At 43.9% G+C, this 119,837-nt stretch overlaps 2 protein-coding genes across 4 annotated transcripts; one reads left to right on the top strand and one right to left on the bottom strand.

Moving 5' to 3' along the window:
- Window positions 1-44,669: 44,669 nt before the first annotated feature.
- CWC15 (CWC15 spliceosome associated protein homolog) lies at window positions 44,670-107,336 on the bottom strand. 3 transcript variants are annotated; one of them, XM_050942546.1, is made up of 7 exons: window positions 107,254-107,330; window positions 84,709-84,847; window positions 82,666-82,778; window positions 81,724-81,812; window positions 80,623-80,733; window positions 55,497-55,615; window positions 44,670-46,963 (listed from the first exon to the last, which is right to left on the bottom strand). In XM_050942546.1, coding segments are annotated over exons 1-7 (702 nt in total). In that variant the 5' UTR covers window positions 107,255-107,330; the 3' UTR covers window positions 44,670-46,833. The 3 variants fall into 3 exon arrangements, with proteins under 3 accessions (XP_050798503.1, XP_050798514.1, XP_050798524.1); XM_050942557.1 differs by lacking the exon at window positions 107,254-107,330 and adding an exon at window positions 86,209-86,339; XM_050942567.1 differs by lacking the exon at window positions 44,670-46,963 and adding an exon at window positions 53,810-53,990 and having other exon boundaries at window positions 107,254-107,336.
- Window positions 107,337-107,452: 116 nt separating this feature from the next.
- ENDOD1 (endonuclease domain containing 1) lies at window positions 107,453-118,943 on the top strand. The gene is made up of 2 exons (XM_050941807.1): window positions 107,453-107,927; window positions 117,153-118,943. Exons 1-2 carry the CDS (start codon window positions 107,634-107,636, stop codon window positions 118,314-118,316), a joined length of 1,458 nt encoding a protein of 485 aa, XP_050797764.1. The 5' UTR covers window positions 107,453-107,633; the 3' UTR covers window positions 118,317-118,943.
- The last annotated feature ends 894 nt before the right edge of the window (window positions 118,944-119,837 follow it).

The following is a 119,837-nucleotide window of genomic DNA, read 5'->3' as shown; positions in this document are numbered from 1 at the left end:
TACGTTTTTTTTTTTCATTCATCTTATCGGATATCGGATGCAAAAGATAAATAAAATGTTGTTACATAAAGTTAACTAAAAGCAAGAGGAAATTTATTCTATTCCATGTAATACAAAGCAGCTTTTTTAGTGCAATGGCCTGCCTAAAAATTGTACCCCATAATGCTCTATAGAATTAAATCATGTACAGCCATTAGCCATATGTGTATACAATAACACACAATGTGTTTTCAATGACAGGGTGTCATAACCTTAGTCCCAGATTTGGACCTTAGCGTCCAAAATATGGGGGGAGCCAAATGGATGGAACTGGCAGAAAGCAAGAAAGCTACTGTCAAGGGGAACGATTACCCCAGGGGGCACACAGACCATAAACCCTACAACCGAGGACAGCCAAAGACCCCACATACCACCCAAGTAAAGCCACAGATACCCTACCCTTCAACCTCACCAGTCTCCAGTAACTCACCTCGGCCCAGTGACCCATCAGATGGAAGATGCTTTAAGTGTAATGAACTGGGACATATCAAGGCCAAGTGTCCCAAGAACACCATGCGAGTGCAATTCATTACACCACCATCACACCAAAGATCCCCAGGCCCGGATGCCTCTCAAATACCCTTGGAGCGAAGGGAAAATTTGAGAGTGGGCGGAAAGAAGGTTACTGCGTGGAGAGACACGGGGGCACAAGTGTCAGCTATCCACCAATCCTTCGTTGACCCCAAATTCATCAACCCAAAGGCCAAAGTTACAATTTACCCCTTCATGTCACAAGCTGTAGACTTGCCTACAGCTCAACTGCCTGTCCAGTACAAAGGCTGGTCAGGAATTTGGACTTTTGCAGTCTATGACAATTATCCTATCCCCATGCTACTGGGGGAAGACTTGGCCAACCAGGTGAGGCGGGCCAAGAGAGTGGGAATGGTTACACGTAGCCAAACCAGGCAAGCTTCCAGACCCATTCCTGTTCCTGAGCCGTCCACAGAGGCCCCGTCTGTGTTACCAGAGACCCAGACAGAGGTAGTGGACCCGGATTCCATGCCAACCACTGAAACAGCCACAGCATCTCCAGTCCCAGGCCCGGAACTGGAACAGCAACCAGCACCAGCAAGTGCAACCACATCTTCAAACTCAACGCCAGAGGGCGCCAGCGAGCCACAACTGGCAGAAGCAACAGACAGCCATACCCAAAAGGCTCAGCCAGAGCCTGAAATACCCTCAGGTGCACCAGCGGAGAGCGGTTCACCAGCAACGGAAACAACCCCATCACCTACATCGCTTCCAGAGGGACCAAGCCCAAGTCCACAGTCTGAGGAAGAAACTGGTGACCCCAGCCTCAAGGGAACAGTTCCAGACTGAGCAGGAAGCAGATGACAGCCTTCAGAAAGCATGGGCGGCGGCACGGAGCACCCCACCGCCTCTCAGCTCTTCTAATCGATCCCGGTTTGTTATAGACCAAGGACTTTTATACAAGGAAATTCTTTCTGGTGGACACCGTGAAGAATGGCAGCCGCAAAAACAGTTGGTGGTTCCAACTAAGTACCGGGGGAAGCTCTTAAGCTTAGCCCATGATCATCCCAGTGGCCATGCTGGGGTGAACAGAACCAAGGACCGGTTGGGGAAGTCCTTCCACTGGGAGGGGATGGGCAAGGACGTTGCCAAGTATGTCCGGTCTTGTGAGGTATGCCAAAGAGTGGGAAAGCCTCAAGACCAGGTCAAGGCCCCTCTCCAGCCACTCCCCATAATTGAGGTCCCATTTCAGCGAGTAGCTGTGGATATTCTGGGCCCTTTCCCAAAAAAGACGCCCAGAGGAAAGCAGTACGTACTGACTTTAGTGGACTTTGCTACCCGATGGCCAGAAGCAGTCGCTCTAGGCAACACCAGGGCTAACACTGTGTGCCTGGCCCTAACAGACATCTTTGCCAGGGTAAGTTGGCCCTCTGACATCCTTACAGATTCAGGGTCTAATTTCCTGGCAGGGACCATGGAAAAACTGTGGGAAACTCATGGGGTGAATCACTTGGTTGCCACCCCGTACCACCATCAAACCAATGGCCTGGTGGAAAGGTTCAATGGAAATTTGGGGGGCGTGTCATAAACAGATAGCTAAGGGTTAATGTCTCTTTCACCTGAAGCACCTGACCAGAGGACCAATCAGGAAACCGGATTTTTTCAACTTTGGGTGGAGGGAATTGAGTGTCTGAGTCTTTTGTCTTTGTTTTCCGTCTGCCTGCTTTCTCTGAGCTTTGGAGAAGTAGTTCTACTTTCTAGTCTTCTGTTTCTAAGTGTAAGGACAAAGAGATCAGCTAGTAAGTTATATGGTTTCTTTTCTTTGGTATTTGCATGAATATAAGTGCTGGAGTGCTTTGATTTGTATTCTTTTGGAATAAGGCTGTTTATTCAATATTCTTTTAAGCAATTGACCCTGTGTTGTATCATCTTAATACAGAGAGAACATTTGTACTTATTTTTCTTTCTTTTATATAAAGCTTTCTTTTAAGACCTGTTGGAGTTTTTCTTTACTTCAGGGAAATTGAGTCTGTACTCACCAGGGAATTGGTGGGAGGAAGAAATCAAGGGGAGATTTGTGTGTTGGATCGCTAGCCTGATTTTGCATTCCCTCTGGGGAAATAGGAAAGTACTTTTGTTTCCAGGATTGGGAACGGAGAGGGGGAGTCCCTCTGTGTAGTTTCACAGAGCTTGTGTCTGTGTATCTCTCCAGGAGCACCTGGAGGGGGGAAGGGAAAAAGGATTATTTCCCTTGGTTGTAAGACTCAAGGGATTTGGGTCTTGGGGTCCCCAGGGAAGGTTTTTCAGAGGGACCAGAGCGCCCCAAAACACTCTAATTTTTTGGGTGGTGGCAGCAGGTACCAGGTCCAAGCTGGTAGCTAAGCTTGGAGGTTTTCATGCTAACCCCCATATTTTGGACGCTAAGGTCCAAATCTGGGACTAAGGTTATGACACAGGGTGCAAACAACAATGGGCTGGAGACACAGCACTGAAACCACAGATCAGGAAGAAGCAAGAGGCCAGGGTAAGATGGTTTTACAGTACAGTTTGGATTCTGGCCTGCCTTAGGGGCCAAAAGAGCCTCTGGTGTAAGCTACAGCAGCCCCAGGACTTCTCTGACTTCTGGCAATTGTTCCTGGGCTGCACTATAGCCCAGCATCTGCATAGCTACTCCTCAACATGCCGCATTCCCAGTCTTGTCTCAGGATGCTTCCTACTCTTGTAAGGATGAGGCCGTTTCCTGTAGTCTAAGGCCTTTATCTGCAGCCATATTAGGCGAGCAGCCGCCATTAGCTAAGAAGTAGGAAGTCACATCCTCATGTTCCATCTAAATTACATTAAAACAATGTAATATCGGGCTGTTAAGAAGTTGATCCTGTCCTAATAGCACCCACTATCACCAGATAAAAGCAGCAAAGAATCCTGTGGCATCTAATAGACTAACAGACCTGTTGGAGCATGAGCTTTCGTGGGTGAATACCCACTTCGTCAGATGCATGTAGTGGAAATTTCCAGGGGCAGGTATATATATGCAAGCAAGCTAGAGATAACAAGGTTAGTTCAATCAGGGAGGATGAGGCCCTGTTCTAGCAGTTGAGGTGTGAAAACCCAGGGAGGAGAAACTGGTTTTGTAGTTGGCTAGCCATTCACAGTCTTTGTTTAATCCTGAGCTGATGGTGTCAAATTTGCAGATGAACCGAAGCTCAGCAGTTTCTCTTTGAAGTCTGGTCCTGAAGTTTTTTTGCTGCAGGATGGCCACCTTAAGGTCTGCTATAGTGTGGCCAGGGAGGTTGAAGTGTTCTCCTACAGGTTTTTGTATATTGCCATTCCTAATATCTGATTTGTGTCCATTTATCCTTTTCCGTAGAGACTGTCCAGTTTGGCCGATGTACATAGCAGAGGGGCATTGCTGGCATATGATGGTGTATATTACATTGGTGGACGTGCAGATGAATGAACCGGTGATGGTGTGGCTGATGTAGTTAGGTCCTGTGATGGTGTCGCTGGTGTAGATATGTGGGCAGAGTTGGCGTCGAGGTTTGTTGCATGGATTGGTTCCTGAGCTAGAGTTACTATGGTGTGGTGTGCAGTTACTGGTGAGAATATGTTTCAGGTTGGCAGGTTGTCTGTGGGCGAGGACTGGCCTGCCACCCAAGGCCTGTGAAAGTGTGGGATCATTGTCCAGGATGGGTTGTAGATCCCTGATGATGCATTGGAGGGCTTTTAGCTGGGGACTGTATGTGATGGCCAGTGGAGTCCTGTTGGTTTCTTTCTTGGGTTTATCTTGCAGTAGGAGGCTTCTGAGTACACGTCTGGCTTTGTTGATCTGTTTCCTTATTTCCTAGTGTGGGTATTGTAGTTTTGAGAATGCTTGGTGGAGATTTTGTAGGTGTTGGTCTCTGTCTGAGGGGTTAGAGCAGATGCGGTTGTACCTCAGTGCTTGGCTGTAGACAATAGATCGTGTGATGTTCCTGGGATGGAAGCTGGAGGCATGAAGATAGGCATAGCGGTCGGTAGGTTTTCGGTATAGGGTGGTATTAATGTGACCATCACTTATTTGTACCGTGGTGTCTAGGAAATGGACCTCCCATGTAGATTGATCCAGACTGAGGTTGATGATGGGGTGGAAACTGTTGAAATCGTGGTGGAATTTTTCCAGAGTTTCCTTCCCATGGGTCCAGATGATGAAGATGTCATCAATGTAGCATAGGTAGAGAAAGGGCGTGAGTGGACAAGAGCTGAGGAAGCGTTGTTCCAGGTCGGCCATAAAAATATTGGCATATTGTGGGGCCATGCGGGTGCCCATAGCGGTGCCACTGATCTGGAGATATATATTGTCATCAAATTTGAAATAGTTGTGTGTGAGGATAAAGGCACAGAGCTCAGCAGCCAGTTGTGCTGTGGCATCATCAGGGATACTGTTCCTGACAGCTTGTATTCCATCTGTGTGTGGGATCTTTGTGTAGAGAGCCTCTACATCCATGGTGGCCAGGATGGTGTTTTCTGGAAGGTCACCAATGCATTGTAGTTTCCTCAGGAAGTCAGTGGTGTCACGGAGATAGCTGGGAGTGCTGGTGGCATAGGGTCTGAGTAGAGAGTCCACATATCCAGACAGTCCTTCAGTGGGAGTGCCAATGCCCGAGATGATTGGGAGTCCAGGATTTCCGGGTTTGTGGATCTTGGGCAGTAGATAGAATAACCCTTGTCAGGGCTCTAAAGGTACGTTGATTTGTTCTGGTGTTAGTGTAGGGAGTGTCCTGAGTAGATGGTGCAGTTTCTTAGTGTATTCCTCAGTGGGATCTGAGGGAAGTGGCCTGTAGAATTTGGTATTGGAGAGTTGTCTGGCGGCCTCCTTTTGGTAGTCAGACCTGTTCATGATGACAACAGCACCTCCTTTATCAGCCTGTTTGATTATAATGTCAGGGTGGTTTCTGAGGCTGTGGATGGCATTGCGTTCTGTTCGACTTAGGTTATGAGGCAAGCGACGTTGTTTTTCCACAATTTCTGCCTGTGCACGTCGGCAGAAGCATTCAATGTATAGGTCCAGACTGTCATTTCGACCCTCAGGAGGAGTCCATGTGGAGTTCTTCTTCTTGTGCTGTTGGTGGGAGGGTACCTGTGTATCAGTGCATTGTTCAGTGTTGTCCTGAAAGTATTCTTTGAGTCGGAGATGGCGAAAGTAGGTTTCCAGATTGCTGCAGGACTGTATCGTGTTGGTCGGGGTGGCAGGGCAGAAAGAGAGTCCCTGAGACATTTCTTCTGGGCTGAGCGTGTAGTTGGATAGATTGACGATATTGCTGGGTGGGTTAGGGGTACCACGGTTGTGGCCCCATGTGGCAGGTAGGAGTTTAGACAGCTTACAGTCCTTTTTCCTTTGTAGAGAGGTGAAGTGAGTGATGTAGATCTCCTGTCTTATTTTTAGTGAAGTCCGTTTGTATGGAAGTGTGGTTATTAATGAGAGTGTCCAGGTTGGAGAGCTCTTTTTTGATGTTTTCCTGTTTGCTGTATAGGATGCTGATCAGGTGGTTCCTCAGTTTCTTTGATAGAGTATGGCATAATCTCTCACTGTGGTCTGTGTAGTATGTAGATAGCAGTGGATTTTTTACCTTTAGTCCATTTGGTATGATGTCCATCCGTTTGCATTTGGTCACATTAACACCACCCTATACCGAAAACCTACCAACCGCTATGCCTACCTTCATGCCTCCAGCTTCCATCCCGGGCACATCACATGATCTATTGTCTACAGCCAAGCACTGAGGTACAACCGCATCTGCTCTAACCTTTCAGACAAAGACCAACACCTACAAAATCTCCACCAAGCATTCTCAAAACTACAATACCCGCACAAGGAAATAAGGAAACAGATCAACAGAGCCAGACGTGTACCCAGAAGCCTCCTACTGCAAGACAAACCCAAGAAAGAAACCAACAGGACTCCACTGGCCATCACATACAGCCCCCAGCTAAAACCCCTCCAATGCATCATCAGGGATCTACAACTCATCCTGGACAATGATCCCACACTTTCACAGGCCTTGGGTGGCAGGCCAGTCCTCGCCCACAGACAACCTGCCAACCTGAATCATATTGTCACCAGTAACTGCACACCACACCATAATAACTCTAGCTCAGGAACCAATCCATGCAACAAACCTCGATGCCAACTCTGCCCACATATCTACACCAGCGACACCATCACAGGACCTAACTACATCAGCCACACCATCACCGGTTCATTCATCTGCACGTCCACCAATGTAATATACACCATCATATGCCAGCAATGCCCCTCTGCTATGTACATCGGCCAAACTGGACTGTCTCTACGGAAAAGGATAAATGGATACAAATCAGACATTAGGAATGGCAATATACAAAAACCTGTAGGAGAGCACTTCAACCTCCCTGGCCACACTATAGCAGACCTTAAGGTGGCCATCCTGCAGCAAAAAAACTTCAGGACCAGACTTCAAAGAGAAACTGCTGAGCTTTGGTTCATCTGTAAATTTGACACCATCAGCTCAGGATTGAACAAAGACTGTGAATGGCTTGCCAATTACAAAATCAGTTTCTCCTCCCTTGGTTTTCACACCTCAACTGCTAGAACAGGGCCTCATCCTCCCTGATTGAACTAACCTTGTTATCTCTAGCTTGCTTGCATATATATACCTGCCCCTGGAAATTTCCACTACATGCATCTGACGAAGTGGGTATTCACCCACGAAAGCTCATGCTCCAAAACGTCTGTTAGTCTATAAGATGCCACAGGATTCTTTGCTGCTTTTACAGATCCAGACTAACATGGCTACCCCTCTGATACTTATCACCAGATAAAGAAACTGATCTTAAGATGGTTAATGAAAATTTAGGTTGATGGCGTCCTGTCTGGCAAGGACTCACTTATCAATAACTGTGGTTGTGAAATTCTCACTTCTTCATTGTTTCATCATTATGGTCTCCACTTCTCTATTATTTATCTGCATGGTCTCTGTATGATTCTTCGATTGTTTCTGTCTGTTACATAATTAATTTTGCTAGGTGTAAATTACTTAAGCTGATGGAGTATGATTGGTTAGAGAATTTTGTTGCATGATGTTAGGATTGATTAGTAAAATGTTAGCAAAATGATTGGTTAAGGTATAGCTAAGTGGGACTCGAGTTCTTCTTCTTCTACCAGGTCTTTCCCACTTCTTATTCTTCTGTTCCTTCTCTGCTGGTCTCCTTCTTGGACCCCAGTTTATATAGTGAAACTTACCTCCAAGTCCCAGCCTAAGATCAAAGCTGCTAAGAATCCTCTGCACGACCATGATGTGCAGCAACCAGAATCCAGACGAGACTGACCTTTCCTGGCCACCAGGGAAAGTCTGCCTGCCTGATCAGGATTGGGGAGCATAGAATTGTATGTTTAGCATGTGTATTCTGCTTGGTAATTGTCAATAAATAGAGGATAAGGATATTACTCTTTCACTGGTAAAAGTTCCTGCAAACCCGCAAAGATTATGTCCTGAGCCCTAGGAATTGGGTCTGGGTGGTGTCTATATTAAGAGGGTTATGCCTTGAGCCCTAGGAACTGGGTAAGGGTGGGTCCCCTATAGTGTGCAAGTAACAGAGAATTTGTGTGGGTAACACACTGGCACAAGGGGTAGGGGACAGCACAGGGTCACTTACAACAGCCCTACTTTACTCCTGTGCCAAGGAAATTTTCCTCTGGCCTCTTGTGATTTATTTACAGCCCCTATAACCACCAGTATACAGGGCTTAGGACAGGGACCAGACAACGGGCCCCAGTGAATGGTTAATGCATTAAAGATTTCATTGATCAGATGATTAACAGAAGGTGACAGAATTTAGAGAGAGAGAGATGAATACATGTCATTCTTCTGGGAAGACCTGCAAAGTCACTCGCTTTTCTACTTGTGAATAAGGCAGCCATCCCAGACACATGCTGATAAACCCTTAATACCTCACTCTTACATTTCCTGGCATACACACAGAGAAGTTAGGGAAAAACATAAAGCCTCTCCCTAGAAGGTTGCAACATAACACTACTTTATTTCAGGGCTGCCCAGAGGGGTGGAGGGAGGCAAGTGGGGCAATTTGTCCCAGGCCCCACAGGGGCCCCCACGAGAATATAGTATTCTATAGTATTACAGCCTTTTTTTTTATTGAAGGGGCCCCTGAAATTGCTTTGCCCCAGGCCCCTTGAACCCTCTGGGCAGCCCTGCTTTATTTCTTAGAATTCAGAACCCTACAAGTACATCTACACTGTACGGCCACAGCTGACCCAGATCACGTGACTTGGGCTCATGGGGCTTGGGCTGCAGGATGAAAAACTGTAGTATAGAAAGTTTAGGCTTGAGTTGGAGCCAGGGCTCTGAAACCCTGCAAGGAGGTGGCCCTCAGAGCCCGGAGTCCAGCCTGAACATCTATGCTGCTCTTTTTCATCATGCAGCCAACACCATGAGTCCAAGTCACTTGACTCGGACTCTGAGACTCAGTGCCATAGGATTTTTTATTGCAACAGAGATATACCCAAATACACAAGAGTCAAAAACAGAGTGAGAGAGACAGAAAGCAGACTGTGCCCTAAGGCACAAAGGCACAACTCGCCAACCTCGGTCTGCAAAGAGCCAGCCAAGCATGACTGCTGAGGAAACAGATCACATGCTGCCAACTCTTAGGTCAGGAGGACCAGGAAATCAGTCTGTAAAGAGATAGCTTGCTATTTGAACACAGTTTTCAATACACCACACTCACTACCCCATCAGATTTGTTAATAGTTCGCCAGCTAGTTTTAAACTCCTGGTCATTCTGTACAGTTTGCTGTAATTCCTCCTGAATTTAATAACTGATAACTTGGAACAATCAACAGAGAACTTCTTCTCATTGAACAAATGGGTCAATCTTAGGAACAGATCCTGCTTTGGCTATTTCAGACACGACATGGTGCATTAAAGCAACAGGAGTCAATAATGTCTGTGGGCCCCACAGTATGCTGCCATTACGCTGATTTCTATCTAGTCACAGCTGTATATACAAACTATTTGTTTTAGCAATCTGGTCCTCAATTTAAATCTCTGAAAAATGAGTTTTAGTAAAAGCAAAATTGTTTTTGGGTCAAATCAATGTTTCTTTGGGCCCCAACTGACCTGTGCGTCATGTAGCTGTAATGAGAACCAGCTGTTTGGAACAAAGGTAAGAGGAGTCTGCCTCAGCCCACTGTAAACAAAGAAACTGCCTTATGCTTGCAAGCCCTAGGCTGGAGAGTGAGTACGGGCCTGCTCTTGGTCCCCCTGAAGTCAATGGCAAAACAGACAGCACAGGACTGGGCCCTAAAACATGTTGATGCTGCCAGGGTAATGGATTAAACATGCCGCTGTACATGAAACAGCTAATGAAAGTTTCAGCATAGTTCTACTTGGGATCCAATTATAACTGCTTGCAGCCATGGAAATAAAACCCACTGGAGATAGATTAACTGCATGAAAAGTTCCTCCTCGCCCCCTACAGAGAGTAATTTGACACAGTAATGAAGTAGCAGATGGATATCCATTAATATCTAGGTACCACAACATTTGGCCTGAACAGACGCTAACACCTCAAAGCCTCTTGTATGTGGGGGGAGGGGAGAATAGCGCCCCCAGAAAGGAAATATTGTGGGGAGTGAATTATGCTTCTGCCTCTGTGCATCAAGCTGGTTAGGGAGCAGGTAGGAGTTGGAGTGAGTGGGACCCTGGTGCCAGTGCACAGTGTGGGGAGCTGGTCCTCAGCCAGGCAGTCCCTTCCCCTCTATGGAGCATCCTCCAGTGAGTACCGGTGTCAGGCCCAGGTGGGTTAACATATAGGAATCCAGGGGAGCGGGGGGAGAGGGGGCAGAGCTGCCAGGAGTCCGGTTGGAGCCAGATCTGGATGATGTTGGGAGCTGACTAACGATGCCACCCAGACCATGTAGCATGCTGAGGGGAGCAGGAGCTGAGCACAGATGCGGGATGCAGAGATGGGACAGACTCTCTAGGCAGTCACTCTCTGTTCTTCTGCCTGCTCCCCACTGCCCTTATCTTTCTCTCAGCCACCCCCTGCTTCCGCCCCAGGCCTTCCCACTCTCTCAGTATGCACCTTAGCCCGCACCCCCCAAAGCGAGCTTCTGTCACCTCTGCATGTGTGTGTTTGTTCTGACAGACCATGGGAATTATGAAGGGCAGTTTTAAGTCTGTCAGGAGCGATGAAGTGAGCAAGGAGGAGAGCAGAAGATGACAAGAGTGGAGAGTTAACCAGGATCCAGGTCCACCAGGTCTTGAAGGAGAAGATGAGGCGCGTGAATGGGATTCAGAGGTGGGGCAGAGGGGAAACCAGTGAAGGGATTTGTAAAGGAGCCGGAAGTGTGTCATTCAAGCAAGATGATTTTGGTAGCAGCTTTCTGGATGGTTTAACTGGGGATGAGGCGAGTGCTGCGGGACCAGCAAAGATGAAGTCATAGCAATCCAGGTGGCTGGACAAGGGTTTCAGGAAAGGAAGGGGCAGATTTTTGGAGAGGTTGTGAAGGAAAGACTGGCAAGATTTAATAACAGTATCAATCTGGGAGAGAAGAAGAAGAAAAGACCAAGGATGTGGGCCCACTGAGCAGAGAGGACCAAGAGCTGCCAACAGGGATAGGAAGGGAGGGAGGCAGGACAGTTTGGAAGGAAAGATAAGTGCTCCTTTTTAGCCAAGCTAAGTTTTAGTTGGCAGCAGGACACCAGAGATCACATGTGCGAGGAGCTGTCAAGGTCCATGTCCTCTCTTCTCAGCGGGAGTGTGGCCAGAGGCACAAGCCTGTCTGCAGCAGAAGAGGTCAGGTGCAGAGAGGTAGATAATCAGCATAGAGGTGGCAGCTGAAGCTGTGTGACCCAGGGCTAGAACCCTTGGTAGAAAAGGCCTAGATCCCACACACAAAACAGGCTTAGTTCTGATTAGTGCACAGATGGGAGTGCTCCAAAGAATCCCCTCACCCAGGTGCTACAGGAAGTGCTGCTGTGATTCAGAACGGAGCCTCAGTGTGATGCTGGAGGGGCTCACTTTTGCCTGAGGTGTAAAGCAGGGTTCCTGAGCACTTAGCATCATTAAAGAGATCCCAGTGACTTTTACAGGAGCAGAGGTATCTGCTCCAGTGTCCTGACAGACAAGGTTAATACCAGGTGCCTTTCTGAATTCACATGCCGTGGAAAGCTGGCAAAGAAGTTGGATGCAATTGTAGAGCGGAATAAAATCCCCACAAACACTGTTGGTTCAGATAAACTGGAACCTGGCCTAAACCACCTTAGATTTCTATGGCTATTCTCTGCCTTTATCCTGGGGAGCAGAGCAAAAGCTAGAGCAGAGTTCAGGCTGCCTGCTAGTCAGTGCTGTGTCTTAATCCCTGCCTGCCAAAGGCTATAGAAGGATAGGAACAACCATGCCACTTTGCTGGGATTCTGACGTTTCAGTTGTATGGTGGTCTTAAAAGGACACACCATTACAAGAACCCCCAAGCAATGGAAGTTCTTACTATACAGAATGGTCCCCAAAGCAAGAGACAGTCGTGTGAAATCTTGGTAGCAAGAGATCCCCTTTTCACCTCTTTCCGCAATGTGAAAAACTTGAGGCTGTCATGAGCCTCTCCTTCCAGTTACAACAGGGATTTCATCTTAGTCTCTCTTTTCATCTGCTCTCTAGTAACAGAGTTCAGGATGAGCCTTTGGGATTTGCTGTTCTTAGTGAAAAGACCATGAGAAAGCACTTTTCTGCAGCATTTCCAGATGTACACACCCAGCCTACTTTTCGAACTATCCTGAGAAAGTGCTTCTCAGTGGAATTTCAAACAGTACACAGTCCAGCAGCAAGCGGCTGGGAAATTCACTGGGGAATGGGAGGGGATGTTAGTGCTGAATGGAAGGATAGGAATTGGCAACAAACGCAGTTACGGAGGAAATGCTACCAAAAAAAAAAAGTTTTTTTTTAATAGTTTAAAGTTGGCTTCTCCCTCCCTTTGAAGAACAAACAGTTCATTTAAAATAATACTGTAACGCACTGGTAGTGTATGTACATAATTCTGCCCTCTAGTTACTGGAATCTGAACGGCTCAGTTGCGTGGCTCAGGCCCTGTACTGCTAACTAGTAATGGAGATTCTCCTTTGTTAAAGAGGTATGTGATTATGCTTCTGAGAACTGAGATCTTTCCCCACTCCTCCTGGGAAGATTCACATGGTGCACAGCATCATGACAAACATGAAATCCAAGGTGATAGTGGTTTTGTTATCTGACTTCATACTTAGAATCAGAGATGGTCCAAAGCAGGTGACTGAATCTAGACCCCAGAATCTTTGGAAAAAGTCACATCCAAATTTGAACCTTGCAGCTCAGCCTCATCTCTGGAAGATGGATCTAAGCCAGGAAATAAGATCTGAAGTCACTCAAAATGTGCAGGTGGTTTTGGATCTAAACTTCTTAGTGAAGGCTCATCTCTACTTATATAAGTTCTTTCATGTGCAGCTCTCAATGCACAGTACAAACACTAATAAACGAAGTGTCTCAAATTAGGTATCATTATACCCATACTAAAGATGGATAAACTGAGATACAAAGAGATGATTGAGGAATTGGCTTAAAGTCCCATGGGCCATCAGAAACAGAGTGAGAATTGGAGCCCAGGAGTCCATTAGCCCAGTCCATTGCTCTAACTACTAGATAACACTACTAGACCTCACTGCTTTAGATAGAGAGCTAGTTCTGAAACAAGCGCTAAGATGCGTGCAGAGCTGATTATTCTCCATATAGGAAACCCCACCAGAACTGACTCAGGTGGGAGTAGAACTGTCTTATTCCAGAGCAATCATATATGACACTGTCCCTTCCATTTTGTAACGACTCGTGGAAATAATAAATACAAAATAGTTTTTAATTATTATTGCAGCACCCGAGGGCCCCAATGAGTTTGGGCTCCCACTGTACTAGGTGCTGTACAAACATACAGAGAGATAGTCCCTGTCTTGAACTTACCGTCTAAATCTGACAAGAGTCACATTAACACTGTAACATGCCTATGTTACATGCCACTGTGCCATGACCTAAAGAACAATAAAACTATTCATCCTAGTCATACATCCTATGCTCTGCTTAATACTGTAAAATGGAGAAATGCAATTATTAGGGTAGTGTAATTACTAATGGATTGAACTGGGAGTCAGGAGACTTAGCTTCGCTTCTGATTCAACAACTGACTTGCTGTATAATCTTGGACCAGTCATGTCACTTTATTGTGCCTCTGTTTTCCCATCTGTAAAATGGGCCTTATGATACTTACATTTTTCTACAAAAAAGTCCTTTGTGAGGCATAGTTGGAAAGTGCTATAAAAGGCCAAAGTAATTGTATTATTATAGCACAATGCAAAAACGATGGCCAGGATTTTTCAGAAGTGACTAGTGATTTTAAGTGCTGCAAAATTTGGGGTGCCCAACTTGAGATACTTGAAGGTGGCTGATTTTAGAAAGGAGCATCCTATAGGAAAAACAGGCCCCTTAAAGGTATGTCCAAGTGGTCACTCAGAAATAAAAGGCACCAAAATCACTAGTCACTTTGGAAAAGCTTGGCAAATCTGTGTATTGTGCCAAAATCCCTGATACGCACATTGTGCACCAATAGTGCAAGCTGGTGAGCATAAAACTCAATTTGTGCCACTGAACCCATGAGAATAACAGCAAAAAAACATATACTGGAAGTCTCATCACATTTTACATGATATGATTGTCCTGAATGGGAGTGGACAAGACGGGACAGATCATTCAATGATTGCCTGTTCTGTTCATTCCCTCTGAAATACCTGGCATTGGCCACTGTCAGAAGACAGGATACTGGGCTTGATGGACCATTGGTCTGACTCAGTATGTCCGTCCTTATGTTCCTATGTTCAGTGTATACTGACACTTTTCATCACTCCCTCCAGCAGTAAAGACTCTACATTCGTGCTGAAGGCTTCTTCCCACAAGAGCCCTGCCAAGAAAAATAATTGCTTAAGCAATGGAAGCTAAATCAAATCTGCTATGACCTCCCTCCCATCGCCCCAGTCTATTGCAACCCCGCTCTTGCCCACCTAGGAGCAACCTAGAAGCTGTTCCTTCTGCTTGCTGAGCTACCATCCAGTATATGGGGTGTTAGAATCACCTGTCCTGGGAGCTCAAAACCAACAAGAGCTATGGCAGCAAAGAAAAGAAAATCATTCTATCATCTCACTGCAAGCAAGCTGTTCCTTTTCTCAGCTCTTGTTATTTTCAATAGGGAGATGTTGCTATAGGCAACATGGCAATACGATTGCCTTCTGGCAATTCTGAATTAAGAAGGGAATTGCAAATTCGTCATAATATTAAGCACTTCCACAGCAGGGTCCATCCAAGAACATAAGAACATAAGTGATCTCTCTCCCGCCATCCATCTCCATCCTCTGACAAACTGAGACTAGGGACACCATTCCTTACCCATCCTGGCTAATAGCCATTTATGGACTTAGCCACCATGAATGTATCCAGTTCTCTTTTAAACGCTGTTCTAGTCCTAGCCTTCACAACCTCCTCAGGCAAGGAGTTCCACAAGTTGACTGTGCGCTGCGTGAAGAACTTCTTCTTTTTATTTGTTTTAAACCTGCTGTCTATTAATTTCATTTGGTGACCCCTAGTTCTTGTATTATGGGAATCAGTAAATAACTTTTCCTTATCCACTTTCTCCACATCACTCATGAATTTATACACCTATATCATATTCCCCCTTAGTCTCCTCTTTTCCAAGCTGAAGAGTCCTAGCTTCTTTAATCTCTCCTCATATGGGACTCTCTCCAAACCCCTAATCATTTTAGTTGCTCTTTTCGGAACCTTTTCTAGTGCCAGTATATCAAGGATCTCATAAGCATTAATTTAGCCTTGCAACACCCTGCTGAGGCAGATAAATATGAATATCCCCATTTGACAGATGGGGTAATGGAAGCACAAAGGGTCTGGACAACATTTTCCAACTGGGATGCTGGAAGTTAAGCTCTGAAATCCGCATTAAGGCCCCTAGATGAATGGCCTGATTTTCAGGTGTGCTGAGCCAGCCACAGTCCCCATTGCCACCCAAACTGTGGGGGCCGTTCAGCACCTCTGAAAAGCAACATACTTATTTACCAAAATGGGGATTTAGTTGCCTACATTTAAGTGCGCAAGTTTAGAAAGTTTGTCTGAAGTGACTTACCCCAGATCATGCAACGAATCAGTGGCAGAGCGGAACATAAACCCATGTCTCCGCCGCTCAGTCCTGGGCCATCTTTTTTTTTTTTTTTTTTTAAATATGTGATTATTTCCTTGCAGGTTAAAACAGAATCATAAAAGTGTTGAAAACATTTGGAGATGTTCACGTTTTAGGAACCTGCTGTTCATTCTTAGGCATGTTACTTTTTATGCATAGCAATATTTGGTGTTCCATTGCTGCTTTATATCTCAACCCATAGGTGTAATCCAATCCATTGGACACCGAGCCTCAATGGTATTTAGGTGCCTAACTCCCATAGGGCCTAAATATCTTTGGGGATCTGGGCCTAAACACATGCCTCCTTTTTAACAGGTGAGTAATCCCATACTTAGGGACAATAATATGTGACTATGTGATAGTCTATTAAGCTATAGTGACAGGATTTCGCACACTACAGGAGAGCCCCAGAATAACCACCTCAGTTTAGAGTGAGATAGAAGGTTGTGTCTGAACACTATTGTCACTATATAAGTGACATGTTTGTGTTTCTTTACATGTCCATGCATATCAGTACTTGACTTCATTTGCCTGGGCTGCGAGAAACGTTCTGAGGGAGCTCACACCTCGACACTAGGAGACAGAGCATTACAGCAAGTGCGACCCAACAAGATGAGAATTACAAACTGGATAGCAGATAAAAGGTTACTGTATCTGACATGGGGTGAGACAGGAACAGCATTACAGGCTAGTCCAACCGAAAAGGGAATGGCTTAGAGTGCAGAGGATATGGAATAAAGAGGAGCAGGATTCCATGTAATGGCAATAGGTGCTAAAAAGTGTTTTTTCCCAAAAGGAGGTATAAAATTGTATGGAAAATGATGTTAAAGTCGATCAGAAAGAAGCTATTGAAATATGCAGTATAATGTGTGCACAACTAGGTGTCACTTGATTTACTGAGCTAATTTATTTCCTGACTACAGCCAGGGAAGGCATTAGCTGAAACACCCACACATCTTTCCAGCCTAGCATGCTATAGGAATGGGCTAGGATTTTTTCATGTCCTCTGTGACTACTTCTCTAATGAGTGCTATAAAATATTTTTTGAGTGCTGTGCATTTACACGCTGCTTTAGAAATACAAGGCCAAACAACTGCTGTCTTTACTTGGGCCAGCTGCCAAGAGAGAAAGTGAAGACTGAAGGAGGACTTCAGGATTTAGTCCATACACGCGAACTTGCAATCTAAGTGATGAGAAGACAGATAAATGCAAGCCAAGACATGACAGCAACTCAGGAAAGAGAGGGTGTGGAGTTACTGAAGTGGAGAAAGGAGAAAGCGGTAGTTAGAGGGGTCGAGTTTTAAGAAGGGATTTGAAGTCAGAGAAAGGGAGCAGCTGAGGCCCTGGGCACTTCGCTCGTTGCAGGGACCACCATGAAATAAGACTGGGAAAAGCAACAAAGGGAAGAACATAAGCATTGAGTCAACTAGGAAGAAATCAGGGCAAAGACATAGTAGGCATAAGTTCGCAGGTGAGGATGAGGAGCATGAACTGGATGGGATAAGAGGCAGGAAGATAATGCAGGGAGATGATGGGATCTGAGGAGGAGGAATGGAACACAACTTTAGCAACAGTATTTTGGATGTCCGGCTCCTATTAAACAGATTTCATTTCTAGGTCAGCTTCCAAGACCAGAGTTCTCTCAGAAATGCATCCTAGGCCACATCAGCAGAACACCTTCCATTGACCACACTGGGCTTTGAATCAGACCCATTGATCCTAATCATCCTTGCCAAAAAATGAATGGCTAAAACCATGACATATATAGTTAGAGATATACGTTAACCTTTTCCATTTTGCATGTGCCGACGCAAGGCAGCTCTAGTTCATGGCCTACCAATGACAAAACAGGCTGTTTGCCTTAATGGTGGTATTAGACACCATGCTAGCCAAGGAAAGGGATGGCTAGTCAATATGCAACATGACATGGTGCTTATTCAGGCTAGCAACTGTACTGTGTGATCTGATCAGTTGCATGTGCATTGGCCAAGCAAGATACTGAAGAACGTGGCTTGAGTTGGCAACAGACACTAGGTAGTTGCTGTATTATACATTGGAGTGCTTTGTTGAAGGCCGTTCCACTGATGGTTTTGAAATATCTACAGAAAATATTCCATGAGGTTTTTTCCCTTAACAGCAGGGAAGACGTGATTGCTTCCTTACATTGTACTGCAGCTCTTGTGAAGTTAGAAATGGAGGGCAAATTAGCAATCTGAATGAATCTCAAGATACTGAATTTTACCATTAAAGGGTTTAATAGTTTGAGATATAGTCAAGGTCTCAAACATTTGCTGCCCAATTAAACCAAGCTTTATTTGCTTTTACAACATTAACATCCAAGCTGCAGCATATGGAGAATACCCTGGTTGCAAGGAAGGAGACTGTGTGGCCTGTTGAATAGAGCAGTGGCTATATCCAGAGTACTGTACTCCTTTCAGGAATCTGATTTGTCTTGTGTACCCCAAGTTACACCTCACTTAAAAACTAGTTGCTTACAAAATCAGACATAAAAATACAAAAAAGTGTCACACAGCACACTGTTACTGGAAAACTGTTTCCTTTCTCATTTTTGCCATGTAATTATAAAATAAAGCAATTGGAATATAAATAGCATACTTACATTTCAGTGTATAGTATATAGAGAAGTATAAACAAGTCATTGTCTGTATGAAATTTTAGTTTGTACTGAATTTACTTGTGCTGTTTACGTAGCCTGTTGAAAACTAGGCAAATATCTAGATGGAAGATCTCTGTGCACCCCCAGGGTACATGTACCCTTGGCTGAAAACCACTGGAATAGAGCACTGGATTGGAACTCAGGAGAACTATAATTCTTTAATGTATGGTAACAGAAGGTTGTTGGGTTAGTTTGCAGGGCCTCATCTTCATTCAGTGCACAAGTTGAATGGTGAAGGAGGTGGGTTTGGCTAGCAAGCAAAGCTTGGATCCAGAGGGTCTGCTTCATTTATCTGTGGCAGTTGGATGGTGTGCTCTGAAGGAAGCAGAGGACACACACTGGAGAGGATAAGCAATAACTAAACTGGTCACAATTTTTTTGGGAGGGGGAAAAAAAGATTTATAATTTTTTTTCCCAAAAAGCCATTTCCAAATATGATTTTCCCTGAAATGTTGTAGGCGGTATACAAATATCTTGTTTTTCCACCAAAAAATTAAGACTTTTTCAAGTTAAAAATGACTTTCATTTATGAAAACTTGGGATTTCAGTAATAATGACTTTTTAAATAACATTTGTGCATAAATATTTCAATTAAACAAATCTTAAAAAAGGTGTTTTTTAAAAAAATAACAAAACCAAACAAACAAACCAAAACAAAAAAATAGGTCTCTTTCTAACTCTCTAAAATGAATATGACTTGGAAATTACTGAAATTTTCACTTTTACTAGTGCTTCATTCTTCTACCAGCTCTCAAATAGACCCTTAGTAAAGAGGAAAACTTTCCATGACAAGGAACAGATTAAACCCAAAGGCTCAGAGAGCTCTGGAACTGTATGAAATTCAGAAGGGCAAGAGGCTGACGCAGAGTTCCCTTGGGTCTCTTTTTTATGGAGTGATTTGTTCAACAGTTTTAAAAAGAAAAATGAGCAGAAATAATGTTTAAACAAAGTATAAAAAATTGATGCTGTTCTTCATTTTTAAGGGGAGTTGTTCCTCACAAGATAAAACAGTGCTGCGCAGAGAAGAGTTAGGAGCGTAATATGTAAATTAAAGCAGTGACAAGAAAACACATATAGTTTATAAATCAGCTTGTTTTCATTTCTCTCACCTGGGATCTCTAGCCTTTGCTTTACGCTTTTAGTTGTTGCACTGCCGGTTTTTATAGTCCACAATATGCAAGATCCTCTGATGCTAAACAATAAAGGAGGTCATTGTAAAAGGCAAATGTGACCCTCATGCAAGATTGTCTTCTCCTCCCCTCTCCCCCTATCTTCTGAGAACATACACGGGGAAAGATATAATAGAGAAACATCAAAGACCACAGGTGAACAGGGCCAAGTCTCGGTTTTAGACTTGAACTCTGATAGGGAATGCTACAAAGAAGGTAAAATGTTTTGGCTGTTTACATTAAAGCCTCCAGCCACTCATCCGGGAGTTGAGAAGAGGGGCAATGTTATATTTCCAATTAGGTTTTCACATTCCCAGCTGTTCCGGGACTATGCTTACGACGCGAATCATGGAGGAAATAGCTTTTAGTTGATGGAATTGTGGTTACTCTTCTTGAGGGCAATGGCTTTGAAAACAACTCAGGTACTGGCAGACGTGGGAGGACAAATTACAAGTAAACACAAGGATGTGGGAGGACAAATTACAAATAAAAACTTGTTAAAACTCCCTAGACAGCTAGAAACAAGGACAAAGTTTAAAGCCAACATGTTGAAAATCAGTTTCTCTCTCAGTTATCTGCCAATACCTACTTTCAGGCCCTTGGGCCTAGATCCTCACAGATATTTGGGTGATAACTCCTATTGAAGTCAATGGGAGTTAGGCACCTAAGGGCTAGATTCACAAAGAGAACCATGTGCCCCAATTGTCTCTTTACGTGCTTAAGTCCAACACTTTGGCACTGACATTCACAAAATCCCTGCTCAGCTGCCACCTAACACTGGAGGCACCTAAATTCCCTCAGCACCTCCATAGGCGGCAGGTTATATACATTTGCGATGCCCGAGCACCAGGAATATTCAGGCCCGGGTGCCCTACTCCAGCAATATTTGGAGCTGGGTCTCTCCCTCGGCCCTGCCTGGATCGGGCCCCGGCCCCTGCGGGTCTCTCCCCGTCCCGCCGCGTCCCTGCCTGGAGCGGATCCCGGCCTCCGCCTGCCACCCTCCCCCTGTGTGTCCCCCCCCCTGCCGCCGCGTCCCTGCCTGCTCGTGCTGCCGGAGTGGAACGGCTCCTGGCAGAACTGCTGTCTGCTGCCCCTGGGTCCTAGTGCCTGCCATCCGCTAATGACAGGGTAGGCTACCCTCACCCTGCCCTTTGGCCCTAGCCTTGAGCCCTGCCAACGCTCCAAACCCCTCACTCCCAGCCACATCCCTCATCCCCCCTGCACCCTAATCGTCTGCCCCAGCCCTGAGTCCCCCCCGCAGCATGAACCCCTCATCCTCAGCCACAACCCTCATCCCTCCGCACCCTGATCCTCTGCCCCAGCCCTGAGCCCCCCCGCATCATGAACCCCTCAAACCCAGCCACAGCCCTCATCCCTCCACACCCTAATCCTCTGCCCCAGCCCTGAGCCCCCCCGCATCATGAACCCCTCATCCTCAGCCACAACCCTCATTCCCCTGCACCCTGATCCTCTGCCCCGGCTCTGAGCCCCCCTCCGCAGCATGAACCCCTCATCCTCAGCCCCACAGCCCTCACCCCACAGCCCAACCCTCTTCCCTAGCCCTGAGCCCCCCCACATCATGAAACCCTCATCCTAAGCCCCACAACCTTCATCCCTGCACTCCCTGCTATCCCCAAACTCCCTCCCAGAGTGTGCACCACCTCCCCATTCCTACCCCCCCACCCCCAGCCCAGAACCTGCACCCAAACTCCGTACCAAAGCCTGCACCCCTCACCCCCTCCTGCACACCCACTCCCTGCCCCAGCCCGGAGCCTGCACCCAGCACCCAAACTCCCTCCCAGAGCCTGCACCTCTCACCCCTTCCTACACCTCCATCCTCATCCCAGAGCCTGCACCCAAACTCCGTACCAAAGCCTGCACCCCTCACCCCTTCCTGCACACCCACCCTTTGCCCCAGCCCGGAGCCTGCACCCAGCACCCAAACTCCATCCCAAAGCCTACACCCCTTCTGCACCCTAATCCCCAGCCTAGGACCTGCACCCAAAACCTCCCCCCTCGAAACCCCGCCCAGAGCCTTAAGCAAGTGGGGGCGGGGTTGGGGGGCGGGTTCTGGGCACCACCAAAATTTCTACAAACTTGCCACCCATGAGCACCTATGCTTCCATTGTTAAAGGCCCTGAGGAGCCTAAATTTCAATGGCTGGGCATGCACACAGCCACTTAAGTCCTGACCCCACTAAGCTGCTTGGCATTTACCTCACACCTGAGTCCCTGAGGGATTCATAGACTAGGTGTTCACTTCAGACCTGATCTGATAGATGTTCTCAGAGCACAACTATGCCCATTGTAACATTTGAAGGCCTAAATGACTTCTAATGCATGGTGACGTAAATATGAGTCAACAGTGTGATGCTGTTGCAAAAAAAGCAGACGTGATTCTGGGATGCATTAACAGGTGTGCTGTGAGCAAGACACATGAAGTCATTCTTCTGCCTTACTCTATGCTGGTTAAGCCTTAACTGGCATATTGTGTCCAGTTCTGGGCACCGCATTTCAAGAAAGATGTGGAGAAATTGGAGAGGGTCTAGAGAAGAGCAACAAGAATGATTAAAGGTCTTGAGAACATGACCTATGAAGGAAGGCTGAAAAAATTGGGTTTGTTTAGCTTGGAAAAGAGAAGACTGAGAGGGGACATGATAGCAGTTTTCAGGTATTTAAAAGGGTGTCATCAGGAGGAGGGAGAAAACTTGTTCAACTTAGCCTCTAAGGATAGAACAAGAAGCAATGGGCTTAAACTGCAGCAAGGGACGTTTAGGCTGGACGTTAGGAAAAAGTTCCTAACTGTCAGGGTGGCTAAACACTGGAATAAATTGCCTTGAGAGGTTGTGGAATCTCCACCTCTGGAGATATTTAAGAGAAGGTTAGACAAATGTCTATCAGGGATGGTCTAGAGAGTATTTGGTCCTGCCATGAGGGCAGGGGACTGGACTCGACGACCTCTCAAGGTCCCTTCCAGTCCTAGAATCTATGACTCTATGAACCTGCTCGGTGTTAGGAATATCAGCAGCTGTCACAAGGGAAACCCAGAAACTCAAGACTATGATGTTATGTCAAGTCAGGTCTGAAGCTTCTCCATTTGCAATGTTTTGGCACAGGGAATTGTCCTGCTTGCTGGCCTGGGTGCAGGGGTGAAAGTAAGTTAAAGGATTTACCAGTACACTGGGGTTCCGGGCAGGGGCATGGCCTCAACCAGAAGAGGTGAGGCTCCTGGCTGCAGAGGCGGCTAGGAGCCCCAGGGCTCAGGGGCAGCTTAAAGGGCCCGGGGCTCTGGCCGCCGCTACCACAGCAGAGCTCCGGGCCCTTTAAATCGCCGCCTGAGCCCTGCCACTACCCCAGGGATCCAGCGGCCAGGCTTGGGTGGCAATTTAAAGGGCCCAGGACTCTGGTAGTGAGGAGCCCCGGGCCCTTTAAATCGCCAGCCGAGCCCAGCTGCTGGAGCCCTGGGGTAGCGGTGGCAGGGCTCCCATGGGGATTTAAAGTGCCATGGGCTACAGCCACTGCAGGGGGGCCCAGGCCCTTTGAAGTGCTGCCTGAGCCCTGCTTCTGGAGCCCCAGGGTAGCGACAACAGGGCTTTGGCCACTGCAGGGAGCCCTGGGCCCTTTAAATTGCCAGCTTGAGGAAGCCGGTCTGGTCTGGCACAGCATACTGTCTCACTTTCATCTCTGCCTGGGTGTAACATCTAGGCGGCAGCTACAGATATGAAAATTATTCTTAGAGAGAAAGACTAAGGTAGAAGGCACTTAAGGCAAGGAACCATCTGTTGAGGCTCAGGCCAGTGCCTTACCACAAGACCATCCTTCCTCTCAGCAGCTATGCTCTTTGTTAACTCCTTGCCCCTCGTTCAGGGCCTGATCCAGAGCTCACTGAAATCACTGGCTCCTCAATGACTTCCCCAACAGGCTGGAGCAGGCCCTCACTTTGGGCAGTGAAACTTGCTCTTTCCATCTAGTTTCTATTTTGGGTATTTTCTTTAGGGTCCCAACCCTGCAGGGGAATGTTTACAGTTACAGAAAGGGAAAAAAAACCAAAAAAACAGTTTCCATTGCCTTTGGTATGTGGCACCCTCCTCCTTTTCTGCACGGGCATTTTACCAAGCCTGCATTCTGCATCTAAAACTTGACAGTTGTCCCTTTCTCATCCTACCAAGTGGTAGGTAGAAGTGCTCATTATAAGCGATGGTGTTTTTTATCAGTGCCTCTGCTGATAATGACTGCACTGGTTGGTCGCTGCAATAGAAAAGGACGTTCAGAGTAAACCGTTCATTTAACATCCAGCTGTAGCTGCAGTCCTTAAAAAGAATGAATTACGGTAATTTAGCCACTTGCCTGTGAGTGGAGAAATGCACAGGGGAAGCCTCTGGGTGTGAAGCATTTTTCTTCCATTCCCTCCGCCTGTTTAAATTCTCCAGTGAAAACTTTGTCCATAACATGTCCATAAACAACTTGTCTTGCCAAATACACTTGGGGCTCGATTATGGCAGTGATCCAGAGATTGCAGTAGGGAGCAATACAGAAACATGGTGCCCCAATCCAGAGCTCTTGGAGGCTTTGGAACTGATTCTGATCTCACTGAAGGCCTGATCCAAAACCTGTTGAAGAAAATGGAAAGACTCCCATCAAACTCTTATTATACCAGTGAGAATCAGTACTGAAGTCACTGGAGTAATACCAGCGTGAGTGAGAAGAGAATCAAACTCATTGTGGAGGTACAGTGGCTCGAGGAACAGAAGTAGTGTTGATTGCTCTCTGCTGGCTGGTGAGGAGCTCTAAGCAAGGCCTTGGCCCTACGGTCTGGGGAAGCTAGAGCCAGCAGCAGTACACTAGGCCTGTGTAATCCTTTCATTCAAGTGAGTTCAAGATCTAAAATTGGTCCTAGCCCCTTTGCAGGAGCACAAGCAGAGGAAGGCTCCTTTCATCCTCTCTCCCTATGTCACCAGCCAGACCGGTCCAGGTCCCTGGGGTGGGGGAGGGTTCATTCTATACAGTATGTGCTATTAGCAGAACTAGATCAGTGAGACGTGCACTGAAACACTTATTGTATTGTTAGTTATTCCTGGTATTGTGATAGCACCCAAAAGCTCACATTAGGAGTGGGGCCCTGCTGTACTAAAAGTTGTACAGACACACAGGCTCAGCCAATTATTTGATTGTAATTTAGATCAAAGACTCTTAGAAAATCTATAAAATGTGCCTATCAACTACAATAAAATTGTAAGATAACGTGTCAGCCTCCAAGTGCTTACAAGCTATAGTCCTGATCCCTCAATGAGCTCTGTACAGGGGGACCTCTGTGGCTGCCTGGACCCCATTCAGAGAGATCTACCAGAAGGAGCTTAACACAAAATACAGTGAGTGGGTGTAACAAGCAAAAGGAAGGAAAGAAGGAGGGGAAAGGTGATGGGAGGGCCTGGTAACAGACTCGTTCTGTGTATAATAGATGTACGGCATGAATGGAGAGAATCCTCTTCCTTTTGTATGTGAATGTTAGGGAGTTATGTCTGTGACAGACCCAGGCCAGTGGGGTACAGGAGTCTGGTAGAGGGCAAATATACTGGTCACTGGGTGAGCAGTTTTCTGTTCCCTGAGTGACCAGAGCAGGGGCTGCCCTAGAGTAATCAGGAACCTGCTAGAACCAATTCAGATAGACAAGCTGATTAGAACACCTGCAGCCAATCAAGGCAGGCTAATCAGGGCACCTGGGTTTAAAAAGGAGCTCACTCCAGTCAGGGAAGGGAGAACCAGAGGAGAGAAAGTGTGTGTGAGGAGCTGGGAGTGAGAGGCTGTGCTGCTGGAGGACTGAGGAGTACAAGCATTATCTGGCACCAGGAGAAATATCCTGTGGTGAAGATAAGGAAAAAGTGTTTGGAGGAGGCCATGGGGAAGTAGCCCAGGGAGTTGTAGCTGTCATGCAGCTGTTACAGGAGGCACTATAGACAGCTGCAATCCACAGGGCCTTGAGCTGGAACCTGGCGTAGAGGGTAGGCCTGAGTTCCCCCTAAACCTCCCAACTCCTGATCAGACACAGGAAGAGCTGACCCAGACTGTGGGGAGGATCACTGAGGTGAGCAAATCTGCCAATAAACGCAGGACCCACCAAGGTAGAGGAGGAACTTTGTCACAGTCACATAGTTGGTGACAAGGTGCAGTATACAGCATAGGGTGTTGGGGAACTACCATCGCTAATAGTGAATGACTGAACATTATCCTGTTTCCTTTTTTTTCGGTGGAGGTAAAGACAGTTTGCTTGTAAATTACTTGCAGTGACAGCCTTCAAGATTATGTCAAAAGAAGCATGAAACATGCAAGGAACTATCAGAAAGTATCACAGTCATCACATGTTCCTTTCCACATGAGGCAGATATGGGGAGTAAGAAGCAGCATCTCATCTAACATCAAAGGACCTGGCTGACTACTGAGTTCATTTTTAAATGGGATGAAAAAAAGGCGAGGACTTCTAACTGATAAAAAAAAAATCACTTGTAACTCCATCAGTTTCAGCAACAATTTCCCTGCCCACCCATGTTGTCTCTGCTCATACAAGAGCAATCTTCCTACAGATGGTGCTGAACAAAAACAACTCACTATCTAAACACCCAGGGACTTTATATCTATTGAAAACCTGAACCTTGGCTGGATCCAAACTTTGTAAATGGACCCTACCTTTTTTAATGGGCAAAACCCCAAATCCAAACATGCCTGAACTTTAAGGAGTGCCAAATCCAGAGCAGGATCTGTACTTCGCAGCTGGTAGCTCTGACTATAATGCAAGTTTCCTTGTCCAAATGGTCTCCATGGAGACATCAGGAGGCTGCTGTTTCTGCTCAGACAAAAAATGACAAATTTCTTAACCTACTAATTTGGTTTCAGAACAGACAGTGGGCGTAAGTCCTCCTACTAGCAGATGGAGATAGGAAAAAGTCAGGCTCTGACACCCTTCCTGCCGCACAGAGAGCTGGACCCCTGAATCTGTTCCATTAGGGACTTTGCAGCAATCACAACTCTAGCACCTTTAAAGAAACCTTCCTCACCCTCAGGCCTACTGTTCCCTCTGCCTCTCTCTCTCACTGGAATTCAACTGAGTGTCATTTTTGACATTGTGGAGCACCTGCCACCTATGTGACATCCTGTCATCTAGCTTTCATGACACTTTCCACTCCTGGGGCTCAATCCTTGAAGCCAATGTGACTATTCACATGCTTCAAGTTATGCAGATGCTTAAGTGCTTTGCTGGCATGTGAGCAGATGAGATCCCTAGGGTGCAGATGGGAAAGAGGAGAGAGCCAAAGAAGGAGTCCTGATCTGCCTCTTTGACCAGACACCAGTCCGTTGTGATGGATCCAGCCGCAGAAGGTGACCTGCTGTTAAGCTCCCTGGGTCTGAGGAGCTCTGCTCTGGATGACTCAGGTGCATTCTCTGTGTCTGACACCCCTCTTTGAACTGGGGACCCTTCAGCCTGGCTGCCTAGGCCCTGCAACCAGAGCCTTCCCATCCCCCTTTTGCTTAGATACATTCCCTCCAGGATCCACCTGGCTGGGTGAGTTCTGGGTTCTCTAGTTACACCCTGCAGGGAACATGTGACCATGAAAACAAGGAGCCAGGCTTAGCTTCTCAAACACTCACACTTTGCTCTTAGGCAGCACAGGAGAGTTACAGATCTAGGCAAAACCACCAAGACCTAAGTGCAACTGGCTCCCCCGGATCTCACCCTTCTGTTTGGGCCCCAGTGCTGTCTGTACCCTCTGGCTCTCCTACAGAAAATCCCTCTTGCTGTTGGTGGTGGCGGATCCCTTGCACACACAACCCTCTGGCTAAGAAGCAGTCATAGACTTGAGCTCCCCGGTGTGAAAACCTCATGCCCCAATGCTTAAGAGCCTTTGGTGAGGGACTTTGACAAAGGCTTCCTGAAGGTCCAGGTACACTATACCCACTGGATCACTCTTATTGACACGTTTGTTGACTCCCTCAAAGAATTCTGCTAGATTGGTGAGGCTTGATTTCCCTTTACAGAAGCCATGTGGATAATTTCCCAACAAAGCACGTTCATTTACATGTCAGACAATTCTGGGTTCGCATTCACAGCTCCCTTATTTTACAGGGGCAAGTAAAGTGGGTTGGGAGTTAGCTGGCTGGTTCTTCCTGTATTCGTTCTCCCCAAGGTGAGAAACATCCATCCTTGTTATACATCACAAACAAGCATATAGCAGTTCAAACTGGCTCTCAAGACAGGACACAAATATGATCAGATACAAAATAGTGGTCCTAATCCACTGTGCAGGTTATCATCATAAATGATATTCACGAAAAAACAGTTTAGTTTGGCACTAAATCATCCCACCCTCCACAGGCTCTCTTCTTTCCACCACGAGTTAAAACTTCTTGTCCTTGCCTTCAAAGGACTGCACAGCTCTACCCCTCCCTACTTAGCCAGCCTCATCTCTTACCTCATTGTTCCTTATACCTGCTGATCTTCCAATACCAGCCTTGATGACCCATTTGTCCGTTTCTCCCACAGTCCTCTCCGCACTTTGTTCCATGCTGCACCTTATGAATCCATCCTGAGTAGCCTTTCCTCAGAAGCACCTACTCATACTGTTGTCCCTCTGTGCTTTCTCCTGAACTTGTGCCTGCTGTTTGGTTCCCCCTTTCATTGCTTCCTGTCCCTGGAAGGTGCAGGGGTTAGGGACTGGCTCCTCTTTTCACAGTTTCCTTTGAACCCTGTAAAATAACCATATAAATCCCAGAAAAACTGCGTCTACTCTGCTGACACAATAGAAAACAAGGTGGGATGTCTGGCCTGGCCAAGGAACCTGATGAAACTTTAGTATCAGAGTAGCTTGATGTTGGTTTATGCAAAGCAGACATCAGCAAGAGGTCCCCATGCACGTTTAGGCCTTTGAAATGTAAGCTTCTTGTTTCTTTACTATCTTTGAAAGCAGCACTTAATCAAAGTTGCCAGGACAGTAGTTGAGGCAGCATGTGTGTTTTTGCTACGAAGTATGGTGCAAGCAATCCATACACACACTCCCCAAGTTACGTAAACCCAATGTATGCAAATCCGAGCTTATGGAAAAAATTCCATAAGCTAGAAATAGGAGGGTTTGTTTTTTTTTTGCGTAATAGTTGGAGATACATTTCCAGCTTACGCAAAATTCAAGTTACGCAAGGTGTTCTGGAGCAGAACGCTTTGTTTAAGTCGGGGAGCATCTGTATATGTTTCTAATGAAATATTTTTAGTAATCAGTCTAACAAGCAATAATAATTCCACACCATATGCATAGATTTCCGTCCGTGAACAACTTCATAAAGCAATTTCCCCCTCCTCTTTCAAATCCTTCAAGACCCACTTCTACCATGATGCCTACAGCAAATTGTCAATTAATATTAGGTAGGTAGGTGACCAACTGGAATCAATCACCGATATCAATATCTCTTGTTAGTTCATATTTTATAATTAACAACAACAAAAAACCTCAGTGTCTTGAAAATATCAAATTTCTCTGCATATAGCATTATTGTTACTGATTGTTTTCTCCATTGCTGGGATTAATGGACAAAAATTAATAAAAATTAAGCTCTAATTTTTTTCTGTTAGAAATAGTGATTAAGAAGAGAGGGAAGCTAAAGCTGAAGGAAGCGGAATACATTAGGACCTTAATTCCTCCACTAATGTAAATTGGTATAGTGTCATTGTCTTCAAAGAATTTATCCTTGTTTACACTAGTTGAGGCTATGACTTGTATCTCCACATTTTCCTTCATATTTATATCCTGATCTTCCAAGTGCTCCTGTTCACTGTTTAGATTGATCTAAGACTGAATTAGGTTACTGGTTTGAATTCCAAATTGATTTTCCATGATTCTTGCACAATAATCACCTCAAATTTGCTGGCTTGGTGAATGTTTTATGTCAAGGCTCTTATATTGTCTCCATTAGCCTTCATTCCCACCAGTAAAACTCATTTGCAGGAATATTGATGCAAAGGCCATGAATAAAGTCAAGGTAAGCTTGTATATAAATATGAACACTCATTAATTTTTTTTTTTAGTGTTATTTAGCCGCTGGCCTTGGTAAAATGATGGCCATTTCCTATATAAGAGAGGTAGTTTGAGAAAAGATCTAGTCAGTTAATGTGTTACTGAGTCTTCAAGGCTGCCTCAAGAGCTGTTCATTGATTCCAAGGCCAGAAGGGACCATTGTCATCATCTTGTCTGACTTCCTGCATAACACAGGCCGAAGACCTTCCTCAAAATAATGCCTAGAGCACTGCTCTTAGAAAAACGTTCAGTGTTGATTTAAAACTTGTCAGTGATGGAGAACCTACCACAACCCTTGGTAAGTTCTTCCAGTGGTTAATTCCTCTGTGTTAAAAATGTACATCTTATTTCCAGTCCGAATTTGTCTAACTTTGACTTCCAGCCATTCTATTGCATATCTTTCTCTGTTAGATTGAGGAGCCCATTATTAAATATTTGTTCCCCATGTAGGTACTTATAGACTGTAATCAAGTCACCCTTAACCTTTCTTTGTTAAGCTAAATAGACTGAGCTCCTTGAGTCTATCATTATAAGGTATGTTATTTAACCGTTTAATCATTCTTCTGTCCCTTTTCTGAATCTTCTCCAATTTATCATAATAGCAGCTGTACTAGGTGAGACCAATGATCTATCTAGCCCAGTATCCTGCCTTCTGACAGTAGCCAATGCCAGATGATTCAAAGGGAATAAACAGAACAGGGCAACCACTAAGTGATCCATCCGCTGTCGTCCAGTCCCAGCATCTGGCAGTCAGAGGCTGGGACACTCAGTGGATCTAATTTACCTCGATTTCAGTAAGGCATTTGATATGGTTCCACATGGGGAATTATTAGTTAAATTGGAAAAGATGGGGATCAATATGAAAATTGAAAGGTGGATAAGGAACTGGTTAAAGGGGAGACTACAATGGGTCATACTGAAAGGTGAACTGTCAGTCTGGAAGGAGGTTACTAGTGGAGTTCCTCAGAGATCGGTTTGGGGACCAATCTTATTTAATCTTTTTATTACTGACCTTGGCACAAAAAGTGGGAATGTGCTAATAAAATTTGCGGATGACACAAAACTGGGAGGTATTGCTAACACAAAGAAGGACCAGGATACCATACAGGAAGATCTGGATGACCTTGTAAACTGGAGTAATAGTAATAGGATGAAATTTAATAGTGAAAAGTGCAAGGTCATGCATTTAGGGATTAATAACAAGAATTTTAGTTATAAATTGGGGACACATCAGTTGGAAGTAACAGAGGAGGAGAAGGACCTCGGAGTATTGGTTGATCACAAGATGACTATGAGCCACCAATGTGATATGGCCATTAAAAAGGCTAATGAGGTTTTAGGATACATCAGGCGAGGTATTTCCAGCAAAGATAAGGAGGTGTTAGTACCGTTATATAAGGCACTGGTGAGACCTCATCTGGAATACTGTGTGCAGTTCTGGTCTCCCATGTTTAAGAAGGATGAATTCAAACTGGAACAGGTACAGAGAAGGGCTACTAGGATGATCCGAGGAATGGAAAACTTATCTTATGAAAGGCGACTCAAAGAGCTTGGCTTGTTTAGCCTAACCAAAAGAAGGTTGAGGGGGTATATGATTGCTCTTTATAAATATATCAGAGGGATAAATATCAGGGAGGGAGAGGAATTATTTAAGCTTAGTACCCATGTGGACACAAGAACAAATGGATATAAACTGGACACTAGGAAGTTTAGACCTGAAATTAGATGAAGGTTTCTAACCATTAGAGGAGTGAAGTTCTGGAACAGCCTTCCAAGGGGAGTAGTGGGGGCAAAAGACATATCTGGCTTTAAGACTAAGCTTGATAAGTTTATGGAAGGGATGGTATGATGGGATAGCCTAATTTTGGCAATTAATTTGCCAATTGATCTTTGATTATCAGCAGGTAAGTATGCCCAGTGGTCTGTGATGGGATGTTAGATGGGGTGGGATCTGAGTTACTACAGAGAATTCTTTCCTGGGTGCTGGCTGGTGAGTCTTGCCCACATGGAATCATAGAATATCAGGGTTGGAAAGGACCTCAGGAGGTCATCTAGTCCAACCCCCTGTTCAAAGCAGGACCAATTCCCAACTAAATCATCCCAGCCAGGGCTTTATCAAGCCTGACCTTAAAAACCTCTAAGGAAGGAGATTCCACCACCTCCCTAGGTAACCCATTCCAGTGCTTTACCACCCTCCTAGTGAAAAAGTTGTTCCTAATATCCAACCTAAACCTCCCCCACATGCTCAGGGTTTAACTGATCACCATATTTGGGGTCGGGAAGGAATTTTCCTCCACGGAAGATTGGCAGAGGCCCTGGAGGTTTTTCACCTTCCTCTGCAGCATGGGGCATGGGTCACTTGCTGGAGAATTTTCTGCAGCTTGAGATCTTCAAACCACAATTTGTGGACTTCAATAACTCAGACATAGATTAGGGCTTTGTTACAGGAGTGGATGGGTGAGATTCTGTGGCCTGCGTTGTGCAGGAGGTCAGACTAGATTATCATAATGGTCCCTTCAGACCTTAAAGTCTATGAGGGACATTCTTTTCTAACCAGTAGATGATTATTGGTCATGTTGAAATAGCTTGCTCCTTGCTCATGAAGCCATACACCAGCCACCTTAACAGCACCAAGGAAAGATTCAGCTAGAGGCACTGCAGAATTACAGCTGAATGTGCCTTTGGTAAATTGAAGGAACACTGGTGGTGTTTACTTACAAGATTGGATCTCTGTGAGAAAAACATCCCAATAGTTATAGCTGTCTGTTGTGTCCAGCCCCTTCTCCCCACAGGCCCAGGAGATCCAATAGCTCCCATTCTGGTCCAGACAGGAGTGTGTCTGGAGCGCGTAGTTGGCATGGTCAGTTGCACACAACAATGGAAAGCTGCTAAGTGTGCTCGCCAAGCTGAACAATCAGGAAAAAGCATTGGAAAAATTTATGGGTTTTTTAAAAAGGATGCAGGAATTAAATGGGGAGACAGGGGGAGGTTTCCAGCCTCCATGACTCCAGGCAATGGAGTTCACAGTTGTGACCAGAGCTGTCAGTGTTGATCATTGTGGAAAAGCTCCTGGAGGACTGTTAGGTGAGTGTCTACACTCACATTGTGTTGACCTCAGTAAGTTGACAACAGCTCAAACCATTCGGGGAAGTGTTACTACATCTCGCAAATGGGGTGCTTACATCAGTGGGAGACATGCACTAGGTATACACAAGGCGGCTTATGTCGACCTAACTTTGTAGTATAGACCAGGCCTTAGAGAGCAGCTTTTAAAGAATGATCCCAAAGTGCCTTAGAAACAGCCTGATTTTCCCTTCACTTACAGCAATGTGAATCAATAGTAACCCCACTCTAGTCAATGGAATTGCAACAGTGTAAATGAGGACCGTTGACCTCAATAGGAGGGGAAGAATCTCTTGTAGGGTCAGATTTTCAAGAGGTTCAGCACCTGCAGCAAGAGACAAATCTTTCCTAAACAAGAGACAAGATTTTCTAGAGTGCTCAGATTGCTAGGGTGGAGCTCTTAAGAAAGCCTGACTGCAAGTGTCACATTGGGAGCTGCTGGGTGCTGAAAATCCAGCTCCAGTTTTGGGTGCTGAGCACAGTCCCACATGACTGTATAGCACTAAGGCCCATCATCTAGGGCAGGTTGTCCCCAGAGCTGGTTTCCAGTCCCAGCTCTGCCATTGGCCTCCTGTCACCTTGAGCCAGTCATTTTACCTTTGTATCTCTTCTCACCCTCTGTATGTCCTGTTTATGGAAAATTCTCCAGGGCAGGGTCTGTGTCTTACTATGTACAGTGTTTGGCACAAATTGTTCCTTTTCTCAGATACAGCCTCTATGTGCTACACAATAATAGGAAGCACTTTTCCCTGCCTACATTCCTTCTCTCTTTTTTTCCATTTGTTATATACTTCCCAATCTTTTCTCCAGACTTTACCCTAAGTCTCTTTCTACCAGTCGTGACTTGGCACCTGCATCCACTCTGCCTCTTATGCTTGAAAAGCCTCCCATTTAATAGGATTCAATTCTCTCCCTCGCCTCTTCCAAATCCCTCCTCAAACCCTCTTCTTTTATGAAGCCTGATGGCATCTTCAGATGTTCTTGCAAAACACCCAGCCAAGTTCTCAGATTGATTTTCCTGGCAAGATGGATTTGTTGTTGTCAGGGCCAGCTCCAGCATTTTTGCCACCCCAAGCGGCGAAATGGGAAAAAAAAAAAAGATAAAACTGGTCGGCAGCACTACGGCGGGAGCTCAATTGTGCTGCTTCATTCTTCGGTGGCAATTCAGCAGTGGGTCCTTCACTCCTTCTCCCTCTTCAGCGCACTTCAGTGGCAGCTCACAGAGGAAGAGAGGGACCTGCGAAGACCATGATGTGCCGCCCCCCTTCCTATTGGCCGCCCCAAGCACCTGCTTCCTTCGCTGGTTCCTGGAGCCGGCCCTGGTGGTAGTTTTTTTTGTTGTTAAAAAAAGCACAGGAGGAAACTGCCAGCTGATGATACAACTGCAAACCAGCAAAGGCAGCAGATGAAACCTGCACTCAGCCTACAGCTGGATAAAAGGAAATGAATTAAACACAAATGCACTATTATTTTAACAGTCTTCTACAAAAAGGAAAATATTAAAAAGTGTTTTTTGGATAGAGCCTACTTAAGGGACTAAAAAGTGTGCCTTGGACAACTGTCATAACATTTTTCCCAGATTTGGACCTTAGCGTCCAAAATATGGGTGTTAGCATGAAAACCTCCAAGCTTAGTTACTGGCTTGGACCTGGTAAAGCTGCCACCACCCAAAAAATTAGAGTGTTTTGGGGCACTCTGGTCTCCCCAACAACCTTCCCTGGGGACCCCAAGACCCAAATTCCTTGAGTCTCACAACAAAGGGGAATAAACCATTCCCCCCCCCAGGTGTTCCCTCCCTGGGTTCCTGGAGAGATACACAGAAGCAAGCTCCGTGAATCTAAACAGAGGGACTCCACCCTCCCCGTGTCCAGTCCTGGAAACACAAGTACTTCTCTCTTCACCTAGAGGGTATGCAAAGTCAGGCTTAGTAAATCTAACACAAAGAGATTTTTCCCCTGATTTCTTCCTCCCACCAATTCCCTGGTGAGTTGCAGACTTAATTCCCTGGAATTCTCATTAAAGAAAAACTCCAACAGGTCTAAAAAAGAAAGCTTTATAAGAAGAAATAAAAATACATAAAAATGGTCTCTCTGTATTAAGGTGACAAATACAGGGTCAATTGCTTAAAAGAAATATGAATAAACAGCCTTATCCATAAAGAATACAATTAACACATTCCAGCAACTACACACATGTAAATACAAAAAACAAACAATATAAACCTACTGTCTTATCTCTTTGTACTTACAACTGGGAAACAGAAGATTAGAAAGGCAGGAGATAGAAAAATCACTCTCAGAGTCGAGAGGGTCAGACACAAGACAAAGAACAAGAAACTCACACCCAAAACTTCCCTCCACCCAGATTTGAAAAAGTCTTGTTTCCTGATTGGTCCTCTGGTCAGGTGTTTCAGGTTACTCCTTTCCAGGTGAAAGAGACATTAACCCTTAGCTATCTGTTTATGACAACAACACATAATTTTGGTAACTAATATTAATGCCAAAGGAAACACAATTTTCATGCTAGAGCCATTAAACGCTTTTGTGCCTTGTGGTTACAAATGAGCTATAAAGCAATTCAGCAAAGAAATACAAATATGTTTAGAACATAATAGGAAACAAAGATATTTGAAATAATTCCTTGCACTTGTTCTGCTCAGGTTCTTATCTTACCCTCAAAATATTAATTATCGTAGCACCTTCCAGCAGTGCTTCGAGTGAGATGTGACATCTGTCAGCTGTGGTTTGGTCTTTTTCTCCCGCAATTGAAACTGTGGGTGTTTTTTCCTTTCCTATACGTACACAGCAACTTTTATCCAAGCATCTCAATGTACTTCTCTGGCCTGTATTACCATAATATCCCAATGTTTCATAATCTTTAATGTATTTATCCTCAACACCTCATGAGGTAGAGCAATGCTATTATTCTCATTTACAGATGGGTAAGTGAAGGACAGAGAGCTAAGGTCCAGATCCTCAAAAGGTATTTAAGCTTCTAATTGCACTGATTTCAGGAGAAGAGCAGAGAATTGAACCTAGGCTTTCTAAATCCTTCACTTTACAAGATTTAAATTAAGGTTGTCTGTAGTATGGGATACAGTGCTCTTATTTTACAGGTGGATAAACTGAGGCACCAAGAAGGGACAGATTCTGCTCCCTACCTTACTCATATTGAGAAGGCCCTTCAGTGAGCAATTAGTAAAAAGGGAGGGATCAGAACCTGGCTCTAAGTGATTTGTCCATTATCCCGCAATGAGGGGTAGAGCTGGAAAGAGAACCCAAGAGTCCTGACTTATAATCTCCAGCTCTAAACACTAGGTAAAATGCTTCTCTTTTATTCATGACTTGCACAAATTGGCATGAAATATGTATTAATAAGTGATACATAAACGGACCCCATTGTACATTCAGAGTTCTTTAGCTCAAAGCTCTAGAATTCTCTAAAAAGTTCCTTTTCCCTATTAAAAAGACAATACATTTATAGTAAAGCCAAAGTCTAGAAAAGCCAACGTGATTTAAAGTTGGAGTTGGTAAAAGTACAAAAAGATCTCAAGGCAAATGAATTATTTCTTACGGAACATGATTCATCATTAACATCTCAAACATGTCTCCACTCTAGCACTTTTTGCTGAAATGAGTTCATTTGAACATGCTTTAGATTAGGAGAGATGTTTTCCATGGAACATCACCATCCCATAAATCAGAACGCTAATCTCTCTCATGGTACTGACTGGAACAGTCTAACAAACTGACAGTTCTGTGTATTATTGTGAAGAAACTTTGCTGCAGAAAGTTAATTTAGAATAGTCCTTTAATTGGACCCAATGATTTTTTCTCTCATCTTGGAAAAAAGGAAATGTAAATCAACCTAATTGATTCTGTAAAGGTGATGAGCACTCTTGATCACCATTAATTTCAGGTCAGATTCTGGTCCTGCAGAAGTCAATGGAGTTCTTACTGGGGTGGTAACTTTTTTAAGAAACAAAAATTACTACAAAATGTCTTAGCTTGAGGAGCTGGGCCCAGATCCTCCCATGTATTTCAGCACCTAAGTCCCCTGGGAGGTAGGCACTTAAATACCTTGGAAGATCTGGACCTTTGGGTTTAGTGCACAAGAATTTAATCTCAGGCCCATTTGGTAAATTAGGTTACAAGTGAAGCTGTGTGTGGTTGTGTGACAACAAGGGTCCAGACACTCCAAGGGGAGAACAGGGGGTTTGAACCCCAAAGAATAAGCAGTTAATCAACTGATTGTATACACTGTTATTGTGGTATTAAAATGTCAAGTAAGGTCTCTTATGAAAGCTTGTAATGTTCTAAATTTAATCATTATCATGATATAGGAACACAGCCTATCATCACAATATTTATGTATCTGTGAATATAGAGAACTGTGCTCATAAAGTTTTGGCCCCACTTCACATCAGGACAGTAAGAGATGAGACAGGGAAAGGCACCTCTCAAGCCAGCTGTTTACACGAAACCAACTTCAAGTACCCATCCAGTGTCCAGCCCAGGAAAGGACACTAGTGGACTATTAAAGTTAATGGAAAGACCTGAACACCCCAGCTCTGAACTCAGAAGATTTCCACACTCTGACCAAACATAAGTCAGCATGGATTAAGAGGTGAGGGGAAAAGAGAAAAAGCTTTTTAAAAGCAGGTTTGTGTCTGAGGTTTGGCATCCCAAAATTGAGCGACAGTCACTTGGTGGGTCCTCCCTATGGCTAGGGGAGCTGGAAGACTGTTCAAAGGTAATAGGTAACTTGTATTAGAAAAGCGATTTTGTCTAATATGGAAGTGTAAAGCCTGAGGTTGCGTCTCATATTTATTTTTATGTAACTGGTATGTGTTGGCTTTCCCTTACTATTACACTTTTTAATCTGTGGCTTTTCTATTAAATAAACCTTTTATTTTTACCCTAAGCAGGTCTCTATTGTGCAAACTGTGTGGAGACCAAAGTAAGTGACTGTAGTGAGGCGGTATGGTTCCCTGCCACCTGAGAGACGAGCCTGAGCGGGCAGAGCTCGTGAGCTCTGAGCGTGTCCCCCAGAGGGTCAGACGGTGCCCTGGAAGTATAAAGGCACGACTCCCCAGCTCACTGGGAGAACAGCTGCCAGAGGCCAGATGCCTCTGGCCTATGCCACGACTAGGAAGCACCAGTGATCTGCAGTCCATACAAGAACTGGCCCTGCACCCGCTACCCGGAGGAGTTGCTGAGCCTCTCTCTTGCCAGCTACCCTAAGGAGCCCATGGTGCTGGACCTCCAGGAGGATACCACCGTGACTCAGGTACCACAAGAGGGGGAGTCACAAAGTAGCCCGGGAGCAGCCGACCCTAGTCTGGCTGCAGCACTGCCAAAGCTGATGTCAGCGTGTTGCAGCCAGGATCCCCACTGACTCAGCAGCGGGTCTTCTGCAACTGCTAGGGCCTGGGGCTGGGATGCAGTGGAGTGGGAGGGCCTACGTCCCCCTGCCACACAACTCATGGGTGTCAGTCTCCCCTCCTCCCAAGCCTTTTGTAGGCTTAGGCCTACTGTTGTTGCTCAGCCCTGCCTGAGGGCCTGAGCCCCACCCTGTCCTAGGGCCTGGGCTCACTACTGTTTGTACTGTTACTGCTCTGCCCTGTCTGAGGACCTGAGCTCCAGACTCATTATTGACCTGCCCTGACCTAGGGCCCCAGCCTAACTGTATTTATTTCTGCCCCCACCAGGGCTGCCTAGGGAGGACTCCTGTGGCCCAGCTAATTCCCCAATACATAAAGAGAGTGTAGTGAGGTGGTGTGGTTCCCTGCTGCGCGGGAGAGCAACAAGTCTGGACCAATACACCAGAGGAGAACGGTCCAAGTTTCTGGTACTTGAACTTGGGGAAGATGGATTCAGGGAGACTCAGGACCAGAAGGGCTGGTGCTGTCACTATGCAAGGAGTAAGTAGCGTGGTGGAAGACAGGGCAAGATCTTGTACTTGTGGGCAGGCTGCTGCTGTCAGGGGTCTGAACCAAAGCTGCACAGCATAAAGGCACCCAAGGTTACAGAACCCCTTACTGGTCTGTGTGATCCCCAAACTGTCACAGGTTTGTCTCATCCTAGGCCTTAGTCCACATGACAAAGACTGACATATTTTAGCGCAATTAGTCTTTGTAGGAGAGGTTGAGCCCTGAGATGGCAGTGCTGAATCAGCTCAGAATTCACGTGCCCTGGAGGAGCCTCAAGGGACATCTTACCTGTGCCATGCCTGTGTCCAACTACCAGAGTGCTCTCCTAGGGCCACATCCAAAGCCCATTACCATCAATGGAAAAATTCATATTGACTTCAGTGGGAATCAGATTCTTATACCCTCACTTTCAGGAGAGCCAATTTCAGCTCAAATGAAGAGAGAATGCCCAATAGCTTAGCTCCAGGGAGTGATCTAAATGGCAACTAAGTAAGCAACAGCACAGCGTATATCGCTTGACTAGTGCATACCACACACATTGAACCAATACCACTCATGAGTTACACACCATTGAGTTCAATAGGGCCACTACATAAGCTGGAATTTGACACCTCAATTTCAACACCAGCAAAAAATGAGCACGCTGACACTCACCGATATTTCCTCTATTTCCCTTTCCTACTCTGAGAAGTGCTGAATTGACCGTCACTCATTCAGACACCTGTTTCTTAGTACAGTAAAATAAATTTCAGTAGAAGAGGATGTTTCAGTGATCTCACTCATAGAGGACACCCAGATCATAAACAAGAGCCTGACTTTCAAGGGGAAAATAATTGCTAATTAAGAACTAGGAGGAAAGATGGTCTTGTGAGTAAGGCCCTGGAGTGTGATTGTGGAAATGTGGGTTCTGTACCCAACTCTATAACACACTTTCTGAGTGTCCTTGGGCAAGTCTTTAAAACATTCTGTGCTTCAGCTCCCCACCTGCCCATGCTCTGTTCTGCCTAATTTGACTCTTCAGGATATAGCTTGACTTTTACTCTGTATTTGTCTTGTATCCACCCCAACAGACCCCTGATGTTCACTGGGGCCTGTAGGACAATAATACAAATAAATAATCGATCGACTCCTCACTATGCAGCTCATGTGTTTTGAAGCCAATGGAAATACCCCACAGATGCATTAGACAATCTGTGGTTCTCTATTTTGTTTTCCCCACATTGACGTAATGCTTATCACTCTTCTGATTTAGAGACTGTCTTAGATTTGGGAGCGCAGTATTTGCATGGTGGGTGATTCAGATAAATCATCTTTTTGGATATAGCTGTGCTGCACATTTCGGAATTCCCAGCCCAATTTTTTGAACCACTGGGCAGAAGCCATGAAGAAAAAATCCAACTCCTTACACAGATATATATTGCTCTCACATATCTTTTAAACATATTCCATGCACTACTATGAACTGAAACAATGAAATAAGAACTATACATTGCCACTACTTCATTTTCAACTATACAGTTATTTCAGGTTAGATTTCCTCAAGCACATGCAAAGCATTCATCCTCATCAAGGACAAAGACAATGAAAAGTTTGAAGTTTAAAAACTAACCTATTTGACCTAGTTATACAAGAACAAAAAGTCATTGGGTACAATTTTCAAAAGCTCCGTAATCATTTTCTAAAGTAATGCAGGTATTTAGGAGCCCCAGACATTCATTTTTTGTAAAAGAGTGACTCAGATGCTTTCAAAAATGACTCATCTACCCACCCCTCTCCCTCAAAAAACCCCAGGTACATAATACACACTTTCCTTGTGAAAATACGTTTTCTTCAAAATCTTCTGATTCTTGCTCTATCATTCTTTATAGTGTAAAGAATTATTTAAGGCTATGTTTGCCATCTAGGTAAAAAAAGGTGTTCAGTAGCTCAGGGTTTCACAGGCTAACCAAAGCCAAGAGGGGGAAAGAGCTGAATTTGAAATCAGAGTTTACTTCTACAGGGATTCACTGTGCAAGAGTCTCCCTTTTGTTCTCAGAAATGTGTCTTCTTAAATTCTACTCTCCCTTTTTATCCCCTCACAGGTGCAAATGTTTCTATGCTCCCCCTATCATCTCCGTCTGAGATTATCACAGATCAGAAGGTGAAAAAAACGCAGTCGTGATAACATGTTTTCCGAGCTCATGCAGTCCTCCCGCACTGATAGGGTACAGCTGAATGCATGGAGGCATTCAGTGACAGAGGCCAGGAAAGCATTAAGTGAGTGCGATGAGAAGAGGCAGGAGGCAATGCACCCAGCCACTCCACTCCGGAGGATGGCCCAAGCAACAGAAAGCTGTCTTTTAAACAGTTTTGATTTATAGTGTGGCTACAATAAGCAATGTGGCCTTGTCCTCTCCCCCTCCCACTAGCTACCTTGACAGTTCTCTCTTTTTTTTTTAAAATTAATAATGAAAGAATGCATGGTTTCAAAACAATAGTGACTTATTTCCTTTGCCAGCTGTGATCAAAGGGGGAAGGAAGGTTGTCTTACATGGAATTAAAATCAAGAAAGGGGGTGGGTTTGCATCAAGGAGAAACACACACAACTGTCACACTGTAGCCTGGCCAGTCATGAAACTGGTTTTCAAAGCCTCTCTGATGCGCAGCACACCTAGCTGTGCTCTTCTAATTGCCCTGGTGTCTGGCTGCTCAAAATCGGCTGCCAGGCGATTTGCCTCAACCTCCCATCCTGCCTTACTTACATCTCCCCCTTACTCTCAGATATTATGGAGCACACAGCAAGCAGCAATAACAATGGCAATATTGGTTGCGCTGAGGTCTAACTTAGTCAGCAAACAGCATTAGCAAGCTTTTAAATGTCTAAAGGCACATTCTACCACCATTCTGCACTTGCTCAGCCTATAGTTGAACAGCTTCTTACTACTGTCCAGGCTGCCTGTGTACGACTTCATGAGCCATGGGAGCAAGGGGTAGGCTGGGTTCCCAGGGAAAACTATTGGCATTTCAATATATCCAATGAAAATTTTCTGGTCTGGGAAGTAAGTCCCTTCTTGAAGCTTCTTGAACAGCCTGGAATTCCTAAAGATGTGAGTGTCATGCACCTTTCCCGGCCATCCCATGTTGATGTTGGCCATCCCATGTTGATGTCGGTGAAATGTCCCTTGTGATCCACCAGTGCTTGCAACACTGTTGAGAAGTACCCCTTGCAGTTTACGTACTGGTTGGCAAGCTGGTCTGGTGCCAAGATAGGGATATGCGTTCCGTCTATCGTCCCACCACAGTTATGGAACCCCATTGCAGCAAAGTCATCCACTATGACCTGCACATTTCCCTGAGTCACTACCCTTGTTAGCAGAAGGTCAGTGATTGCATTGGCTACTTGGATCACAGCAGCCCCCACAGTAGATTTGCCCACTCCAAGTTGATTCCCGACTGACCAGTAGCAGTCAGGCGTTGCAAGCTTCCACAGGGCTATCGCCACTTGCTTCTCAACTGTCAGGGCAGCTCTCATCTTGGTATTCCTGCACTTCAGGGCGGGGTAAACCACCTCACAAAATTCCAGGAAAGTGGCCTTACGTATGCGAAAGTTTCGCAGCCACTGGGAATCATCCCCTACCTGCAACACTATGCGGTCCCACCAGTCTGTGCTTGTTTGCCAGGCCCAGAATCAGCGTTCCACTGTATCAACCTGCCCCACTGTTGCCATAATATCCCAATTGCCACATCCTGTGCTTTCAGGAATGTCTGTGTCCATGTCCCGCTCACAATCGTCCTCATACTGGCGGCTCCTAGCCAGGTTCTGCACATACTGGACGATAATGTGCGAGGTGTTTACAATGCTTGCAACAGTAGCGGTGAGCTGAGTGGGCTCCATGCTTGCCGTGCACTGGTGTCTGCACAGATAACCCAGGAAAAAGAAACGAAACGATTGTATCCCATTGCTTTCATGGAGGGAGGGAGGGGAGACTGATGAAATGTACCCAAAACCACCTGTGATCATGTTTTTGCCTCATCAGGCACTGGGTGCTTAACCTAGAATTCCAGTGGGCAGTGGAGAGTGTGGGGATTGTGGGATAGCTACCCACAATGCATCGCTCTGTGAGTCGATGCTAGCCACGGTATTGAGGACACATGCCGCCAACTTAATACACTGTATAAAATCGCTTTCTAAATATCAACTTCTATAATGCGCTGTATAAAATTGCTTTCTAAAGATCGACTTCTATAAAATCAACCTAATTTTGTAGTGCAGACATAACCTATGCTTCAACACATCCCTTCAAGTTTGAATCAGACAGCAGCTCTTTGAAGTTAAGTGCTTCAAGGGAATGTTCCACAACGGCCTGACCCTGCCCTCAGAACCAGTTTGCAGTACTAACAAGTAAGATTTTTAAGGTATGTTGGTGTGAGAGGAGAAGAAAAAGCAGAGAGTAAAGAGTTCAGCAGTTTGGCTGATAACTCCCAAGATCTTTCTGTACAAGGATAGTCAGAGAAAAGGCAGCCAGTGCACATGGACCAGGAGGGTTCCCCATGAGACATTTGAGGTTAATATCTAGATGCATCAGACTGCCTCAACTCCAACATTTTTCCCAAAGCACATCTGAAAATAGCAATGTCAACAGAAACAGTGATACATATTTTTAAAGAAAAACTACCTTCACCCAGGCTCCTAGTTTGGAGTGTATGCATCAGACTTTTAATGTGTAATTAATTCTCTTAAAACAACCAGCACTTATTTATCAGGAGAAAAACTCAACCACTGACACCCCCTCATTTTCTCTGAGGGAAAGAAATGGCTGATTAAACATTTCAGCGGTAAATGTATATATTCAGATCATAACAGACTTCATTAAACTATTTCTGCTTTGTATATCACCAAACAACCAAAAATGTATTTTCTAAATCAGAGCTTGAAAGAGATACAGCCAACATGAAATCTAGTCCATTTTTAACAAATGACTTGAAAGTCTATTTATAAACACAATAGTCCCATTGTACTAGGTGCTGGTTCCCTGCACCATTGCCCTGTGAAAAGACTCAAACAGAGAAACGGTGATGCTGACTGTGCACAAAATGTTGACAAATACACAAGGTAAACCAACTGAAAAGATTCACTTCTTCCAGTTACAGCCATCCTAGGTGTTGCTTATAAGAAAAACCAGGTAACACACTTCAGATAGAAGTGCTATTTTTTAAACTGACAATGTCCATTTAACTGCAGAACATAAGCTGTATTCCATTCTACCTCCAGCTGCAACAGAGCTGCCATCTATGCTGGTTCTGTGTAAAGTTATTTTTCAAACTAAGCAGATGTTCCTAGGAAAAATATCCAGGGAGCAGATGTGTACAGTAAAAAGGTGCCATTTTCATTTTTGTATTTTTTTTTTAATCGTGGCCACAATGGAGCTTTTTAATGCATGGATTGGATCAACTTTGCTTCCTGCATTTTAATACTAGACTTAAGCCACTGAATCAAGGGTGACGTAACATTTTACATTTATACAGTGCTTTTCATCCTGCAGGAACATAAAGTGCTTTACAAACTGGATATCTACGCATTGTTAAAGGTGCCGAATATTCAACAACTGAAGACCATTTAGAAATATGGCCTCAAACTCCTTAACTTTTTATTGTGTCTGGCTGTTGTAGGATTTCCAAACAGTGGGTCATGTTACACAGAACAAGGGGCCGAAAAACAGAGTTAGAGATGGAATTTCAGCCTAAAAATCTACAAATCCTGGCTTCTGTGGTTTAGTTGAGACACAAACAAAACAATAAAGCCTATTTTTAAAGTAATGCTGAAGAACTAACATGCATCCAGGGGCAGATTCTCATCTCCATTTCTATAACTGTTCCTCTAGAAGTATGGGGAGAGTCACTGAGAAGGTAGATACTAAATAAGTACACATACATAATTATAAAATTTCAGAGATTAATCTGATTTTTATTTTTATTTGTATAGGATAATCTCATGTAGCTACAAAGCTCACAGAACAAGGGTCCTTTGGCAGCTTAAAAGTAGTAAGTCAGTACAAGAGATCACTCTTCTATATACAAAAAGGGCTACAGTGTTTCAAAGATCCATAAAGGGAATATAAACATATACACTTCTACAAAGACACTGAACTAGATATAAAACCACATCTTAAGGATTTTCTTTCCCTAACATATTTACTTACTCACTTTTGGCTTAACTGTATTGTATATCTTGTAATATTGCCTAGAGTTAAGTATTTTTGTTGTTGCGATGACAACATCATTTTGTTAGGTCAGATCTAAGCAACAGCTGGCTTCCTCACTGCCTAATTTTGCTAACTCACTGCTCTTAACTCAAACATTAACTTTTTAATGTGTGCTCATTAGGAACTATGGCCGATCTCCTGCTTCCAAAACCACCATCATCGCCAAAAGACAGGTAACATGAGCAAAATCAGCAAGTATTCTTTCCTTAATTCCAAGTGAAATAAATTTGTCTCAATATGGCTTTTAAAAGTGCATATAAAATTCCTTGTTCTATGTATATACTGACATTACCTGTTTAGATAGTTTAGCCCTGACTGGTTCATCTTGTCTTACCATTAAAAAAAGGGAAAAAATACAAAAACTAATGTAATTGCCTAGGGAATACAAATATGCTTCAAATACAGTAGTTTAACAGGATGCCATTTAAAAACCATGTATAACAAAAAGACTGAAATATCTGTCCTGAAATTTCAAAACCCCTGACCATCACTTTGAAAACATGCAATTAATTTTTAAGGAAGAGATTGTGAGCAACATTGGCGCTATAGAAACAACAGGGCTAAATGGCGAGATATAGCATGGGCAGGCAACCAGGCAAAAACTCTATATAATGGCACCTTAAATCCTTCCTGACCTGTAATAACTTCTACTCCATTCTAAGATCTCTCAAGCAGAGATTTCAAATCATGTTATCGTATATGGAGGTTTGAAATGAATACTAATAGTGAGTAGGAAACCATTGAACACTTTCACTCGTGACCTAAATCAGGATTTGAACTCAGGTATCCAGAGATAAAAGGACGGTATTTCAATCCAATGTGTGACTCGGCCTCCTTTTGTATATGCATCTCAAATGTGACAGTGATCACAAAAGAGAATAAAATTCTTCTGATAGCTGAAGAACATTGTACAGACTGTGATATCCTCTGAATTAACAGAAAAGTTCTCCCACATATATTCTGAGTTTTGTTCAAACTGACTTAAAAAAAAAAAAAATTTAGTGTGATGACTAGGTTGGGTGCCACCTTTGAAACTAGATTTAAATATTGCAGGATTGAGCTCTTCCAACCTTGCATCCATGTAGCTATGACTACAAGATTGGAGTTTAGGAACACAAGATTACAGAGAATGGAATTCCCTGGCTAGAGGGAGAACACCACTTCATCGCACACCTGCTGGACGCTCCTTGTGGAAAGGCAGTGAATCAGGCTGAACTCATGATATAGATGAAAACAGAATTTTTAAACAGCCAGGAGCTATCCAGTCAGACCACATCCTCAACTGCTACATCAGGGAAACACTCAATATTTAAGATGTCAGATAGGGAGTTCATATTGGATTTCAATTAGCCAATCAGAGGAAGGAAGATAATTAAATGTCACGCATAAAAAGGCAACTTCAGTACTCTCTTCTAGCATGTAGAATTTCACTTACCTTTAAGAATATGAAAATTTACATAAGCTGCATAAATTACAAATCTCCATATTACATACAGGTTGCTTCCCAAGAAACAGTATTTAGACAATTAAAGTATTTATTGTAAACCAGCCTCTCTTCCAACATTTACATGAAGGCCATTAAAAGTAAATGCATATCCACTGAATTAAACAGAAACAGGTTTAGTTAAAACAAAAAAAGGATGCTGAAAAGGATAAAACACTCCAGATACAAGGTGACAATTAAAAAGCTGTCAATGACCTTGGAAAAGCATTTGGAAATTCATGGCAGGAGACAATTTTCAGCCATTATTTTTTTTGGGGGGGGAGGTACACCACAGAGGGGAAGTCACCTTGACCCTTTGAGTCTTTCAGCAATGGAGCACATAAAACTGTACTACTTGATGTATTTTTCCATGAACTTTTTGTGAAATTCAGATCGCAGAGTATCATTTACAAATCTTTTGTCCTTTTTTATTTCATCTATTCCCTTGGCACAATTCTTGAAAACAACATCGTCATCCCATCTGAAAGAAAAACAAAATATTCAGCGTACGGTTAAAATTTACTACATGAAATTAAGGCAGAGCAACTTAAATACTTGTTTAAATAGTTCTTTGTAGATTTCAGAAGATCACTTTCTTTTCAGAAAAAACTGTTCTTAACACACATCTGAACTTATTTTAAAAAACCAAAATACAACTATTGTGTGTGTTTTTCATACAAACTATATCCTAAAGTTGTTTGCAGCGTTGTAGCCATACTGGTCCCAGGATATTAGAGAGACAAGGTGGATGAGGTAGTATTTTTTATTGAACCAACTTTTGTTCATGAAACAAACAAGCTTTTGAGCTCCTGAAGAGCTCTGTAAAGCTCAAAAGCTTGTCTCTTTCACCAACAGCAGTTGGTCCAATAAAATGTATTACTTCACCCACGGATACCATTTGGTGGAGAGGAGGGCCTCCCCCCCTAGTTTCCTACAGGTGATGTACTGTCAGGTGGAGCTCTTAACTGCAGCACAGCATGAGTTCTGCAGAGGAAAGGTGCAGCTCAAAGCCGCTGCCTCTGGGTGGTATGTATTTTGTTTACAGAGGCAGCGTGATTAAGATAAGAAAGGCCTGATAACTAAATTAAGGATCTGGAAGTCATTAATGAGTCTGTAAAACAGGAATCCCTCTGCAGGGAATGGAGGGTATTGAAAAGAGAAGGCAGGGGACTCGAAATACTGCCAAGCCCTCAGAGCCCAAGATAACATTCAGAAAAGAGAGTGATGTGAGGGGCGTAGGTGAAAAGAAGGGGCCAAAAACAAAGGAAGGGATAGCAGTGGTATAGAGAAGTTCCCACCTTACTTGTGGTACTTATGTGGCCCCATCACCATAGTATTTGAGCGCCTCACAATGCCTAACCTATTTCTCCTCACTGCCCCTTGGAGAGGTAGAGCAGTGCTGTTCGCCCCATTGTACAGATGGGCCGCACAGGCACTCACAGACTAAAGGCCAGATTTTCAAAGGTGTTTAGACCTCTAGTGAGATTTTCAAAAGCACCTAGATGATTAGGTGCTTTGTAAATACCACTAGATGTATAGCTCCATCTTTGGGTGCCTAATAACCTTTGGAACTCTGTCCCTAAGGCAGGGTCTGAGGTCATACAGAAAGCCCAAGGGGGAAGTAGAACCCAGGTCTCTCAGGAATAGCTCCTTATCCACTGGACCACCCTCTCTCTCTGCGGCATGCTGAAAAAAGAGGAGACTCTGATATATGGGAGCAAAATCAAGGCCAGTTCTATGAGACTCCAGCAAACGGTCCTTTGGGAAGGATGTCATGGTTGAAGACTGGGTTCCTTACTCGTGTCCTTCCACCCAAAGTGCCAGGGACTGAGAGCTACCAAATCCTCCATCATTATGTGGTTTAGACTTATGTATTTTGGAAGCCGACAAATCATCAGAGGTTCCTGTCCTGGAAGGGATCAAGATGCAGCCCATGAGATCCTTAGCAGCATAGGTGAAATGAACAAGTGCATCCATTTTGGAAATTTGCAAAGCAGCCACTTGGTCTACAGCTAACACCTTTGTTAAGCTTTACAAATAGGACTTGCTTATTTTTTGCAGAGGCTTCTTTTGACAGGAAGGTGCTGAAGGCGGTAACCCAGAAAGAATATAGACCTTTGAGCAAGCTCATTAAAATGGGGGCTACTTCTCATCTACTGAACTCCTGTTTTCATATCCCTCCCTGCATCTGATGACTTTAAATGGAGCCATTACCATAGGGCCATTTGTCTGTGGTCTAATGTACATAATTATTCTGTCTGTCTGTTAATGATGTCATGCAAGTGTTATAGCTTGTGAATAACTCATCTAGTGGCAAGTAGGAGCAGAGGGGGCGTGGTCAGAGTATGTGGAGCCAAAACAATGATTTGTCTCTGTGAAGCTGCAGGGGGGTGGGATATCAGCCCAGAAGTCTAGACTTGTGGGAGATGCCTTTACCATAAAGGAAATTATTGGTAAGAAATTTTCTGTTATAGTGATTGAGCTCCTTGAGTCTATCTTATTGCTAGAAGATTCTCTGCACCTTGAAGTCTTTAAATCATGATTTGAGGACTTCAATGGCTCAGACACAGGTTTGATACAGGAGGGGTGGGTGAGATTCTGTGGCCTACATTGGGCAGGAGGTCAGACTAGATGATCATAATGGTCCCTTCTGACCTTTAAGTCTGTGATTCTATGACAGCATGAAAAGCAGCAGAGGGGTCAGGAACAATGGAGAAAGAGAGAATGAAAGTCAGATGAAAGGAGATCACTTAACCTCCAAGGGGTGGCAGGTTCTGCCCCAGGCTGGGTTGTTAAGCAATGACTGCTGTGCAATTTTACATTTTAACTGAAAATCATTTTGTTTTGTCATTTTTGGTTTTTGAGTTTGAGAAAAGGAAGGAATGAGAAAGTGTCACACAAGTATCAGATGTGTTTATGCCTCAAATTCTTAGGGTTTCAGATGTATCCGGGCCAATTCCACAAGAACAGAAATTACATCCAGAGCCCATAAATTCGACAATTATAGTCATGATTTGTATCATTCATTGGGCACAATCTGTGTGCTCAGCACTGGTTAGAATATGCCAGAAAATGTAGTCCCTAAGCTAATGCATATAAGATGTGTAGTCCTGGATAACATGGCTCAGATATTTAAGTATTAAGTGTATAGTCATTGAGCACATAATATTTATGAGTGGAGGTGCTGATCGCAACAGAAGTTTTACTTGATTAAGGATCAGACGATTTAATCCTTCAACTTCCTTTCAAGAGGAGGAGTGCTCAGATCTCCTATGCCTATTTAGTTTCCTTTCTTGCTTGCAGTGGCCTTGATATACCTTGGAAGCATAGGTGCCGACTCCGTGCGTGCTCCAGGGCTGGAGCACCCACAGGGAAAAATTGGTGGCTGCTCTGCACCACTGGCAGCTTCCTGCCCCAGCTCACCGCCGCCTCTGCTCTGCTTCCTCCCCTGAGCACGCTGTGTGCCTGCTTTCCCCCCTCGCTCCCAGCACTTGCCACTGCAAAACAGCTGTTTCACGCGGCAAGCGCTGGGAGGGAGGGGGGAGGAACGGGAACGCGGCACGCTTAGGGAAGGAGGCAGGGAAGAGGCGGGGATTTGGGGAAGGGGTACAACAGGGGTGGGTGGGAGATACTTTGGGGAAGGGGCTGGAATGTGTGTGGGGTAGGAGTGGAGTTGGGGTGTTGGGGGGTCTCGAGCTCCCACCAGCATGGGGAAAAGTTGGTGCCTATGCTCAGAAGTATCAATTTTTTTCTCAACTTTAAAATGTGGAATTTTCTTGGTGTTTGATTTTAAATATTCTCCTGCGAGAATGGCAACTCAATCATTGTAGTGTTGTGTTTAACAGCCTTGTGAAAAGTAACTAGTCTGCCTTCAAACAGAAGTGAAAGCAGTGCTGCCAACAATCATGATTTTGTCTTGAGTCTCATGATAATTACTGCTTTCCTTAAAGCTTGAGGCCCTGGAGTCAAGGGGATGTGTGATGATTTCAGCCTTCATTCTTAAACAGAAATGAAGTTTCTAGCCTTCATGGCTGTGGAGAAACCTTAAAAAATGTGACCCCAGTGCACCTTAAAGGCTCAAAAAGCAGAAGACAAATAAAAAGAACACCAAATCTATTATTTTTACATAATCTCATGATTTTTGGTGAGCATGAATCATGATTATTGAACATTTGGGGTTGGCAATACTGTGAAAGTGACCTGAAAGTGTCAGTTTCACTCCTATTTAAAGTCAGTTTTTAGTCTATTATTTGTAGAGGGATAACACCCCTAGATCCCCAAGCAAGTGCAGTATAAACTCACAGGGCCTTGCCCTAGTAGGATGTTTCCAAAAGTTAAATGATCTATTCCAAGCTTGGTGAACTGCAAAAAAGTGATAGAAAGTAACACAGATTTTTCTACAAATTGTTTTAATTGTTGTATTCAAGAGTTTGGAGAAATGGTCTGAGGTAAACAGGATGAAGTTCAATAAAGATAAATGCAAAGTGCTCCACTTAGGAAGGAACAATCAGTTTCACACATACAGAATGGGAAGAGACTGTCTACGAAGGAGTATGGCAGAAAGATCAAGGGGTCATAGTAGACCACAAGCTTAATATGAGTCAACAGTGTGATACTGTTGCAAAAAAAGCAAACGTGATTCTGGGATGCATTAACAGGTGTGTTGTAAACAAGACACGAGAAGTCATTCTTCCGCTCTACTCTGCGCTGGTTAGGCCTCAACTGGAGTATTGTGTCCAGTTCTGGGCACTGCATTTCAAGAAAGATGTGGAGAAATTGGAGAGGGTCCAGAGAAGAGCAACAAGAATGATTAACAGTCTTGAGAACATGACCTATGAAGGAAGGCTGAAGGAATTGGGTTTGTTTAGTTTGGAAAAGAGAAGACTGAGAGGGGACATGATAGCAGTTTTCAGGTATCTAAAAGGGTGTCATCAGGAGGAGGGAGAAAACTTGTTCACCTTAGCCTCCAGTGATAGAACAAGAAGCAATGGGCTTAAACTGCAGCAAGGGAGATTTAGGTTGGACATTAGGAAAAAGTTCCTAACTGTCAGGGTAGTTAAACACTGGAATAGATTGCCTAGGGAAGTTGTGGAATCTCCATCTCTGGAGGTATTTAAGAGTAGGTTAGATAAATGTCTATCAGGGATGGTCTAGACAGTATTTGGTCCTGCCATGAGGGCAGGGGACTGGACTCGATGACCTCTCAAGGTCCCTTCCAGTCCTAGAGTCTATGAGTCTGAGTTAGTAACAAAGAATATACACTACAATTCAGTGTCCCTTAAGACAAGTGACTTAACACAAGATGTCAGAACATGTTAATATTAGAGCTGAGTGATTCTAGTATTTATGGATTCATAAATTCTAGGACTGGAAGGGACCTTGAGAGGTCATCGAGTCCAGTCCCCTGCCCTCATGGCAGGACCAAATACTGTCTAGACCATCCCTGATAGACATTTATCTAACCTACTCTTAAATATCTCCAGAGATGGAGATTCCAAACCTCCCTAGGCAATTTATTCCAGTGTTTAACAACTCTAAGGCCTGGTCCACACTACGCTGTTAAATCGATTTTAACAGCGTTAAATCGATTTAACGCTGCACCCGTCCACACTACACTGCTCTTTATATCGATTTAAAGGGCTCTTTAAATAGATTTCTGTACTCCTACAAAACGAGAGGAGTAACGCTAAAATCGATATCACTATATCGATTTAGGGTTAGTGTGGACGCAAATCGACGTTATTGGCCTCATTCTTTTACAGTAGCTACCCACAATGTACCGCTCCAGAAATCGACGCTAGCCTCGGACCACGGACGCACACCACCGAATTAATGTGCCTAGTGTGGACGCGCACAATCGACTTTATAATATCTGTTTTATAAAATCGGTTTTAGCTAATTTGAATTTATCCTGTAGTGTAGACGTACCCTTAGAGTTAGGAACTTTTTCCTAATGTCCAACCTAAACCTCCCTTGCTGCAGTTTAAGCCCATTGCTTCTTGTTCTATCCTTAGAGGCTAAGGTGAACAAGTTTTCTCCCTCCTCCTGATGACACCCTTTTAAATACCTGAAACTGCTATCATGTCCCCTTTCAGTCCTTTCTTTTCCAAACTAAACAAACCCAAAACTTGTTTTGATAAAGTTACATCTTTTTTTCTTATGCATCCACCATATTTACGGCAGTTTTATTTAGCTAATAACTTTTTTTCAAAAAGCTGCTTCAGTGCCTTTTTAATTGAATTCCAATTTCCATCCAAATGCAGTTAGACACAAATCACAAGTAAAAGATTAATCATCTAGTAAACATGCGTCATTCACATTTTCTAACAAAATAAAAATGTAAGAATTAAGAACCTGAATAAATGTATTTTAAGCTATATGACTGCTAATATGAGCACACACAGTATCTCCTCCTTGTTAGCAAAAAGCAGTACCAAATTTCATTTAAAGGCTCTATTTAGCTGCAAATCAACATGTTTTAATGGTCACCAGTCTATGAAAATCAACTTTTCTTTAGAAAAACAATTAAAAAACTCAAATGTGTATTGTACAAGGGTTCACCGGGGCTCGACCCTCTCTGGGGCTTTGGGAGCCACACCAGCTCACTACATACAGTTGATGTTGGGGAATTAGTCTGGCCATGGGGTCTCCCTCAGCAGCCCTTGCTGTAACAGGGTCAGGTGCTCAGGCCCTTGGGCTGGAGCTGAGCACTGGCACTATGAACAGTAGCAATAAGCCCAGACCCTGGGTCAGGGCAGGGCAACAAATGCTGAATCAGGGGCTCTGGCCCTCAGTCAGGGCTAAGCAGTAGCAGTACAATTCACAGTAAGCCCAGGCTCTAGGTCAGGGCGGGGCAATGCAGAGTCAGAGCTCAGGCTCTCAGGCAGGACTGAGCAACAACAGTAGGCCCCAAGCTTCTAAAGGCCTGGGAGAGGGGGAAGACTGCCACCAATGAGTTTTTGTTCTTTATAAAGGAATTAGATGCAGTGTTCCTGCCAGCCAATTTCTAAGTTATCTGCAAAAAACCAAACAAAAACAAAAAAACCCCACTTAGAATCTTCAGGTGCCTACGTAGCCCCTGGAATCATGGTTAAAGTTGCCCCCCCCTTTAACATCCATGGTGCCCCGACCTCACCCACATTTTCTCTCTCTCTTATACCCTAAAGTCTTTATTGTGTTAAGTAACAGTAAAAAATGAAAATATTATTATTAAATCCTATTTATTAGGGAATGCTTAATGACTAAAAAAATTGTGTGTGTCAAGGCTGAATCTCCACTCTCACTTTGAGTGCAGAAGGTGGGAGGCCCGCAAGGATTTTAAAAATTAATACTTGCCACTCCAGGCTTGTATTACACTCCCAAGGTTACAGCTTCTCTCTGACCTTGACTTGGTAAACGCTGCCCTCATCCAAATGCAAAAAAACCCCCTTTGATCCCAGGAAAGAGCAGTTGGGAATTCCTCCCTGTGGGGTATCCTCAAGCCCTTTCACCCCTCCTCCAGGGAAGAGCTGAGAAAGAAAACAAAGGAGATTAGCTGTGGCTATCAGCTAATCAAACAACATGCACAACCCTCTTAGGACACCAAAAATCCAATCGTGTTCTTAAAAAAGGTAAATGTTATTAAAACAACAACAAAAAATCTGGAACTTAGGCATTTGCTGGATTTTAAAAGAGCAATTCCAAAAATTAAGCACCCAAACTAGCTTCTTGTGGGTTCAGATTAAAGGTTAGAAGCAAAGGAAAGCATCTGTGGTTAGCACAGAGGAGATCCACAAGCCAAAATAAAGAATAAACCTGATCACATTTATCTAAACATTCCCTATCTTCTAGGTATGGGAAATAAATGTTCATATCTGGTTCAAACCTTACACAGCATTCCCGCTTATAGCATTGCCGCTTTGCCCCTGCTTCACTAGAGAACAACAGACAAAGGGAAAGTTTGTCCCATTTTAAAAAATTCTAGCCTTCCCATTGGTTCTTTTGGTCAGGTGTCCACTCCTTTTCTTTTACCAGTGCGCTTGTTAACCCTTTACATGTAAGCAAGCAGAGAACAGCTACCAAGAAGGATTTTACAGTTAACTGGCTGGCTGGGTGTCTATCAAAGGGAGCTACACCCCCCTTCATTATCACAGTGCTCCACTGTTCTAGGCATTGTACAAAGAGCAGCAGTCAATCCCTGCCTCAAAAAGCTTACAAATGAAATAGACAAGCCAGTCATAGGATGGACGCAAGATGAGACTAATACAGAAGCAGAGTGAACAATGTGATGGCAAACAGCACGTTAGTTCTATAATTTTTTTTTTAAAAAAGACGTGTTTAATGAGGAGGGGATCAGCTAAATGAAAGAAACCTGAAGGGACAAGAGACAAGACATAGAAGAAGAGGGTAAGTAAGATGTGGAGTGAAACTGAAGTGAAGAGACCAAGGGAAGGCGAGGGCTGGAGCAAACAGCCAATCAGCACAGGAAAGAGAAAGTCCAGTCAAAACTGTAGAAAGTTCTCTGAATATTCAGAGGTCCCTACTTTTGAGTGAAGCTCATAAACCCCTCATCTACTCCCTATTTTAGTTAAATGGAATACTACCTGGAATATTTCCTAATAGAAACCATACTATAAACAATAGAAGACGAACCATAAAAAAAGTGCCAGCACAAAAAATTTCACTAGTCACTCACACTAACAATCCAAAGAAGATAGATGTGTTCAGAAAAGCGTAACAACGAGTCCGCCTATGAACTCTCGCCACATTGCCTCTTGCAATCATATTGTGCTATGGATGGTAACGCAAGGCAATTAAATTGTCAAAGCAATTCTCTTTGCCCAAAAAGAACCAGAGTGGTCTACTTGGAAAAAACACAAAACTACCATCCTCGTGTTACAATGCCTTAACTTCACGTCACACTGTTGACTTGAGGCTTGAGTGGAGAAATAAAATCAATGGCAGTGATACCAGTTTAGCTGCTTTACAGACTGCTGGAGCTTCAAGAAGGGACAAATGTATATTGAGCGTAGTACCTTCTCTTCACTTTGAAGTTTGCCTGAGGCTGCACTGGGCCTGTAAGATTTAGTAAAGGGTTGCCACTCAGGATGTTTTCCATTCGAATCCTCTCTTCTTCAGCCTTTTGCTCTTGCTCCTGATAATGAGAAATAGATGCACGTATTTATTAGTTTTTGGCCATCTTTTCAAGCTCATTTACAAAGGAAGACTGATCATTTTGCTGATAACTCCCACACAGACAGCTTCAACTCCCAGCTCAGTCATCCTTTCCAGCTGATTTAAAACAGTTGTCTGTGTGGAAAAACAGAGGAAAGGGTGAGGCAGAAACTCTGAAAAGCTTAACATTGTTAATCTGCTGTCATCTAGCAAAGCTGAACCCTGCATTACTAGTCTTTGATGTTCTAAAGTTTGCAATTAGCACATCGTAAATACTGGCACATGTTATAGGTAATGTATTTTTGTATTAATAAGCAATCTACCTGATTTTCTTCATTCTAAACTCTATTTAACCTCACATGAGAAAACGTTCCACAATATTCACTAAAGTGGAAGGTGTTATATGTTGTTGAAAACAAGCTATTGTCTTCTACCTTGAGTGATCTCTCAGCATTTTACCATCACTGCGTCTTACTATTTCCTTTTACGATACTGTACAACACTGAATAATCTCATGATACCCAAATTTTAGAAGTTTCACTGTCCAGGGTCTCCTCTCACCCTGCTCCCCAACAGCACACTGTAAACTTCTGATTAAAACAGCGAGAAACCGTATCTAGCTTAAAACCGGTTTCACTAACCATTTTTAGGAGCTATCTTAATATCCAGTCAATTAATCTATTCCAGACTTCAAGTTGTGTGTGACATTCTGTCTGTATCAACAATTTTTTCCAGAAGCTTTCAAACATGTTACCAGGTTCACTCTTTGATGTAAACATGGGGAAAGGGAGGGGAGAAGAGAGACTGCTTTCTTACTTAGATGACTGAATATAAGCATATCCTTCTACATGCTAAAGTATGGTCTGGAATCAGTCCAGTTTAAAAAAAAATATATTGCATTCAATGCTATAGAACTACTACATGGACTAAAACCAGGCCTACTATGATATATGGATCATAACTGGTGTTTCTTTTGAAACTGCAAAAAAATTCATGAACCAGGGCATTATGGAGACCCAGAACAGGAAATGCTTTTCTTGATAGTAGAATTTAAGATTTTCAGCACTATAAACTATACTGATGCTAACCAGTGTTTGCAAGCTTTAAGCATTCAATCACCGTGAAAAAGTACATTAATAAGTCCTACCTACTTTACTTTTTCACGTTTGTGGATTGAACAGATAAGTGGAATATTTCTATAAAAGAGGCCCAAGAGGCGTTAATAAGTACAACAGTAAATCATTCTTATAAACATTAGGCAGATCTAATGCAGAATTTGCAAGATTTCTATAAATTTTACTATGCACTTAAGGTACATCAGCCTGTTTCATGCAGAGAATAGTGTGTGTGTGTGGGTGGGGGAGTGCTTTTGGGACACTGTGAAGTTACCAGCAAATACACTTTATAGACCAGCTCACTGGTCAAAACTTTACCTCTTTAGTTCAGAATATACAAAAAAATGATTTTTCTTAGGGCTAGTTAGAGTGCATTATGAGTTAGGGTGCCCGGGTTGATTTAATGTATCCACACTGGCAAGGCATGTAGAGCTCCCAGGGCTGGTCTACACTACGGCGGAAAATCGATCTCAGATACGCAACTTCAGCTACGTGAATAACCTAACTGAGGTCAAAGTATCTAAGATCGAATTACTCACCGTCCTCACAGAGCAGGATCGATGTCTGCGGCTCCCCATGTGGACTCCGCAACTCCGTTCGGGTTGGTGGAGTTCCAGAATCGATATAAGCGCGTTCGGGGATCGATATATCGCATCTAGATGAGCCGCGATATATCGATCCCCGAGCAATCGATTGCTACCCGCCGATACAGCGGGTAGTGAAGACATAGCCCCAGACTCTGTGGCTGGAGCGCTCCACCTCTTCGAGAAGCATAAATGCTTGCTGCACCCCGGCTACAGCGCCGCAGCACCAGTGTGGACACCCTGGTCTTCTATTAATGCGCTCTGATTGGCCTCCAGAAGTGTCTCACAAGGCCTGTTCTAGCCACTCTGGTCATCTCTTTGAACTCTACTGCCCTTCCCTCAGGTGACCAACTGTCAGATCCGCCCTTTAAATTCTCTGGGAATTTTGAAAATCCCCTTCCTGTTTGCCCAGCAAGGTGTGGAGTGCTCTCAGCACATCTTTCCAGGTGACCATGCCTCTATGCACCAGGTGATCCCCAATATGGAGCAAACGCAAGGTGCTGGATCTCATCAGTGTTTGGGGAGAGGAAGCTGTCCAGTCCCAGCTGTGCTCCAGCTGTAGAAATTAGGATACTTTCGGGCAGATATAAAAGGACATGATGGAAAGGGGCCATGACTGGGACGCACTGCAGTGCAGGATTAAAGCGAAGGAGCTGTGGAATGTGTACCGCAAAGCGCAAGAGGCAAACTGCCACTCCGGTGCTGCCCCTGCAACCTGCCGTTTCTACAAAACTCCACTCCAAAGACCACCATGGACACTTCAGAGCCCAGTTCAACAAGGCAGAAGGAGGAAAAGCACAAGCAAGGGTGCTGAGGAGGAGGGGGACAGCCCGGCATCCCTAGATGCATGTAGAAGGAAGGCAGCCAGTCACAGTGGACGGTGCTTGGGGGAGAATAAACACCAGAGGAGGTGCCTGGTACGCAGATTTTATTTTGGGAAGGTAGTTGTTCGGTGCGGGCTCTTGGAGCGAGGAGAGTTAGGGCTGCATGCATGCCTACATGCAGAATAGGTTGTGGATGTACTCTCTCACATCGCGGTAATCGGCCTCAGTGATCTCTTCAAAAGCCTCATGCAGAAGCTGGGCAATGTATTTGCGGAGGTTCCTTGGCAGAGCTACTGTGCTCCTTGTCCTAGTTAAGGCTAACATGTCCGCACCACTGTGCCATGCTGGGCGGGGGGACCATTGCTGCACACCAGCAAGCTGCATATGGGCCAGGGCGGAAGCTGCATTGTAGTAGAAGATCCTCCCTTACATCCCAGGTTACCCTCAGCAGCGAGGTATCTTCCAGGACGAACTCATCCTGTGGAAAATGTGGGGACAGTGTTGAGTATAAGGGCCCCCTGCAGCTGTTGGCTCTCCCCAGGGCACAGAACCCCAGAGGGCAGTATGGCCATGAAACAATCAGTTCCCCTTGCACCTGTGCCTACTCACCATTTTGTGGTTCCTGTGGGTTATGTGCGCTCGCTTTGGGATGGGCAATTTCTGCCATTGTTTACACTGCTTGTCTTTAAGTACAGCCAAATCATTGCTCTGTCTGGTATGAACAATGCTGCCTCTGTTAAGAGTTGCATTTTGGCTTTACAGATGCAACCTTAAGATCCCAGCCGTCCTTGTTATCAATGGCCGAAAGACTCCAAAGAATCAGGAAGCATCCGCAAAGAAGCAAAGAGGACATGCTGCATGAATTCATGCACCAGTCCCTTAATGAAAATCAAAACGCGCAGGAGTAGCGGGAGAGTGAAAGGAGGGTCTGTCAACAGAATGCGGATTGCCGGCACCAAAGCATGGAGCAGCTGCTAAGCATCATGGAGTGCCAAATGGACTCGATACAGGCGCTCGTAGCAATGCAGGTGGAGCACTTCCGTGCCCCGGCCCCACCCAAAACTCTTTCCCTTGTGTCCCCATGTCACCGCCAACCCCTTTTCCCCATCATCTGGGTTCTTATCGCCACCAGCTGCCTCCAACAGCTGTAGCTTCACCACCCAGCCCTGCAAACTACGACCCTTATTCACTTCACTCAACCCCCACCACCATGCAGTATAGCCATCCTGAAGTGCAGTATTCATTGCACGGCACTCCAGACAGGAAGGCTGAGTATGATAACAGGCTATACGCAAATCTGTGATTGTCCCGTTCCCCACCTCACCCCACTCGCTTCCCTCAGCCCACACAGCACAGAAGTGTCATGACCTTTGTTTCCCAACCAGTTGTGCTTCTTTTCAATAAATCAAGTATCAGAGGGTAGCCGTGTTAGTCTGGATCTGTAAAAGCAGCAAAGAATCCTGTGGCACCTTATAGACTAACAGACGTTTTGGAGCATGAGCTTTCGTGGGTGAATACCCACTTCCTCAGATGCATGAGGAAGTGGGTATTCACCCACGAAAGCTCATGCTCCAAAACGTCTGTTAGTCTATAAGGTGCCACAGGATTCTTTGCTGCTTTTTCAATAAATGAATTTTTTGGCTTTGAAAACATTCTTTATTATTGCATTAAGTAAAAGATAGCGTAGCCCAGGAAAGCAAGACACTGCAAGTCAGTGCATCATATGTCACAAACACAGATTCCTACTAACATTGGAACCACTGTATTTCACTCCCATGCAGGGCACCAAACATTACTGGCGGCTTTCAGCCTCAAATTGCTCCCTCAAGGCATCCCTAATCCTTGCAGCCCCACACAGGGCCCCTCTAATAGTCCTGCTCTCTGGCTGTTCAAATTCAGCCTCCAAGTGTTGAACCTCTGAGCTCCATGCCTGAGTGAATCTTTCACCCTTCCCTTCACAAATGTTATGGAGGGTACAGCACGCGGCTATAACCGTGGGGATGCTGTCATCAGCCAGATCCAGCTTCCCATACAGACAGCACCAGCGGCCCTTAAAATGGTCGAAAGCACACTCCATTGTCATTCTGCACCGACTCAGCCTGTTGTTGAACCGCTCCTTCCTGCAGTGAAGGCTCCCTGTGTAGGGTTTCATAACCCATGGCATTAAAGGGTAAGCAGGGTCTCCAAGGATCACAATGGGAATTTCGACTTCCCCTACGGTGATCTTCTGGTCTGGGAAGAAAGTCCCAGCTTGCAGCTTCCTGAACAGGCCTGTGTTCCGATAGATGCGCCCTTCTTGACCACCCTGCGTTAATGTTAATGAAACGCCCATGGTGATCCACAAGCACCTGGAGAACCATAGAGAAATACTCCTTCCGATTTACGTATTCAGAGGCTAGGTGGGCTGGTGCCAGAATTAAGAATAGGCATCCCATCTATAGCCCCTCCGCAGTTAGGGAAATTCATTTGCACAAAGCCAGCCACAATGTCATTCACATTACCCAGAGTCATAGAATATCAGGGTTGAAAGGGACCTCAGGAGGTCATCTAGTCCAACCCCCTGCTCAAAGCAGGACCATTCCCCAACTAAATCATCCCAGCCAGGGCTTTGTCAAGCCTGACCTTAAAAACCTCTAAGGAAGGAGATTCCACCACCTCTCTAGGTAACCCATTCCAGTGTTTCACCACTCTCCTAGTGAAAAAGGTTTTCCTAATATCCTACCTAAACCTCCCTCACTGCAAACTGAGACCATTACTCCTTGTTCTGTCATCTGCTACCACTGAGAACAGTTTAGATTCATCCTCTTTGGAATTGTCTTTCAGGTAATTGAAAGCAGCTATCAAATCCCCCCTCATTCTTCTCTTCTGCAAACTAAACAATCCCAGTTCCCTCAGCCTCTCCTCATAAGTCATGTGCTCCAGCCCCCTAATCATTTTTGTTGCCCTCCGCTGGACTCTTTCCAATTTTTCCACATTCTTCTTGTACTGAGAGTCCCAAAACTGGACACAGTGCTCCAGATGAGGCCTCACCAATGTCGAATAGAGGGGAATGATCAAGTCCCTTGATCTGCTGGCAATGCCCCTACTGATATAGCTCAAAATGCCATTAGCTTTCTGGGCAACAAGGGCATACTGTCATCTCATATCCAGGTTCTCGTCCACTGTGACCCCTAGGCCCTTTTCTGCAGAACTGCTGCCTAGCCATTCGGTCCCTAGTCTGTAGCAGTGCATGGGATTCTTCCGTCCTAAGTGCAGGACTCTGCACTTGTCCTTGTTGAACCTCATCAGATTTCTCTTGGCCCAATCCTCTAATTTGTCTAGGTCCCTCTGTATCCTATCCCTACCTTACAGCGTATCTATTACTCCTCCCAGTTTAGTGCCCTCTGCCAACTTGCTGAGAGTGCAGTCCACACCATCCTCCAGATCCTTAATGAAGATACTGAACAAAACCGGCCCCAGGACCGACCCTTGGGGCACTCCGCTTGACAGAGGCTGCCAACTAGACATGGAGCCATTGATCACCACCCATTGAGATCGACGACGTAGCCAGCTTTCTATCAACCTTATAGTCCATTCACGCAGCCCATACTTCTTGAACTTGCTGGCAAGAATACTGTGGGAGACTGTATCAAAAGTGTCGAACAGATAGTTAAGGGTTAATACCTCTTTTACCTGTAAAGGGTTAGGAAACTCAGTAAACCTGGCTGACACCTGACCAGAGGTCCAATAGGGAGACAAGATACTTTCAAATCTTGGCGGGGGGAAGTCTTTTGTTTGTGCTTTTTGTTTTGGGGGTTGTTCGCTCTTGGGACTAAGAGGACTAAGACATCAATCCAGGCTCTCCAAATCTTTCTGAATCAGTCTCTCATGTTTCAAACTTGTAAGTAACAGCCAGGCAATGCATGTTAGTCTTATTTTTGTTTTCTCAACTTGTAAATGTTCCTTTTTTGCTGAGGATTTTACCTCTGTTTGCTGTAACTTTGAACCTAAGGCTAGAGGGGGTTCCTCTGGGCTATATGAATCTGATTACCCTGTAAAGTATTTTCCATCTTGATTTTACAGAGATGATTTTTACTTTTCTTTCTTTAATTAAAAGCTTTCTTTTTAAGAACCTGATTGATTTTTCCTTGTTTTAAGATCCAAGGGGATTGGATCTGGACTCACCAGGGATTGGCGGAGGGAAAGAAGAGGGGATGGTTAACTTCTCCTTGTTTTAAGATCCAAGGGATTTGGATCTGTGTTCACCAGGGAATTAGTGAAGTCCCTCAAGGCAACCCAGGGAGGGGAAGTTTTGGGGGGGACAGAGTGCTCCAGACACTGGAATTCTGGATGGTGGCAGTGTACCAGATCTAAGTTAGTAATTAAGCTTAGACGCGTCTATGCAGGTCCCCACATCTGCACCCTAAAGTTCAGAGTGGGGAAGGAACCTTGACAAAAAGCTTTGCTGAAGTCCAGTAGTAACACATCCACTGCTTCCCCCTCATTCACAGAGCCAGTTATCTCATCATAGAAGGCAATTAGGATAGTCAGGATGACATGCCCTTGGTGAATCCATGCTGACTGTTTCTGATCACTTTCCTCTCCTCTAAGTGCTTCAGAATTGATTCCTTGAGGACCTGCTCCACGATTTTTCCAAGGACTGAGGTGAGACTGACTGGCCTGTAGTTCCCCAGATCTTCCTCCTTTCCTTTTTAAAAGATGGGCACTACATTAGCCTTTTCCCAATCATCCAGGATCTCCCCCCATCGCCATGAGTTTTCAAAGATAATGGCCAATGGCTCTGCAGTCACATCTGCCAACTCATTTTTGCACCCTTGGAAGCAGCACATCCAGCCCCATAGACTTGGTGCTCATCCAGCTTTTCTAAATAGTCCTGAACCATTTCTTTCTCCACAGAGGGCTGGTCATCTCCTTCCCACACTGTGTTACCCATTGCAGTAGTCTAGGAGCTGTCCTCATTTGTGAAGACAGAGGCAAAAAAACCATTGTGCACATTAGCTTTTTCCACATCCTCTGTCACTAGGTTGCTTCTCTCATTCAGTAAGGGGCCCACCCTTTCCTTTACTTTCTTCTTGTTGCTAACACACCTGAAGAAACCCTTCTTGTTACTCTTAACATCTCTTGCTAGTTGCAACTCCAAGTGTGATTTGGTCTTCCTGATTTCATTCCTGCATACCTGAGCAATATTTTTATACTCCTCCCTGGTCATTTGTCCAATCTTCCACTTCTTGTAAACTTCTTTTTTGCGTTCAAGATCAGCAAGGATTTCACTGTTAAGGCAATCCGGTCATCTGCCATGTTTAGTATTCTTTCTACACATCGAGATGATTTGTTCCTGCAACCTCAATAAGGATTCTTTAAAATACAGCCAGATCTCCTGGACTCCTTTCCCCTTCACGTTATTCTCCAAGGGGATCCTGCCCATCGGTTCCCTGAGGGAGTCAAAGTCTGCTTTTCTGAAGTCCAGAGTCCATATTCTACTGCTCTTCTTTCTTCCTTGTGTCAGGTTCCCGAACTTGACCATCTCATGGTCACTGCCTCCCAGGTTCCCATCCACTTTTGCTTCCCCTACTAATTCTTCCTGGTTTGTAAGCAGCAGGTCAAGAAGAGCTCTGCTCCTAGTTGGTTCCTCAAGCACTTGCACCAGGAAATTGTTCCCTACATTTTCCAAAAACTTCCTGGATTGTCTTCACTGCTGTATTGTACTCCCAGCAAAATCACATTACCTGTTTCCGAGTCACTGATAAGTCAGAAGAAAGTGACCTTGAATGCTTACGGATCTCTGTTCTAACAGATAAACCGTAAGATGGGATATCAGTTGGTGCTTCTACAAACCACCAAATCACAATAGGGAACAGGATGACTGCCCTTTGCATATTTATCTATAACGTGTACTGGGGGAAAAGCTTTGATCATGACTGACTTCAATTTGAGTGAAATATGATGAAGGTTCCATACTACCAGCACTAAAATATCTTTGGAATTTTGACACATTATAGGTGACAATTTCCTAACTCAAATAGTGTTGCAGCCAACCTGAGGGAATTTGTAATTAGACCTTGTCATAACAGATAAAAAGGAACTGATCACAGAACTAAATCTTAATAATGGTTTCAGTACAAGTGATGATATGACCACATTTATAATGTGCAAGCAGAATAAAGTACAGATGAGTAATAGATATACTTGGTGCTTCAAAAGGGCCTATTTGACAGTGCTGAAAATAATTATAAGCCAAATATGAACTCACAATATGACCTGGAAGGAAAAAATTAATTAGAAAAATGCAAATGATAATTGGGAATCATGTAAGAACATCTTACTAGATGTCAAAAAACCCACAAGCCCAGAGTTGAAGAAAGCTGTGCAGGTTTAGAAGGGAAGCGAAGGCAGCTATAAAAAACAAAATAGTGCATAACAAATAGAAGAAAGGTTAACCTAACAGTAATAAATATAAATCAGAAGTTAGGAACTGTAGAAAATTGCTAAGGGAAGCAAAAGGACACAAAGGGAAGTCCATAGCCAGCAGAGCTAAGAACAATAACAAGCTTTTTAAAATATATTAGGAACAAAAAGAATCCTGACAATGGTAGACTGCTAAATGGAAATGGTAAAGTTATCAATAATGGAGAAACAGAAAAAGTGTACAATAAGTATTTCTGTTCTGTTCTTTGGGGGGAGGGAATAAAGGATATAGTCTCATCATATGGTGATAACACTCTTTCCATTCCACTTGGATCTCTGGAAGATGTCAAATAGATGATAAAGTTAGACATTTTTAAATAAGCAAGTCCAGATAACTTGCATCCAAGAGTTTTAAAAGAGCAGGCTGAGGAGCTCATTGGACTATTATTGTCAATTTTTAATAAAGTCTTGGAGCACTGGAAAAGGTCAGGGAGAAAGCTAATCTTGTGTCAATTTTTAAAAAGGGCAAAAGGGATGGTAATTATAAGCTTGTCAGCATGACATCAATCCTGGGCAAGATAATGGAACAGTTGATACAGGACTCGCTTAATAAAGAATTAATGAAGAATAATATAATTAATGTAAATCAACATGGGTTTATGGACAATAGATCCTGTCAAACTATCTTTTTTTGGATGAAATTACAAGTTTGATGGATAAACATAATGGCACAGACAATATACTTAGACTTCTGTACCGCATGATATTTTGACTAAAAGCCTAGAACTATATAAAATTATCGATATAGAATGATAACATGGCACACATTACATGTATCAAAAACTGGTTAACTGATAGGTATAACTATAAATGGGGAACTGTCATTGAGATGGTTTCCAGTGGGGTTTTGTAGGGTTCTTGGCCCTACTCTATTTAACATCTTTATTAATGACCTGGAAGAAAATTAAATCAACCCTGATGAAGTTTACAAATGAGACAAAAATTAGGAGAGTTGTAAATAGACAAGAGGCCAGGTCACTGATTCAGAGTGAATTGGACTGCTTGGTAAAATGGGTGCAAACATACATTTTAGTTAAATGTAAATATATACATCTAGGAACAAAGAACGCAGGCCATCCTTACAGGATGTGGGACTTTATCCTTGGAAGCAGTAACTCTGAAAAAGATCTGGCGCTTGTGGTGAATAATCAGCTGAACATGAGTTCCCAATGTGACGCTGTGGCCAAAGGAGCTAATGTGACATGCATCCGACAAAGTGGGTATTCGCCCACGAAAGCTCATGCTCCAAAACTTCTGTTAAGTCTATAAAGTGCCACGGGACTCTTTGCTGCTAATGTGATCCTGGGATGCTGTGATAGGGTTTGCACTCCCACACACGCCCCAAAGAGTTTAATGTGGGCCTGAGAGGCCAGTTATGGTATCTGGCTGCAACTGGAGGAGAGTGAGGGCTGATAAACTCTAACTGATGATGAAGCCAAGCCGGGCAGGGGCAGGTTGGGCTGTTATATAATGAGGAAGTGGACAGCAAGAAGAGGCTGAAGGCAGACAGTCTGCAGCTACTGGAAGCAGAGAAGTGGGGAGGAGAAAACCCAAGAGGGAGGATGAGTGCTGGTATCTCAGCCCTGGAATAAGCGTCAACCCCAGGTGAATTGTGAGGAAAGAACCTGAGATGGCTGAGTAGGAAGAAGCCCAGAGAAAGAGTGGCTAAGAGTAGGACTGAGCAGACCATGGCTGCGCATTACAGGGTGCAGCCCACAGACCTAGTTTAGCTTTTTATTCTGTTCAGCAGTAACACAAGGAACCTAAAGGCCAGCATCCTGTAAGACATTAGCTTATGCAAGTTAGCATAAGTATAGCTAAGCATAGTAGGCCTGTGTCCCTCAGCATAGATAAATAGCACAACAGTTACCTGTAGATTTTGGGGAACCAAGAAGCGCCTGCTAAATAGAAGGAGTTGGTAAGTAACAGTACCAGCAATTGGAGGAACACTGAATTGATACTAGCTTTGGATATTTTATGATACAGTTATTGGCAGTTATCTAACCACAAACTTGTTTGAGCAATAGCCGACACATGAAAATTAGTTAAATGGCATTAATATGTTAACCTATAGCAGTGGTTCTCAATCGGGGGTACGTGTACCCTTGGGAGGTATGCAGAGGTCTTCCAGAGGGTACATCAACTTATCTAGATATTTGCCTAGTTTTACAACAGGTTACATATTTAAACAATATTTATATTCCAATTGATTTATTTTATAATTGTATAGTAAAAATGAAAAAGTAACCATTTTTTCAGTAATAGTGTGCTGTGACACTCTCTTTGTATTTTTATGTCTGATTTTGTAATCAAGTAGTTTTTAAGTGAGGTGAAACTTGGGGGTATGCAAGACAGACTCCTGAAAGGGGTACAGTCATCTGAAAAAGTCGAGTCATTGACCTATAGGATAAGTGGACCCCAATATTATGAGAAAGTTAGATTTGGACATGGAAGGCTAGGCATCAGAATGAATACTCATGACAGTGCTCAGGTCCTGTAATAGGGCTAACCATGAAATAGAAGGGTTGCCTTTCTATCATTTGACCCTTAAGCTCTATTGTTATTTACCACCAATCTCTGGGCATTGGGGAACCTAGACTACCAGGCTCATTCAGCATGCCAGAGGCAGGGCTAGTCCTTTGTCTCTCACCACCAGGTCCTCAAGGAAAGGTGTGAGTATACAAGTCTAACAGCATGCGCCAGAAATGATACCACAGATATCCCCAAAGCTATATTCCTATCTGTTTACGTGGTTTGGAGCTTTTTTGTCTTTATTACTTGTTCTAATAAAAATCACCATGGCTCTGCTTTCCCCTCAGTGTGAGTCTCCTTGCCACACACTGCAAGGTTCCCTACAAGACACTGAACTCATCGGTATAAGGTCTGTGGACCTGATTCTGGGACAAGAATCCCATTGCTCCCACCTCACTAACCAGGAGCAAGTTGCCATCAATACGATTATTATTATTAGCCATTAAAAAGAATCAGGCAACAAGGGTCCCTGGGCTGGAACCAAGTGTAAAGGGTGGATCTAGGTTCCCCTACCACCTACTGAGAAGTGGCAGAGGATTGTTGGAGACACCAACTAGACAGCTGGTCCGGAAGGACTGAGTTACCCAGAAGGGGAAAAGCTGTACAGTGGGCCAAGCCATGAAGAGGAAGCACTGCAATTTTTAGAGAACAAGAGGGGCTGAAGCATAAGTGAGCGAGGGAAAAAAGCATTAGACTGGGCAGAGTTAGTCCCCAGATGCAGCCACAAGAGGGGTGCACCCAGCAGTGAATGGAACCCCAAGACAGGTGCATAAATGGGAATCTTGAGTAAGAGCAGAGACATTGTTTTACCTCTGTATTTGACACTGGTGCAATCACTGCTAGAATACTGCATTCAGTTGTGGTGCCCACAATTCAAGAAATTGGAGAGGGTCCAGAGAAGACTCATAAGAATGACTAAAGGATTAGAAAATATATATACCTTATAGCAACAGACTCAAAGAGCTCAATTCATTTTAGCTTAACAAAAGGGTGAGTTGACTCAAGTTTCTGCCTGGGGAACAAAATATAATAATGGGCTTTTCAATCGAGCAGAGAAAGGTAGAATACAATCCCATGGCTGGAAGTTGAAGCTAGACAAATTCAGACTAGAAATGGGGTAAATTTGACAGAGGGGATAATTACTCATAGGCACATTTTACCAAATATTGTGGAATCAATCACTGAATTTTAAAAATCAAGATTTGGATATTTTTCTAAAAACTATGCTCTAGGAATTATTTTTGGGAAGTTTTATGGCCTATGTTATGTGTGTGATGCAGAGGCTCACTGATGGTTCTCTAGTCATTGTGAACAATTCATCAGGCCTGACATGCTCACTGTACTTAACACATTGTCATAATCGGCATCTGAATGGTATCATGTAAAATTTCACTGGAAAACTATCAGTAACTCACTGATTATTAATATTCTAGCATGATGTATGAACGGCGGGTGTACACAATTATGAATATGAGCTAGACTTATTTCTTATAATGTAGTAGGCAAGAAAGCTTAAGTACAGTCTGCCTTAGCCAATGAGTTTGTCTGACCAGCCCAGATGTCAGGCAGAGACAATGAAGGCACATGTACATAATTAAATAATGCCATCAACTGAGCAAGTTGGGGAGATGGACTCTGGACTATAAAAACAGAGGGTCTAAACCTCGAATGATAAGTAACTGAATCAACCAATTGTATACAATATTACCGTATTATAAAAGTATCAAGTAAGTAAGGTCTTTTATAAAAGCTAATGACAATGGTGATTAATATCATTGTAAAATGTAGTATTAACACTACACAAGGAATTATGAATACTCACTGATATTATGCTTTAAAATCTGCAACCAAACAAAGGGAGAGAAATGGGTTCTCCCCTAGAGAGGAGGAAATTAAGAAGGTGTGACCAAAAACAATGGAAATCCCATTTACATACAAATCAGCAGGGGGATGGAAAGTCCACAAGAAGGGAACTACAGCATGAAGTCATCCGGAGTTTAGGGACAAATGAGGGAGTTTGGGAAGATATGTGAGAAAAGACGCAATCCTGGCATACATCAGTGTACAGACAAGCGGCCAGAGCTCATGAAAGCTGAGAAAGACGCTTCCTCCAGCCAAGGCGGTTGAAGTCTCTGGGAACTGAACATAGGTGGGACACCTGCTTAGACAAAGATCTTTCACCTAAGACAAGGGAAACTGGCACCCTGTTCTTCTGTGGAGATGACTATAGTGAGTGGAAGTATGTAAAATAATGAATAGTATTAAGACAATTGAGAACTTTTGTTCCCCCTCTCTCATCTAATAGATAAAGGGGACATTCAATTACAATAAAAGACTGCAAATTCAGAATTGATTAAAGGAAATTTTTCACACGGTGCACAATTGGCAGGTGGAACTCACTGCCACAAGACAAGAGTTTAGTTGATATTTACATGTGTCTTAGATAGCCCAAGACCTTTGGGACACAAGCCTATCTACAATTAGTGAAGTTATGAGAAGTTCTCCCACGTACAGCAGGTTATCCCATAACTGCTGACTGCATAGTTTCTTCCTCTGAATCAGCTGGTATTAGTCATGGTCATAGGATACTGGACTAGACAGACCACTCACTTGATACATTATAGGAATGCCTACACTTTTTTTTCAAGTTGACAATGTCCCTTTAAAATGCATATGCTCTTAGAAGAGAGGCGCAAGATGACAGAATTGTGGGGTGCATGCTTACTGTCTAATTATTTTCAGAATCAAATGTGCTTAATATACAAATAAACAGATGTTTTTCTTAACTGCTATCCCTATAAATATCTAAGGCCTAAAAGTCAATCTGGGTTCTTCTTTCTGCAGGACAAACTGGGCCCTGCCAATGCTAGTGTTTGCAGCTTAGCAATGCTGCTGACGCGCAACAGTTTGCTTATTTTTTGCCCTGCACGGGCAGCAAAGCTAACAGGATTAACAAACTTTTCAAGCTTATTTTGTGTCTCTAAAAATCAACAGTCAAGACTCTGAATACAAACAGGGAGCAGATCTGTTGAAAGGCAATGCCAGTTTTAGTCAGTTTGCAGAGCAGAACTAGTAGTACTAAGTTGGAGGTAATCAATTTATGGCATTCAACAGCTCAGAAGTTGTTCTAGGTTGGATGACATTTAAATATATTTGAACAGCTTTAAGATGCAGGCTAGTTTTAAAGATGGGGCTTGTAGATTTTATATTGTTTTACTTAGCTATGTCCTCCCACATAGGCACATTTTGTAAAAATCACCTACTGCATTTAATGTTCTGAAACCATGTTAAAAAAATTGACATTTTAAGTACTATAATGAATTATGTCTTCTCTACCCTTAGTTATACATTTCAGCCCAAGCTGCAGAGTCCCCTCTGCCTACAGCCAAAAAAGGTTTTCACTGAGTTTTAGAATTTTCCATATTAATCTTCCCCTACCCACTCCCTGTCTGAAGGTTACAACTTTCCAGGCATTTGAGCGTGGATTGTTTCAAACCAAACAGACCCAAACAGAATCTTAGCTGTCTCAGCTTCACACCTCTGGGATATGATCAGGCCCAGGAATAAGCAGCTCAGAGATTGCTCCAAAATCCACATTGCTCTTGTGTGTCAGTACAAAGACTTATTAAGCAACAGATACAACATACAATGAACTGACAACAAAAATAAGCTTTGGGAGGGAACAGTATAACTTTACTCACCCCACCCTAACCCCCCTAAGCAAGGGCCTCTGAACAGTGTTGTGTCTATATTAGCAAACTGCACGGGTGTAATTCACCATGGGTGCAGCTTTGCTGGTGGTAACTGTAGCATAAACAGAGCTCGGCCATTTTTACATCTGTCATCTAACGTGACTGAGCAGCCTCGAAATCTTGAGTTTTGTGTTCTTTTCCTGCAAAAGCTGAGGCCATCACTAAAACTCAGAGCAGAGCAAAGAGCTACAGTGATTCCACTTTAGGCACTAGTAAAGACATATTTGGGTACAGGATAAACATTTAGTGAAATAAAGCTTGGGGAAAACAAACATAAAAGCCTGAACTCTGGCCTCAGAGAAGTGCAAGATGATCTAATTTTAAAACAGTTTTATATCCAGCTGACAATTTGAAAGTGTTCAACAATGCTTTTTAATCATTTTAATTGACCTTTTAAGGAAGTGGTTGACGCTTGACAGATCTGGATCTTTGATTCATGGACCCCAGATCAATGTTAAGTTTCAAAATTCACATGAAATCTGCTAATTATACATTGCCATTATACTAAGTATATGAGGCACATTTAATTAATGCTTGTATGGTTTTGAATACGTTGAGAAGACTATCAAATGGAATAGATTGCAAAAATAAGATACATACGTTTAACATTCATGGATATAAATTTGATTGGTCACTTCAGATCTTGATAAGAAACTAAGACCTGAAGAACCAAAACTCTTAAACTTGTGTTTGAAAGGACGGAAAGGAGGGGAGGACTTCTATTCTGATTCGGTTACTGAAAGCGTTCATAGTTCTTATTAGATGTTCATCTGAGTGACAATATGTTTCAGTATGAACACTGGTAAAATTCTGGAATCATAAGCCAAAAACAGATTTGAAGGCTTTCATACTGAAGTTGACACAATCACAAAAAGGAACACAGTCAGGTATGCGCCTAAAATAGAACCTGTCAGAAAATGTATAGAGAATAAAAAGAGCCAGATTTCCCTGCCTCCTCAAATGGAACCAAATACATTACTCTACACAGGATTTGGACAAAACAATGAAGGGTATGGCTGATATTTTTGGATCACATCTTCCAGTCATCAACTGCAGTCACGAATTGGTGCATTTACAAATGCAAGGACAGAAGACACTATGGCAGGACCTCTTCCATCCCATTAAATAACAAGGTAAGGTAGTAACAAAGCAGTTTACAAAAAACTGGTTTATTTTTATTTTGTGCTGCTAAAAATATAAATCTAAACAAGCCACTTATGGTGGGTCCAACTGACATTTACATGCTTTTTCCCTGCCATTTGTCAAGAAATTAACTGTCTTCAGTATTTAACAACATTTACTGGAGATGCACATTAAAGGAATTGTTCTCATTTTATAGTAAGCTAAATACTAGACTTGGATCTAACTAGTGACATTATAATAAAAGATGAAAATTATAAAAACATGCAGTTTATCCTAAAGAGGCCTCAAAATAACTCCACTAGGACTATACTGCTTTTTACCCTAAAATGCAAAGCTTTATGAAAGGTTACACATCTGTGGCAATATTTATGTATATTAAATCCAAGATGGACAATAGAACTGTACTTTAACTAGAGAGAACTTTAAGGTTGTTGGCCCTGCAAGTTCCTAGTAGAGAGGAATACTGCCAACAAAAAATTGACCTTCAGATTTATGTTCCTGTGCCCCTGCGTCCTGCTACTCAACAACAGCTGGCGTGAGTAATAAGTTTTCTTGGGACTTGTTCTCCTTACACTATGTTTTCCACTTACATACTGTACAGAACATTTAAACAGAAGCATGCTCTTTGTAGTAGACCATGTTCATACTAATACTCCGGAGGGAATTCTGAGCCAAAAAATTTAAAATTCTGCAAATTTTATTTGTCAAAAATAAATGCGGAGGCTCCAACATGGCAGTGGGGAGCACAGGCCAGTGGCACCATGGAGGTGGGAGAACAGCCTACAAACCCCCACCCTGGGACACAGACTCGGCAGTGAGGCTGCACCCAACCCTGACCTGCTGGGGGTGGGACTTGGCAGGGGAGAGGTCTGGATACAGAGGGGTAAGGCTCAGCAGAGTAGGGGTTCAGATGCAGGGAGCTCAGGGCGGGGGGAAGAGGAGGTTCAGCTTGGCATGGGGGGGTCTCAGTACGGGGGGGGTCCAGATGCACAGGGGTTGGGTTCAAATCACAAGACTAAAGGCTTACACCCTTGTTTAATGCATAACTTGAGTTCTCCCACTGTGTTGGTCTTTCGGATTATATCTTAAAAACTGAGGCTGTTTGCTCTGTGGGGACAATAAGAGTGAGCAGGCATTTACTCATTTAATTCCTTTTCCTCACCAGCGTGCAATGTGATTTTTGCCATTTGCTTGTCTGATGCCCTCCACTCCAGGAGTTCTCTATTTCAGCAGTGAAGCTATTTAGTTGTGTATGTAAGGTCTGATCCTGCAAACATCACTCCTTGGGGAATTCTGCACTACTAAGCGCGCACATAATTAATGAGCCCTGCATATTTTTCATTTTTTGCGCAGGAAAAAGCAGTTCTGCCTTTTGCCCACCAAAGGGCACTGTGGCAACAGAACAAAGCAGCAACTCCCAGCCAGCGAAGGAACAGAAAGAGCCTGCCTTCTTCACAGTGGACCAGATCAGGAGACAGAGGCCATGGGGAGACAGACAGCATGGGATGCTGGGAAGTCAGACGGACTCATAAGGGCTAGTGGAGGAGGACAAATTGGGACAGGAGCTGAATGGGAGTGGAGGCACAGGACCACAGAGGGGAAGGAAGTGCAGAGCCACATGGTGATGGGGGAAAGGGGTGCAGAGCTACATAGGGACAGGTGGAGAGGTGCAGGACCACATAGAGACAGGAGGAGGGGGTGTCTGAGTTGGGGTGGAGGGACACACGTGGACAGGGGGTGCAAGGACACATAGGGGAGCAGGAACACATGGGGAAGGGGGTAGATGTGCCCGACTGAATGTGAGAGGCTAGGGGTCAGCCAGGCTCTGCATGTGGGAAGCTCCCTAAAAATCCCTCCCAAACACCCCAAAAAACCTGTTCCATACGTTTCCCACCCATACCCAACAACCTTACAAGTTCACACCCAGGCTCCTTCCCAGCAATTTACTTGCCTCTCCCTCAACTCCTCCATTGCTCTTGATTCCCCCAAGCCTTTGCACTGCTTCTGAGGCGTGCAGGAAATCCAATTCTGTATTGTAGTTTAAATGAATTATTACTCTGAGTTCTGAATTAATATGCCTAGTAAAACATCTATTTGTCAAAAAACATTTCCTGAATCTTTTCTGTTGTCTGTATTAGAATCATAGAATCACAGAACTGGAAGGGACCTCAAGAGGTCATCTAGTCCAGTCTCCTGCACTCAAGGCAGGACTAAATATTATCTAGACCATCCCTGACAGGTGTTTGTCCAACCTGCTCTTAAAAATCCTCAATGATGGAGATTCCATCGCCGCCTTGGGCAATTTATTCCGGTGCTTAACCACCCTGACAGTTAGGGAGTTTTTCCTAATGTCCAACCTAAAGAGCCCTTGCTGCAGTTTATCCTCAGAGGTTAAGAACAACAATTTTTCTCCCTCCTCCTTGTAACAACCTTTTATGTACTTGGAAATTGTTATCATGTCGCCTCTCAGTCTTCTCTTTTCCAGATTAAACAACCCCAACGTTTTCAATCTTCTCTCATAGGTCATGTTTTCTAGACCTTTAATCATTTTTGTTGCTCTTCTCTGGACTTTCTCCAATTTCTCCACATCCTTCCTGAAATATGGCACCCAGAACTGGGCACAATACTCCAGTTAAGGCCTAATCAGCACGGAGCAGAGCAGAGGAATTACTTCTCGTGTCTTGCTTACAATACTCCTGCTAATACATCCCAGAATGATGTTCGCTTTTTTTGCAACAGTGTTACACTGTTGATTCATGTTTAGCTTGTGGTCCACTATGACCCCCAGATCCCTTTCCGCAGTCCTCCTTCCTAGGCAGTTTGATACAGTATGGTCAGAGGGCAGCAGGAGAGTGATAGATGGGAGATATGTGAGCCCCAAGATGACAGCCTATTCCCTGTAGAGGGAAGAGAGGCTGCTACAGTTTAAATTAGAGCACCTGAAGCCAATTAAAGCACCTGAAGCCAGTCACCTGATAAAAAAACCCTGCTTCAATCAGACAGTTGGAGGAGTTGAAGCAGAGAGCAGTTTGGAGGGAAGCAGAGGAGAGTTTGGAAAAGTGCTGTGGTGGGCCAGAAGACCAAGACCCTAGGTAAAGGGAAACCTGACTTGTACAGAGCAGAGGGACTCCACAGACACAAAGGTTTCTCCCAAAGGGTTGGAAGAAACGTTGCCCAAGCAGAAAGAGGGCAGGAAGCCCCACAAGCTGAAGGGCCGGAGAGGGAAGTAGCCCAGGGGAGGGAATCACTAGTTCAAGTGGTTTGCCGCTATACCTAGGGCCCCTGGGCTGGGACCCAGAGTAGGGGGTGTGCCCAGGTCCCTCTCTCTCCACTCGCCTTCTCTGGGATACTAGTGGGACAGTTAATACCCCAGATCAGGAGCGAGAAATGGCAACCTGAACACCCCCACAAGAAGAGAAAGCGCGAGACCCATCATAGTAGTGCTGGCAATTTGCCACAGCAGTCATTTCCCATTTTGTATGTGTGCAACTGATTGTTCCTTCCTAAGTGGAGTCCTTTGCATTTGTCCTTACTGAATTTCATTCTATTTACTTCAGACCATTTCTCCAGTTTGTCCAGGTCATTTTGAATTTTAAGCATATCCTCCAAAGCACTTGCAACCCCTTGCAGCTTGGTATCGTCTGCAAACTTTTAAAATGTATTCTCTATGCCATTATCTAAATCACCGATGATGATATTGAACAGATCCGGATCCAGAACTGATCCCTGCAAAACCCCACTCATTATACTCTTCCAGCTTGACTGTGAACCACTGATAACTACTCTCTGGGAACGGTTTTCCAACCAGTTTTGCACCCACCTTATAGAAGCTCCATATAGATTGCATTTCCCTAGTTTGTTTACGTGAAGGTCACGTGAGACAGTATCAAAAGTTCTACTAAAGTCAAGATATACCATGTCTACCGCTTCCCTCCATCAACAACGCTTGTTAGCCTGTCAAACGAAGCTATCAGGTTGGTTTGACACGATTTGTTCTTGACAAATCCATGCTGACTGTTATTTATCACCTTATCTTCTAGACATACTTGCTGACAGGTATTTTGAAATAAATTATCAAAAATAATTGAAACTGGTATGATTATATTGTTATTTTGACAAATAAAATATGCAGAACTTTGCAGACTTTCAAAATATTGTGCACAGAATTTTTTTACTTTTTGGCACAGAATTCCTCCAGGAGTAAATCAGGCATGCAAGTAACTAACGACTCATATGTGTCATCACAATGAAGATAGTGGAATGACTCACATCCATAAAGTTTGCAGCATTGAACTATGGTTTGTAAAACATTTTGATAGGTTGGAAGATGTCTGGTACTACTGACATGCAAAGTCCTTCACAACTATAATCATAAAATGTCAGCTCCCCTGAGGTAAGGAAATATCCTTTTACAGGTGGGAAATTGATGCAGCAGCTACACTGTGCCCTCGAGATCAAAGCTCATAAGAATAATCTTACTCCTGTGCAGAAGTGGTGGGCAGGTCAGTCACTTCCATAGAAGTGTCATCATCCTCTTCTCAAGACCCTTTGGAAGCAATCTCTGAGCTTGGAATCAACCTGGGAAGCAGGGGAGACTTGGCGGATTATGGATGGGGAGTGGGCAGTCTCTCCATGTGTGGGGCCAGGGCTGGATGCATGGAGACAGTTGTCCACTCATGGGCCCCTCAGTTTCCACAGAAGAGTACACTACAGCCTGGGACTGACTTTCTCCTCATGAAGCTCACTTCCATAGCAGGAAACGTACTGTTTCAGTGGGTGGCCTAGAGGGCATCAGTGACTCCAAATGCTGCCAGGAAGTGAGGGATGAGGGAATAAGACAATGGGAGCTAAGCCAGTGAAGAGGGCATGCAGCTAATTCGGGGTGGGAGAGGAAAGTGGACCCTCTCCATGGACCAATGAGTTTTCACCCACCTTGGTCCACTTCTTTTAGCAAAACAAGATAATCCATCCTAGAGATTTCTGGACTCCAAATCCCTTACTTCTGCTTCCTCTTATATTAAAATGTCTACTTTATCTTTTCCTGACTTTTTGCAAGCTTTCCATTTAATCTATCCTAAGTGGCGAAGGATAGGAAAACACTTGGATGGAGAACATGCTTTTTTCTTTTTAAATTTAGCAATCTACAGAGATGTTTATCTTTACTGTTGCCATCATAATGAAGCTCCTTAACTTGATCTCATTAACAGGCTTTCTGTGCCTCCCATAACAGTAAGAGGGAGCCATACTTAATCATCTCAATTTATATTATTTCATAATATTCTACAAATCATGTCTTTTATATATCATTTTGATTCATATAAACTTAATTTTCAGGTCAGCGCTATAAAAAAATTTCAAAGTACTTTGAAGTCATCAATATTTACTTAAAAATACTTTTATGCCTACATATATGATAATTTTCAGCCACTGGCTGAGAGACAGTAGCGAAGAACAGACATGTCTTTCCCTCTAAAATATATAGCAAGTTTGACACAACATGTACCACCAGCTCCAATAATACTTACTGAGCATTTCTTCTTAGGAGGAAACACTGATTTATTTTAGGTCACTGTGTATGCATAAATTGTTACACACAAACTTATTCTCAAAAAGAAGATTACAGTGAGGATAATGAACAGTTTAAAAAAAGGGCAGCAAAAGCCAGATGAATGTTGTGCTATATACTTCTCAGCTTCAAGTGCCCTCTAGTGGCACAAAGTGTACCTTCAGAAATTTTATTCCCACACCCCCACTTTTGTATAGTTAATATAAATTTAGAAATACACTTCTACGCACCACAATTCCAAACCATTAAATTCCCAATGCAAAGCCAGCTGTATATCAGTGTGAATGTAACAAACTAAACTATTTAATAGATACAGAATTATAATTCCAACTTTCAGTCAAACTGAAGTTATAAATTTTCCTTGTAAGAAGAGCTTTTTCTAGGATCACAGAAACAGAAGTCTCTTCATACTACTGCGAAAACAGATATACTGAACTCATTGTGTTTAAATAAACTTTAAAGCAGGCCAATTCTGAGGTAAGGCTGCCAGGCTGTTAAATAAATCCTGCTAGGCCAAGTTACTATTGCAGAGCATAGTTTCAGATTACTGGCTATTACATATGGTACATGCTGCAAATCCTAGGCACAGAGGTAAGAGAAAGACACTTTCAAGAACGTTTTTAATGTTAAAAATGGACTAGTTTGGTAGGCTCAGCAGCAAGTATTTGGAATATCAACAGTAGAACCACAGCTCCAAATCCAACCAGGGCTGATTCACCCCTTCAACTTCCCATGATAAAAGAAATTGGCCATTAGTATATTGTTTATAATGCTCTGGACCTTATAAAATGCTCTGGTGGGCCACATACAGCCCATGGGCTGTAGGTTGAGCACCCTTACTGTAACATGCAAAGCTAGTTGAGCTAAAGCTTGGGGGACAGCCTAGGCTTTAGCATGTGCAAAACTGGTCAAACTGAAGTTGACAATGCCTTGTTTATACCAGACCTTCAAAACGGAGAACATTTTAACACCACATCTTAAAATTCTGTTAAGTAGAGGATTTGGGACATCATTCCAAACTTCTGGACAACCGTGACCAATGGTACACAACTGAAAGGTGGCATTGCAAGAGCACAGATAATGTATTTGGGTTTTCTTGGGATGAGAGGCACCATAAACTAACAGATTTGCATTTCTTATTTCCCTGTTTATAATACCCTACATAAGCTTGAAAATAGTTTCCTGTGCTATCAACAATAGAGGCTAGATTCTCAGCTGTATCCAGTGAGAAGAAAGGCCACAAAAGACTGTGGCAGGTCCCCAATTCTGTCTGATTCTAAATTGGCCGTGGCATAATAGGCTGTTCTAGAGTACCTCAGTGGACAAATGACTCCCCAGAGAGATGTTTGGCAGCCAGAGATTACTAGAACACATTGCATTCCAGTCAGACCTTTTCCCCATCCCTTATACCAGGGGCTGCTGATGAGGGTGGCATAAAAGCCAGCTGTGCAAACTCTAAGTTCAAATGAAACTGCATTGAGTGGCCTTATAGAGTTGTATTGCAACTGTGTTGGTCCCAGAGTATTAGAGAGAGAAGGTGGATGAGATAATATCTTTTATTGGACCAAGTTCTGTTACCTGAAATCTGTGATTTACAGCCAGGCACTCAGATACCATAGAATATGCTCTAGACCTTCATACACTCAAAACTGCCTTCACTAAACAAAGACACTCCACCAGAGAAGTAGATCACATAATGGAATAGGCCACCCAAACATGCTGAGAGAACCTGGTTCAATACAGAAACACCCCCCTTGTCACCTACCACTCCACACTGGGGTATCATCAAACAACCACCTCCATACTTGAGGGGGACTCCCTCCTGAAATAAATCTTTCCTGAACTCCCTCTTTGGGCCTTCAGTTGACCAATCTCTCCAAGCTCCTCATCAGAAGCAACTCCCCACAGACCAGAATATACCAACCATGGGGTGGCCAACCTGCAGCTCCAACTTTCCAAAGTGCTGGGAGGTGCTCACTGCTCAACCCCTGGCTCTGCCACAGGCCCTGCACTCCGCTCCTTCCCGTCCTCTCCCCTGAGCCTGCCATGCCCTCGCTCCTCCCCCTTTGCCCCCAGAGCCTCCTGCACGCCACGGAACAGCTGATCGGGAGGTGCAGGGAGGGAGGGGGAGGCGCTGATCAGAAAGGCTGCCGGTGGGTGGGAGGTGCTGGGAGCAGAGGTAATGGGGCGCTGCTGACATATTACTGTGGCTCTTTGGCAATGTACATTGGTAAATTCTGGCTCCTTCTCAGGCTCAGGTTGGCCGCCTCTGCACCAACTCAAAGTGGCACCAGATCCTGCCAGAACAGATACAAAACCTGCTACAATGATCAACATCCCCAACAGCACACCTTTCAAGATCCATGGGTCCTACACATGCTTATCACAACATGTGATATACCTCATCCAGTGCACTAAATGCTCCAACAGCAACTATGTGGGTGAAACCAGACAATCACTATGCTATCAAATGAACTCACTCAGGAAAATGGTAAGACAAAACCACCACATTGCCTGTGGGTGAACACTTTTCACAAAGCGATCACTCTATATCTGACCTATTTATTGGTCCAATAAAAGATATAACCTCACCCACCTTGAGTGGCCTTAGTCAAATCTCCAGAAGTACTTAACAAAACCATAACATAGTTTGGCAAACTGGCAGCCTTTAGTTAAGAACCACTTGGCATAGGAACTGAAAGCTTGTTAAGGGATTAAGTGCATTGGTTTGCACAGTACCCCAGCCGATGCCTGGCTCTAACTGCTGCCATTGGCACTTCCCTTTAATGGAGTACTAAATTCACCCCGTAAAAAGAATTTAATAAGAAATTTATTCCCGGTAAATGTCCTTTTAAAGGGCTACTGCACTATTAAAATGTACTTCTTACTTGTTTTTAAAAGTTCTACACTCTATCACTTTCAGTGAGGTTTCTAGTATATTGTGAAACTGCATTTTAAAAAAAATAATTTTCAAGCAAAGAGTCTATTTAACTAGTGAGATTTTACCTTTCGGGCCTGCTCCTCAGCTCTCTCTTTTTTTATTTTTTCTAGTTCAGCCAGAAGAGCTGCAGTATCATCATCACTCTCTTCATCAAAATCCTCATCTTCATCATCTTCCTAACAGGAGGAAAAGGTGGGTTGGTTACTTAATTCCATTTCATAAAACCAGCTGTCTATTATGAAAAGTACACATTTATTCTAGAAAAAGAAATTACACAGAACCAAATATTTTGCCCAAACATTGTAAAACCAGGACTGTCTAAGACAGGCTAGAATTTGCCAGAAGTGGATTTCTGAAGTATTTTGGAGGTTGCAATGACAGCAAGTGTAATACAAATTATTCTTTTGTTCTTGAACATTAAAAGCAAGGCACAAATGGATGCATTTGTTCTTATCCTGACTATGTAATTCATTACTTGCATCCACCAGCTAGGCAGTTGGCATTCTGATACAATTAATGACTGCAAACAATCATTTCACGTGTACCTCAACCTCCCTCATTCTTTGATTGATTTTAATTCATCAGTTGTCTCTAGCTGTATGCTAAAACTATAAACTGTTTGGAGCAGGAACTGTCTTTTTGCTAAAAGAGTGTATAGTGATTAGCACAAGGTGGCCTTGAATGGAACTTCCAAGTACTACTTAGAAGCAAAATTAATATTGTGCTATCGAATATGCCACATGCATCTAGAGCAGCACAAAATTTTAATAACGTTACAAAATAATGAGAGTAAGAGTGTGGTACATCAGCATCAGAAACTCTAGCTATCTAGGTTTTGATTAAATTTAAAGACACTTCTTTCCTCAATAACTTTTGGAAGGAAGAGCCTCATTATCTACCACCCAGAGCCTTCTATTCTACTACCCCTCCCTTAGCTTCCTAGCTACTGCCGGGGTGTGTGAAAAGTGATTTCTTCAAACTGCTGTTAGAGTGTGAAAGTAGGGTCCTTTGAACAATTCTAAATTCCATCAAACTTCAGTTACAGTAACTTGTTAAAGAAAGAGACCAGATGTGCTGGAACCATTATCTGTCGGTCTGGTCCTTAACAGATCTTTGAATGCAATATGTACCACTACTGAGTACCCTAAGGAACTGAAAATACATACATCTGTGAGTGGATCATCTGCATCAAGGTTTGCTGCAGGAATCTGATCTAATCGAGGTTTCTTAGACACTGAAGAGGATGTGGTGTGCTCTGAGAAGTTAAAAAAGGAAAATTTATGAACATTTGTACAGGTTAATAAGATCGACAGTAAAGCAGAATCACCGAACTTCACATTGCAACATCTAACTCCTGGAATCAAATGACTTGATGTCTGAACTGCCCTCCCCTGCAGAGACATCCCATGGCAGTGGAACTGGCACCTCAAAAACTCAAGAGGTTCATTTTGTAGAGTTTCTTCATGTCATTACTTGAAGAGGAAAGGGGGCCACTAGAGGTGGCTGTACTGTACGCTCACAACTCCACAGATCCTAAGGAGACAAGAACCTTCAGTCTTGCATATGGGCTGCTTCTAAACACTGGCAGTCTGGACCTTATCAGCACGGCTTCTATAATCCATAGAGTTTGAATGTCCCCATTTTCTTATCACAAGTGCTGTTTAACTATCTAGATACATTTTAGATGATCCACACAATCAGTAGTGCCTACATTTTCACAAACATCAGCACTACTGAACACAAAGAGTTATCTGAAATATTAATTTCAGAGAAAATCTGCATTATCCACTAACAATCTCACATATTTTGTAACGCATTATTTGTCTTGCCAAGGCTTTAAAAAAAAATTTTTTTTTAAAATCAACAAAATGTGTTTCCCCCAGCAGTTCAAGAATAAAAGCTCCTTTAATACTGTCATGAACTGGTAACATATATGTAACAGTCATGCTTTAGTGGCTGGCCCATAGATGGAACATGTTTTACTATTAGTGACGAAGGTTCTCCTTTAGCTCAAGCAGGTCGTGGATTCTATTCCCATGATATCCTGACAGAAGTGCATGGATTCATTACAGGATGTAATTTTCTGTTTAATAGAAGTTTCGTTTCACCTCTTGCTGGTCTGTCTCTGTTCTTTTCTCTTACAGCAACTCGTTCTCTCTCCTCCAGTTCTCTTCTGAAGTCGCGATTACGCACCTCCTCAGGGGCATCCTGGGTGGTCTGTCTAGAACAGGCAATCAGAAAAAAAAGTAAGAAAGGGAAGGTGAAGTAGACAGTTCCCCATTTGTAGCATTTGCCCGGGGGCCTGAAAGTTCTAGAATGACGAGCTTGTTACCAGAACTCAGAATGATTCTGCAGAGCTATACAAGGAGGATAAAACACCACTTCAGGTGCATTCCCCCCCATCGTTCAATACCATTAAAACTTCATCCAGTTTCCAGTGGCTTCCAAATGGATTTTAAAGATATCACAGAATTTCTGTAAAAATAGGGAATGACCCTATCCATTTCTCTTAGGTACTTCTAAGACACCTAGTACTGTATTATACAAGCATCATGTCCCAGCCAACATTCCGCAGGACCTGACATTCTGGCCGACATTCTCTCCCTGACAGTTATAACATCCCAAGATCAAGACTAAAATGTGTTTTCAGTTAATCCCAGATAGATGTATCAGATGACTATAGTTTATCCTTGCAGAGAGATGGTTCATCCACCTGCAAATTAGATGATTCACTAACTTGTATTCTAGAAGAACAAGCAAGTGGGAAGAGGGAGCAAATGGAAATAATAGCTTCAATAAAATATTACAGACACACCATGTATATTTAAAGAGGTCTCAGCCAAGAGCAACAACTCATTCATATTTGACACACATTAATGCAAGCCTTTTCCAGGCAATGTTGAATTTGCTGTGGAAAACTTAAAAAGAATTAAAATGAGTGTAGTGAGCAATAATTCTTTTCACTCCTCTGTTCTGGAAATAAGTGTACACAGTGCCTGGATGAAATCCAGATTCAAGTAGCTATTAATATACTGTGTGCACAAGTCTGTTTTTATGGTGAAGTAATTTGCTCATTTTCTTACTGTATAAACAACAATCGGGAATTACAGATCCCATAACTGAGTGGCTTGTGGCTGATACAGCCACAAGAACCCCAAATACAACATGTAATTCAAAACAGAACAAGGGAGACTAAAACATTGCAACAAGGTTCAATGATGCAGTACTATTTAACAAAGCCATCCTTCAGATCAGCTGTAGAAGAATAAGGACAAAATGAAGACATTATTAAAAAGCATCCAGAAGATTTGTTAAAATATTCAGCGTATGTGCTTATGCATGTATTTTCCCCACTGCTACTTCTGAGAAAGTGGAAAACCAGTATGACACATCCTACTTGTCTTCCATTTCAAGGGACAATATTAACTTTAAAAAAACATATTTGTCTGAAAATGTCTTCCATAATATTCTTACAAACATCTAAAATTTTAACTAAAAAGTAGAGAAACACCTCCATTTTACATTGTGCCTTCGACAGCATTTTGTGTACAGTTTTGTTATATTTCCAGCATGGTTCATTTCTCACCTATATGAGTCTTCCACACAGCAAGAGAGATGGACAAAGCATTTCAAAATGTAATGAAGTGAGATTGTAAAATAACAAAAAATTGCAGTCAGGGGAACTTAGACAAGTGTAATATCAGCTTTGGTGATGATTATGATAATGATGAATGAGACATCTCCTCCTCCTCTTCTTCCGCCCTCCTTCACATCACCATGTATCTTTTCCCTTATGCACAGAATGCTCTGGTCAATACAGTTCACCCTTTTCTTATTCAGGCCCCTTCTAAGGAAGAATTTATGTTGTGGTGCCCACAAGAAACAAGCAAATACAATAAATACTATAATTACTTCCAATACATCCTATTTTCAGTGTCTGCTCTTCAGACTGGAAACTCTTCTATCCTTCCATCACTGCACCCTCACTGTGGCAGGGGCAATGCCCTTATTTTGGGCCTGTATGATGCTAAATACATTATCAGTGTTTAACATGTAAATATTATCTATGATATTTCTCTTTCAGCAGCAGTGCAAGTCTGAGAATAATTCACTGTACACCATGTTGTGCAAGAAAAGAAACTGGCCTTTACCTGTATTTAATTTTAGTATGAGAAGGAAGATCTCTGCTGGAATATTGTTTGGAGAGCTGACTTAAATCTCCTTCTCCTTTTCCTCTTCCTCCTCTTGCAGGTTCAAATGTTGGCCTAGCTGCTGTTGTCATCTTAATCACTTCACGATCAAATGCAAAATATGGTAATTACCACTAGTCATAGTGAAAGACATTAACTGAAGTAGTACATTACTCATGGAATTATAGCAGCAACCACAGCTCTTGCTACAGTTAAAGAGTGTAAACTACAACTTGGAAAAGAGTGCTGCATCCCAGAAGCATTTTATTTAACTGAATAACCTATTCAGATTTTCATTAATCTGTCAGGAAGGGAAGGGAGGAAAAGAAACACAGGACATGAGATTATTACATACATAGAAAGCTCCTTTCAAGAAGGACAGAGTATTATAAAAAGTCAATACATTTTCATTTTTTCCTTCTAAAAAATGAGTCAATATCACTCAAGTCAAATCACACAAGCAAATTAATCTATAACGTCTATAAATGAAATTAGTCAAGTTATTGTTTATCTCAAATGAGACACACTGATAACATATGAAAATCTTTGTTACTAGCTTTCTGTCATTTCCCTCAACACAACGCTATCATCAATGGCTCTCTAGTCTACATTTCCTATTTTGTAGATCTGCCTTTCTAGCCCTTCCCATCTCATTTCAACTCCTATTCAAACATTAAAAGAGAATTTATAATCTCTCTCTATACAGTTGTACAAGCAGGAGCATTAAGTTTAAGTGTTTTCATGAAGTGTCTAACACTTTTTATGCATCACAGACCTATCTTGATTTGTCCAACATGTCCTGGTGCATGTAAATATTAATTTTTAAGCACTGCATCTTCTTTCTCCCTGGAAGGCAATATAGCCCTGTGGCTAGAGCACTGGGAATAGGGAGGCCCAGCTGGTCTATTGAGTCACCTCAAGCAAGCCACTGCCTTTTTTCTGTGCCTCAACTTTCCAATCACTAATATGTGGATAATGATACTGACTGCCTTGGTAAAGGGCTTTGATAGAAAATGTTATAGCAGAGCTAGATACTAGCAGTAACCTCACACCCTTCGATTGCATTTTATTTTAACTGTGGAATGGTGTTTAACCTCCACTTATGACACAGTCCGCATGAAAATAACTGTGTGAAATGTCATCATTGAAGCGAAAGTCTCCACTAGCGGCATAACCCTTCCTTGCCCCTCCCCCGCTCCCCCAAATCAGCCCCCGCCGCTTCCTCTCGAGCACCCCTCCCCCTCTTCCGTTAATGACACCCCCCCACACAGCCGCCGTCAGCAGAGCCCCTACCCGGCTCCCCTACCTCAGAGCCCCCCCCACACACTCGGACCCCTCCTGCAAAGACCCCCTCCCCCTCCTCAGAGCCGCCCTCCACATGGCTCCCCCCATCCGTGACATGCCCTCTCTCCCAGCCCCCACCCCCTTTGCCCTCAGGAGCACCCAGACACCAGGACTTACCTCAGACACAGCGAGTCCCACCCCGCCACTGCCCCACTCCGATCCCGGGGCCGCTACGCGCGCGCGTCCAGCACCTCCGCCATAACTCCTCCGCCTTCCCACAGGCCACCGCGCGCAAACCATAGATACGCCGCAACGCACGGACCGGCCCGGGGAAGAACCATAGAGAGAGCAGAAGAGGCGGGGCTTACTTCGTCTCTGCAAGGGAGTCACATTACGTGTCTGCGCGAGCGCTGTTCCGCCATGATGGTTACCGAGGCGGAAGTTCCCTCGCTCCGAGCCGGGAGTGAGGGCTGTGGTTCCGTTGTCGCCCGCAGCCCTGTACCTGGCTAACTATGGCGGCGGCGGCTTCTGCCGCAGAGAGTCTGAGGCCCCAGCCCAAGAGGGGGCAGGGTCCGGAGCCTGTGAGGGGCTCCGAGTCCGTCACTGGGCACAGGGAGCCCGGCGCGGGTAAAATGTGTCCCCACCTCTGAAGAACCGCGAGATCGAGCCCCGTCTCTCCCCTGCGGCCAGTGCTTTTCACTTGGGGAGGCACCGTTCGCTGCATGCCCTGAGTCTTAGCGGTGCAGCGCTGCCCAGGCCACCCCAGCCTAATAGAAATAAAAACATGACACGTGAAAACAAAATAAGGCACCAAAAAAAGAGGGAGCCCTAATTTGAATATTTATTTAACAAATACTTTTCACACCTTGGGAGGAGGGGATAGCTCAGTGGTTTGAGCCTTGGCCTGCTAAACCCAGTATTGTGAGTTCAACCCTAGAGGGGGGCCACAGAGGGGTCTGGGGATTGGCCCTGCTTTGAGCAGGGGGTTGGACTAGATGACTTCCTGAGGTCCCTTCCAAACCTGATATTTATTCTATGATTCTTATTTGCAGCTCTCAGCCGAGAGTGGGTTATGTTTGGGTCCAGTAAGGAGGCACATACAAACAAGTTGCAAAACTTATCAAATGCCAAAAAATTGAGGCCCAGGCCCTCCTACCCCCCCGATTGGCCCTGCGATAGTTACTGCGGCAAAAATCATTCCCAAGGCCCCCCCTCCCAACAGCCTGCAGTTAATGGCATCATCCACCAGGAGGTCCCCAGAGCTAGTGTGCCAGACTGAGCCACAGTAACAGGATCATTGTGGCCAGGTAGCAACGTTTGTATGATCTAGGCCTAGGGCCCAATGATGGACGAGATTAGTGCCTCTGGCCGTGTCTGTCTGAAGTATTTCTGAGCATCCCACCCTGGTGCATAATGCCTGGGAGATTCTCATTGTCATCACTCAGGGCTGAACTGTTCAGGGGCAGTGGCAGGGCATTGTCACCCAAGCACCCTATCGGTGGAATTTGCTTCTTTTGATGCTCTTCCCACACCAAAGTCTAGTGATACTCAGGGTCTGGTGTAAGATACATTTACTTCATGTGAGTTGTAATGGCTTTATGTGTGTGTCTTTTAATTCCTGGGAAAATGACAGCCCACTTCCTGTCATTTGTGAAGACATCAGAAGAGGGTCTTTAATGCTCCCTAGTGGAAGCTTTCCAGAGTTTTACATAATATATTTTAAACAAATTGTTATAAATATCTAGTTGCTACAGGCATCCAGTAAATTAAATAACAATTATTAAGTACATTTCCAAGAGTTACACCTGTAAATAAATATTCATATTTTTGCAGTCAGCCCAATTCTACTCCCTGTGAAATCAATAAGGGTTTTGCCATTGATTTCAATATGAGCAGGATTATGCTGATAGATCAAAGTATTAGTGCATCCAGACATTAAGAGCTGGAGAAGCCATCACTTCCCTTTGTAGCTTGTTCTAGAGGTTGGAATTAAATACCATGCAGTCCGCTGTAAAGGGGTGACTGTTAGGTGAGATCTTAAAAATGGATGTTGCCCCAGCTCTGAATGGCAATTAAAGAGCTTAGTATAAAATAAGGGTTTACCTGATGTCTTTGGTCAAAATTATCCCTCACAACATGAGGATGCTTTGTGGTAGGTGACTGGTGTCCTTCACTCCAACTGTGTCTGCATTTCAGTAGTGGGGTGGGTGTGTGTGTAGCTGCTGAAATGTTTTGGGTTCAAAGTTACTAACCAATGTTCAGTGGGTTGCGGCTCAACCATTGTGTGGTTTGGAGACTGATTTTTGGGTTGGGGAGGTGAGACAAACGGGTTATTGAGTAAGAGGTTAGGTAATTGGCAGGCCTTAGTGGCACTTTCACAGCCTTCACTTAAGTGAGATCAGAATACATTCTCCATAGCAGATTAATGGACTTTCTACCTTACTGAATCTCACACCTGTATGGATCTGCCCTGGCACCTTGGGGAACCCTTAGGTTCAGTTCCCCCCATGGCTGGTAGGGAGAAGGGATTTAAACTTGGATCTCCCACATTGCAGGAAAGCACCCCTCGTCACCGAGACAGTCTCGTATGAGTTTCAGTCTCTGCTCTTGAAGTTGTTCCACTTTTTATAAATAAATTAAATAGTCATTGGAGCGGGGATTGCATTTGGGGGCTCCCACATCTCAGATGAGTGCCCTAATCCAGGGGTTCTCAGCCTTGCCAGACTTCTGCACCCCTTTCAGGAGGCTGATTTGTCTTGTGTACCCCCAGTTTCACCTCACTTAAAAATACTTGCTTACAAAGTCAGACATAAAAATACAAAATGCCACAGCACACTAGTACTGACAAATTGCTTCCTTTCTCATGTTTACTGTATAATTATAAAATAAATTGTGACACCCCCCCACAACACCCCCCCGGTTGAGAAACACTGATATAGCCTATAGAGCAGTATAAACAAGTCATTGTATGAAATTTTAGTTTGCATTGACTTCACTAGGGCTTTTCATGTTGTAAAACTAAGCAAATATCTAGATGGGTTGATGTACCCTCAGGAAGATCTATGTGTACCCCCAGGGGTACATGTACTGCTGGTTGAGAACCACTGCTCTAATACCCCTGGACTTCAGAGTCATTCTCACTCATTCCCTGTCCCAGTGACAATTCACAGTGGCAATTCATAGCCATTCATAATGATAATGTATAGTCTTTTTGTTATTATTAATTATTATTATTATTTTATTTATTATTTGGAATTGCCAGTGCACCGAAAAATCTATTATTTGCCCAGCTCTAGATTTTAGAGAATGGTGGCCTGGTGCACAGGTTCAGAAAGCTCAGAATCAAAAATGTAACTTTAGAAGAAGTTGGCGGAAAGTTACAGTTTCCTTGATTTAAAAAAAGAACGGATGACTAGTAAGGCACTGACTCAGCTTTATACTGTTTGTCTGTATTAAGTACTCTGACATCTTTCATTGCTGGTTCTCAGCCACACCCACTGTGTCTCCATTGTGCAGTTAGCCTTTTGGTGCTGCACAAGACTGACACTGTCTATTAACCTTTTCATTGCTGGGGTCCACTGCGCTGCCGCTGTCCATTAATCCTTTCACTCTTGCAAATGCCAAGAGTGTTACTCAGCACTCTAGTAATTAATGATCCATGGAAACCAAAACAAAGATTCAGTTATTCCAGAGTGCTGGGATGGGGGACTGGAAATTGACTGGAAAACTCTCCCAAAAAAAGCACATAGGAGAAATCTTGTGCTCTATCTCTGAAGCATGAGATAAAGACAGCAAACCTTTTAGTACTTGACTGCTGGAGCATTGGGTACTGAAGTGGGAAAGATTAAAACAGCTGTCAATTTGCCAATCCAAACATTGTTTGAAGTGTTATTGTAGCTGTGTGAGTCCCAGGATATGAGCGAAACAACAGAAATTGGTCCAATAAAATATATCACCTCACCAACCTTGTCGCCCCCAACAGAAACATTTCTAATTAAACATTCTTATACATCAGCATGTAAACTGCAGGGTCAGGAAGGATTTCTCTTCTGCATCACAATTAGGGCCTAATCCTATAATTCACCTGCACATAAATCCCATCGCAAGGTTTGAAAACAATACAGGCAAATCATTTAACTCAATAGGAGTCCTCTGCAAGGAGGATTTACATGATCTGGCCCCCTTGCCTGGGTGCATGGTTACCTTTCTGTATTGGCCGCTTGCTAAATGTGCTGGAGCAATGTTCTAATTTGGCACAATAGCACATGGTATCCCATGTCATATTGGCATTTCCAGGTAGACACAGGATTTGAACTTGCATTTTGTTTATTTCCCGATTTTCCTCAGGCTGCTTAATTCAACTACACATGCAGCTTGCTGTCAAGAGCTCAGTGGAGCTCACATACAAGACACAATGTCACCCAAAAGGAATGTAGCTGTGCAGGCTGGGAGGATTCCGGAAAAGCAAGCTGACATTTTGAAACACAGTGGGCTCACTTCCTTGCTTGATCATTTAGGAGACAATCTGATCCCAATACAGGTTCTCTTGTTTGTACAGGATCAAATGTTTTTCTGTGCTTAGACCAAAGCAGGTAATTGCAGTTACACATTTACACACAGTCTAGTGATTGTACCTGAGCTGTGTCTACACTTGCATCCAGCTTTAGGGAAACTATTCCACTGTCCAGCCAAATGTTTCTACTAAGAGCTAAGCTAAATTTATCCTTTTGTAAATGTTAGCCAGAAATGACTCATCCGTGGCTCCCCATCTGACATAGAGAAGTTCAAGTAGCACAGTGCCCCCAGTACCACACTGGGGAACTGGCTTTATATTGCCTGATCAGAAAGAAAAGCAAATCACCAACACACCACTTCCTACTTTGTCTTTCTAGCTTTTCTGTATATATTTGAAGCAAAGGAGACCAGCACAGCATTTCACTGATGGTCCTACCAAAGCAATGTGAAGGTGCAATGGATGGTCTTTCTTTCTGAAAAGGATTCCCATGTATCAGAATGGAATTATCCATTTTAGCAAGCAATGGTATTGCACTGGAAACTCATATCCATGTTGTTCCTAATAATTACACACATTTCTTTTTTTAATCGCTGCTTTCTAGTTATCTTACTTTAATCTCTGAGCTACATGCGGTTCTTTCCTAAGTGTATTATAGTACAAACCTCTTTACCTGTCCATGAGTAAATTCTCTATCACTTGGAGAGTTTAAATCTAGATTTGATGGCTTTCTAAGAGCAATTCTGTAGCTCAGACAGAAGTAATGGGCTTCCTGCAGCAATTACTGAGCACAATTCTATGCCCTGTATTATGCAGGAACTCAGACAATGATTATAATGTTCCTTTCTGGCCTTAAAATCGATGAACTCCAGAGATCTAAGTGACATTCAAATCCTCCAGATAAATGGGCTTTTGGCTATTAGGGTAATTACTGAGAAAACATTTCTCCTGGGTCCCTACTCTGTAGCACATAGAAGGGTTTCCAAGGAGGGAAAGAGATTTAAATACCAATCTAATCAGCAATGAAGCCTGTGCCCTTCCCTTTTTAGCAGTATCTGGGTGCAGCCGTCTCTGAACTCATTAAAAACAAGTTAAGCTACAGGTTCAGTCCTGCTTCTACTGAAGTTATTCAGAGATTTGCCACCAACTCCCATGGGAATAGGATCAGCCTTAGAATGTATCACAGTTTGCGTATTCCAGGGTTTCTAACCAATAGGACTAAACCATGTGTTCCCTCTTGGTTTGAGAATAATTAACTCTTTAGTTACTGAATTAACACACAGTCCAAAGCATTTATCTAAAAGTGGGTGCAATTACATATTTGTAATAGTCTTAAACACCAGGCACTATCTGCACACAGACAAATGGGAAGTATCCAGTTTACTACAATTCAAATTTAAAAAATGGACTGTTACTTGGAAAACAATGGTATCTTGGCACGTAACTGGGATGAGATACTTAATTGGGTTGATTTTTGATTGATTGATTCTTGATTATCACTTTTCAGGTTGAGAAGAAATTGTCCCTCACAGCACACTGGGGTGTGTATGTGATGTTTCCCAGGGGGGGCCCAGGGTGTGGGGCACCTTGCTACCACCCGCCCTTAGCGTGTGGAAGCCTTGTCTGTGCCTTCAGTGGATTAACTCCCCAACTCCACTTCTCATGGGCAACACAAGCACCCCTACACAGGCCCTGCTTTGTCTTGTCAGGGATTGGCATGCTCCAAATCCTCTAAGCATCTCTGTGGAATTTCTAGCCCCTGGTCCACTGGACACTCACAGTATTCACAGATGGACTATTTCAAAAGAATCAGTGCACGCCAGCTTAGCCAGTCCACCTCACATCACCACTCTGCTTAATGCACAGCACTTAGATATGTTTATAGTGAAAACAAGTATCCGTATGGCGATTCAAGTAATAGCAAGTGACAGTATCAGAACAAATGGTTACATATTAAATAAAATCATAAACACACATTCCAGAACCTAGACTTAAGTAAATATTGTCATGTCCTATAGAGCAATGCTCATCCAAAGTCCTTCCAGCATTGTATAGCTAGGCTTGGCCGTGGGCCTCCGTTCATAAGATAAATACATGGCTAGCTTGCCTCCTCAGTGAAGGATCCAGGGGGTGCCTCTCCAGCCCGAGCTATACCCCTATGATCCACTAACTTTAGTCCTACCAGGATCCCATCCTGCTGTTTATTTCTTCCTGTAAATTTCTTCTCTTGGCGATTTTACAATCTCTTGTTTAGCTTTTGGCTCAGTATGCCCACAACCATCCATAATGGGACAGTCAATGCCCAGTGCACACAAGATCAGACAGAGGGATAAGTGTCTGTTACTTCCTGCTTGAAAGGAACCTTTCTGAGACATGTTGCCCTGTGGTTACCTGCCTTTAAGAACATAATTTTTGGTAAAAACAAATATCATCCAGACATACATTTCACAGTGATTATGATGATCAGTGGGCTACTGTAGTGACCTCACATGCCACCCTTTAGTGAATTATTCATATATCTGATCCAGGGGATCCCTGTAAAACTCGAAGCATCTCCTGTGCCCTCTGCCAGTTGACACCAAGAGGTTCCTGGGTCACAGTGGAGCATCATCTTTCTCCGGAGCACTGAGTAGGGGTCAAGAAAGATTTGGATGTGCCTCCATGGGCGAACCAAGATTTGCAAAGGTCATTTCCTTCCATCTTCCCCTCATTTCTTCAGTTGAGGTGCAAGCAGTTTTTGCAGGGCTAGAAGTTGAGACATATAATTGTTTTACCTGGTTATGCCTTCATTTAGTTAGGGATTTAGGCTTTGCCATGCGGCTCACTTCTCTTTTAGATGCATGCCTAATGTCAGAGCTCAGTCATATGCACAGAGCTTATTTGTGCAAGCTGCAGGTTTTTGGGTGTCTCAATAAATTGGCTCACTGCTGTAAATGCAAAAGGTGTGTCATACAAAGGCTTCTGCAAACTTTACTTGCCTTGGCAAGCCTCTGCATGTCCCTCTACTGGTGTTACTCCACATTAGTAATTGCAAATTAATTTTGTGCTCTACCCCCCTCCACCCCTTTCTTGTTCTCTCTGGCCTGTAATTTGTGATGATCACAACACAATCAGCTTGATTTCACTTTCTTCCCCCTAATATGAACTGCTCACATGCAAAAGCACAAAGGAGAAAGCCTGACTTTGTCTCTCCTGCCAGCCACTGTGTTGTGATCAATTTTACTTCCCCAGCTCCCCATACAGATCTTTGGGTAAGAATAAGTCTCTAGCCCCTGACCTACTGCTGCATGCCAGCGCCAGAGAAGAACAATACACAACTGTGTTAGCAGCGCATCTTACACAATGCAGAGACAAGACCAGAGGATGGAAGCATCACTATCTGAGCTTGTACTGGGAATTCTGGGAAATAGTTGGGGGTGGGGTTGTTGTAGGAATTTTTTGAATGCCTTGAATGCACATTCTTCTTTAATTATTCACACTCCCTCCTTCTCCCTGTCTTCACTGTGATTCATTGTCCTGCATGATCCTGCCTGCTCTGTGCAAAACATGCTGCTCTAGTCTTTACAGCAATAGTATTCAACAATGACGTACAAGCAGCAAAGCACAAAGCTCTTCCCAGAAGGTATAGATGTACTGCAGCAGCAAAATGCACTTAGCGCTGAGGCAGGCAACCAGAGAACGCACAGTGCACTATACCACTCTTACAGGTGAGGGGGCAGGTTCTGATTACGGACCCTAGTGCAATCCTTTGCTGGGTGTGCTATGTTCCCATGTAGCAGAATTCAGGTCTCTTCAAATGACTTCTATACAGTAAATTTGCAAGATACTTGCTGTTTCTACTGTAACAGAGATGAGGTAAACTAGAATGGTGAGGATTTGAACCTGTGATGCTAGGGTATTTAGTTATGCATACAGGAGGTTTAGAGCACTAAGCCATTGCCTCATGCTGACACAGTGTCACTCAAAATATCAAAAGTGTCTCTTGCACCTTACGCACCTTTGTAAAGCAAAAGCCCATTTTGAAGGAAAAAAAGGCAGAGAACATACTCCCAGAGTGCCAATCTCTTCTTTGAAAGGAACTGTGGGAAAGATGACATGATCTGGCTTAGGGTCTTTCAGGGGAGCCCCCTCAACCCCAACTTACACCACCTGTTGCAGAGCAGTACCTTGGTTGCTGTCACTTCACAAGGCTAGCGAACCAGGTCACTCAAATAATACAGGACAGTAACACAATGGTTCTAAAGTGGGATGCTTTTGCATACAGGGTTTGAGATCATGCCCGTTCCTCCTTCAGATCTTTTACATCATTTTCTAAATCAGAGGACCCTTCCCCAAGTCCACTTTACTGAGCCCTAAATTTTGTGAATTAACCTATAAAAACCATGTGCCCACCATATTTTAACACCGTATTTTCAGTCAATATTATTTCCCACCTTCCTCTCAGCTACTGATGTTAAAGTCACTTATTTGTTTGTAAGAAGCAATGTTTTTCATAATGTGAGACAGCTTAATATGTAAGTGATGGGGATCGGGGACTTGGTAGAGGGCTACTAGAACCTTCACCTCTACTGTAGATTATACATTTAAATCTAGCCCAGGTCACTAGTGGCCAATCAATATCAGTTTGGTAGCCTATTTGAAAAGCACTGCACTATACACACCTGCACCAGCATCCTCCTTGTCTGTCTCAGCAACAAGGCCAAGGACTGACTGGACTGTGGCTACTGACCCATCCTCTCATCCATAGCACGCTTGTTCCAGTACTAAATTCACAGGTTTAAAAGAATGCTCTAATAAAGCAGTGCTCACACTGTTGTACCATCACTACTAGTGGCCTGCAGCTTCTTTCTTGCTAGGCCATGACATGAACTGTTGTGAGAAGCATACATCAGGGGAGCGGGAGAGGAAGGGGTCCTTGGTGAGAATTTTGCCCTTACAAAATGGGCTGTACTGTGAAAGAGTTGGAGAACTGTTGAAGTCTTTTGAAAGTCACTAAATCCATCTAGCAATGCTCCTCAACATGCTGACCCACAAGCCTCATCTTCTGGTACAAAATACTTGACAGACTCTTTGCCCCTCCCCCCACTCCTTACCCCAAAATATAGGTACATTACCAAATAGACCTGCAGTCCCAGGGTGTGGTTAATGTTATGCCTGCTGATTAAAGCATCTGCAGAGTGCCAGACTGGTTTGTTTTCTCAGGTTTTACTAATCTTATACCTTCTCTTCTGAGATGAGATAATCATACCACGTCTGTGCTTCTGTTTCCCCTCCTACCATTTCTCACTTGTCTATTTACATTGTAAAGGACTAGCTCTTCCTATGTGTTTATGTGGGGCCTTAGTCTTGGTTGGCACTAATAAAATAAAACCACAAACAAATAATACATAATAGCAACATAGTGAAGTAGAGTATCTGGAGGGATAGCTCAGTGGTTTGAGTATTGGCCTGCAAAACCTAAGGATGTGAGCTCAGTCTTTGAGGGGCCATTTAGGGATCTGGGGCAAAAATCTATCTGGGGATTGGTCCTGCTTTGAGCCAAGGATTGGACTAGATGATCTCCTGAGGTCCCTTCCAACTCTGACATTCTATGAGTCTAAATCTCCTAAATAGATTTTAAAGTCAATATGGACCATCACATCATCTAGTCTTGTCTCTCAGGTAATATAAGCCCCAGAATTTCAGCTAGTGATTCCTATGGTAAGCCTATAACTTCTAGTTGAGCTACAGCCAATTTTTTTAGAAAGTTACTTAGCCCTAAGTGATGGGGAATCCACTACGTCTCTAGCTCAATTGTTCCAATGGCTAATTGCCCTCCGTCATGGTATAATTCCCCACTCTGAACCTTAGCGTCCAAAAGATGGGGTACTAGCATGAATTCCTCTAAGCTCAATTACCAGCTTAGTACTTGTTGCGCTGCCACCAACCAGGAATTCCAGTGCCTGGTACACTCTGGTCCCCCCAAACCTTGCCCAGGGACCCCCAAGACCCAGTCCCTCTGGATCTTAACACAAGGAAAGTAAACCCTTTCCCTCACCGTTGCCTCTCCCAGGCTTCCCCTCCCTGGGTTACCCTGGAAGATTACTGCAAAGAATCCTGTGGCACCTTATAGACTAACAGACGTTTTGGAGCATGAGCTTTCGTGGGTGAATACCCACTTCCTCAGATGGATGTAGTGGAAATTTCCAGGGGCAGGTATATATATGCTAGCAAGCAAGCTAGAGATAACGAGGTCATGAGATAATGACGCCTCATCCTCCCTGATTGAACTGACCTCGTTATCTCTAGCTTGCTTGCTAGCATATATATACCTGCCCCTGGAAATTTCCACTACATGCATCTGAGGAAGTGGGTATTCACTCACGAAAGCTCATGCTCCAAAACATCTGTTAGTCTATAAGGTGCCACAGGATTCTTTGCTGCTTTTACAGATCCAGACTAACACGGCTACCCCTCTGATACTTGGAAGATTACTGTGATTCAAACTCCTTGAATCTTAAAACAGAGAGGAAAATTCACCTTCCCCCCTCCTTCTCTCTCCCCCTCCCAGACTCTCCCTGAAAGAGAAAATAATCCTTACACAGAGAGAAATTAACCTCTCTCTCCCCCTTCCCTCCTTTCTCCCCACCAATTCCCTGGTGAATCCAGACCCAGTTCCCTGGGGTCTCACACCAGAATAAAAAAACAATCAGGTTCTTAAACAAGAAACTTTTTATTAAAGAGAGAAAAACAGTAGAAATTATCTTTGTAAATTTAAAATGGAATAGGTGCAGGGTCTTTCAGCTATAGACACTGGGAATACCCTCCCAGCCTAAGTATACAAGTACAAATTAAAATCCTTTCAGCCAAATACACATTTGAACTCCTCCCAGCCAAATACACATTTGCAAATAAAGAAAACAAACATAAGCCTAACTCGCCTTATCACCTAGTACTTACTATTTTGAATCTATAAGAACCTGTATCAGGGAGATTGGAGAGAAACCTGGTTGCACGTCTGGTCACTCTCAGAACCCAGAGAGAACAACAAACAAAAACTAACAGCACACACAAATACTTCCCTCCTTCAAGATCTGAAAGTATCCTGTCCCCTGATTGGTCCTCTGGTCAGGTGACAGTCAGGCTCACTGAACTTAACCCTTTACAGGCAAAAGAGACATGAAGTACTTCTGTTCTATTAACCCTTGACTATCTGTTTATGACACCCTCACTGTTACTGGCCTGCAGCTTACTTCCAGTCTGACTTTGTCTAGCTTCAACTCCCAGCTACTGGCTCTTGTAATGTCTATGTCTGCTAGACTGGAGATTTTTCTTCTACCTGAAATCTACATAGCCAGGTAGGCACTTACAGACTGTGATCAAGTCATGAATAATGCTAGCCTGCAGTTTTATTAATTAGTCAAGATTTATGTTACATATTTAGATTGTGATAGTGAGCAAAGGTCCAAACAAAATCAGGCCCAATTGTGCTAGTCATTGTACAAACACATAAGAAAACGCTGTCTCTGCCCCAAAAGGCTAATTAGTATCTAACCAGAGAAGAAAACAGACCTACAATAGGAGATAGACAACATACAAGCAAAATGCCCCAGGATACATACATATGAATTCCACTTAAAAATAAAAGATGTTTATATCCCCAAGTCACATCCTAGCCCAGCTCTACCCCTCTGCTCAGGTGCCTCAGCCAACATGCCCCACTACTTCTAAGGACATGTCTACACTACCGGCTGGATCGACGGGCAGCAATCGATCCAGCAGGGGTCGATTTATCGTGTCTAGTATCATGACTGCCGATCGCTCTAGTGTCGACTCTGGTACTCCACCTCAATGAGAAGCACAAGGGGAATTGATGGGAGAGCGTCTCCGTCGACACACCACAGGGAAGACACCGCGGTAAATAGATCTAAGTACGTCAACTTTAGCTACGTTATTCACATAGCTGGAGTTGCATAACTTAGACTGATCTCCTCCCATAGTGTAGACCAGCTCAAAGCAGGGCCAGCGCTTCCATTTAGGCGACCTAAGCGGTCGCCTAGGGCACCAGGATTTGGGAGGGCGACAGACTGCTGTGGTGGACCTCCCACAGGTGTGCCTGCAGACGGTCCGCTGGTCCCGCGGCTCCGGTGGAGCATCCGCAGGCATGCCTGAGGCAGGTCCACTGGAGCCGCGGGACAAGCGGACCGTCCACAGGAACGCCTGCGGGAGGTCCACCAGAGCTGCGGGACAGGTGAGCCTAGGGCGCCAAAAACCCTGGCGCTGCTCCTGGCTCTAAGTGTGCTCTCTTCCCACCTGCAGAGAAATGCTTATTTCATTTCTACTCCTTCCCATTTTATTTTCATTATTATTTATATTGTGGCAATACCTAGAGGTCTCAACCAGTCAGGACCTCACTATGCTACAAATACAAAGTAAATAGCCTCTACCCCAGTGGGTTTAAAGCTTTTTAGGCTGCATACCCCTTTTGAAATATTGTAGTCTACCACGTTCCTCCATCTGAAATAGGATCATAATTTACCTATGATTAGATTGCCAAGTCTTACTGAATACAATTCATTGTCTCACATACCCCCTGACGACAACTTTTGTACTCCTAGAGATACGCGTACCTCAGTTTGAAAAACCACTGCTCTACCCCCAAAGAGTTTATAATCTCTGCTACTTCCACCTCCCAGTTCCCTTTAGTACTATCACCACCCAAAGTCCTTTTACTCTTTATGAGTGCTGGAAGCTAGCCAATAAACCAGAGCAATCAGATTAGCTAATTGCATCCCAATCCCCAATCAGGCTGAGGGGGTGGGTGCTAGAGGATTAATTAGCCCATAAATTGAGGATAGATTAAAAAGGTACAGGAAAGAAGTGCTGGGGCGGGCGCAAGCACGCGCGCGCACACTTAGCTGAATCCAGATTCATTTCAGTCAGGTCTCAAGGAAGGGCAGGCTGATGATACAACGACTGCAGTAAATAATACTTCCACCCAAAACTTTATAGGTGTTGGTGGAGGGAACATAAATAAATGGCACTTTCTAACCAGTGGAGTCTGAGCAGATTTCTGTGGTGCATGAAAGTGGGAGCAGAATGCACCCTGCTACATTCCTGCTTTGCTCACTGGCTCAGCAGGGGGGCTGATGTTATTTTACAAAAACAATTTTTCCCCAGTCTCTGTTACAAGCCTAATTTTTAAAAAAGGCTTCTTTCCCCCACACCAAGAGATAATGAACATGCAGTTACAGGTGCCCTCTGGCACCCTGGGGGCATGTGCATTGGGAGAGCCACAAGCAGGGCCAAATTTGCAGCTACTATATATCAAGTAAATGGAATGCACCAACTGGACATTTGGCCCTTGTTCTCTTCTCCTCCCCCAATTTTCCTCTGCTCAGTTAGAACAAAAAATATAAAGGGCTGGGCTCCATGTAGTAACAACAAGGGGAGAGGGCGTGGCAGTCTGAAAAGCAGTTGGTGTTGAGTGTGCTCCAGTAAACAGCTGGATTAGATGGGTTTAAAATCAGGTAATAAAAAATAAACTATCTGAGACAAATTCGTGACCAGTCTAGAGGGGGGGAGAGAGAGAGATGGATGAGAAGCTCATTTTGGGAATGAAGGAAAGCAAGCCAGGCAGCTTTACTGTTGCCAAGGGATTTGGATTTTTTAAACCCGTCCCTTTCATTTTGTACAAACTTTGAGAGATGTCCTTTTTCTTAGAAACATTAGTTTGGGTATAGTACTTTATTTTACAGGGGTTATTAATTTCATGGGGGGTGTATTTTTAAGCAATTTTTGAGTTTTATGTTAATATCACCAAATTGGAGGGCTTGGGGTTTTCTCGTATGTACTGCAATGAGTTGTAAGAGCCCTATGAGAACCTTTAATATGCAATAGCAGGGTCCACACAGACCAATTAATGCGCAGCATGTTTGTGCTGTTTAAAAATCACACCCCCATAGTATGAATTACTGGTCTTTGTAGACAAGCTCTTATTAGATACAAATAACCATGTCTCATGTTTTTCAAGTGTTTACTGGATAACCACCAATTTCATTTTTGGCTTGGGGGTGTGTTATCTGTGCTTATCAGTTAAAACTGAAAGCCTGAAGCCCTAATGAGGTATGTGTGGGGCCTGAGAATGCAGGATCTGGCTGGTACTATAGAGCCAATCAGATTCACTGTGAAAAGGAATATCCTCTTGCCTTGTGGGTTATTTAATTGAATTTATTTGTCTTACATGCAGGAAACAAACATATGGCTCCACAATCAGGGAACACAACAGATATCTTGGTACTGAAACAAATTGCACATCAGCATTCCCCAAACTTTAGAAAGCCGAGCCTCTCCTTTGGGATGATTTAGTTGGGGATTGGTCCTGCTTTGAGCAGGGGATTGGACTAGATGGCCTCCTGAGTTCTTTTCCAACCTAATATTCTATGATTCTAGGATAAGTAATCTGGTTATGTCCTTTCTGTGGGGCCTCCTCAAAATGAGCAGTTACTTAGGCCATGTCTATGCTACAAAGTTAAGTTGACCTAACTTATGTTGGCATACAGCTGCCACAATAATTACCTTGCTTGTGCATGTCTAAACTTTGCTCCTTGTGTCAGCAGTGTGCGTCCTCACCAGGAGTGCTTGTGTTGATTGTACTGCCAGTGTCGGGCACTGTGAGACGGCTCCTGAAAGCCAGTAACAGTTGAGGTAACCAATGCAGTGTTTACACTGACACTGCGTCAAGCTAACTACATCAACCTTGACTCTATACTGCTCGTGGAGTGGGGTTATTAAGCCAGCACAGAGGGGCTGTTTTGTCAGCTGGTGTGAAATATAAGTGCAGACACTTCTGTAGTTAGATTGACATAAGCTACCTTGTGTCAATCTAACTCTGTAGTGTAGACCAGACCTCAGAGTAGATTGTTTTGCTCTTCCTTGTATGATACTTCCTTGCCTTCCTTCCGTGCTTTGTGGAGTAGTGAATTACTTAACAACATTGACACCATCACTGGCATATAGTTAGCACCCAGTGAAATTAATGGGGCAGTTCACACTTTCTGCAAACTCATGCAGAAGTCGTCGCTGCGTCAGTTACACTCAGGTCACATGTTCACCGTTTTCTTCACAACCAGTTCGGCTAAAGACTTTTTAAATGAAAGCTGAGACTCTGGAGAACAACTGAGAGGCCTATCCATGTCATCTAGTCCTTTTTGTCATCCCATCCCATCACCTCCCTGGGGAACCTCCTATATGAAGCCTATATAATTCATCTTTGATTAGGGGTAACATTTTCAGAAGCACCCAAGTGACTTAGGAGCCTAAATTCCATTTTCAAAAGTGACTTAGGCACTTGGATGCCCAGTGAAAATGGGAGTTAAGCTCTTTGGGTGCTTGTGAAAACGTTACCCTGTGCCACCTGTATATGTGTAAGCCTGAAATGTAATTAAACTCTTAACACTTCATGTCTGGTTTCAGTTTTTCATTTCCCAGGTGCTTTTTCACAGATTTTCTATCCAGGTTTGCACTGAAGCTGATTCTCTGCTTTTCTGGGCTCAGGCTAGAGGTATCTGCATCGCTTTTCCATGATCTTTCCTGAGTGTGACTAACACTTTCTGTCAGCGATGGGTAACCAGGCATATGTCTGAAAACAAACCAAACCCATTTACTACATTTCCTGTTGCTCTGTAGACTGTTTTCTCAGCCTACCTCTGGCTCCTCCATTGGACAATATCACTGTAAAGGTGCCAATAGATTTTCCTGCTTTGGTACTGCTCCTAGACATCATCTCCCTGTGTAAGGGAAGACTTGTAGGTGAAGCTTATCATTAAAGCTGGTCTATTCTCAGCTCTTCCACAGATTTCCTGTGGGACCTTGAGCAAGCCACTTTAGCCCCTCTATGTCTCAGTTTCCCCCTCTGAAAAATGGGCTAATCATTCTCTTCTTCAAAGGAGATTGTGAGGGTTAGGCACTTTGAGAGGTTGATATAACAGCATAAAATATTATTTAAGTGGGACCTGATCTGTATGTTATTGATGTTTTGGTGAGGGACTTACGAATAGACCCATCCATGTCCATCCATCTCCCCCAGCAGGAAAGCATGCATTGTCTTGGCTCTCACCTGATGCTCTCTATGCCCATTGTTCTGAAAATTACCAGTCTGTCGCTGCATCTGCCTACAGGCAGTCCTGTTTCACCTTCTTCCACTTTTCTCTCCATTTCCACCATCCACTCTAGCCAGGTGGTCACACTTTGTGTCAACATGCCACACCCAGCCTTCACTTTCAGTTCTCTGCATCTCTTGCCATGCTCCCAAACCCTTCCTTTTCCTACCTTTCAGCCATTGCCCATCTCATCAAAAGCCGCTTCTTCAGCTGCTTATGGATTTGACCTGCTTCCTCTCAGCCTTACAGAATGGATGCTGTGGGGCCACAGTTATTTGCATTACTCTCTTGTTGTAAACCCTTCAGTTCCTGAGCAATGACAGGAAGATTCCAGTGGAAGAATTGTGAGGACAGTCTCCCCCTTCACCCAGTTGACTGCACAGGGCAAAAATGGGACTGACCAAGGTGCCATATACAGACATCCCTTGGACAGGTGAAATCATGACAGACAGTGATGAATGGCTTTCATTCCAATTTATTTTCCCATTAAATACCATTTTCTCTGGTTCTACAGGTTTGGCCAAAATATTCAATAGTAGCCATTGATTATGGGTCCCTTAATTCTGGTGTGTCCAACCTGAGACCCTTAAAGGGGCCTGATTTCAGAGGTGCTGAGCACCCACAACTCCTACTCTTTTGCATTTCTGCCTTTGGTTAGTCAGTCCTGGTCTGCAAAGATCAGGTGAGACCTTTGGGCCTGAGGCTTTTCAGCATTAAGGGCCAGTGACTGTGGTTCACCTTGCACAGGTGCAAAAGGGGAGAGGGAGGTCACCTCTTCCTGCACCTCAACATCAGAGCCATGCATGACATGGCTGGGGAGCATACTCACAGGTCACTAGTAGACTCACAGACTTTAAGGTCAGAAGGGACCATTATAATCATCTAATCTGACCTCCTCACAATACAGGCCACAGAATCTAACTCACCCACTGCTGTATCAAACCTGTGTCTGAGCCACTGAAGTCCTCAAATCATGGTTTAAAGACTGCAAGGTGCAGAGAATTTTCCAGCAAGTGACCTATGCTCCATGCTGCAGAGGACGGTGAAAAACCCCCAGGGCCTCTGCCAATCTGCCCTGGAGGAAAATTCCTTCCTGACCCCAAATATGACAATCAGCTAATCCCTGAGCATGTGGGCAAGACTCACCAGCCAGACACCCAGGAAAGAATTATCAGTAGTAACTCAGATCCCACCCCATCTAACATCCCATCACAAGCCATTAGGCATATTTACCGCTAGTAGCCAAAGACGAATTAATTGCCAAAATGAGGCTATCTTATTATACTATCCCCTCCATAAACTTATTAAGCTTAGTCCTGAAGCCAGATATGTCTTTTGCCCACACTACTCCCCTTGGAAGGCTGTTCCAGAGCTTCACTCCTCTGACGGTTAGAAACTTTTGTCTAATTTCAAGTCTCAGCTTCTTGATAGCCAGTTTATATCCGTTTGTTCTTGTGTCCACATTGGTACTGAGCTTAAATAATTCTTCTCTCTCCCTGGTATTTATTCCTTTGTTATATTTACACAGAGCAATCATATCTCCCCTCAACCTTCTTTTGGTTAGGCTAAACAAGCTAAGCTCTTTGAGTCTCCTTTCATATGACAGGTTTTCCATTCCTTGGATCATCCTACTAGCCCTTCTCTGTACCTGTTCCAGTTTGAATTCATCCTTCTTAAACATGGGAGAGCAGAACTGCACACAGTATTCCAGATGGTCTCACTAGTGCCTTGTATAACGGTACTAACACCTCCTTAACTCTACTGGAAGTACCTCACCTGATGCATCCCAAGACCACATTAGCTTTTTTCACGGCCATATCACATTGGCGGCTCATAGTCATTCTGTGATCAACCAATACTCCGAGGTCCTTCTCCTCTGTTACTTCCACCTGATGCCTCCCCAGCTTATAACAATAGTTCTTGTTATTAATCCCTAAATGCATGACCTTGCACTTTTCACTATTAAATTTCATCCTATTACTATTACTCCAGTTTACAATGTCATCCAGATCTTCCTGTATGATATCCCGGTCCTTCTCTGTATTGGCAATACCTCCCAACTTTGTGTCATCCGCAAACTTTATTAGCACATTCCCACTTTTTTGTGCCAAGGTCAGTAATAAAAAGATTAAATAAGATTGGTCCCAAAACCGATCCCTGGGGAACTCCACTAGTAACTTCCCTCCAGCCTGACAATTTACCTTTCAGTACGGCGCATTGTAGTCTCCCCTTTAACCAGTTCCTTATCCACCTTTCAATTTTCATATTAATCCCCATCTTTTCCAATTTAGCTAATAATTTCTCACATGGAACCATACCAAATGCCTTATTGAAATCGAGATAAATTAGATCCACTGCATTTCCTTTGTCTAAAAAATCTGTTACCGTCTCAAAGAAGGAGATCAGGTTGGTTTGGCATGATCTACCTTTTGTAAAACCATGTTGTATTTTGTCCCAATTACCACTGACCTCAATGTCCTTGACTACTTTTTTCTTCAAAAATTTTTCCAAGACCTTGCATACTACAGATGTCAAACTGACAGGCTTGTAGTTGCCCAGATTACGTTTTCCTGCTTTCTTAAAGATAGGAACTATGTTAGCAATTCTCCAGTCATACGGTACAACCCTTGAGTTTACAGATTCATTAAAAATTTGTGCTAATGGGCTTGCAATTTCATGTGCCAGTTCCTTTAATATTCTTGGATGAAAATTATCTGGGCCTCCTGATATTGTCCCGTGAAGCTGTTCAAGTTTGGCTTCTACCTCGGATGTGGTAATATCCACCTCCATATCCTCATTCCCATTTGTCATCCTACCATTTATTCCTAAGCTCCTCATTAGCCTTATTAAAGACTGAGGGAAAGTATTTGTTTAGATATTGGGCCATGCCTAGATTATCCTTAACCTTCTTTCCATCCTCAGTATTTAGTGGTCCCACTTTTTCTTTCTTTGTTTTCTTCTTATTTATATGGCTATAGAACCTTTTACTATTGGTTTTAATTCCCTTTGCAAGGTCCAACTCTACATGGCTTTTGGCCTTTCTAACTTTATCCCTACATGTTCTGACCTCAATACGGTAGCTTTCCTTGCTGATCACTCCCATCTTCCATTCCTTGTAGGCTTTTTCTTAATCACCTCTCTGAGATGCTTGCTCATCCAGCTTGGTCTACAACTCCTGCCTATGATTTTTTTCCCTTTCTTGGGATGCAGACTTCTGACAGTTTCTGCAACTTTGACTTGAAGTAATTCCAGGCTTCCTCCACCTTTAAATCCCCAAGTTCTTCCGTCCAATCCACTTCCCTAACTAATTTCCTTCATTCTTTAAAGTTAGCCCTTTTAAAATAAAAAACCCTAGTCACAGATCTATTTTTGTTTATCCTTCCATTTAGTTTAAACTGAATTAGCTCATGATCACTCAAACCAAGGTTGTCCCCTACAACCATTTCTTCTATGAGGTCCTCACCTCTCACCAAAACCAAATCTAAAATGGCATCCCCTCTTGTTGGTTCAGCAACTACTTGGTGAAGGAATCCAGCAGCTATCACATCTAGGAAAATCTGAGCCCTATTATTATTACTAGCACTTGTCCTCCAGTCTATATCTGGGAAGTTAAAGTCTCCCATGATCACACAATTCCCATTAGTATTTACTTTATTAAAAACATTAAAAAGGTCTCTATCCGTGTCCAAATCAGATCCCGGTGGTCTGTAGCACACCCCAAGCACTATCTCAGGGCAAGCTCTAGTAGCTTTCTTCCCCTATGTGATTTTTTCCCAGACAGACTCTTATCCATTCCATCCCTTCTTATTTCTTTACAGTCTATCTCATCACTCATATACAATGCTACTCCACCACCTTTGCCTTTATTTCTGTCTTTCCTAAACAGCACATACCCTTCAATACCTGTACTCCAGTCATCACTACTATTCCACCATGTTTCTGTTATCCTATAATATTCTGTTTCACTTCCTGCACCAGTAGCTCTAGTTCCTCCATTTTGTTACCTAGGCTCCTCACATTGGTGTACAAACATCTTAATTCTTGCTGTTTGGCTTTGCTCACATTCTTTACCTGATTAGGCCCAGACGTTCTACCGCCAGTATCACCTATTAGAATTGTATCTACAGTACCCCTCCTCCGTATGTCCATTCTCCTACCCACAACAGTATCCTTTCTTGCTTCGTTTTCTTTCCTCTCAATGTTAAAATCTGGCATGGAGATTACCTGGATATCTCTCAACCATCTCCCCCCAATTCCTAGTTTAAAGCTCTGTTAATCAGTTGTGCCATCTTCCAGGCTAGAAGTCTATTTCCCTCCTTACTCAGGTGAAGTCAGTCCTGAGAGAACAGTAGCTTTTGTGGGATAGCCACCCTGAAAGTGACAAAGAGGAGTCAGCTCCAGGTAGTGCCAAGACTCTGCTAACTCTCTACACATTAGCCAGCTGGCTAATAGGTCACTTTGTGGCTGGAGAGGGCATGCTGCCTACCCCCACTCAGGGGTGCTGGGGTTGGCATTAAGTGAACTGCTCCTGCCCCTTTGGAGCCCTGGAAAATATTCCCTTTCACATACTCTGTGGCTCTGAGCAGCGATCCGGCCTGGTCAGCTGATGATGGGAAACAAAGAAACCAGAACAGTTATTGAGCTCCGTCCTGCACTGAATTAGCCCTGAGCTCTGGGCATTGGGAGCTATCTCCTGGTGCCCATGTCATTTGTTTGTGTGGTGTGTGTCAGCAGAGCCGTGCACGTGTTCAGTTTCATAATGTGCTCTATGCAGTAAGCTCTCACTCCCTGCAGGGAAAGTCTGCGGTTTCATATTTCATCTCCCTTGTACACTACACCCAGATTCCAGTCGCTTTCTGGCTTCACTGCAGTGCATTACGCAGAGCACAGGTCCTACATCATATCCAGCAGAGACAGACAGGGCTTCTCTCGGTTCCAGGCAGTGGACCATGAAGATGTCAATTTTATTTTCACTTTGCATCTTTGCTTTCCCTGGCTTTTCCCAGGGCAGGGTTGTTGGAGTGGATGAAGCTGGCTTTGCTGAATGCAATGAGTTCTTTTATGGAGAAACCCCACCAGAAGGATTTACGGAGTCTTTCCATGTGAAAATCTGTCAGCAGTACAACAAAGAGCCACGCTTCGCAACGCTCTACAGCACGGAGGACAAGACCCCTCTTTATTCTGCTTTTAAATACACAAAAGCAGCTCAGAGAGGGGAGGAGAGCTGGCTGGTTGAACCGCAGGTAAGTCAATCTCCCCAATAGCTGTCAAGCAAATCTTCTCAAGAGTTAAGGCATGTAGTTATCCTGGGCTGTTGGGGATGGAATTTTGCAAAGAAGTCAGGGAGTTGTGAAATCCTTCTAGACACTAATGTATTAGAAATAGTATTTATTCTTGGGTTCAGCCCTGGACAAATCCATGGTCTCTTGTCCCAAAGTGCTTACAATGAAAACTGAAAGGCATTGCATCCAAAATGGAATAAGAAAGAAAGAAAGAAAAGATTTCACCCTTTAAACCACCAGATCTGTCTGTCTATCTGAGAGAGACAAGGTGGATGAGGTAATATCTTTTGTTGGCCCAGCTGCTGTTAGTGGAAGAGACAAGCTTTCAAGCTTCACAGAGGTCTTCTTCAGGTCTGTCAGAGCTCTGTGAAGCTCAGAAGCTTGTCTCTTTCAACAGAAGTTGGTCCAATAAAAGATATTACTTCACCTACCTTGTCTCTCTCATATCCTGGGACCAGCACAACCATAACACTGCAAACTACCCAGCTAGCTCCCTAGTAGCTATTACACAACACAGAGGAATGCACTGGCTGTGGCTAATAGGGTTAAAAGTTTCAGTGACAAGTTGATGTTTGTTCTGCTGCCAGCACCGATCCAGTAGCTGATAAGCGCTCACTAACTTCATTGCACTGGCATAAAACACACATTTGTGATTCACACAGTTGACGCTATGGCAGTTCTTTGTGTCCCTCTGTTGTGGATACTGTAGCTGGAAAGACAGGTGTAGCATAGTGCCCTGCAGTATGAAAGTTTTCAGTCAAGGCAGGAGAATACAGTTAAAAAAATGTTACCTGAGTGTCCGCTGCTTTTGTCTATACTGACACTTTGCATGGTTAGCTGACTCTTTGTTATGTTTTAGTGCTCACCCTTAAATCCTTACCAGTGGCCTAAGAGAGCTAAAGAACTTTACTTTGGTATTTGCAGTATTCAAGGTATTTCACCAGTAAGTGTAGGATAATACTGCACATAACCTGATCTATTCAGCTAAAGCAAAACTGGCACATATTAAGGGTGACCACACAGCACTGACAATTATTATTTGGACTAGAGTAGAACCTAGAGGCCCCATCTAAAATCATGTCTCCTTTGTGCTAGGCACTGTACAAACATACAATAAGAGACAGTCCCCACCCCCGAAGAGCTTACAATCCAAATACAAAGGGACTTGCTATTTGCCCCATTTTCCATATGGGGAATTGAGGCACACAGAGACTGAGTGACTTGCCCAAAGTCACACTGAAAGTACTAGAATTGAACCCAGCTCTCCTTATAGGTGCTGGAACTAGAGATGCTGGGGGTGCTGCCACACCCCCTGGCTTGAAGTGGTTTCCATCATATACAGTGTTTGCAGTTTGGTTAAATGGTGCTCAGCACCCCCACTATGAAAACTGTTCCAGTGCCCCAGCTGTCTTGAGTCCCTGTCTTAGCCACAAGTTCATCCTTCCTTTCTGTCACTGTAGCGGGTGTTCATTGTTGGCTGTTCATCTAGCGTTTGTTCCATTTTACGCAGTCGCCTATCAAAGGTGGCCACCTGCCACCTGAAAAAGAGAAAAAGCCTCTTTAAAGCCATGTAATTATCAGGTTGAATAATGCATAGGAATCTTTAATAGTTGTGGGCCTAAAAGGACCTAGACAAGAGAACAACGTCTGCCAACTGTGTCCCATAGGCAACAGAACACAGCAACAAGGAAGGTGCCCTTCCCAGCTGCCCAGCCCCCCTGCCCGAGCCAGGCACAAGCGTCCCCAGCCTGACTTTTACTTCCAGCTTCCATATCTCCCTGTGTCCCCTCTTCCAAGCACCCAGGCCTCCTACATACCTCACGCTAAGCACCTTGAATTTCTTCCTGCACCCAACTGTCAAGCCCTCTTATCCCCGCCACCCACCCCCGCCCCAAACATGCATCCATTCAGCAGCCAAACCTCCCTGTTACGCAGTGACTGGCCTCACTCCCAGCTACTAAAACTTCCTTGCCACAATATTTAGGTTTCTGTTTAAAAAAATCTAGTCACTTTCACAGGGGTCTTCCCCTTGGTCCACTCTTCTCATCAGCCTGGATTATAGACCAGTCATGCCTGAAGCAAGTGCAGCAATTTGAGCCACCACTGCATCCTTGTGCATTGCACACTGAATTACCTTGGCCAGTCACTATTTTATAATTAGTAGAACCTCAGAGTTATGATCACCTCGGGAATGGAGGTTGTTTGCAACTCTGAACAAATTGTTATGGTTGGTGTTTCAAAAGTTTACAGTTGAACATAGACTTAACACAATTTTGAAACTTTACTATGCAGAAGAAAAATGCTGCTTTTAACCAGCTTCATTTAAATTAAACAAACACAGAAACAGTTTCTTTACCTTGGCAAATCTTTCCCTTTATTTTTGCAGTGGTTTAGGTTTAACACAGTACTGCTCTATACTATACTATTTTTAAAAATGTTTTGTCTCTGCTGCCACATTGCATATTTCCGGTTCCAAATGACGTGGTGGCTGACTGGTCAGTTCGTATCCCTGGTGTTCGTAACTCCGAGGTTCTACTGTATATCCAAAAATCAGGGCTTGAAATAAAGTGGTTTTTTACTCATGAAAGCTTATGCCCAAATAAATCTGTTAGTCTATAAGGTGCCAGTGGACTCCTCATTGTTTTTGTGGATACGGACTAACACAGCTACCCCTCTGATACTCTTAGCTGCTCTGACTTCACACAGTGTAACACCATTGACTCCTATGGAGTTATTCCAGCTTTGCGTCAGTGTCTGGAGATCAGAAACTGGCAACCAGTGAGCTCTGCTTGATTTTGATCAACGATGATGTGACATAAAGGAGGAGCTTAAGATTTTCCTTCTCTGTACTGAACTCCTGTGAAATGTGCTAGACCAGAGAAATCCAGTTTGCATCCTCTGTCTAACCAGATCCATTTGCCTGCATTTAAAAGGCTTATTCCCGTCACTTTTGCTTGTCGTTTTGTTTTGCTTTTAGTTTTCAACCTCCAAATGTTCCCTAAAACAAAACTGTTGTTCCTATTTAAAAGACTGGACCATTTAAACATAAATATGGATCTAGGTCAGTATAGACAAAGCAGCTTCCCTAACACCAACAGCAGCTTAATCAAGGAGCAGAGACTGCCAGACAAAAAGCCGTATCTGTGGAAATCCTTGAAAAGCAATGCTTTAACACAGACCCAAGGATCTGATCTTTAGCACTGCTGGGAGCTGTGCCTGAGAAGGAATTGCAGTGTAGTATAGAAGCAATTCTCATGGTACTTTCCATTAAAGCACTACACATAGTTAGGCAATGCAAAAGCACCCTTTTATTTTTGTTCCTCTGTCCTCGCCTCCTTGCTCACTTGTTTCAGCCTCCTATTATGTCTTGGGTTTTGGACTATATGTTTTCTGGGGCCGAGGATGTCATTAATTATATGTTTATATAGTGTCTAGCACAATAGGACCCTGTCTTGATTGAGTCCCCTAGGTGGTACTACCATACATTATATAATGTACTAAGGAAGTGTTAAAGGTAGGCTGAACAGATGGCAAGTGTGAAAAATCGGGACAGGGAGTGGGGGGTAATAGGAGCCTATATAAGAAAAAGGCCCATATATTGGGACTGTCCCTACAAAATCGAGACATCTGGTCACCTTAGTTAAAGGTACAAAGTCAAATACTCAAAAATTAGGAAATGCCAGAATTTAAGTTGCCCATACAACCTTAATACACACCCCCCCTGCTTTGTACATGTGCATCATCATACAGTCTTTAATTATATAATCACATGCCAGGTTTTTCACTTTACAACTATCATATATACAGGCATCCCATTCAACAATCACTGAAATGCAGCCACCTCCATGGTGGAAGAAAGCAACTGATTACTACTCTGTAGCAACATTACACAGTTGTTTAGGACAGGAAGTGAAGAAAAATACCTTCCACAAATTGGCAAATAGACCAGTAACTGGAAAATCAGTGCGAAGAATCAAAACACTGAGGAGCAAGTGAGTGGATTTTTCTACACCCCTGTCTGGGCAAGTCTACATTTAAAAAGCTGCGGCAGTGCCACGTAGCGCTTTAATGAAGACACTCTATGCCTATGGGAGAGAGATTTCCCACCAGTGTAGTTAATCCACCTCCCCAAGAGGCTGTAGCTATGCTGGCAGGAGAAGTTTGGTGGATTTTTCACACCCTTGAGTGATGTGATTTTACCAGTATAGGGCTGCAGTGCACTGCAGATCAGACCTCTGTCTCTCCAGAAATAAGCAAACAAAGGTGCAGCAGTGAGCAGAGGTGGTGCTAGCCCATTAGGGGCCTCCACACACACACAAAACACATAGTAAAAAGCAGATAAGGGGCCCCATTGAGTTGCTCAGGCCCTAAGCAATTGCTTTGTCTGCTTATGCCTTGCACTGGCTCTGCCAACGAGTCATGCGGGTAGAAAGTGAAGACGAATAGTGATGATATTAGAGATTGTTCTGTGTGATGCTGAGTCACACTGGGGCTCCTAAGGGAATCTGCACAGCACACGGCCTTCTAGCACATCTAGAAAAGTGGTGACACCAGTCATCATCTAAGTCATTTCATGAGTGACATATACACAGCCATATGCACCCAGACATGACCGCTATACATGCATGAACACAGTTATGTGCATAGGTACGCACACAGATATAGTGAAGTATCACACAGCAACTTCTTTTTTACTCTGGAGCGACTAAGAGCTATCCCATGATATTTTGTAATAGATCATGATGTAACTTGTCACGTCACTTGTCTCTTCCAGTGTACCATGTCTGTTTCTTCAGGGATGTATGAAAAATATTTGCCAAAAGTAGCACAGAGGTAATAATTTGATGTGACATAAAAGGAATGTCAATAGCCTCCACTGTTGGTGTGATAAATGAAGCAGGGTGGGTGGGGGGAGGTGGAGTGTATTTTATGGACAGCCAGCCAGTAACTATAAAATCCCTCTGAGTAGCTGTTCTCTAATTGCTCTATCTGTAAAGCATGAAAGTCTCACTGAAAAAAACAAAACAAAAAACAAAAACAAACAAACAAACAAGTCAAGGCTAATTCCCCACTCTGGCACTTTAAGTGCAGATCCGCGAGGATTCTAAAAATTAATACTGGCCACTCCCGGCTCGCATTAAACTCCCAAGGTTACAGCTTTTCTCTGACCTTGGCTTGGTAGATGCTGCCACCACCCAAATGCAGAACCCCTTTGAGAGCCCAGGAAGGCACACTTGTGAATTCCTTCCTGTGGGGTACCCTCAGGTCCTTTCACCCCCACTCCTCTGGAGAAGAGCTGAGAAAGAAAACAAAAGAAACCAGCTGTTGCCATCAGCTAATTAAACAACATGCACAAACCTCTTAGCACACAAAAATCCAGTTCTGTTCTTAAAAAAGGTAAATTTTATTTAAAAAAAAAAAAGGAATAAAATACCTCTGGGAACTCAGGCTATTGCTAGATTTGGCTCTTTGGCTAGGTGCCCACTCACTTCCTTTTACCTATGCATAGCAGTGAAACTTTTTAACCCTTTACAGATAGAACAATTAGAGAACCGCTACTCAGGGGGATTTTACAGCTACTGGCTGGATGGATGTCCGTAAAAGGGACCTACCCCTCCCTTTCATTTATCACAGTTGGCTAGCCATGCAATGGGCAATGACCCAGCAGTCAGGATTTTAATGGAATATATTTATAGAGAAGAAGGATGGTCCAGTGGTTTGGGTGCTAGCAGGCCCTGGTTCAATTCCTTGCTCTGCCACAGACTTCCTATGTGACCCTGGGAAAGTCACTAAGGGCTTATATACACAGGAACATCCAGGAAAGTTAATCCAAATTAACTAAACATGTGACTTTGAAGTGGATTTGTTAAACTGTATTAAATCCCCTGTGTGGATGCTGTTATTCAGCATTAAAGTAGCCTTACTTCACTTTGGAAGTGTGTGACGGGATCCCGGGGTGCAGCCTGGGACAGTGGGACTGCTGTGCTACCTTAACTCTCCATCCTGGGCTGTCTCTTACAGTCCTTTGCTGGTGACAAGCAGCAAACCCCTCCAGGCGCTGTTATCACTCAGCACAACCTCATGTGGAGCCCCACATCCAGCTAGATTGCATGAATGTTCCCAGAGCCACTCATGAATCACACAGAGAAAGGCACCAGCCAAATCCCCTCAACTCCAAACCTTGTACCTCAGAAATATACCATCTTGCACTGCTCACAGCAGACAACTGGCCATCTACATACTCAGCTGCTACCTGATTCATAACTATGAAGTTTTGCATTCACAAACTGGTGTGCTTGGAAAATTAAGTTCATGCCACATGTTCTGTATACAGTACCCTTCACTGTTTGGTAATGACACATGATGGAGTCTATGTGTTGTCTCTACCATTCCATTCACATACAAAATTCAGCACAGGAAAGAGGCTTGGGTATACTGGGGACAGCTTAGTGAAGACTTCTGCCCATGAGCAAGGCTGCAATCAGAAAAGCAAACAAGATGTTAGGTTGCATGAAGAAGAGGGTGAGAATAATACAGAAAATATTATAATGCATCAAAATGAGTCATATGGCCTAATCTGAAACAGTGTGTATTGGTCTCCAAAAAGGATATTGCAGAACTACTAGGTGTCAGACAATGGCAGCAAGAACAATCAAGGGCCTGGAAATATGTTCATATGAAGAGAGATTGAAAAGATTAGGGTGGTTTACCTTAGACAGGAGATAAATAAGTGGGGACATGATAAAAGTATATAAAATAATGAATAGCCTAGAGAAAGAACAGCAGGAACTTCTCTTCTGCCTGCCTCATAATACAAGAACAAGGGGACGTTCAATTATGTTGAAAGATGGCACATTCAAAAATGATAAAAGGAACTTTCACACAACCTGCAGTTAGACAGTGGAACTCATTGCCACAGGATGTCACTGAGGGGCAAGAATTTAGCAAGATTGAAAGAGGGATTGGACATTTATATGGATAACAGGAACACCTACCTGTAATAGCTAATGCTAATACAAATTTTGGAAAGAATATAAAACTTTATGCTTCTGAGTTTAACCCAATCTCTGACTATTAAGGATAAGGGTGAGACACTCGGGGAGGGATGGGGGCAAATTACCCCATATCAGCCGTCCATGGAGTTTCTTGCACTTTCTAGCATCTGGTGCTGGGCACTTTTGGATACTGGTCTAAACGGACCAGAGATCTGATCCCTATGGCAATCCCTATGTTTTACGTACTATACTTATAGCTTAAATAAGTCAATTAAGAAATGAAATAGAGACAGATGATGCAACACGTGTATAAGCTGCTAAGATCACAAACTGTTGGAACCATCCTGCCCAACTAAGCCTGTCTAAATACAAAAGACACTTGGCCATTTGGGCTGCCTAGGATGTGATTTGGGAAAGACTTTGACTATACAGTTTAAATTTCCAAAAGAAGGATGTAGGACGTGTCAAGAAACAGGGCCGGTGCAAGGAAGTTTTGAGTCCTAGGCGAAACTTCCACCTTGTGCCCTCCCTCCTCCAGCCCTGCGGCAGCTCTCCACGCCCCCTTCCACCCCCACCCCCTGCGGCAGCTCCCCCCCTGCCCTGAGGCTCCCCCCCTCAAGCCATGCAGCACCTCCCCACTCCAGTTCACCTCTGCTACGCGTCCTCCCAGAGCACACAGCCTTGCTCTAATTCTCCTCCTAGGCTTGCGGCACCAAACAGCTGATTGGTGCTGCAAGCCTGGGAGGCAGGAGAAGTGGAGCAGCCACTGTGGGCTCGGGGAGGAACCACTGTAAAAAAAAAATTAGGGGCACCGCTTTTTGGCACCCCCAAATCTTGGCACCCTAGGCAACCGCCTAGTTCACCTTAATGGTAGCACCGGCCCTGTCAAGCAAGAATGACTGGCAAACAGATAGAGCTGTAGTATCCTGGGAAAGAACAGGGCAGACATTGCTTTGACTATGCTCAGTGCTCTGTGTTCCTGCTCAGACGGCTTATTAATTTGCTTGCATGACTCCATTGTCACTCCAAGTAAGACTCCATGCAGGAATGTCTGACTCAGGAATTACTAGCTAAGATTTCCTAGTGCAGGGATTACAAAAATGAGTTTACTACCCCTATAGCACTGATCCCATAGAATAGCTGGGGACATACAGGCTCTGTATGCTGTCTGCTGCCCCCAAGTGATGTGCTCCATTCTCCATCATCTGAAGTCTTTAAATTAAGACAGGATGCTTTCTAAAATATATACTGTAGTCCAGCTCAACCACAAATAATAGGCTTGATACAGGAATTACTGGGTGAAATGCTATGGCCTGTGTTATGCAGGAGGTCAGACTAGATCATCAGAATCCCTTCCGGCCATATATCTATTGTGACAAAGTTCCTCCTCTACCTTGGTGGGTCCTGTGCTTATTCGGCAGATTTGCTCACCTCAGTGATCTTCCCCACAGTCTGGGTCAACTTCTCCTGTGTCTGATCAGGAGTTGGGAGGTTTGGGGGGAACCCCGGCCCGCCCTCTACTCCAGGTTGCAGCCCAGGGCCCTGTGGATCACAGCTGTCTTTAGTGCCTCCTGTAACAGCTGCATGACAACTACAACTCCCTGGGCTACTTCCCCATGGCCTCCTCCAAACACCTTCTTTATCCTCACCACAGGACCTTCCTCCTGGTGTCTGATAACACTTGTACTCCTTAGTTCTCCAGCAGCACACCCTCTCACTCTCAGCTCCTTACACCTCTTGCTCCCAGCTCCTCACACACACTTCCTCTCCTCTGGCTCCCCACTCCCTGACTGGAGTGAGTGCCTTTTTAAACCCAGGTGCCCTGATTAGCCTGCCTTGATTGGCTGCAGGTGATCTAATCAGCCTGTCTGCCTTAATTGGTTCTAGCAGGTTCCTGATTACTCTAGTGCAGCCCCTGCTCTGGTCACTTAGGGAACAGAAAACTACTCACCCAGTGACCAGTATATTTGCCCTCTACCAGACTCCTGTACCCCACTGGCTTGGGTCTGTCACACTATTAATCTGAAGAGCTACAGGAAAAATAGAAATGATGGATGCATTCATATCATCTGTTAACTGGGATGTTGCAATGGGTGAGCTACAAGTGCATTTCCATGCACATTTTGAATGCAGCTTCATAGTGTGCAGCTAGGTAAGCCACATCCAGTAATTGTTCTCTTTTGTGTCTCAGATAGATGATCCTGGAAGTGACTTGGAGGAAATGGTGCATGAAGCTGTTGCTGTTGGCTCAGTGAACAACCTTGGAGCAAACCAAGCCCTGACCACAGACTATGTGGACTCTGGTTATGAGAGAGGGCAACTAAACCCCAGCTCCCTCAATGAAAATGATTTCCAGCTAGCCACATACAGCCTTACTAATGCTGTCCCTATGACTCCCTCTCTCAGTAAAAGCTGGCACAAGGATGTCGAGGATATAGTAGAGCAAGCTTTGGCCCCTCATTGTGAAAATGGGGCTCACCTGTATCTTGTTGCAGGTGCTGTTCCATCCAGCCTCAAAGTTAAAGACAAGGTGTCCATACCAGAGTTTCTCTGGCTGGCAGCTTGCTGTGATGCTCCGAAGGTATGGTCTGTGGGCTTTCTGAAACGTCCGAGTGGTGAAAACAGTATAGAAGACCTGTCTGTGGAAGAGCTGGAGAAGCAGCTTCCTTCAGGAGCTCACTTGTTTAAGAGCAATTGTGGGGGAGGCAGCCAAAGCCAGGAGAAAATGGAAGCCATATTGCAAACCATAAATCAGATCCAGTCTGAAGAGCACGTAGTACAAACCACGGCCGGGAGAGTCGACCGGCACATGAATTACCAGGAGAAGCATGGAGAGGGTAGCCTGCTGAAAAGAGTAGCTGGCATTGTTGCAGCCCCTTTCACCAAGCTGCTGAGACTCGTTGGCTATGTGTTGGTGGAGGTGGTGAGATACACGTGTTATTTCCTGTGGTATGTCATCAAGCAGCTCAGCAACACTGCAATGGGCGGACTCTACAGCTTATGGAATGGAGTGATGTCCTATGGCAAAGAAATCAGCATAGTGCTGGTGAACATCCCCAGAGATGTGGCCAAGGTTGCAGCAAACATCGTCATGGGCTTTGTCCGGATCTTCCAGAACACCCTGAGCCTCATCTATAGGATTCTCAGCGTCCCCATTGGACTCTTCCTTCATATCATCGTTTTCCCCTTGGACACTCTCTGTGCCATTCCCATCGTCCTCAAAGACATGGCCGCTGGAGTTGCTGGCACTTGCTCACTCATTGTCGATGCCACAGCTGCCATGATGTCTGGCTTTTATTACATAGCTACTCACCTAGGCAAAAAGTTTGTCCCTAAGCTCTCTTCCGATGACTGATAGGGATGGCAAACAGAACTGCACAGACACATGGTGAAAGAAAAGTGGGGCAATATGTTCCGATATGTGACCAATGCTGACAGTTCTTGTTGGTATTCATTGCAGTGACATTAATAACACCAAATCAATCTGGTGGTCACATGGAGGGCCTATGGCACTTCAAAAGGGAATTCCATTACAAATCGACTTCCACTTATTGTAAAGTGTTCAGGGTTTCAACCGGGGTGACAAGCTGTCTGTGGATTTCAAGGTCAATGTCAAGCTGCTTCTGCTCTGAGACACACTGAGTGTAGCACAAAGTTATTCCTTCACTACTAAATAGGAAAATGCTGATGCCTATTCATGGGCTGTGCTACAAAGGCACAGCAGAAGCATGTGTCCATTGGTGCGGGTAGATAAGGGGCTTATGCTGACCTCCTCTCTGCTAGGATTATTGCATGGGAAGAAACCACATAGAGCTTAATTCTGCCTTTAGTTGCACTATTGACTTCAGTGGGGTTTTGTGGAAGGAACTGAGGGCAGAACTTGGGCTGGTGTGTTTTAGCTGATAATTCTCATCCCTGGGCCTTTCAAGGCAGCTGAAATGGATGGAATGGCTCTTGGTGAGAGTAAATCAGTTACCAGTTGCTTGGTAGGATTTGTGGGATATTTACTGTTTTCCTTAACTCCCCATAACTTTTTAAACTGACCATTGGTACCAAACAATTATCCAAGACCTGAGGTCTTTATTCAATGTGATCCTGATGCAGAGCTCAGTGAAGTCCAAAATAGTCTTTCTACTGGCTTTGGATCACACCCTAATACCCCAAACAAACCCTCTCCCATTGCCTCCCATTAGAGACCACAGTCTCCCAAATACATGCTTCCATGCCAGCTCATCTGAAGATCTCAACTCAGTTGCGTTCGCCCTTTTTTTTCTTTTATGTGCACTGGGAGCCTGACTCAGCTGGAAGGAACCCTCCACCCGTGTTTCAGGCTGAGGCGACGTTACTTTATCATCCTGGTTGGTCTGGACAAACATAGTCAGTGCAAGGCCTTGCATGCAATGAAAAAAGGCAGAGGAGGAACGCTAATGATGCGGGGCAAGGTTCTGCCACTCTAACGCTGAGTAATCTCTCACTCCACACAAATACCCATTGATTTACAGGGAGGCTATCTGCAGTGTGAGGGATGAATCGGGATGAGCAAGGGTGGCAGAATTTGGCCCTAGGACGGCAGGCTGATACCTGTCAGTTCTGTCTCTCGCCTACCTACATCCAGTGAGAGGGGAAGCGGATCTAAGGAACCAGCCTGTGGTCCTCATGCACCCCAAACTCCCAGTGAAGTCAGACTGGAAGGTTATGGAAGTCCGTGAGGGTGAACTAGGAAAGCAGGATGAGGCAGAAGCCCATCGGGCTGGGGAAAGGGTGATCTGCAGCATCCTGCAGTAGGTTTGGGGCAGGAGGGTCAGCCACTTGCACTAAGTTCGCTCATCAGGGCTGGTACAGGCAAAACTGGTAGGGGCAGGAGGCCTCAGGGTGG

Source organism: Gopherus flavomarginatus, chromosome 1 (genome assembly GCF_025201925.1).
Source record: "Gopherus flavomarginatus isolate rGopFla2 chromosome 1, rGopFla2.mat.asm, whole genome shotgun sequence".
Classification (NCBI taxonomy): Eukaryota; Metazoa; Chordata; order Testudines; family Testudinidae; genus Gopherus; species Gopherus flavomarginatus.
Note: the sequence above shows the minus strand (reverse complement) of the source record. Positions and strands in the feature narration are given on the sequence as shown.

What these genes read in the sequence shown, in the direction of transcription:
- CWC15 (XM_050942546.1), bottom strand. An exon ending in CATACTAAAATTAAATACAG is followed by an intron (nt 82,779 to 84,708) that starts GTAAAGGCCAGT and finishes TGCCTGTTCTAG; the next exon opens with ACAGACCACCCAGGATGCCC. An exon ending in CAGATGATCCACTCACAGAT is followed by an intron (nt 80,734 to 81,723) that starts GTATGTATTTTC and finishes TCCTCCTGTTAG; the next exon opens with GAAGATGATGAAGATGAGGA.
- ENDOD1 (XM_050941807.1), top strand. Translation starts at nt 107,634, where the DNA reads ATGAAGATGTCAATTTTATTTTCACTTTGCATCTTTGCTTTCCCTGGC. An exon ending in GCTGGCTGGTTGAACCGCAG is followed by an intron (nt 107,928 to 117,152) that starts GTAAGTCAATCT and finishes TTTGTGTCTCAG; the next exon opens with ATAGATGATCCTGGAAGTGA.